We start from the raw sequence: 136808 nt of genomic DNA, 5'->3' as shown, positions 1-136808 counted from the left end.
GTTAGATTAAGCAAAGTGAGAAGAGGGGACCACTTCAAAGGAGAGCCAGCGTCATCTCACCCAGAGTAGGAAGGCAACAGATGCATCTAGAGAAGATAGTGTATTGTTCTATCAAAGGACATTCTGATAAGGCAGGATGAGAACATGTATGATTTAACAGCCCAAGGAAGGTGGGTGATGTGGCTCACACCCATAGTCCCAGAACGTGAGAGGCTGAGGCAGAAGGATTGCAGCATGGTTGAGACCAGCCAGGGCTACAGTGGGAGAGACTGTCTCAAAAATCAAAAACAACAACAAAAAGCAAAAGCAACTCAAAACAAAAATCAATCAAGAGATTTCAACATGGTGGGCATGGTGGAACACACCTTTAGTTCCGGCGCTTGGGAGGCAGAGGCAGGTGTATGTCTGTGGGAACAAGGCCAGCCCTGTCTATATAATGGACTCCAGCCAGGGCTGCATCAAAAAGAAAAAGAAACCCAAACAAGTTCCTTTCAGGCTGGAGCTGAACAGCCTCAGTTTCTGAGCAAGGATTGGTCTGTATCTCTGACTTTCCGGTCTCAGGACACCACTCTGTTGATAACCTGTTCTGCAATGTGGGTGGGATTCTCTCTGAAGACAGAGAAGGTGGGAGAAGAGTCACAGTTCTCACTGGGGCATTGAGGATTTGCTTTATGAGCTCTGCAGGAGGACACATGACGGTGGTATGTGTGCATGCATGTACATGTGTATTTACCCTTGCATGTGTATGCATGTGTACTTGTGTGCACATAGTATACCCACGTGTAAGTGCATGTGTTTGCATTCATGGGCATATATGTGTGTGTGCAAGTGCATTTATACATGCATTTGTATCTGTGTACATACATATGCACATGTGTTCATATGTACATGTGTGCTTTTGTGCATTTTTGTGCATGTGTGTGCCAGTGGCGTTTCCAGATCTCTTGCTCTCCAAATCTTTTCTGGAGCTGAACACAGCTTCCTGCTGATCCGAATCTCTCCTAAGACTATCTCTTTGAGCTCAGTAAGCCTGGGTTTGAAAAATACCCCAACTTTACATTTACGCCAGACTGGATGGTGGAGGAGACGCAGACCAGTTTCAACAAACCTCTTGCCTTGCAGGCAACAGCTAATGGCAAAAATGACTATTCAGTAAAGCCTGGGTGTGCCAGCTTTTTCATTTTTTCCTTAGTGAATTAATTCAGGAGTGATGATTACATATCTTGGCGAATGGGAGAAATGAAAAAAACATTTAAGTAAGGAAGCAGGGAAAGGTGTCCTGGAGAGGTAGGAGGAGAGGCCGGTGGTGTTTGGGGAAACCCTTGAGTGCAGTCACGGACAGGGAGGCTTGGGAGCCTGGCTAGTTCTGCAACAGCGCATGTGCAGACCCTGGGTTCCACAGTAAGCAACACTGCAGCAAGGAAATAGGGCAGCAAACCAGGGGGATGAGAAGGTGGGGAGGCACCCAGGAGGATGTGTAAGAAGTGCACAGAAAGGAAATAATTAATTTAAATGAAATTTTGATTTCTTTTTTTGTTAGACAAGACTGGGTTTTAACTGTGTCTTTAAATGTGTACAGATGTCTGTCATGTGACAGACAGCAAATGATACTCAATTCTTGTTCTGAGTATCAAGATGTCTCAAAATGCCCATGACTTAAAGCTCCCACCTCTCTCCTTCTCCCCTCCTTTCCCTCTCTGTCTCTTACTGTTGTTTTGAGGCAGGCTATTACTATGCACTTCAGGCTAATCTGGGCACAGGAACCTAGACAACACTCCCCTTCTTGCCTCTGAGATACAGGGATTACAGGCTTGTGCTACACACTCAGCCTGGAAATTCTGTTTCTGAAAAAAATATTTCCAGTAGTCAAACCGTAGAAATGACCTAAACATCCTTTTAATGCATGGTTCCATTTTTAGGACGTATTCACAACAGGCGAATCCACAAGGCAGATAGCAGGTTAGAATGGCTGCTGGGGATGACAGCAGGGATGAGGTTGGGGAGATGGGGCTTTCCCTTTGGGGTGAGGAGCTGAAGCAAGACAGTGCTGCTGGGATAGTGATATATAAGTGCTAAAAGCCACTGAACTGCAACTTTAGGGTGAATTTTGTGTGTAATTGTGTATTCGCAAATAAAAACGCATTTCTAGGGCTGCAATGAGCGTACTCATTTTGTTGTTATTTATTTTACCTTCCTGGAAATACTGTTATAATCACACGATCAACTCAAAATCCTCTCACTTCCATGCCCTAGCTACTCCATGCCTAGCTCCAAAAAGCCAGGGATATTAACTTGTTTCCATGCATAGTCACAAGAGTCACAGATTTTTATGTACACAGGCAAATGAATGCATAGATGCATTCTGCTCCCCTTTGAAGTGAGTAGTGACTTTCGCCTGGTTCTGTACTTTGCCGATCTCCTTACAGGACGTACATTCACATCCTACATAACCATGCCAGCCAGCAATGGACCTCACAGACAACAGTGGCCTCAAAACATTTTTTTTTGATTTTTTTTTAAATTTATTTATTTATTAAAGATTTCTGTCTCTTCCCCGCCACCGCCTCCCATTTCCCTCCCCCTCCCCCAATTAAGTCTCCCCCCAGCCCGAAAAGCAATCAGGGTTCCCTGTCCTGTGGGAAGTCCAAGGAACCCCCACCTCCATCCAGGTCTAGTAAGTTGAGCATCCCACCTGCCTAGGCTCCCACAAAGCCAGTGCGTGCAGTAGGATCAAAAACCCACTGCGATTGTTCTTGAGTTCTCAGTAGTCCTCATTGTCCGCTATGTTCAGAGAGTCCGGTTTTATCCCAGGCTTTTCCAGACCCAGGCCAGCTGGCCTTGGTGAGTTCCCAATAGAACATCCCCATTGTCTCAGTGTGTGGGTGCACCCCTCGCGGTCCTGAGTTCCATGCCTGAGACTGAGAAGCTTCTGTAAAGCAAAGGACACTGTCACTAAGACACAAAGGCAACCCACCAACTGGGAGAAGATCTTCACCAACCCCGCAACTGACAAAGGTCTGATCTCCAAAATATATAAAGAACTCAAGAAACTAGACCGTAAAAGGCTAATCAACCCAATTATAAAATGGGGCATTGAGCTGAACAGAGAATTCTCAACAGAAGAACTTCAAATGGCCAAAAGACACTTAAGGTCATGCTCAACTTCCTTAGCGATCAGGGAAATGCAAATCAAGACAACTTTAAGATACCATCTTACACCTGTCAGAATGGCTAAAATAAAAAATACCAATGATAGCCTTTGTTGGAGAGGTTGTGGAGAAAGGGGTACACTCATCCATTGCTGGTGGGAATGCAAACTTGTGCAACCACTTTGGAAGGCAGTATGGCGGTTTCTCAGGAAATTCGGGATCAACTTACCCTTGGACCCAGCAATACCACTCTTGGGAATATACCCAAGAGAGGCCTTATCATACAACAAAAGTATATGCTCTACAATGTTCATAGCAGCATTGTTTGTGATAGCCAGAACCTGGAAACAACCTAGATGCCCTTCAATGGAAGAATGGATGAAGAAAGTATGGAATATATACATATTAGAGTACTACTCAGCCTCAAAACATTTTATCATTGGAAAAGGCACGCCTCCAGGACCTACTTCCTACACACACACACACACACACACACACACCAGCAAAGACTCACAACTGCCAGGTCAGTACCTGACACCAAGCGTTGCCTGGAACAAACAGTAAATTCTTTCACAGCCTTGGGTCTTTCCAGATTAAGGGGCTGGTTTTTCCCAGGGACTGGAGCGAGATCTGGGAACTTCACTGATACAGGAACTGGTTGCTAAGGTGCTCTGCTCATTTCTTTGGACCTCACACATGAAGATCCCCATGTATACGTAAAATTAGTAAATTGGGTGTAGTTTTATTATGCATTAATCCCTAGGTCTACCTAAATGTGCTTTTTATTTATTTTTTTTTTCATTTTTAAACTTTTAATTGAATTTCATTAATGATACAGAAAAGCACACACTGTAATGAAACATTGGATACATAAAGATATCGAATGAATGAGTCACAACTACCCAGGATGTCATCATGTGTTTTTTCACAGTGAATATTGTCACCACCATCAAATGATATCTCTGCTAGTAATGGCTGAGCTAACAGCAAAACTTGCTATTTTTGTTTCTTTATTTTTGCCGGTTCTGAAACCCTATTTAATGGCCACATATAAATAGGTATCTTCCAAGCTTGGTATCTTCCACTCAACACTTTTTTTTAATTAATTAATTTATTTATTTATTAAGGATTTCTGCCTCCTCCCCTCAACCGCCTCCCATTTCCCTCCCCCTCCCCCGATCAAGTCACCCTCCCTCATCTGCTCGAAGAGCAATCAGGGTTCCCTGACCTGTGGGAAGCCCAAGGACCGCCCACCTCTATCCAGGTCTCCAAAGGTGAGCATCCAAACTGCCTAGGCTCCCCCAAAGCACGTGCAGTAGGATCAAAAACCCACTGCGATTGTTCCTGAGTTCTCAGTATTCCTCATTGTCCACTATGTTCAGCTAGTCCAGATTTATCCCATGCTTTTTCAGACCCAGGCCAGCTGGCCTTGGTGAGTTCCCGATAGAACATCCCCATTGTCTCAGTGTGTGGGTGCACCCATCGCGGTCCTGAGGTCCTTGCTCGTGCTCCGTCTCCTTCTGCTCCTGATTTGGACCTTGAGATTTCTGTCCCGTGCTCCTCTGTCTCCTTTCATCACCTGATGAAGGTTAATATTCATGAGGATGACTATGTGTTTGTCTTTGGGTTCACCTTCTTACTTAGCTTCTCTAGGAACATGCATTATAAACTCATTGTCCTTTATTTATGGCTAGAAACCAAATATGAGTGAGTACATCCCATGTTCCTCTTTTTGGGTCTGGCTTACCTCACTCAGGATAGTGTTTTCTAGTAAATGTGCTTTTAAGGGGGACAGAAGGGAACTTTCCTTCTTTTCAAAATAGAAGCAGCCCGTGAGCTATGATCCAAGGCAGCCTGCCTTGGTCTGGGGCCTCCGCTGTGGATAAACCGTCTCAGGATTATGACTATCGGACCACAGGGATCAGAAGCCAGAAGCCAGGCAGCCACTTAGCAAAACTGGCAGTGTCAAAACCGATGTTTTATAATAGAACACAAAAACATGGGCTGGAAATGTAGCTCAGTTGTTAAGTGTTCACCCGGGAAATACGAAGCCCCAGCTTCAGCACCTCAGAAAGGGAGAAGCGGGGGTACACACCTGTGATCCCAGCACTTGGGAGGTAAAGACGGAGGATTAGAAACTCAAGGACATCCCCGGCTGTATAAAAGAGAGGTTGAAGCCACCCCGGGCTGCATGAGTTTTGTAATCCCAGCACTTGGGAGGTAGAGACAGAGGATTAGAAACTCAAGGACATCCTCGGCTGTATAAAAGGGAGTTTGAGGCCAGCCTGTGCTACCCCAGTCCAAAGGACAGGGTGAGAAAGTCAGTGTGTTGTGACCGAGAGAAATGTCCTCTGCCTTTCAGACAGCATCGGGCAGGGACTTGGTAGGGTACCTGCCTAGCATGTGTGAGGCCCTGGGTTCCATCCCAGTATAGGAAAATTAATATGTACATACATGTAGGAACTCAAGCAGGGGCCTGGAATCATTCAAAAACAGATGCAGCCTGTGTCTGTCAGTGAATGGTTGGGTAAACCCCATGTGCTGTACGTATACAAGGCTAAAACATCGTTCAGGCTCAAGGGCTGAGCTAGGGAGAGGGCAGAATGGAGAGCTATTCCTATTCCTCAATGTTTCAGTTTCATCAGACGAGAGATAGTTAAATGAATGGATGCCGCCCAACTATGTACTTAAAAGAGGTTAAAATGGCCTGTTTTCTGCTGTCTTTGTTTTGTTTTTTTAAGATAGGGTTTCTCTGTGGTTTTGGAGCCTGTCCTGGAACTAGCTCTTGTAGACCCGGCTGGTCTTGAACTCACAGAGATCCACCTGCCTCTGCCTCCCGAGTGCTAGGATTAAAGGCGTGCGCCACCACTGCCCTGCTGCTGTCTTTTATTTTACACACGAAACATCATTTTAGATTTGTTCATTTTGTTTTATGTATATAAGCATTTTGCCTGCCTATATGTCTGAGCGCCATGTGCATGGTGCCTGGTGCCTAGGGAGGTCAAGAGGGGCTTGGGTTCCCTGGAAGTGGAGTTGCATGTGGATGCTGGGAATTGAACCTGGGTCTTCTGCAAGAGCAATAAGTGCTCTTAACCTCTGAGCCATCCCTCTGGGCCCTTTAACACACACACACACACACACACACACACACACACACACACACACACACACAGGAAGGAAATTCAGACACATGGAGGCCTGTGGGGACATCTTGCGAGGTGAAATGCCAGCCACAAAGGACCAACGCTGGATGATTGCAACTGTTCTTGAGAGACTCAGAGAGCCCCAGAGGCTGGGGGAGAGATCAGTTTTCCGTGCTGTCAAGTTGGCTCAGTGGGTGAAGGTGCTGGATTGTTGCTCAGTGAGGGAAGATGGACAGTCTGAGTTCAGTCCCAATCCTCAAACCCTAAATAAGGCAGGAAGAGAGAACAGACTCCATGAAGTTTTCCACTGACTTCTACATGCATGCTGTGACACACACACACATACACTAATAATAATAAATAAAATGTTAAGAAAACATATCACGGGCTGGAGAGATGGCTCAGAGGTTAAGAGCATTGCCTGCTCTTCCAAAGGTCCTGAGTTCAATTCCCAGCAACCACATGGTGGCTCACAGCCATCTATAATGGGGTCTGGTGCTCTCTTCTGGCCTGCAGGCATACACACAGACAGAATATTGTATACATAATAAATAAATAATTAAAAAAAGATCTCTTTCATTTATTAAAAAAAAGAAAACATATCACAGTCTCTTAAAAATAGTTTTTGTTTTTCAAGATGAAAAAGTTCTGTGGATAGAAGAGAGGGCAGCTATACCTAATGCTTTTGAACTACACATAAAAATGATTGAAATGGTAAAATTTATATATGTAACACAATAAAGAACTTGTTGCTGGACATGGTCACACATACAGAAGGTTGAGGCAGGAGAATAGAGATTTTAGAGGTCAGCCAGGGTTGCATGACAAGACCTTGCAGGAAAAAAAAAGGAAAGAAAAAAGAAAAAGAAAAAGACTAATAAGAAATAAAAAATAAAGAAAAACTACAAACTCAGAAAAGGGAGAATACTCCCCCCACCTCCTTCCATGTATCTTGCAGGGAAAACAGCGGGCAGATGATAAGAGAACAGATCAACAATTTGTTCACAGGGAAGTTTTATTGTCCATTTCCCACGGAATGCGGGGAGAGACCTTTGTCCTCCACGCAGACCCATGCACTCTGGAAGAGAGAGGAAGAGCAATGGCTTATCGTCCTCTGGAATGCAGGCAAATGGCTCTGGATTCACCAGCCACGGAGGAGGAAGTGAGCACAGCGCAGTCTTTACAGCACGTCCATGTCTGTCTCTTCGAAAGGCCCAGAGGCGGTAGAGCAAGCACTGAGAGCTGCAGGGAGGCTGCTTTCCTAGAAGTTTGCAGAAAGAAAAAAAATTAATATATGACTTAACTAAAACAATTGGAAAAGTGGATAAATGATATAAATCAGTAATTTGGTAATCAATGGGCATATGGCAATACACAGATTATTAGAAATGAGTTAATATATATGTAGAAAGAGCTATCCAGTAATAAACCTGAGCCATTGATGAAACAATTTGTAAGTAATATTAAGCCTCAGAGTGGTTATTTGGGAATGCTGGCCAGGAGAGAAACTTTCAGTTACATGACAATAGTGTATATGATAACAATAAGCCTCTTCTATGTCCCAACAGCTCTACTCCTAGGTTTAAAAAAAATCTTTGGGAGCCTGTTGTGATGGCGCACACCTTAATCCCAGCACTCAGGAGGCAGAGGCAGGTGGATCTCTGAGTTTGAGGCCAGCCTGATCTACAGAGTGAGATCTAGGATCACCAGGGTTACACAGGGAAACCCTGTCTCAAAAAACAACAACAACAAAAAACAAAGCAACAACAACAACAACAAATCTTCAGGAGTTGTAAATATACACACCCTAAACCCACTGACAACTGTGTTTGTGGAGACATCATTTCTGACAGTGAGCAATTTTAACTTTATTATTTTTAAAGGCCTTTTTTATTATTTATTTATGTGTATATATGTGTTTGTGTGAGTACAAGAGCCAGTATAGGCGAGAAAAATAATTGAATTCCCTGGAACTGGAGTTACAGATGGTTGTGAGCTGACATGTAGGTGCTGGGAATCAAACTCACTTGGGTTCTCAGCAAGAGTAACCAGTGCTGTTAACTGTTGAGCCATCTCTCCAGCCTCAATTTAAAATTTAAAATACCTGTGTACAGGACCACGGGGAAGTAAATAAATTATTTTTGTTCATACAATGGGATAAATGAGAAATGAGGAAAGCATCCCCCCCCCCTCACACACACATGCAATATTAAGTTACAAAAATCAAGTTTACAAGTGACTTCATACTCAATGCTGTTCGTATAAAGACATGCGAAACAGCATGCAGCTCTATAGTCACATCACACATGGACATATGAATGGAGGGGAAGTAGTAAGCCCCAGACAGGAAGTAGCTCTGGAGAGAGGAAGAGGAAAAAGAAAGGAGGAGGGTGGGTTACAAAGCACAACAACCATGCCAGCAACCGTGTGGCCACTATTCCGGTTTTAGACACTGCGGGAATTTGCACTGAGAATGGAATCTTCACAGTAGAAGCCAAGGTCCAGAGTTACCCTTTGCTCACCTTCAGCCAGCCTCTCCCTATCTCTGCTTGTCCCAAGCATCCGCAACAGGGCGGATGCACTGACAGAGCTGTCTCCCGTATCTCACCGCACAGACGCAGAGGCCGGTGTTGGGGAGCAGGAGGACACAGCAGTTACAAGCTATACTCGTCCGGGAGAGTGCAAAATTAGTATTTGGCCAGAAGAAGACACACAGAACTCTGTGTGATCTTCTCTCTCTCTCTCTCTCTCTCTCTCTCTCTCTCTCTCTCTCTCTCTCTCTCTCTCTCTCTCTCTCTCTCTCACGCACATACACACATGAACACACACACACAAAATCTTGCTTAAAACTCAATGTAGTCAGGGTGGTCTTGAACTCATGATCCTCCTGCCTCAGCCTTCCAAGTGCTAGGATTTCAGCAATGCACCACAGCGCTCAGCCGTGGAAAATTCTGCAGCATGGGAAAGGCTCAGAAGAATGCCCCTTCTAGTATTCAAAAATTGTGCCCCAAGAGTTACCTGCTCTTAGTGTCCAGGGTGATAGACTGGGAGATTTTAATGAGATGTCCTAGATGACCTAAGAGTCCAGAGGAAAGCCCCAGGGCCAGTTATCAGTGCTCCATGACAATCACAGGGCACAGGATTAACCCAGTGGAGTTGAAAGGTCATGCCAGACATTGGTAATAGAATGTTGCAAAATTTCACTTAGGTGCCTGGAATAAATACTTCAAACACTTTGGATAACTAAGAAAAAGAAAAGGGTGTTCTTGTTGGGTTTTTTTTTTAACCTGAAAATGACCTCATTAATTTTCACTCTTTTTTTAGTCTTTGCAAAGAATGTTGCTTAGCAAACAACTGTCCCCATACTACCCTGTAAAGGGACACATCTATTAACTGTGTTCGGTACAATCAGAGGTAACACTGGCTCCCTTGGCTTGCATAGACTTTAAAACAACCACGACTTTCTTACCTCCCTGTAGTACTGTGATGTCCTAGCATCAGCCTGGTTTGCAGATCAGAAGCGAAAGAGCCAGAATTGTTCTTCTGTCTTTTCTCATTTATTGAAAACACGAAGTGGATCCTGGAAAACAGCAGGAAGACTAGCAGTGAAAAGGTTAAGTAAATAACATTGGAACTGATGTTGAAGCTCAGCAGTAGAGCAGGTGCATAGCATGAACAAGGTCCTCAGTTGTATGCTATTGTCAAGTTCACACACACACACACACACACACACAGAGAGAGAGAGAGAGAGAGAGAGAGAGAGAGAGAGAGTCCTAGTCCTGAATCTAGTCCTCAGTTCTCACTGGAGCATCTGTTCTTATGACATGCAGCATGACCGTGACCCCGTCATATTTCAGTTTCCTCAGACTGGAAACTGCCCATGTCACTTCCAGAGAGTGCACGAGGCTTGTACCAAGGGCGTGATTGTAAAGGGCTCTGGGGCCCTCAGATGGAAGAATCAGTCCGGGTTCGTGTGTCATTACAGCCATGCCATGAAGGCCAGGTGGCCTCTTGTTTTGCAGATTCCTTACACTTTGGGCATAATGTGGTCAATTTTTTTTAACCTAGTTCCTGGCTTCTGGGGAAGAGAGGAGAGGATGGTTCAGGGACAGGGTTAAGCAGATGAAGCAAACCTGAGACCTGGTGACTCAGAGGAAGAGTCATGGGGGCTGGCAGATCCTTACTTCCCAGGGCCTGTCTGCCCACGCATGACTGAAGAGAGCCTGAGCTTCTCACACTGTTGCTGTGATGTGAGGGGGTGTGTGTGTCCACGTTCCCCAGCCTTCCTGTGGGAAGAGCAACTACTGAATGACGTCATTAGTAGCTGGGACATGTGACAACACATAGCAACACATAGCAACGGAGGCAAGCGCATGGCTGACTCTCAAAGTGATTTCTAGACACAGCATAGAATAAACATCTGGGAGGGACTCTTGCAGACTCCCCCAGAGGTTGTATGTGGTGACTCCAGAGTGCAGCAGGTCACAGTGCACCTAGCGTACAGATGTGCAAAACACATAAGCCAGAGCTCATAAGTGGAGAGAGAGAGACAGACAGACAGACAGACAGAGAAAGAGATTCTTAAGACACCTTTGGCTGAGGTGCCCAATATATTATTGTTATCAGTAGGCAGCCAGCCTACTGTGTAAGAGCACAGCATGCTGTCTTTATCCTATGTAACTGTAATTTAATAGCCATGGCCAGTAGTGTTTGTCTTAATATCACATATTCTCTTTCATATGCTGAATCTAAATTTAAGTACATGTACAATAACGAAGTAGAAGTAAACCATATGGGGAGAGGAAGTTGTCTAAGGTGGAGGGGGTTGGGGGCAATGTGGTTAGAAAGACAAAAATATTAAGTGTTTTCCATGTGGGGATTTAAATTTAAGTGTTTGTATACACATGGAAACAGAAGGTGGACCATTTAGAAGGAGGAAGGGAATCAGAGAGACAGGAAGGCAGGCATGGGATATTGGGGTAAATCTGATACAATTTAACAGTGTCATAATGGAACCTATTACTTTGTATGCCAACAAATTAGGGGCTGGATGGCTCAGTTGGTAAAGTGCTTGCTGCACAAGGTTGGCCTGAGTTCAGGTCTCCAGCACCACATAAGAGCCGGGCATGATGGTACACGCCTCTAACCTCAGTGCTGGATGTGTGTGTGTGTGTGTCATGCACAGACAGGTAATTCTGGGACTTCTGGTCAACCTGTCTAGCTGAACCGAGAGCTTCAGTTTCAGTGAGAGACCCTATCTCAGAAGCTAACCAGGGAGGAAGATACATCCACCTCTGGCCTACACGCAGGGACACATGTAGCTGTATACACACATACATAGACATCCTCTACACACGTGCACACACATGTATACACAAAGACACCCAGGACTTTTCCACTACTAGCTTATGTCCTCAAGGTTCACTTGTTTCTAAACTCGAGTCCGAATTTTCTAACTATGTAAGGTTAAGTCGCTCTATATCTCATTGTGTTTATGCACCACGTCTCATTTGTATGTTCATCTTTCAGTGGATAATTGGCAGTTTTCACAGTTGGCCACTATGATTGGATGTTACCAAGGAGACAGGAATGAAGCTACTGTCAAGTTTTTGCTTTCAGCGTTTAAGGTTTAGCCAGATGAGAGGAGATGTGGTTAGAGAGTTAAGGACCAGAGATTCTGTGCTGGGATGGAGCTCAGTGACACCATAGTGTGGTCTTCTATAGTGTGTGTGAGTACTAGGTTCAAGCCCGGGTACCAAATAAAGAAAAGAAAGAGAGGGTTGGACCAGTGATTCTGACTAGCAGAGGCCTCTGGACTGTTGATCACGTTCTTAGTGGTTCCTCTTCTTAATCCTGAACTCCGAGCACATCCCCAAGTGGAAGCCAGAGTGTTATCACTATTATTTACCATCTCCTGAAACTTAGATATGAAGAGATGCCTGACGTTGGACATCTCACATCTTTTGAAATTCCCATTTTAAAAAGGCAGAATAAAGCTAGGTTAAAACCCAAAGCATGCAGCATGGTAAGGAATGCTGCATCTTAAAAACCCCTACTTGTTTTTGATGTATGCCATGCAGTGAAAAACCAGTCACGTGGCCTTTTCCCTGTGTAATTCATGTCCCCAAGAATCAAAGGGCTCATTTCAGTCTGTTTGCTGCAGCTACAACAGAATGCTGCACACTGGGCAGGGTACAAACACTCCAAGTTTTAGAGGACTAGAAGACTAGGAAGTTCAAGATCAGAGCCTTCTTAGATTGGCATCAGGTATTGAGAGCCGAAAGAAGAGAGATGTGAGTTTGAGTCAAGTCCTTCGTGTTTGAAACAAAGGCAGGAACACATCCAAGGGACAAAGCTCTTGTCCTGATCACCCCTTCAGGGTCTCACCTCCCATCATCACAGCAATTAAGTTTTGGTTTGGTTTCTTAAGACAGAGTTTCTCTGTGTAACCCTGGCCATCCTGGAACCTGCTTTGTAGCCCAGACTGACCTCGAACTCAGATAGATTTGCCTGCCTCTGAGTGCTGGAATTAAAGGTGTGAGCCACCCTGCCTGGTAGCAATTGTTTGAGTTTTGCAGGGTACATAACAGAGTCAAACAGAAGTGAAGGCAGGTACCGGGAAGATGGTTCAATGGTTACACTGCTCCCTGGGCAAGCATGGAGCTTTGAATTCAGAGCTGCAGAACCACACAGACTTGGATGTGGTAGTGTGTGTGTCCTTACCTCAGAGCTCCGGAAGACAGGCCTTGTTTCAAAAAAGGTAGGAAGGAAGAATAGACAACCAAGGTTGTTCCCTGAACTTTGTAGGTGTGCCAAGCATGTGGCTGCACACACACACACACACACACACACACACACTGAAGGCAAATAGATTCTATGTGTCAGGGACGGAAAAAACAGTTTAAGATGTGGTTGAAACACCAAGAGTAATGGGGCTATTGGAACAAATTTATTCAATATAAAACTGTCCATGCCTTATCCCAGATGCATGTGGATTAAGAATACAAAACAAAACATAACTCCTTGCAGGACGGAGTGTGTTGTCGTGAGGCAGAGGACATGCTTTACCTGTTCAAAACCCTGGGCTTCATACTGAGCACCAAAAGAGCAACCGAACACGATGGGAAACTGCTTTTGATTTATTTTCTGTGTAGTTTTGAGGTGTCGGGAGTACTGAATTATACATTAAGACTAAAGGAAACAGGCCACAGAAGTTTGCAGCAATTACCTTTGAGGGAAGGATTAGGGATTTTCTTCTTTGTAACCATTCTTATTTGTTTATTTATTTTTAAAGATTACTTTGTTTTTAATTACGTAAATACCTGGGGGGTACGTACACTTGAATGCAAGGTGGCCAAGGTGGCCAGAGGAGCACGTCAGGCCCTGGAGCTCTAGTTGTCAGATGTGGATGCTGGGAACCGAATTCAGATTTAGATTCTTAGCAACAGCGATGCACAATCTTAGCCACTGAGCCACCTCTCCAGCCCCGTTTCTTTATTGTATTTTACTTTATTTAAATATATTGAAAATATAAAAAAAGAACAGGGAGATGGTGTTTTCTTCATTTCTCCTCTTTTCCTCCAAAAAAGGTAGGTGGAAGAACACTGGTGAGAAACACATAAGATTAATGAATATTGAGCTGTAATCTTTTAATTGTGGTGTCTTTGTTGATATAAAGAATGTGGTTTAATGCATCTGCTAAGGGCGCTGGCATGTTCTAAAATAAAGCATTGCTATTAAACAAAAAGAGAGATTTCAAAGTTTAATTTATTTGGCAGGAGGACAGCTTCCCCATCTTTCTCTGTCTCTCTGTCTCCGTCTCTCTCTCTCTCTCTCTCTCTCTCTCTCTCTCTCTCTCTCTCTCTCTCTCTCACACACACACACACACACACACACACACACACACACGCGCGCGCACACACACCACACACCACACATAGAGTCTTGCTATATAGCCCTAGCTAGACTGGTACTTAATGTGTAGTCCAGCAGCCCTCAAACTCATGGCAATCCCCCTGCCTCAGCGTCTCAAGTGCTGGGATTATAGGTCTACCTTACCTGATAATCATTAAATTTAATGCTCTAAGTGTTTGTAAGAGGATGACTTGAAATACACACTTGGCTGTCTATCCCTGTTTTAGAATATAGCTTCCTTTCATTGTTCTCCTGGGAAGGATTTACTTTTCTTTGCAGTTAATCCCTAAAGAGAACCAGGAATGCGAGAACTGGTGCAGGCAGCCCCCTGATTTAGCCACTAGCAGAGAAGAAATGCCTGCTGCTCTCCACACCTATTCCTGAACTACAAGAAAGAAAGCCATCCCGGCAGCTGGAAGCCGCCCAGAACACAGGCACAGACCTTACTTCTCCGGCTGTGCCCATTCCCTGAGGTATACCAGCATTCTGAAAGATTCATTGCAGCTGGCAGCCCGGGAGGCGTCCTGTTCAGGCAGGCTCGGTGATGTCGAGGCTGCTGGGACAGACAAGGACTTAGGCACTAGGTGTGTGGATACTACACCACACTGCTGAGCTAGGATTTTAGACCTGCTCTCAACCCTCAGTCACAGAGACCAGGTGGTGAAAAGCTCTGGGAAGGGCTCGTTTTCCTTGTCACGTCTTCACGCCCAAAGAAACAAATGGCTGATTATAGCTACATGTGGGTTCAGGGGTGTGGCGCTCAAATTCTCTAGATTCCACTGTATAAAACAAAATCTGAATCCAGAACCCACCTAGAGAAGGGCATGGTAGTTCAATGCCTGCAATCTCAGCACGTCAGAGGCTGGAGCAGGAGGATTGCCCTGGATTTGAAGATAGCCAGAGCAATGCTGACATCCTATCTCAAAAAAATAAAAACTAAAATAAAAAAAGGAAACAAATGAAAAAACCATCCAGACTCAGAACCCATCTGGGGTTGCTCCGTCCCTCTAGGGTCAGCTTCATGCGCCGACCTCCTCCACTGAGGGTGTTTATCCTGGTGAGGGCATAGGATCTCTTCTGAGGAACGCAGAGCCTGATAAACCTGGTAACAGAGAAAATTTCTGGCTGAGGTGTCCAAAACAGCAGACAAGTCTATGCAAGGGGTTTGGCCCAAATTTAGCCTCAGGGTGTCTAAGCAAAGAGATATTTGGTAAGGATTTCTCGGGAGAACGTCAGCTATCTTTGCTGGTCATACAGGCAAAGCTTTGCTGGCTCTAGCCCACTCTTCTATGTGACTGTGCCCGTGGCAACACAAGATTATCTGGATCACGGCAGCTTTATAGTAAGCTTTAAGATCAGTCAATAGAGCCAACTTCATCCTTTTTCAAAATTGTTTGGCTCGCCTTTGGTACGTCCCCCCCCCCCCCCCCCCCCCGGCCCCATAACTTTGAGAGTCAGCTTAACAAATTGCATGTTTTAAAAAGTCTCTTAAGATTTCTGAAGGCTGAGGAGATGGCTCAGTGGGCAAGAATGCTTGCTCTGCACGCGTAAGGAGTTGTGCTCACATATGTAGCTCACATGTAAAAAGCTGGGCATTGCTTTGCATGCCTGTAACTCTAGTGCTGGGGGACAGACAAGCAGATCCTCGGAGCTTCTTGGATGCATCAGTGAACTTCCAGGTTAGTGGGAAACCCTGTCTCAAGTTAAAAAGGTGAAAAAAGGTGGAAAGCAATAGAGGAAGGCACCTAATATCCTACTCTGGCCTCTGTACATGGGCACATGAGCCTGCACGCTCTTGTGCATGTAACACACACACACACACACACACACACACACACACACACACACCAGACAGAAGGCTTCTGGGTGAAATGATGGACTGGTTAGTCACCTGGGAAGAGGCAACCTCAACTGAGAAAAATGTTTTATTTAGGTTGGCCGGTAGGCAAGCAGGGAGGGGGCATTTTCTTGATTAATGATGGATGTAGGAGGGGCTAGCTCACTGTGGGCTGTACCAGCCCTGGAGAGGTGACCCTGGACTCTATAAAAAAAAAAGCAAGTTGGGTAAGCCATGGGGAGTTACCCAGCAAACAGCTGTGTTGGCTAGTTTTGTGCCAACTTGACATATGCTACTGTCATCGGAGAGGAGGGAAACCTCAATTAAGAGAAGGCCGTCACAAGATCAAGCTGTAGGCAAGCCTGTAGGGAATTTTCTTAAATGATTGATGGGGGAGGGCCCAGCCCATTGTGGGTGATGCCATGCCTGGACTGGTAGCTCTGGGTTCTCTAAGAAGACAGGTCAAGCAAGCCATGGGGAGCAAGCCAGTAAGCAGCACCCCTCCAGGACTTTTGCATCAGCTCCTGCCCATGGGTCTCTGTTTGAGTGCCTGTCCTGACTTCCTTTGACAATGAGCAGTGACACGGAAGTGTAAGCAGAATAAACCCTTCTCTCCCCAAGTTGCTTTGATCATGAACTACAGAACACTGGGGCTGCTGGTGAAGCCAGGGCTCCCATCCCCCACTCCTCGGCACCCCCCCCCCCTGCACCAAGCTAAGCTGAGAGAGCACCAAAGAGGGAAACTAGAATTAGGCTGTGCCACCCATCAGAGGTGTGCCAGAAACTCACTTCCAGCATAACAGAGAATCCAAAAGTGTGGTTGATAGGTAGGTGTGGTGGTTTGCATGGTGTCCCTCTAGGCTCGTGGATTTGAACACTCGGTCCCCAGGAGGTGCTGCTATCCACGGAAGTTTTGAAACCTTTAAAAGGTACAGGCTTGCTGGAGGAAGCTTGTCATGGGCAAACTTTGAGGGTTTATAGCCTCTCTCCACTTCTTACTATTTCTCTGTTTCCTGTGTGTGGATAAAATGTAACCAGCCAGTGATCAGCTCCCTCACCAAAAAAAAAAAAAAAAAAAAAAAAAAAAAAAAAAAAAAAAAAAAGCCCTTCTCTTCTCAAGTTGCTTTTGTTCATGGTATTTTATCATAGCAACCAAAAGTAATTAATAGATTATGTTCACAGAAAGCAATGGAAGCAATGGAAAAGGTAAACTCCTGGATAAATCCCATCTTAACACAACAAAAACTCAGCTGAATGAAAGAAGAAAGTCACAGGCACTAGAAGGAAATCTTAAATTTTTTTGAAGATTTATATGTGTGTGTGTGTGTGCGCGCGCGCTGCGCGCGCACATGTGCGTGCGTGTGTGTTATTTTTATTGTTTAAACATTTGTTTATGCATATGGGTGCTTTGTATGCGTGTGCAGCTGTACACCAGAAAAGGACATAGCAACAGTTGTGAGCATCATGTTGAGTGCTGAGAATTGAGCTCAGGACCTCTGGAAGAACAACTAGTGCTTTAACCACTGAGTCGTCTTTCCAGCCCCAAGATTTATTTTATTTTTAGGTGTGTATAAGTATATGTGAGTGTGTGTGTGTATAAGGGTGTACACATGTGTGCAGGTGCTTTTGGAGGCCAGAAGAGGGCGCATCAGATCCCTTGAAACTAGAGTTATGGGTGGTTATAAGCTGCCTGACATGGGTGCTGGGCTCTGTAAGAGCAGCAATCATTCTTAACCTTGGAGCCGTGTGTCCAGTCCCCAGGGAACAGTTTTTGTTTTTATATCACCATAATGCAAGAGCCTTCCTTCTTTCCTCACTGGTTGAGAGATCAGGAGTACAGCAATGTATATTTCAGCTAGCTCCTATCTCCCCATCTGTCTGCTTGGGTTTGTAGTCTCTCAACTAATAGTTTCTCAAGTCCCTCTACTCCATCTCCACTCACTCAGTCCCTCTACTCCATCTCCACTCACTCACATCCCTCTACTCCATCCTCACTCAGTCCCTCTACTCCATCCTCACTCACTCAGTCCCTCTACTCCATCCTCACTCACTCAGTCCCTCTACTCCATCCTCACTCACTCAGTCCCTCTACTCTATCCTCACTCACTCAGTCCCTCTACTCCATCCTCACTCACTCAGTCCCTCTACTCCATCCTCACTCACTCAGTCCCTCTACTCCATCCTCACTCAGTCCCTCTACTCCATCCTCACTCACTCAGTCCCTCTACTCCATCTCCACTCACTCAGTCCCTCTACTCCATCCTCACTCACTCAGTCCCTCTACTCCATCCTCACTCACTCAGTCCCTCTACTCCATCCTCACTCACTCAGTCCCTCTACTCCATCCTCACTCACTTACTCCGCCATGCTTCTGACTTTGTCCCCATACCTCTTCAGTCTGGAACTGGAACCCTGAAGACCCACGATAGAACCTTGGTGTCACTCATTACCCATCAGGGGACACCACCATGGTATTCGCTGGTAATTGCCACATGCTAAATCCCTATTCAATTTTAATAAATGGGTCATTTCTGAGAACTGGGAGGGTGTGGTGTCGAGGGTGACTTTTTTCATGCTAGTGGCTTTCTGGTGGAACTTTAAGACTCTTGGTTCTGTGGTTTCTGAGATTGTTCACTTTCCCTTCACTAGATTTACAATCCAATAATGCAGCGTAGGGTGCATATTTCAGGGTGAAGAGGAACTAACTGTGCAATGGCTCCCACTGTCTCTTGCAGATGAGGGTAAAATGCGGAAGTCCTATGATACACGTACTTCAGGTCCTACGCTCCTGGTCTCGGGTCTCACTGATTCCCCTCTCCTCCCACAGTACTATTGACCTAGAAGTGGTCATCCCAAGCTCCCCAAACAACCAAATCTCTTCCTGGAGCTTAAGCACATTCCTGGAGTGTTTGCCTTGACTTTTGTAACCAATCGCCACTCACACTTTACTGTCAGAATGAGAATCACTGATGCCTCCCTGAAGAAAGTTCTGTTCAGTCCGCTGTGTTCACCCAGGACTGTTCCTTCCTCCTGAAGAACCTCCCTACCCCACCCATCTCCCACCCCAACTCTCTTTCATCTGTTCTATTATCAGTCTGTCTGTACCCCTTGCTTATCAATGCTTTCCCTTGCCAGCCTGTGATTGCCAGAGGCTGACACTGGAAAGTCTTCTCTTTATCTATGGAATAGTGTTTAATTTAATTTGCTGCATGTGTAACTGTGAGTGCGCAGGTGCTGAGACTTGCATGTGGAAGCCAGAAGTCAGTTTTCCAGGATCTCCTTCCACCCTGGTGAGGCAGGGTTCTTTTGCTCTGTGAGCTTCTGGGGAATCCTGAGATTTTTCTCTCTCCTGTCTCTACCTTCCATCTCATGGTAGGAGTTTTTTTTTTTTTTTTAAACAAATTAAAGTTACAAAACAAAACAAAAATCTTTCTGCATGCAACCTGAGTTGAACCCAGGTTGTCAGGCTTGCAAATGCCTTTACATGCCAAACTTCCTCCCTGCGCGTGTACCTGAGGTTTTTGAGACAGGCTCTTTCACTGCACCTAGAGCTCGCCATTTTGGTAGGTCCAGCTGACCAGCAAGTCCCCAGGATCTGCCCGCTTCACCTGTGTTACAAGCATGTGCTTTGACACGCCTGTCTTTTATGTGGCGGAGGGGATCCTAACTCAGGTTCGTGTTGTGCAAGCACCTTCCCCACTGAACACCTCCCCAGCCCTCTCTCTATTGTTTTCTTTTGCACAATCATCCTTTGTGCCTGCTGGTAATAATGAACATTATTTTTTTTTGAAATTTTACATAAGAAGGAAAAAAATTAACGAGGGGAATTTCTGAGCCGAGCTTGTTTTATGCCAACAGGCTAGCAATCTATTTGTAGGGATTGTCCTCATCTTAGTAATTGGTTAGGCTGAAAATTACACTCCCAGAAAAATGGGACACTCCCATTTTGGGGAGACACTCCCAGAAAAGCTAGTAAATTTTCTCAAAGTCTTTGTTTATCTATATGATGGCATGGTGCCACAAAATAAATAATTATACATGTGAAATCTATAATTTGCTATGTAATTAAAGAAGGGATGCTAATTGAATCCACTTCCCCTCAGGCACTGTGTCCTAGCGATGAGCGTTTGGGACCAGCTGTGTGGGGTAGCTGCAGAACACACCCGAGAACAAAGGAAGCAAAAGAGAACAGCAGGAAACGATGGCACTGCCGTGTCCAGTCTACCCAAAGCTGCTCCGCAGAAGCGCCATTTAAAGGTCCTCTCTTAACTTCTGGGCAAAGGAAGCGTTAGTCACACCACGCCCTTTTATTTTTGCTTTTAGAGAAGCTTGTTTCATTTTAGGAGGTTTAAATATTTGAGGACATACACGACCAGTTGGCAGGTACCTGACTCATCAGTTTAATAGTGGATATCAGTGGAAGTCCTTCCCTGATCCAGGGGAAGGTCTGGAAGCATCCGAGCAAAGCTGCGGAGATGCTTAAAGGGAGTAGAAGTTTAAGAAACTCGTGCTTTCTAAAACTCGAACACCCCTACCACTGCCTCTACCTCCCAAGCGCTAGGATTGCAGGCGTGCACCACCATGCCCTGCTTGCCGATTCTACAAACTTCATTATGGATCCTCTTGTTGAGCAATGACAGTTCTTTACATATCCTGGATATCAGACCTTCATCAGATGTGTGGTCTGCAATCATCCTCCCATTGTATAGATTCCCTTTTCGCTTTCTTGGTCCTTCAATGTCCATAAGTTTTCAGTTCTGAGGTACATTTTGTTTTTGCCTTAGATGCTCATATGTTGGTGTCCTGTCTAAGACTCCCCTGCCACATCCATGGTCATGGCTGCCTCTTGTGTTTTCTTCTGGGCTTTACTGTTTTAATGCTTTTATTTAGGTCACTGATTTATCAGAGTTAAGTTTTGCATGTGGTGAAAGATTTTCTTTTTTTCTCACTGCACTGATGTTTCTTTGAGGATCTTTGCAATCCCAAACCAATCTAAGAGGTTTTTATGCTTTTAAAGAACAAAGAAATACCAAATGACCACAGCTTCTGCCTTCTTCCCTAGGGATTGCCACTTTTACCATTAGGTGTGGGAAGACACCGCCACCTGCAGCTCCTGCCCATGGAATTCCTTTTGGAAGCTTAAGACACTTTTGTGCATGGAGCTAAAGCTTTCTTGAGCTATGTTAGGAGAGCAAGGAGTGAACAGGTGAGATTGAGATTTGAGGCTCATTTCTTCCTTTAAATTATTTTGCGTGTGTGTGCTTCCGTGCGCACGCATGTCTCTCTCTCCCTCCCTGTCTCTGTCTCTGTCTCTGTCTCTGTCTCTCTCTCTCTCTCTCTCTGTGAAATTTATGGGGGAGTTTGGATGGTAGATATCTGTACCAGAGGGGTGCTGTATCACTGAACATAATGGTGCTTTTCCTGGTGGTTCAGACGTAGTGGGAAGGTCCAGGGGTTGTGGGAAGGCGCTGCCATGTGAGAACAGAAGCAACAAGGGGCGCATGGAGAAGCCATGTGTAATCGAGGTAGGTGACAAGAGAAGACATTCTAGTGGCTCAAAGGGTGTGATAAAGAGAGCTGGGAGCAGTGGTTGCACACGTCTTTCATCCCAGCTCTCAGGAGGTAGAGGTAGGAGGATTTCTGTGAGTCTGAGGCCAGCCTGGTCTACAAAGTGAGTTCCTGGAGAGCCAGGACTGTTACACAGAGAAACATGTCTTGAAAAACAAACAAAACAGTGCTCGCTTCGGCAGCACATATACTAAAATTGGAACGATACAGAGAAGATTAGCATGGCCCCTGCGCAAGGATGACACGCAAATTCGTGAAGCGTTCCATATATGTAAAAAAAAAAGAAAAAAAAAACAAAACAAAACATAAGGGGGGTGGGGTGGGAAATGACTTCAAAATTCAAGACTTGGTGGAGTGAGTGGGATGCCTCTGTGAACTTTCTAAAATCTCAGTCTCAGTGCTGTATGAGAAAAGAGGCCCCAACTGCAAGCCAGGGTGGAGCCGGGATGGAGAGCCATGAATCAAAAGGAGTTGTCTGAATAGTTGGTGCTGCAGGATTTATAGGCTCATCTCATACTGCTCTGTTAGCCACAGCCTTTCTAGTTTCCTGAGGACCCATTGTTCCCGAGGGGAAGGTGGAATGTGGCCACACGTCAGCAGGTGCAGGAACTGGGAACGAGCAAGTGTCAGGCACACCCGAGTCTCCAGCTTTTGTTCTGGAGCCGCCACCCTAGCCAAGGCCCTAGTCACTCGCACTGGCTTGATTGAAATAGCCTCTTGTCTGACCTCCCTGCCCTCGGGCTTACCTCTGCCCTAAACCACAGGGCAATCCACGGCATCCTAAAGCACCCTCAACCACGTCAACACCATGCGTCCCTTACTCAAGAGTGCTGTCCAGCGTGGACCCAGGACTTCTCTCTCTAGGGCAATCTCAAGGGTTTCCACGGTTCTCCCCAGCTCTTCCCAGGGCTGGGGCTTGAACCCGGGGCCTTGTGTTCAAGTTTCTCAGGAAAAGGCTCTGTCTGCCATCGAGCTTGTCTCCAGCCCTGAGTGTGCCCATTCTCAGCATTGCACAACCTCCCCCACTGCACTCTCAAACAAAGCAATTCCATTTGTTTTGTTCATTCACCTTTTCCTGACCATCTAATGTTTCTTGGACATTAGACCCTATTATTAGGCTGAATGGTTTCCCACCCCCAAATTTCTGTTTGAGACCTAACTCCAATACTTCAGAATGTAACTGGGTTTGGTATAGGGTCTTTGTAGAGATAATTAATCTAAAATAGGTTGTCTTCATGGACCCTTTCTGATATGACTGACCTTTATAAAAAGAATTATGTTGCAGGCACACACAGAGGGTGACCCCAAAGACATTTATCTTTGAGACAAGATGAGAGGCCTCAGGAGAAATCTACTCTTCTAGGACCCAGGACTAAGAGACGCTGAGCCTCTGTGGTTCAAATCCCCAGTGCAGTACTCTGTTGTGGTAACTCGAGAAGGTTAACACAAGTCCTTTGCTGAACCTACATTATAGGGGCATTTATAAAAATAAGATATAGTTTGCAATGGAACTTCTAATTTTAACTTTTGTTTTTATTTTTGGTTCTGATGAATAGACTCCGTGCCTCACACATGCTGGGTACACTCACTCTGCTGTTGAGCCATGCCCCCAGCCTCAACAACTGAAGTTTCAAATTCAGCAATATTCATACACATCATCTTTCGTGTTGGGCTGTATGCTATCTACTCACTTCCTTTTAACATACAGAATGTTTCATAATCTTCTTCCATCTATTTTTCAGTGCATAATGTGTGTTTGGTGTGTGTGTGTGTGTGTGGTGTGGGAGTTCCTTCTGTCTGTGTGTTGCTTTTCTTGGTTAATAAATAAAGAAACTGCCTTGGCCTGTTTACAGGGCAGAACTTAGGTATGGGGAGAAGATGGAAATTATACAATCCATGACCTTCTGTATCTGTCTCCATCCCCAACAACCCATATCTGTCTGTTTGGAAATCACACCTGTCTTCAGCCTACAGAATGGAAAAAGATTTTCACCAACCCCACATCAGAAAGAGGGCTGATCTCCAAAATATACAAAGAACTCAAGAAATTGGTCATCAAAAGAACAAATAATCCAATTAAAAAATAGGGTACAGTCCTAAGCAGAGAACTCTCAACAGAGGAATCTAAAATGGCTAAAAGACACTTAAGGAAATGTTCAACATCCTTAGCCATCAGAGAAATGCAAATCAGAACAACTCTGAGATTCTACCAGTAAGAATGGCCAAGATCAAAAAATGCTGATGACAACTTATGCTGGAGAGGTTTTTGGGGGTAAAGGAAACACTCCTGCATTGCTGGTGGGAGTGCAAATTGATATAGCCCATTTGGATATCAGTATGGTGATTTCTCAGAAAATTAGAAAACAACCTATCTCAAGACCCAGCAATACCATTTTTGGGTATGTACCCAATGTATGCTAAATCATACCACAAGGACATGTGCTCAACTATGTTCATAGCAGCCTTGTTTGTCATAGACAGAACCTGAAAACAACCTAAATACCCCTTGATTGAATGGATTAGGAAAATGTGGTACATTTACACAATGGAGTACTAAACAGCAGAAAAAAAAATAATGACATTTTGAAATTTGTGGGCAAATGGATGGATCTAGAAAACATCATACTGAGTGAGGTAACCCAGACCCAGAAAGACAATTATCACATGCACTCACTCACAAGTGGTTTTCAGACATAAAGCAAAGAAAACCAGCCTACAATTCACAATCCCAGAGAACCTAGACAACAATGAGGACCCTAAGAGAGACATGCATGGATCTAATCTACATGGGAAATAGAAAAGAAAAGATCTCCTGAGTAAATTGGGAGTATGTGGACCACGGGAGAGGGTTGAATGGGAGAGGAGAGGAAGGAAGGGAGCAGAGAAAAATGTAGAGCTCAACAAAATCAATAAAAAATAAATAAAAAAAAGAAATCACGCCTGTCTTAAAAGCACACATCCAATTGAATCCATCTCCTGCACAGGTTGCTGTAAGAGCTTTCTGTTTGTTATACTTGCATTCAAATCTCAACATCTCACCAAAGCCTCGAGGCTCCAATGCTGACCTAGGCCTGGTAGCTTCCATTACTTCCTTCAGTCACTGTAGTCTTGCTATTCTATCCTTTTCTCTGCTTTTAGTTTGTTTTTTGAGACACGGTCTCATGTAGCCCAGGCTAGCCTCATACTTGCTATGTAACAGAGGTGACTTTGAACTTCTGATCCTCCAGTCACTGCCCCTTTAATGCTGGTATTATAGGCATATGCTACTATGCCCACTCTTAGGTGGTTCTGGAGATCGAGACTGAGGACCCATGTACACAAGGCAAACATTCTACCAACTGAGCTTTATCCCAGCTCCTCTTCTCTGTTAATAGCCAATAACATGGGCCAGAGGAAACAATCAGGTGGAACCTTTAGAAAGCCCTGTAAAGCCAGCCTTCCATAGCCAAGGGCTGTATGTCTGTGGGCTCTGTCCAAGGAATCTACCAACAAGAGAGCAACGAAGTTTTAATTGGGCCGATAACTAACGTGTGCTTATTTTTTTTGTCAGTCTTACTGGAACAAAAATGTATAGCCAGGGTTTGCATAGCATTTATGTTATGTTAGGTATTGTAAGTAACAGAAGGCTGAAGATGGCTTAAGCCCAGAAGTTTGAGTTCAAACTAATGAAATTTATTTATTTATTTATTTATTTCTCTCTCTCCTTCCTTCCTTCCTTTCTTCCTCTCTCCCTCACTTCCTTCCTTCTTCTTCCCCTCCCACCCACCCTCCCTCCCTTCCTTTTTTTCTTTCCTTTCCTTTCCTTTCCTTTCCTTTCCTTTCCTTTCCTTTCCTTTCCTTTCCTTTCCTTTCCTTTCCTTTCCTTTTCTTTTCTTTCCTTTAAGAAGTACCAACGGGGATATGTGTAGGTTCTGTGCAAACACTACACCTTTTACATAAGGGCCTGGAGTATGTTTGGATTTGGCTATCAGAGGCAGGGGGAGGAGAGTGGGCCCACATCCTGGAGCCCAGAAGACTGTGAGTCTCAAATGTCAGAGATTGGACTACCTGCTGGACTTAGGTTTGGCTTACGTGTGATTGCTTGTGTGTTCTGGTTCTTCTTGCAGTAAGAAAGCATTGAGCTTGTTTCTACTTCACAGGAGCCCACAGTTAGTTAAGAGACTTCGGTATTTTAAGGAGATGTTGAGCTTTTAAGTCATCAGCATTTTTAAAAGGAGTGGCACTTTTAAAGTTGTATTGTACTTTATCATACGATAAGAACATAAGATCACGGGGACCAATGAGAAAGGAAAGGGGATGGCTTCACATGACATGCTCGTGTATTAAACTGACAAGGAACGGACTTGTGATGGCTGTTCTTGGCACGCCTGGGAAGAGGGAACCGCAGCTGAGGAATTGCCTCCATCAGATTGGCTTATGAGCGTGCCTGTGGGGACATTTTCTTGGTTGCTAGTTGATGGAGAATGATCTATCCCACCCTGGGCAGTGCCACTCTGGGCAGGTGGTCCAGGGTTGTATAAGGAAGCAGCTGAAGAGAAGCAGGAAGCAAGCCAGGAGGCATTGACCTCTGGGGTTTCTGTTTTAAGCTCCTGCCCCCGGCTTCCCTTGATGATGGACTGAAGATGAAATAAGCCCATCCTCCCTAAGTTGCTGCTGGCCAAGGTTTTATCACAGCGACAAAAATCAAAGTAGGACAAAAGCACTGGACGTTTTTTCTGTGACAAAGTAGCTAGCAGGGAGGGGACAACTAGGAAGCCAAGCAATGAATAAGCAGATAGGTTTCACTATATTTTTGTTTCTGTCTCTCTGTGTCACACACACACACACACGCACGCACGAGTACACATTCAGGCACACAGATTAAAAATTTATAAACAATAGAATTCCAGATCTGAAACTTTCTGAGTGGTGATGTGATACCATAAACAGAAAATTCCACACCCGGCCTCATGTGATGATTGTATTTACAAGGAAGATGTATTCAATTACCGTCAGGCTATGCAGACAAGGTGTACATAGACTAGGAATTAATTTAATGTTGCGCTTTGGGATCTACCTCCAAGATTCCTTATGATACATGTTCTGACACCCCAAAATCTGAAAGAAATCCAAAATCAGAACCACTTGTCTTTCCTGGCAGCAGGGATAAGGATTACTCAGCCTGTACACAATGCCGAGAGTGTTGTGGGTTTTAGCTTCCAAGCACTTTTCAGAAGTGAGGTAGCCATGGATCCAAAACAGTTTCAAAGCTTCCTGAGGCACATGGACGGAGAGCTGTGTGCAGACATGAAGAGGAGGATGTTAGCCCATGGGTGAAGTCCTGTCCCTGGTCCTTGGGTGAGGGTGACCTGAAAGACAGCCAGGCAAAGGAGGGTGAATAAAAGGGGTAGAGAGGAGAGAGACCCCCACAGGCATATCTGAGAGCACATGAACGCCATGCGAGGGGACGAAAGGGACCTAGAACAATTTTCAAATTTCTGACATGATCATCTAAAAGACGGTGACATCCCTGAGGTGGAAAAAGGGGGAAGCGACAGAAGAAGGGACGGTGCCGCTGTGATACAGGCAGACGGGGATGAATATCAAGGCAGAGACGTGGGGCACCTGGTTAAGAGCATCAGAAAGGCTCCTAGGGAACCTGGAACTTCAGTGGGCTTTGAATGAGGGTGAACCAGCTCTCGTCCAGCAAAGCTACAGCAGAGAAGACCTGAGGAGAATAGATGGCAGTGTTGTCAAACTTCCAGCACTATAGCAAATGCCTCAGAGACGCAACTTATAAAAAGAGAAGGTTTATCGTGGCTCACTGTTTTGGAGATTTTAGTCTTTGACAAAATCACTTAAGCCTCCATCTGATGAGGCAGCGTGTCACGGCAGGAATTTGTGGTAGAGCAAAACTCCCTTCCACCATGGGTCAGGGAACCAGAAAGAGGAAGAAGAAGGGTCTGGGGGTTCCCACAGTCTACTTCAAAGACACAAAGACATGCCTTCAATAAGGTCCTCCCCGTGGGTGTCATTCTTTCTTTTTAAAGCTGGCAACTGGACCCTTAACACATGGGCCTATGAGGAACATTCTAGATAAAGCTACAGTAGGAAACTTGCAGTTGTGAGCAGGGAACAGCAGCAGGAGTTTCAGTTAGGACGCCCCTCCTGTGGACTTGAATGGCAAGAAGAACCCACTGTTTCAGGCATGGGGAAAGACCTGGTGGGGTTTGCTAGTGGAAATCCACCAGGGTTGACCTTGTTAGAATAGACAGCGGGAAGACAGTTAGAAGACAGTGGGAAGAACTAGTAGAGTTTTGCATTAACAGTGGGACGAAGTAATGGAACCTTGGATAGGGACCCAAGGGTTGGAGAGAAGAGGGTGATGTGAAGAGACCAGGAGCTGTGCCCTAAATGTGAGGATACAGGGTGGGGAGCTAGGCCCAAGACCACCGAGAAAGATTTGAACTTGGGGTCAAACCAATGAATTCAATTTGGAGAAGATGGCTTGAGATGACGATCTTGTGTCTAGACCATAAGAATAGCCCAGAAGGATGAGACTTTGGTAAAAGCCAAGATTAGAGTTGGGGTCACACCCTGCAAGGTTGCAGTTGAAATCATGGCAGTGAACAGGAGGGGCTGGGGCCGAGGAAAGAGACAGAAAGGGAAGGCAACAGAAGACGTTGCCTTGTGAAACAACTTGGTCATGGATGAGAGGAATGAGGCCCTTCAGGTGAGAGAGGCTGTGGGAAGAAATGAGGCCATGGGGAACTGCACAAGTCAGCAGGAGGGATTTTAGAGGAGATGGAAAGAGCTAGAAATCACACCAGACAACGACCATTTAGCAGGTTGCTATTTCTTTAGTATTTTGGCCAAAGGGTAGATATCAACTTTTGCCTTTTTCTCTACCTCCTCACATGTAATTTACGTGTGTTTTTTAAAAAGAGGACTTTTCTAATAGGGATGCTTTGTGACCTAAGATGGTACCATGGCTCTATTTAGGGCGCTTTGATTTTATGATGATGTAAAAGGTGTGTTCAGTGGAAACCAGACTTGGTATTCTGGGTATGAATCTTCTTGTGACAATGGCCTTGTGCACTTATCTTTGGCTGCAGGGACCATAGCTCCCTCTGAATGTGACTCTACATAGTGTGCTGCCTGCTGAGCCTAGATCCGGGGTAAGACGGGTGCAGTAAGTGTGCTTTTGCTCTAATGATAATTTTAACTCTCCATATTATGATGCCATAATTTGAATAGGCATTTGAATCCACGGAGACCAATGACAACCAGACTATAATAGACACGAGATACATGGCATACAGTTAACGCCAGTGCAGCCAGGATTCTCTGAGTGGCTGGTAAATTTCACTCCAGTTCCCTTTACCCTGGTCTCTCTGGGTCCTCATCTGTGCTCTCCTCCTTCAGAGTTTTAACAATTTTGACCTGGCTTTTCGGTCATGACTGGGTCTTGCCTGGCTTTTCTTTTTCTTTGATTAGTGTGCCTGCTTATTCCGATCAGGGCTATCAGGGATCATGCTACTCCTCGATTCAGACCAAGAGCGCAAGGGCAGATAAAGGAGATACCGTGGGAACGGGGGACGTGGCTCAGTGGTGGAGCACTGTGATATGCAGGGCAAGGTCACAGAGCACGAGGCGAGGCTTCTGGGAGATGAGAGGAAGTGTTCTGTCTCCCAGTCACACATGGCACAGTGTGATGAGGAGATCTAGACCAAAGTGTGGTCCCTGGCAAAGAGGAAAGGGCGCTGCTGGCCTTTGACATATTTTCCTCATTGTCCTCAGGCAGGTCTGGCCAGAGTAGCTGCAAGGGTCACAGAGGAGTGGAACAAATGGAGTCCCAGCCTCCTCCCTGAAGGTGTCTGACATTCCCTTTCCTCTTTCCCCCTGAATGAAGGCTGGCTGCTCCTAGTGCCTGCTCTGACCTCAGGTCCAGGTGACGAGAGCATATAGAGGCAGAGGCCTTGATGTCCCCTTCCCCCCTCAGGTTTGCTCTCCCCTGTGAGATGGAGAAGGCTTCTCTGCCATTCTGAGAGTCCTGTCGTGTGGTCCATTTAGGATGAGTCCTCTGGTCAGGGTGTCCACTCCCTGCATGCCTCCTTTCCTCGCTGGCTCTTTGCCTTATAACTGTCCATGTTTTCTCTTCCCTTTTCCTCTAATCAAAGTTCCAAATCAGGGCTGGAGAGATGGCTCAGAGGTTAAGGGCACTTGCTACTCTTCCAGAGAAACAACAGCACCCTTGTTCAGTGGGCTCACAGCTGCTTGTAACTCCACCTCCGGTGAATCTGACGCTCTCTTCTGGCCTTTGCAGGCACCCACACACACATAGCAACCAACCACCCACACACATGTAGCACACACACACACGCACATGTTCAACCTTACACATATAGAATAGTGTGTATTGTTGTTTCTACCCAGTGCTGTCCAGACAAAGCCCATTTATTAAAATTTCAGAAAACGGGGAATGCTGCCGGACATAGTGTTGATCATGTGAAATCTCAGACACTGGCACACACCAGCAGGGTTTGTTTCTCCCTCTTCTGCTAGACTGATGGCTACAAAGAGAGCAGGTTCTGGTAACTTATCTTTCATAATGGCTTTCCACTCTGTGTTCTTCCTTCAAGCCGTTGGCTCCGTTCTATCAGACATACACTATTTCCTTGAGAGCAGCCAAATCTATTGGCAATGATGTTGCAAATACCCACTTGTGTCCAAGTAAGCATTGCTCAACGTTCAACCTAAACCATTGTAAGCCTGTCAATGGGCAGCCTCCCTCCCCCGGAAGGCTCCTGCGTAACGATTTGTCTCTTACACCATCTGGATGCGACATCAGCCTCCTGATTCTATTTTTTATTTATTTAATTTTTTGTTGTACGTATTCGCTCACGATGGATGTGTGGTGTGGTATAGATGTGAACCATGGCACGCAGGTGGAGGCCAGAATACTGCTTCGTGGCGTCCTTTGTTTTCTACTTTTATGTGGGTGCTGAGGACTGAATCCAGGCTGCAGCAAGCACTTTTACCCATCCAGGCAGCTCACTGGCCCTCATGGATTTTTTTTTAACATAATGTTGGTGACCAGGCTACACTTTAGGTATCCACTCTCCCTGACATCAGAGGCACAAAATTTGGATTCTAAATTCTGTTGCTAATGAATACTATGATCCTAGATAAAAAACGTTTGCCTTGCTGAGTGGTGGTGGCACATACCTGGAATTTCAGCACTCGGGAGGCATTGGCAGGTGGATCTTTGTGAGTCTGAGGCCAGCCTGGTCTACAAAGCAAGTTCCAGGAAAGCCAGGGCTATTACACAGAGAAACACTGTCTCAAAAAAAAAAAAAAACCAAAAAACTGAAAGAAAGAAAAATTTGTCTTCATGAGCCCCAATATTGTAGGAGAAGGCTGCTTGTTTGTTCCAGTCACCTAGAACCAAAATAATCACACAGAAACTATATTAATTTAAACACTGCTTGGCCCATTAGCTCTAGCTTCTTATTGGCTAACTCTTACATTAATTTAACCCATTTCTATCAATTTGTATATTGGCACGAGGCAGTGGCTTACTGGCAAAGATTTGACATGTCTGACTCTGGCGGCTCCATGGCTTCTCTCTGACTCCGCCTTTTTCCGCCCAGCATTCTGTTTAGTTCCCCCCCCCCCCGCCTACCTCAGTTCTGCCCTATCAACAGGCCAAGGCAGTTTCTTTATTCATTAATGGCAATCACAGCACACAGAGGCGACTCCCACAACACAATATCTTATCTATGAATGAAGGGAAAGAGGAGTTTGCACATCAACAATGAGCTGATAAACTGTAGCCATCAGTCTAGCAGAAGAGGGAGATACAAGCCCTGCTGGTGTTTGCCAGTGTCTGTGATTTCACATGTTCAACTTCAGCACCATGTCCGGCAGCATTCCCCACTTCCTGAAATTTTAATAAATGGGCTTTGTCTGGGCAGCACAGGATAGAAACATCAATACGTATTATTCTAGGGCTGAAAATGTTATTATTAGCTTGAGACAGAGTCTCATGTAGCCCAGGCTGGCCTCGAACTCAGGATAGCCAAGGATAATCTTCTGCCTCCATCTCCTGGATATTGGGATTACACCCCCCTACTTGATTTTGACAGTACTGGGGAGTGAACCAGGGCTTTCTTCTGCTAGGCAAGCACTCTACCAGCTACCTCCCCAGACTTAATCCTGAAATTCTGCGATGTTGAGATCTTAAATCCCGTTCAACCCTAAAAGACTGAAATCCTATGATTCTGATGCTGGGTCAGTATACACAGCACTCGGGGCATCAGCATCCTGATTCCCCCGACTGTGGTCCAGATTGCAGTGACCTCCCATCTTGTGAATGACACTGGTCTGATGGTCTGAACAGACACCGACTTTGAGTTGGGACATCCAGCCTCGCGCTGCTCCGGAGTGAGAGCCACTCAGCCTTCCCTGTGGGTCAGACGGGGCATGAGTCATCCTGTGTCATCTCAGCCACTGCTTCCCAGGGTGCTGGGAAGCAAGGAGGCCAGAGAGCATGAAACAGACAGAGGGAAAACAAGGAGGAGGAGAAAGGGCCCCTCCTCGGGCAGGGCCTCCCAGGCGAGAGTGAGTCACCACTCGCTCACTGCCTGCCTGCCACACCTCTGAACGTCAGGTGGAGAATTTGCCGAGACCAAGCGCCCTTGATCAAGTCAAAACAAGTTTCCTAAAGACTGGGCCCATTAAGATTAATGGACTCAAAATAGGCCAGTCTTTTCTGGAATGTGCTTTCTTTCTGTTCTACCTGTAGCAAGAGCTGGAAGTCCAGAAGGGAGCCGGGCAACAGGCGTATTTTGCTTGTATCTGGGAGGCTGGGGAATGGCAGAGAAAAGGGATGAATTCGCACAGTGTTAAAGAGTTGAGAATGGTGAGGAATGTTCTGGGCACGGTTCCTCACAACCTAACTTTACTGCAATCAAGAGATGCCCATCGGGAGTGCATGTGTGCACAGCACCGCTGCTGAATTACGGGAAGGTCTAGTGAGGCTTTCTATGCGAATTTGAAATCCCAAGGGATGTCACGCTGTGTATATTTTTCTGTAATTTGCAAAACTACACACATAACAATGACCAAAATCCTTGAAGACAAACAGCCTTAGGTTTTTCAATAAATAAGGTTTCATAATCAATAAGACTTTGGCCAAGTAATGTGACCATGTGAGTCTGTTTTGTCCTATCAGAGAGAGTGATGGCAAGCAGTCCCAAAGGCTGGCCTAAGGTTTGAGCGATATAGTATGGGTAAAACTGTTGCTATGCTTTGTCATACAGCAAGGGCTCAATAGGTGTTAGCTATTGCTATTATTGAAACATGCCGTTATTGGACTTATACAGATGAAGGTCCGTAGAAGCTTCCATGAACAGTCTTGTCTAACTTGTCTTTTTGACTTGGTTCAGAAGGGGAATAAAGAAATATTTTTTACCATTCATATTCACATCCAGAAACGTATGTATCATTAAGGCTGTATACAAATATGTGCTGGAAAGACAAACTAAGATCTCTAGTTAGCATTTTTAAATTTATTTCCCCCCCTACTGAGAACAGAACTCAAGGTCTTGCATGTGATAGGACAGTACTCTGACTACTGAACTACACCCCCAGCTCCGGCCAGCGTTCTTAACTTGTCTTTTCTGCTAATAGTGCAGAGTCTCTCTTTGCCTCTAGGCTGGTGGCATTTAGAAGTGGTTTAGGTTTATCAGCACCATCAGATTACAGCTTGGTTTTCTCTGAGGAACTATGAGATTGGTGCTGAAGAGTGTGGTCCACATGAGCTTTAGGGAAAAAGCCCACAGGCACCAAGCCAAGGCTGTTACGGGCAGTGGTGGTAGCAGGGCGGCTCTCTACCCCCCACTCGGAATCCTTATCTACACACGGGTCGCCTCAGGTTCCCTCTGTGCCAAGTTGCCAACACACAGCACTTTTGGGAGATTCGTGGGCAAGTTCATCCTCTCCCAGGGATGCCCAAAAGGCAAGGACAGCGACGGAGTGCTAGACTTTGTACAAGATCCCAGTAAGTAGGGATGAGATCTGTAAGAAGAGAAAATGTTCTGCTAAAGAAGATTTGCAGGACAGGGCTTCTCAGATGGGGATGGCCTGTCCCCACTGCTGCCTGGGGTCGCATGCAGAGCATTCTTGAATGTCACAGGCTTGCGTCCAGTGGTTGGAGGCCACGGATCCTGCAGAGATTCTATAATCCCCAGGATGTGTCATTCACAATGACAATTGTCCAGCCTGCAGGGCCAGCCACTCTGAGGCTAAGAGGGCTAATCCCAGAACAACCAGGAAGAATGGAAACCAATCATTTTCTCCCTGAACAGAGAGAGGGTGAGAGGAGAGATCTGTTAAAAGGGGATGATTAGAGGAGGCCCAAAGGAAAAAGTCAGCTCTTGGGAGCTATTTGAGACTAATAATAATAATAAAAAAATCTGTCTTTATATTCACGAATGTGTGTGTACTCACATGCACACACATGCCCAAACCTTCATCAACTGATCATTATTGTTAATGTTTGTTTGTTTATTTGTTTTGAGGTTGGGCTTGGCTCAGTAGCCTGAGCTAAAGCCTCCTGTCTTAACTTCCTGAGTACTGAGACTGCAGGCATGGTCCACACACCTAGTATCGTTTATGTGTTTTATTATTTGTTTGGTAGCGTCTTTCTTTTGGAAACATTTAACACTAGGTTTGGTAAAGCCAGGGAGCTTACACTGGGCTCATGCTCCAATCCTAGCACCTGGGAAGCTGATTGCCATGACCGACCGGGCTACATACGCCTGGCCAGCTTGGAACAGTGCCTAAAACAAACAAAACCTTTATTTTTTTTTCTAAGAGGATTTCCTCTATAGAGTATCTAGTCTAGGCTGCTTTAGCGAGGCCTCCACCAGCACCAGTCTGAACTTGTTTACTATCTTGTTCCACTTTCAGGAGGAATTTGTCCAAACATGAAATCCTTTTAGGCTTCACAGTGGGTTACCCCTGGGAAACCGCTTTATGAGGCACAGATTAAAGTGGGAAAAGGGTCTGGGAAAGCTGTACCGAATGGTCTGTGGAGAACTCTGAGAACGCAAGAGCCTCCCTGTGGCCTGGGACCCTAACCTCAGCTGAAGACGGGGCAGGATAGCCACAAACCTCTTCCAAATGCTCAGGGTTGTGTCCTGTGATCACAAGATAACCTATGTGGCCTCTGGCAAGTCACCAGACTTCTTGGTGATTTTGTCTTCTCATCCAAGAAATATGCATACCAAGAGAATGCACTTTACCTGGTTGTTGGGTAGATTAATGAGAGAGCAAGTCCTGGGAATGTGTTAGCCACTCCAACTGGGATGTAAAAGTCAAAACCAGGCTTCTATTCACTGTTGACTTAGATGGGAGCTCCCATAGGCACATTTTTCACACCGGGCTTCTCCCTTAAGCTCTGCATGTGAGAATTTCTCCAACTGTGCACCCATTTGCCATTTGCACCTGACTTTCGGAGCAGATAAGCTTGCAGACACAGGTGTCAAGTGAAAGCACCCCAGGGGTGTATCAGGAATCTTTCAGAATATTTTCTCTCCACACCTTTTCTGTGGACCTCGGATTATCAGGCGACAGTGGCAATCCAATACAAAGAATATTCTCCAATACAAAGAATATTCGAATTCAGTTCTACTCTTGTTAGGGTCGGCCCCAGGTGGGCAGACAGGGATCGCCGGAACCTCGTCTTTGTCAGTCACCTATCTGATACCAAGTTTGCTGAGCCTGGCAAGCTCAACCAGGCTTGCGACACCTCTCCCTGCTTGTGAAAGCACAGATAGGCCATGGAGCTTCCAGCCTGCAGGACAAACCTGCTCTCCTGCCCTGCAAACCAGTCGGTGTAGAAATACCTTTGACAGCCAACCCTACAGTCGGGTGCAAGGGCCTCTTTTAAGAGGGTAGTGTGAGGAACAGGTTCCCGAGAAACAATCAAAGCACCAGAGACAGCTCTGTTCCCATTACCAGGAATCCCACAAATAGACCAAGCTGCACAGCTGTCTCATATATGCAGAGAACCTAGGCCAGTCCAAAGCAGGTTCCCTGGTTGTTGGTTCTGACTGCGTGAGTTCCCATGAGCCAGGGTAGGCGAGGGTTTCCCTGCGGTGTCCCTGGCCACTCCTCCGGCTCCAACAATCCCTCCTCTCCTCAGCAGGTCTTCTGGAGGTTGGTCTAATGCTTGGCCACGGGTCTCTGAATTTGCCACCCTCAGTCATGGGATAAAGGCTCTCCTCTGACAACCTGGGTAGTCACCAATCTGATCACAGGGGATGACCAGTTCAGCCTACGTATCCCCTGCTGCCAAGAATTAGCTGGGGTCATTTTTGTAGACTTGTGGGAGTTTCCCTTGCATCAGGCTTCTACTCAACCCCATAAAGCCCCCCTCACCTTTTCAGTCATCTCTTTTAGTATTCTCCCCCTCTGCCCACTCCCCAACCTGATCATTCAAGTTTCCATCCCCAGCCACCAAGGATATCTCTATTTCCCCTTCCCAAGAAGATGCCCCCTTGCCCTTGGTCCCTCCTTGTTACCTAGCCTCTCTGTGACTGTGGATTGTAGCCTGGTTATCTTTAATATCCACTTATGAGTGAGTACAACCATGTTTGTCTTTCTGGGTTACCTCACTCAAGATGACTTTTTTCTAGTTATCCATTTACCTTCAAATTGATGTCACTGTTTGTTTTTGACAGCTGAGTAATACTCCACTGTGTAAACGTACAACATTTTCTTTATCCACTCTTCATTTGAGGGGCATCTAGGCTGTTTCCAGGTTCTGACTATTACAAACAAGACTGCTGTGAACATAGCTGAACAAATGTCCTTGTGGTATTGAGCATCCTTTCTTTGGTATACGCCCTTGCCCAGACTGAATACAGGGGGGAGAACTTGGTCTTATGGCATCTTGTTAGACCACGCTTTGCTGATGCACAGGAGAGAAACCTACCGTTTTCTGAGTGAATAAGGAGGAGGTGTGGATGGTGGTGGGGAGGGCAGAGAGGAGGGAAGGGAGTGAGAGGAGAAGTTGAGGTTGGGATGTAAAATAAACCAATCAAACAAACAAATAAAAATGTAAAGGGCAGTGTGGATTTTTTCTTATTAAAAGCGATCGTTGCTGAGTGTGGTGGCCCATTCCTGGTGTCCCAGTTACTGGGAGGCTGAGGTGGAAGGACCACAAGTTTAAAACTAGCCTGGGCAGCTTAGCTGGACCCTGTCTCAGAATAAAATGAAATGAAGTAATAAATACAAGTGGCAGGAGGCTATCTCCTTGGTAGGATTCTTAGCTCACATGGGAGAAGCCCTGTGTTCAATCAAATTAGCCTGATAAAATGAAAATTTCTTTCTTTCTTTTTTTTTTTTTGGTTTTTCGAGACAGGGTTTCTCTGTGGTTTTGGAGCCTGTCCTGGAACTAGCTCTTGTAGACCAGGCTGGTCTTGAACTCAGAGATCTGCCTGCCTCTGCCTCCCAAGTGCTAGGATTAAAGGCGTGCGCCACCACCGCCCAGCAAATATTTATTTATTTATTTATTTATTTATTTATTTATTTATTTATTATGTATACAATATTCTGTCTGTATGCCTGAAGGCCAGAAGAGGGCGCCAGACCTCTTTATAGATGGTTATGAGCCACCATGTGGTTGCTGGGAATTGAACTCAGGACCTTTGGAAGAGTAGGCAATGCTCTTAACCACTGAGCCATCTCTCAATTTCTGCTGGTCACGTGGGTCTAATTGTTCCCTGTAACTACACAGTAAGGGGTGGGGATGCCCAGAGAGGCCCCCGTCCCCTCCTGTTTTTGTTTGTTTGTTTGTTTACAATTTGTGGGATGAGCCAGCCGGTGGTGGCGCACGCCTTTAATCCCAGCACTCGGGAGGCAGAGGCAGGTGGATCTCTGTGAGTTCGAGGCCAGCCTGGTCTACAAGAACTAGTTCCGGGACAGGCACCAAAGCTACAGAGAAACCCTGTCTCGAAAAACCAAAAAAAAAAAAAAAAACCAAAAAAAAAAACAAAACAAAAAACCAAAACCAAAAACAAACAAACAAACAAACAAAACCAAACAGTTTGTGGGATGTTGTAATACACACAACTTATTTCTAAGGGAGGACGGGTTTACTTAGTCTCACGTTTTGAGGGTTACCATCTTCATGGCCAACAGGCATGGTGACTCTGTGACAGTTGGTGGCTGGGGCTGTAGAGCTTTCAGCAGTTGGTTATGTCCATCTGTAGTCAAGAAGATAACGCTCTTGTTAAATGACATTAAATGGAAATCCTCTTTCTTTCTGATCTGCTTGTACTCACTAGGGAAAACAGATGCATCTGTGTGGTCACATCCTCCATTAGAAGCTGCCCACAGCTTTTGGTAAGAGATTTTCCTGTGCTCCGGAGGTCTCCTGCTGAGTTTATTGGCCTTTTGAAAATACAGTTCTGGGGGCTGGAGAGATGACTCATCAGTTGAGAGCACTGGCTGCTCTTCCAGAGGATCTGGGTTCAGTTCCTGGTACCCACATGGCAGCTCACAGCTGTCTGTAACTCCAAAATCTGACTCTCTGACACAAACTTACATACAGTGAAAATGCACATAAAATAAAAATAAATTAAAAATGGAAAAAATACAGTTCTGTTATAGAAATTGGTTTAGGTAGGCAGAGTTCCTTCTAATGGAGTTATCAGTTCTCTCTTTCCGATAGGGTCTCGCTAGTCTAGGCTGGCCTTGAACTTGCGATCCTTCTGTCTCAGTCTGCAGCATGCTGAGATTACTCCAGAGTATGAGTCAGCTCACCATTACTATCTTATGCCCTGAGGATGGGGCATCCTGGGGTTAGGATGGCAGCTGAACAGCTCTAGAAAACCACCCGTACTCCTATAAGCTAATCTGCTTTGCTGACTATTGAATCCTTCCTTGGGACAGTTTAATATCAAATGCTCATTTTTTTCTGAAGCTTGCCCTTCCCTTTCCACCCATCTAACAGAGTAATCATCACCAGGCAGTTCTTCCTACAAGCGCTTACTGAATACTGAAAGCCTTGGGAATTTAAGAATGGCGGTGAGGGCCAGTAAGATAGCTCAGCCTGTAAAGGGACTTGCCAGCAAGCTTGACGACCTGAGTTCAATCCCTGGGGTTCACATGGTAGAAGGAGAGATGCAATGACACAAGCTGGCCTCTGACCTCCACATGTATGATATGGAGGTGCATGCTCCTTCCATCATCAGCCTTTGACTTCCCGTAGATGATTCCAGGCTCTGACTTTGTGGTATAGGAAGCCCATGAGTAATGGTTCTTATGCATGAGCATTGCCTCAGGAGATCTGATAAGGTCCAGTGTCCAGGCTGCACTCTGGACCAGGTGATTCAGCATCTCTGGAGAGATGACTCAGCTATGTCCTTTTTAAAGCTACCTGAGCAATTCTGGCGTAAAGCTGGGGTCAAGAATTAGGCCTTGAGTCAATGACTGTCATCAAAGAGGCTGCATGGTAGAACCTTCTGGGGAGATTTTGTAAAAATGAATCACACTGCCTAAGCCTCATCCCAGAGCAGATGAGTGAGAATCTTTGGGACAGGAGTCTGGGTCACTGGAGTCTTCCAAAACTCCTCCAGGTGATCTGAAAAACACCAAGTGTTGGAAATCACGACTATATGCAGTCTTAGATTGAAGCCATGCCCATCACTTTGACCCTGATTCACACATGGCTGTGGAGGATGGGTTACTCCCGCCAGGACACATGGAGAAATGGAGGCAGTATAGCTGAGAAGCTGGAGACACTGAAGGTATGGGCCCCACTGTGGCTTTGTCACAGTTGTTTTGTGTAATGTCAGACAAGGCACATCCGTCTTGGGGTAAGAATCCTGCTCACCAAACCACAATCCTGTCCTCTTTCCACCGTACAGGGTTCCTTAGCATTTTCCTTTAATTGATATTTTACTGGCTTTTGTTTGCTAATCAAAAGTCAACCTAATGACTTAAGTGTCTATGTTGATACACATGTGTGTAGTTTCATACAAGTCCTAAAAATGTAAAAAGCTAAGCAACTGCAACTTTTTGTTTAATCATTGTCCGATTAGCCTTTCAGCTCACAAGTTGAGAACAGTGCCTTCTTTAAAAGAGGCTTTTTGAGCTAGGGAGAAGACTCCGTTGGTAAAGCACTTACATTGCAAACAGCAAGTTTGATCTCTAAAACTTGTCAAAATGTTCTGCAAGGCAGCCCATTTTTGTAACCCCATTACTGAGGAGATAGAGACAGGCACATTTCTGGACTTGTTGGCCAGCCTTGCCTACTTGGCAAGTTCTAGGCTAGTGAGAGACCCTGTCAGAAACAGAAAAACCAAAACTGAAAAAGGTGGATGCCACGGGAGGAATGGCAGCTGAGGCCCTCTGGTCTCCACAGGCATGTGAGTGCACATGACTGCATGAAGGCACACATAAAGAAACTTTCAAATGCCGTTATCTTAAAATAATGATAATGTTTTAAGCTTCATTTTTTCCCCAAGAGTTGGTGAGATGACTCACAGAGTAAGAGTGCTAGTTTTGTGAGTATGAGGACCTGAGTTCAAACCTGTAGCACCCACATAAAAAGCTGGGCGTGGCTATGTGTGGCTGTAACCCCAGGATTGGGGTGCAGAAAAAGGAGAATCCCAACAGCTTGCTGGTTAGTTAGCATAGCTAAAATGGCGTGCTTCTGTTGACAGAGGTTTCTGTCCTGCCCAGTCCTGCAGCCGTTCAGTCCCAAAGAAACACACAGAGGTCTGCATTAATTATAAGCTGGTTGGTCTGTTAGCTCAGGCTTTCTTATTAACTAAATCTTACATCTCGATCCATAATTCTTGTCTGTGTTAGCCACGTGGCTTGGTACCTTTTATCAGTGAGGCATTCTCATCTTGCTTCCTCTGTGTCTTGGTGACACTGCAGACTGAGCCTTTTCTCTTCCCAGAATTCTCCTATTCTGGTCTCCCCACCTATACTACCTGCCTGGCTCCTGGCCAATTAGTGTTTTATTAAATCAATACAAGTGACAAGTCTTTAGGGGGTACAAGACCATTGTCCCATAGCATGGTTCAGCTTCAGTGGGACTATTCAAAGGCAACAATGGCTCATAGACACTCATGCAGGAAGGCATACTGTCCTTCTCTAACTGTCATATGAGAATACATGGGCACACATGTCCACACACTCATTCATGTGCATGTGCTCCCCCCTTAGAAGTCATGATTTCGTATCATATGCATCCACTGCTCAGGGTGTCCAGTCTTTCACAGCATATCACCGAAGGCATGAGGAAAGCCAGACCACCACAGACAATGATGCTACTGGGGACACTCCATGGAGCTCAGATCAGGAAGCAGTTTTAGAAACTGTCCTCAACCCGAAGAGAGCAAAACAAAACTAAGCGCGTGCAATGTTTCCAGCAAGACAGATACAGGACTGTGTCTTCAAACGGACACTTGATGGTGTTTCTCGTTACAGAGTAGTCTTTTGAAGGTGTCTACCTGTGTCAAATGCACGTGCATCTACTCAAGAAAGGCCCTGTGTGACTGAGTGCTTTGTCCTCACGACACCCTGGTTCCATCCTCGGCACCAAACCCACCCTCTGCATAGATGAAATAGTTGACAAACGATTCATCTGGCTCCATGAGAAGGTGATACTGAGATTAACTCTGAGACTCGGTCCTGGCTGCTAATCAGATTTGGCTTCTTGTTCTTCTACCCTATCATCCATCACTTGGCCTCTACTTGTCTGAGCAGCTCGCTTTTCCATGGGAGAATCTTTAATTTCTGGGTCAGGCAGGTGGACTCTTTTCCTCCTTTTACAACTTCCTGGCTTTGTTTTTTTTTTTTGTTTGTTTGTTTTTTTGCTTGCTTGCTGGCTGATTGGCTGACTTCTAAATGAGTTCTGCTATTTCAGGAACAGTTGGTCTGGTGACAGATCACCAGACTCCTTTTGGGCTCTCCCTTGAGACAGAGGAGATGCCCCCGTATTTTGTCAAGATGTGGAGAACAAAAGCGTTTGTGGGGCTGGTTCAGTGAACGTCTAGGCCCACTGATGATGCTGCACTTACCATGGCTAAGCTGATGATGCAAACTCTGTTTTCAAACTTAAGTGTACCAGATTGTGTGTGTGTATGTGCAGGCCAGAGATCAGCCTTGGGTGTTATTCCTAGGGAGCCATCTACCTTGTGTATTAAAACAGGGTCTCTAATTAGTCTGGATCTTGCTGAGTAGGCTAGCCTGTTCCAGAGATTTGCCTATCCCTGTCTCCTTAGCACTGGGATTACATAGTGGATTCTGCCACTATGCCCACCTATTCATTCAATCATTCATTTATTTTTTTATTTAAAATCCTGGGTTCTGAGAATGGAACACAGGTCCTCACCCTTGTTCAACAGGCACTTTGCTGACTGAGCCAGCTCCCTAGCTGCAGAAATCCTGTCATATATGACATCTTGCAGAAAGCCTGCTGTTTCCAGGGCTGCAAGTGGCCGTGACTGTCACAGCAGAGAGCGCTTTGCGGAAATGCTGGTAAACATGCCTAAACTCCTTGCTGGGCTGTCACAGAACACTGACATATTATGAGCATTGGCTATGAAAGATGATAAAAACAAACCTTTTGAGGATTCTCTTTTCATAAGTAGAATCACTGATCCTGTTTCTCACTTCTGAAGGAAAGCTGGATGGTAGATACTGACGGCACATTCCCGGGAACCGGCAGCTCCTATAGTCCCGTGTCTGTCGGTGGAGGAGTGGAATCCCTGGGTGAAATGGGAAAGAAGCCAAACCCAAAGCCTGACCAGAGAGAACGTGGCACCCCTCAGGTGCCTCCATCCACCACAGATGGGCAGAAGGGTCATTTCCTCCTAGGTGAGGATACGGCTGTGACACAGTTATAGGGGATGCCATCGCTCCCAAGGACTAATAGAGTACCGTCAGTCAGCATTCCGCCACAGTGACAGAATACCCAGGCTCACTGGCTGACACGGAGGAAAAGCTGAATTCAAGAGTTTCGCTCATGGTCTCTAGTCTTGTTTGGGACACGTGGCAGTGTCATGGTGGTGGGAGAGAGCTGATCATCTTAGGGCAGCCAGGAAGCAAAGAGAAGGATGAAGGGATGGAGGCTGCCTTCAAGGACACACCCCAGGGACCTAACTTCCTTCCACCAGGCCGCATCTACTAAATGTTCCACCAGCTTCCCAAGACTGTTGCAGGTGGGAGACCAAGCCGTTAACACAGTGGCATTTGCAAGATACTCCCACGCCAAACAGTAGCAAGTTCTTCCTGAATCCATCAGCGACTGCTTACCCAACAGTCCCTACCAGGTGACCCGTGACCTTGGTTAATGACCCCTAATCTGGATTCATTGTTTACCAGCAGTTTAATAAGGCCTTTAATGACCTCGGTGAAGAAAACAATTCAGAAAGTACAGCCTAGGTGACCCCGTGACCTGCAGAGAGTCTGGACTTTTATCTGACCGATCAGTTTGGGGTCTGAAGTAAGTGTCGTCAATATTTTTTTAATTATATTTTATTTATATTTTAATTATATCCGACTAGTGTCTCATCCCCAGGGGAAATTCCAAATGCTTGACTCAGTAGCCTACCCATCAGCTACACTTCTTAAAGAGCATATGCATATGATTTGAAATTGTGCTAATGTGGAGATTTCTGTATAGGCACTTCAAGTAAACTCTCATTGAAGTTTACCATACATTGATTAAATAGGGCCATGTCCCTAGATGAAGCAATAAAATTACCATCATTCCAGAAACCCCTCTTTGTCCCTCTCTGTCACCGTCTACTCAAAGTACCCCAGCCCTAATTCTAACTCTGGGTGCTAATACTCTCTGGCTTTGTGGGTTTCTATTGTAACAGCCAGCCACTTTAAATTCATTGCCATAGACAGAGAATATGCTTGCTCATATTTCACCTCAGCGACTACAACAAGGGACTCTTTCTTCACCTTCTTCTCTAATGGCCCAATGTGAATTAGACAAGTTGGATAGAGCATTAGAGAGTTCAAAGACTACAGATGGTGGTTCGTTTGTTAGCTTTCAATTACTCTAACGAGTACCTGGGTGCTCAGCTTATAAAGAAAAGAGGCTCGTTTAAGGTGAAAATTTTGCAAGTGTCAGTCCCTGGTCAGGTGGTCTTCTTGTTTTGAGGCCCGTGTTAGGCATCACGCCAAAGTGGGCAATGAATGGTAGATTCAAGCCACCCACCTCATAGCTGGGGGTAGGGGTGGGGTGGGATGAAGTGCGGATGAAATCTTCTTCAAGGGCACACCTCCAATGATCCCAAGACCTCTCGCTAGGCCCCACCCCTTAAAGCATTTACCACTTCCCAACAGCACAAAGCTGAGGCTCTGGGACTGTGATCCAGACCCAAACTACAGCGGATGGAGCCAGCCTTGTTATTTAACCATTTGGCCAAGAGTCTGAACAGCTCTTTGATGGCTGATACATTTCTTTTTTTAAAATTGGTTTTATTGAACTTTATATTTTTCTCCACTCCCCTCCCTTCTACCCTTTCCCATGATTCCCATGCTCCCAATTTAGTCAGGAGATCCTGTCTTTTTCTGCTTCCTGTGTAGATTAGATCCATGCATGTCTCTCTTTGTTGTCTAGATTCTCTGGGATTGTGATTTGTAGGCTGGTTTTTCTTTGCATTCTGTCTAAAAGCCACTTATGAGTGAATACATATTATATCTGTCTTTCTGGGTCTGTGTTACCTCATTCAATATGATGTTTTCTAGATCCATCCATTTGCCCTCAAATTTCAAGATGTCATTATTTTTTCCACTGTGTGAGTACTCAATTGTGTAAATGTACCATATTTTCCTTATTCATTCTTCGATTGAAGGGCATTTAGGTTGTTTCCAGGTTCTGTCTATGACAAACAATGCTGCTATGAACATAGTTGAGCACATGTCCTTGTGGCACAATTGAGCATCCTTTGGGTGTACAACCAAAAGTGGTATTACTGAGTCTTGAGGCAGATTGTTTCCTAATTTTCTGAGAAGTCGCCATACTGAAATCCAAAGCGGTTGTACCAGCTTGCACCAGCAATGCAGAAGTGTTCCCTTTATCCCATATCCTCTCCAGCATAAGTTGTCCCGAAGCTTGATGGACTGAATCTATATTTTAGAACATCTTCAACCGGTGATCCTTGGAAAAAAAAAACCACAAGAGAAAAGGTCACCCACAAAATGAATGCTATTAGAATAAAATTGGGGTCACCTGAAGATGAATACCGTCTGTATGTAGTACCTGAGAAGGTCTCATGGCACCTTTCTGGTAAAACAAGGATAGCCCAACTGCTTCTTCAAAGACTTTAACCACAAACAGGCACTCTGACCATCAGGACATACAGCGGACAGACACAGCTTCAGTTTCCTCAGCTCTCCAGGACCTGATTGCCTCCCCATTCTCAATACTAACACGTAATTATTCTTTCCTTCGTTGGCTGCTGTCAGAAATATAATTTTGCTTAGGAGCAAGATACACGATTTTTAATAATAAAATGGCCCGTATAACTTAAAAAAGTTCAGGGGGTTATTGAGAGTGTTAGCGATCTGTTAAGTCATGTTTGAGTTCCTCTTACCTTTGTAAAGATGAGGTGTCGACTTTACAGGGCTCTTAGAGTGCCTAGAACCAATCTGTGATTCCCACTCTGAACATGATATGATAGTCTGGATTTTCTCACGGTGTTTACAAATCTGCTTGCCGAAACAGGAAATGACAAGCTAAGAAAACACAAGAAGACAACACCCTGTAAAGGTCTATCAAAGGCTGTGTGCCTAGAAGAAAGGGGAAGGGACAAAAAGCATAAGGGAGGGAGAAAGAGAACCTGGAAATGCCGGCCTCACTAATTAGTGCTGAGTGACCATGGAGCGATAACCTGGTCCATGAACTTATTTTATCTCAATAAAATCAAGGTTACATAATGCCACTCAAGGTGTTATTCTTAAGATAATGGCAAAACATTTTACGTGGCTTGTGTTGCCTCTAGGATGTAGTACACTGTGTTAGTTTCTTTCCTGTGACTGAGACAATACCGGAGAAAACAAAGAAGATAGTTTTTTGTTTTGATTTGTCCTGATTTAAGAGGTTTCACTCTGTGGTGCTGTCTCTGCTACTCTCAGGATGAAGGAAATCGAAACACCACAGTGAAGGGAGTGTGTGCTGAAGGTTGCTCTCGCCACCCAGGAAGAGAGAGAACAGCCAGAGAGAAAGACCAACATGCTGCAGGATACCTTTCTAAGGCACGAACCCACCTTCACCATGCCTCAAATGGGGACGCTCGTTCCACCACCTCTCCATAGTCCATTTAATTAATTATGAAATCATCAATGGATTGATCTATTGAGTAGGTCTAAGCGCTCATGATCCAGACAACTCAACGATTGGATCTGTTAGCTAGAGACCAAACCTTCAGACGTGAACCCTTGGGAGTGGAGTGGAGGGGAACACAGCTTATCTAGGCTGTAACATATACACAAACAAAATGATAATAGCTTCCTGTTTTCTTAGGCCATGGACCTTCCAGGATGGTAAGTATAACTTGCTTAATTTTGCTTTCCAGGAATCTAGCACAATGTCTGGTTCATAGTAGGGACCCCAAAAACCTTGTTGAGTGAAGAGACGGAAGGGATGGGTGTGGAGTGTTTTGTTTTGAATGAATTATGAAGAACATGGGAGAGTCTTGGGATGTAAAGATTCAAAGTCTTGTGTGGAACAAGTTGGAGGCATTGCAACAGGAGAGAAGCAAAGACCAAAGAAAAGATTAGGAGATGACCACAAACTGCATGCTCTTTCACCAAAACAATCCAGCAATTCGGTTCCAAGCACAACAGCACTTTTGAACTGAGAGAACTGCATTTGAATGTCAGCCTTGGTCCTATCCTGTTGGCAAGTCAATCACGTCCATACCTCAGCTACACCTCATAATAACTGGGCTGGTTTCAAGGATTAATCCAGACAAAAGGTGGAACAATTAGCAATGATGTCTGGAGCCATTCAGAGTTTGCTTTTCTATTGCTGTCAGATAAAGCATTCTGATCCAAAGCAGCTTAGGGAAGCGTTTCTTTGGTTTGCACTTCCACGTCACGATCACTGAGGGAAACCAGGGCAGAAATTGAGGCCGGTACTGAAGCAGAGGCTAGAGGTGAACACTGCTACTGGCTTGCTCTCTGAGGTTTGCTCAGTTTGCTCTCTTATACAGCCCAGCACCATCTGCCCAGGAGTAGCACAGCCCACAATGAGCAGGGCCTTCCCACATCAATCATGAATCAAGAAAATGCCCCTCAGACTTGCCTACAGGCTTTTCTCAATGGAAGGTCCTACTTCTCCTGTGTCAATCTGACAAAAAATTAAGCAGGGCAAAGACTAGCCATCTTTGTGGTTGTGACCTATTCCTAAAAGGTGGTGTGTGATCTGGGATAGAAAAGTGCACTTAGCTGATAGACCGGGAAGCTGCAAGGACACCCAAAGAAGAGCAGTGGGGACCTAAAGGGTATGAACACGGCCGAAAGCTCTGTGGAGATCTTTGATGACCACCTGAAGGGTGGCTTCCAGTGTGTGGGAATGGAAGCCTCAAGGACTTGAGGGTCCAGGGAAGTACAAGTCTGCGTTGCAGCATAGGAAAAGATCGATTCTTCTCTAGCAAGAAAAACAAATGCCTCTGAGATGAGACAAGGGTAGAGGAGTTGCAGTGATGGGGGCGGAGGAGGCATCACGATCTTTTGAGGCTTTGTCTTGCCCAGTGACTCTCTGAGAACAGTAACAATATCTCTCTCGCACTGGGTATCCAGCTAGAAGAGCTTGTAGTTTAAGATCTAAAAATGATGGGGTCTGGGAGTGTGTCACATCGTGAGTTTCTGGGTCCCATCCCCAGGACCACAAGGAAACCAAGCCAAAACAGGGACGTTCTGGTGTCTGAAAGTTTTATAAAATGCACAGAGAAACAGGGTACGTCTGTGCCTCTCAACAGCACTCTGCAAGCAGTGAAGATAAGAGTAATTCTCTCGATAATATGAGGGTCAATTGTTCCCAAGCTGGAATTCCATAACTCGCCAAATGATCAAGTAAAGTGAACGCTAGGATAGGGACACTTTCAGACAAATAAGTCCTAGGAAAAAAAATGGACCTTGCATGCACTCACAGTCAGGCAAGTTTCTGGGAGATGTGTGTCTCCAAAGTGAGGGAGTAAGTGAAGAAAAGGAAAACCACTGGCCCCTGAAGAGAGAGGTTACAGCTCACGCATGGCAGAGGTTAGACAAAGTGGGGAATCACAGAAGCTAAGGGGCTCACTTGAAAACAAGCCTAGTGATTCCAGCTGATTCCTTTAGGCAATGAAATGGATAGAATACCTGATACGAGCGATGTATTGAGGAGATACCCAACAAGAGCGGAGTTTGGGGATGAATCGGTGATAACAACAGCAACCAAGCACAGGTGAAAAGTTAAAGCTCTGAGGGATGGGGAAGTTGTAATAGGAAAGGATTGTGATAAATGTATTGCATAAAATAATCTACCAGCATTGTTTACAATAGCCAATAGGTGGAAGCAATCCAGATGTCCGTCAACAGATGAGTGGCCAGACAAAACGTGGTGTGTCCATACCATGGAATATTACTTAACCTTAAGAAGGAAGGAAATTCTGACACTCGCTGCAGCATGGGTAATCCTTGAAGGATTATGATCGGTGAAATAGGCCAGAAATGAACAAGGACTGTGTAATTCTACTTAAATCCATTCTCTAGGGCCATCAGATTCATAGGGTCTTCTAGAATGGTGGTGTCAGGGGTGATGAGGAGGGAGGGGTGAGGAGTTGGCATTTGGTGGAGTTTCAGTTTGAAATGGTGTCCGAGTTCAGGAGGTGGGTGATGGTCATGGTTGTATTTAATGTCACCAAGAACACTTGTAGGGCAACTGTGAGGACCTAAGTGGGAATCCCCAGACCCGAGCATAACACCAGAAGCTCTGGCAACTCTCAGGCCAGCTTCTGTGAAAGAGAGACTCTGCCTCAAACAAGCTGGGAAGGGAGGTCTTAGCCTATGACCTCGGCATGTGCATCAGGTGTATGAGCATCTGCATTTACACACATGAACATGCACACACAACCAAATGCACACATGAACACACATCATACATGCACATCCACATTGATTAAAAGACTTCTCATTTTGTTTTCTCTCAAGTCTGTATTCACACAATGAAAGAAATAAAAAACAGGTCAGATTCTTTTCCGCCTGAATCACGCTGTTTAGGCTAGGCTAAAATACTTCATACGTGACAAGGGCCAGGAGCTGATCACAACTGGGAAAGTATTGCTTCAAGGATAGCCAAGAACTGGCCAATTAAAAATATATCCGTAGTATGCTTCATCTACAGATAGGAACGGGCCAACTGAGAACATACTTACATCCATACTTCATTTACATAATGATATCATGCTTTTTGAATTTTCTGTCCTCCATTAGGTCCAGGTATGAAAATTAGGTAAAAACTGGTGCTCCTGCAAGATTGTCTATAAAAAGTCCTGTAATCTCTAGAAGGCAGCTCTTCTCGCCCTCATTGCGTTGAGTGTGCTGGACGAGTTCCCTGCCTAGGCTCATACTGCGCTTTGGAATAAAGTTTGCTTTTGCATCCAAGTCCCGGTTCCCTGGTGGTCTGGGCATAGCAATAAATATACTCATTTTCTTAATATGTATTTGTAACAATAACTGGAAAATGTTTCATATCAAGGTAAGTACCTCTTTAGAGCCAAATTCCTCATAATTAAAAAGGAAACTCTCAAACACCTCCTTTTGTATATCATATTCTCCAGGGAAGCAAACAGGAGCCTTGGCTTTTTGTTGTTGTTGTTGTTGTTGAGAAGACAGGAGTCCCTTTTTAAAGCCATGCAATTCTTTTTTTTTTCCCTATCTAGTAAAGCACAGTCGAAGGTTTGGGGGCGATGACAAAAGATATTTCTTCTGGGTGCCATAGTCGAAAGGACGCTTTGTTCCAGTCCACTTGAAGGCAAACTGCTAAGTAGTTAAAACTCAGGAGCGGTCAGGCTGGTTTAGCGAGAATGACGTGTCCCTCTCGACACCCACCTTTGTAAGACAAAACTGATTCACCGGGTGGCGGAGCCTGCGCGGAACATGCTTAGGCTTCGCTAGAGTTGAAGTGTGTCTCCTGACAGCCTGGCTTAGCTGTTTCAGAGTGAAATCCCACAAGCATGTAGACAATGCACCAAGTGACTGCAGCTGGATGTTGTGCACAGAAACCGTCCTTTTGGCTCCCCAGGTGATGGGCACAACTTTCTCCTGTTGGACTTTCGCTTAAGTTGTGAGGCAGCAGTTCAAGAAACCGGAAGTAGCTCAGTTGTCTATGTGAGTAGGGATAGTTCAGGCAGTGAAGGTAATTCCATCTCTGGCATCTGCAGCCCTAAGCTGAGAGCTCAAGACTGTTGGGAACACTACAAGGAAATGCCTGCATTCCTCAGAGTTTTCTTAACCACCATTTGATGATGGCTGTAACCACTTTACACAAAGTCATTGCTCACTGCCTTCCCTCTCCGTGGTTTCCATCAAGAGTGAATCCTACTTACCGTGAATATGAAACATTCTAGAAGAAAGGTAAACTATCGCTTCTATGGGAGGCGCTGAGATGTGTGGCCATTTTCAAAGAGCCTTCAACAACAACAAAACGAGGCAAAAAACCAACAACCACTAAAACACACACGCACCCTTTAAAAGCGATACTAACAATGTGTTTTAAATGAGGTGAGAAGTTGCTTATGATAGACAAGGTTCAAATAAGAAGCTAAACTCAAAACTGTGCATATAATAGGACATCAGTTAGGAAAAATGTCTATTGTCAGGGTGGAAACCTGGGCAAAAGCCAAAGACATTTAGCACGATTGCTTTGGCTGGTTGGCACAGATACAGTTTCTTAGCCTTCTCTCCACTTCCACTGCCTTTGTGAGTGTTTTACAGCCAATGTACACTTGTATGTTCAGGAGGAAAACAGTCTCCAAGTTCAGGTTCATCTGTCTGAGATAACTTATTTGATTTGCTAATTAGCCTCTTGTCTCTAACATGAGCTTTACTGCAGGCTCACAGGTTGGGCAGTGATTTTTTTATGATGTTTTTTTTTTTTCCTGGGGGAAGTTCTCAGGTTAGGGTCCAGGTTGGGGGACTCAGTTAAAATGCTCCCCCGACCCCAGTTGGTGCTTTATCTAGATGCTCACTTATTGTGTTTTATTGGTTGTTTTCCTAGTTATTTAGTCTCCTGGATGCCAATATTCCTCTTTGCAGTAGGGGTGGGGGCAGGGCAGGGGGACAGAGTATCACTGTGTATGCTTTAGGTAACCGTGTGGGGTGCTGGGAACTTGTCTGTTGGGGGCTTGTGAATGTCACCTCAGAAACTAGATTATGCCTTCAAATATGAATCTATGTTGTTTAGTATATAAACCTCTAATTTCACTTTTTCTGTATAATAAAAACTGTGTTCAAAACCAAACCAAGGGCCAAGGGGCCGAGGAAGATGGCTCAGTTAGAAAAAGTGCTTGTCAAACCCTTGAAACCCATGCAAAAGCTGGACACAGTGAGGTGTGTCTGTAATCCCAGCATTTCTACAGTGAGATGGGAGGCAGAGACAGGAGGATGCCCCTGGAAGTTCACTGGCCAGCTACCTGGAGTACACAGGATAGTGGCAAATGGTGAAAAAGATCTTTTATAGACAATGTAGACGGTAAGGACTCACCCCTGAGGTTTTCTTCTTCTTCTTTTTTTGTTTGTTGTTTTTTTGAAACAGGGTTTCTCTGTGTAACAACATGTGATGATCTTCTGTTATTCACAAACGTGACATCCATACACACACACACACACCTACACACATACACACAGAAAGACACACAAATATAGTCTCTGTAATAGTCAGAAATTGATGCTAGGGTTCTCCTCAGATAGCAAAATGCATGTATGTTCAAGTCCCTTGCATCTTTTAAATAATCTCTAGCTATGTATAATACTCAATATAATGAAATTGTAATTGCTATACTGTATAAAGAAATAATGACAGAATTCTGTATATGTTCAGTGTAGGAGCTTTTTTTCAGTCTGATTACTGACAGTGGGAGGAGAAGGGGTTTTGTAGAACTCTGGCTGTTCATGCTTTGTGACTTGAGATCACCAAGAGAAACAGGAAGAAGATCAAATATAATAATACCTGTGCTTTGTGTGACCTCGGGCAGCAGGCCCATCTTTTCATTATTATCGAGATCCGGACACTCTGTTCATTTAGATTAGAAAAATACCAGACACTCTGTTCACTTGGTTTAGGAAAATAACAATTAATAGAACACTTCCTTGGTTTCAGGTGGGCTATCAAATCTTGTTCAGAAATGTGTTCTTTCATGACTGACTGGACAGGAATTTTGAAGAGCTTAGAAAATTACTTAGCGAGAATATTAAAAAGGAAACAGGGTGGTGGGGGTAGGGGGAGTGTGATGAGCCCGTGTAGTTGGTCCCTGCCCAGAGAGGAGATCAGAGATACCTGTTGCCTTCTCAGCAGGCAAGACAGAGGGCAGGGCATTAAAGCTGAGGCCCTCCCTTACCATCCTAGCTCAAGATCGCTAGGCTTTCCTGCTCTACTCTCCAAAAGCCCAAGGGGTAGGGTGTGGCTGGGGAGATGCTCAGTGGTTAAGAGCGCTGGCTGCTCTTCCAGAGGATCTGGGTCCTATTCCCAGCACCCACATGACAGTTCACAACTACCTGTAACTCCAGAATCAGGGGATCTGATGCCTTCTTTTGGTTTCCATGGGCACCAAGCATTGTGGGATAATGTTTTTATACATTGTGAAAATGTGTCTCTACCAAGACACCTTCTGATTGGTTTAATAAAGAGATGAATGGCCAATAGCTAGACAGGAGAGGATAGGTGGGACTTCTGGATAGAAACAGGAACTCAGAGGAAGAATCAGAGAGGCAGAGATTTGCCAGCAAGATACAGAGGAAGCCAGTCATACAGTATGGAGGAGAGGTAATGAGGAGCCATGTGGCAGAACATCGATTAATATTAATTAATGGGTTAATTTAAGTTGGAAAGAAGCCTAAGCTAAGGCTAAGCTTTCATACTTAATAAAATCTCCTCATATCATTATTTAAGAGCTGGTGGTCCAAAGAAAGTCTGACTACAGCCAAGCATGCATGCGACAGATATACATGCAGGCAAAACATCTATACACATAAAACAAACAAAAAAATTACAGACTATGCTGAAGAAAATAAAATCAAAAATAGACAAACAGACACAAGTCACTGCAGACAGAAAAATTCTCCTGTTAATCAGGAAACTTAAACCAAGAAAAAAAAACAGTTTTGGCCTAAAAACAATATTTGAACATTTTCCTTTTTCTGGAGTAGATTTTATTTGCTTTATCACAAAAGGTCATATATATTTTACACACACACACACACACACACACACACACACACACACACACGTTTGCAGCTCTGTGGATCAAGCACTGGCTCAAATGTGTCAGACAAGCGCTTTCCCTCAGAATCATGACTTCTAACCACTACATATTAGTCACTAAAAAATGATCTGCCATTTTAATAGATCTTTTACTTTACCGCACATACTTTTGTCCAAGCTTCTGTGTGATCTGGTTTATAAAAATACTCTTCTTCTCCCAGGAGGACTGGCTGTTTTGAACTCAGGGGGCTGTTAATGGTTTTTGAACAAAGATGTGTCACTTCCTACAAAGAGCTAATGAGGGGGATCCTGCGGGGTTCTGAGCCAGCAAATGGTATCTCTTAATCTCATTGAAATCCAGGTGGTCTGTTTAGTGTTTTAAATCTGCTCAGGGGACAGTTTAGGGCTCCTTCCCAGCTGCAAGGTCATTTCTAACGTTAACCAGAGACAAGGTTGCCTGTCAGGGAACTGTCTCTATCAGTACAAGGGAAGCTATCTACAAGTGGCAGGGAAAAAATAGCTGACCTCAGTCAGCCTGGCTAGTGACGACTTCCAGGCTTCCAGTCCTGTACTTTGAAAAGCCATTTGTAAGAAACAGGGCTTACAGCCCTGTACTGTGTCCCCACAGTTCCAGGAATATAATAGCATATGCGATGCTCTGTTGTGGTCGCTTTCCTAATGCGGCTTTCGATGTTCTACAGGACAAGGGCTGCATCTTCTCTACCTTTGCGTGTCTAGCATTGAGCCTGTGGGCTGGTCCATGCTATATATTCAATATGGCTCATTATAGGAATGTATGTTAACAAGAAGATTTCTGGTGTAGATATCAAGATGGAAACACTAAAGCTTTACACCTAGCCAAGAGTTTTTGGTTCAGTGGGTGGTACCTTAAGCTTTATTTTTTCTTTTTATTATCTATTTATTATTATTGTTGTTATTATTATTATTAGTTTTTCGAGACAGGGTTTCTCTGTATCTCTGGAGTCTGTCCTGGAACTCGCTCTGTAGACCAGGCTGGCCTCAAACTTACAAAGATGCTCTTGCCTCTGCCTCTCGAGTGCTGGGATTAAAGGTATGCGCCACTACTGCATGGCTCATCTATTTAGTTTACATCCTGGCCGCAGCCTACAGCTTCCATTTTTAAGAACGATTCTATGTGGTACTTCATCTCTGGTCCTTACCTATCTGGCAAGGCAGATATTGCAATTTCCATTTTCTGAGCTGCATCCTTGGCTGAGTAAATTATAATAGCACAAAGGTCAGAACGATGGCCTTCTGATGTTCAGCGTTTATCATGGCATGAGCCAGCCTAAACAACTGATGTTGTGTGTATGTCTGGAGTCCATCTTCCTAGCAGGTCAACCTACTTATTTCATCCTGTTATCTACCTGACTCGCCTCCAGAAAAAGATAAACGAAATCACCGTCTTCACAGGCAGGCATGTTTGGTCAGTTTTACAGCCACAATATTCTTGGGAGGACTAGAAGAGGAGCAAGATGCAGTGAGGTAGGTCAGGAAGCAAGGATGGTCACAAATCTACATCAGGTGGGCTGCGGTTTTCAATTCTTTCCCCCTTTGCAAACAGATTGACCAATTGTGGTGTGGGCAGCCTGGCTCCTGATGAGCCAATGTGAGCGCTCAGACCTTTGGCTGAGAAGGGTTTTTCTTGCTGTGAGGTGTTTTTGCAGATAAATGGCTTGTATTTAAGGTGAATTCCCAGGTCAGTTGTATATCCTTTTGAGTACTGGAGAAAGGGGCTGTTTGTGGGGAGGCTGACTTCAGATACTGATTCTGTTCCCGAGAGAGCAGCTTTGGCTACACTTTTTGGCCAGGTGAATTCTTTATTAGAAATGACAAGAAACTGAGCTGGCAGTGGAAATTAGTAGGAGTGTTAACAGGGGTAAACTGTTACCTCACGGTGTGTTTATCTCCTTGGATTTAAGTTGGTCTGCTCTGGCCAGTCATGAAACAAAAGCACAAGCATGATCTGTTGTCAAAACTCATGTCCAAATGGTTGACGTGTCAATGGAGAAGTAGCTATGACACACATTTAGAGATTTAGAAACTCCTCTTTTTTCCTTCCTGCCTGTCAGTGTAGTATTGTTATTAATATTTTGGTTTTGTGAGACGGGGTTTCTGTGTATAATAACTCTGATTGTTCTGGAGCCCACTTTGTAGAGTAGGCTGGCCTTGAACTCACAGAGATTCACCTTCTTCTGCTTCCCAAGTGCTGGGATTAAAGCCACCACCTCCCGGCTGATATTTACTTTTTGGGTTGCTTTAACCAACTTATAAACATTTGAAAATACAGTGAACAACCAGGAAAACTTACTGGCATTATTTTGGAAGGTGAGAAATATTACAAAGTTCTTTAAGTGTTGTTATCCAAGCTGTCCCAAGTTATCCAAACAGCTTTTACTGTCCAGTGTACTGAGTCTGTATCTAAAGCCACTTCGTGGAGACTAAGGTGTAGTTAACAATGTCTACACACTGGGAGTGGCCATGGAACAAATCGGTGGAATGTCCTGACTGGGCGTTACTCATCCGCGAAGCTATCTGTCCTGGGTTCTCGGGCACGGAAAGGGACCCAGGTTGGGGCTCAGGAGCCAATTGCAAGCACACTCATGACTCTTTTAGCAAAATGGAAGGCCGTGTCTGGTTTCTGTGTGAGGCAAAGTCCTTGTCTGTAGCCCTAGCCTTGAACTCAGTCCCGCTTCGGGAGTGCCAGGATTATAAACAACACCAGGTTGAAAACGTAGGTCCTGTGTTTTAAATCTTCACAGCTTCTTGTTAAAAACGAGAGTCAAAAGGGAAAATAAGAAACTAACTTTTACTGTTCTGTAATTCAATGGAAAACAGTGGAAGAAATGTCTTTATCCTCACCACAAGTTTTTCGGGATTCTCTGTAAAAATCGAACTCCTGGGGCAATTTAAATAGAAGCTGGCGAGGCTTCCTTGGGATAAGCAAAAAGTTAATGTTTCGCTAGAGTCGTCCTATCGAGTGTCCCTTCCAGTCCACTTTATTTCCGTCCCTGGCATGTAGGGGGGGGTCCCCAAAAGGTGGGCCACCGTGGCCGAGCTGGACACCTAGTGCTGGAGCAAGTCTCCTGCAGTCCAGGCGACCAGAGGAGGTCGGGTCGCCAGGCCCCCGCCTCTCTAGGCTGCTCAGGCTTAGGTGGCGCAGGGCGGAGCCGCAGGTTGGGGAGGGCGGCCCCAGGCGTCGGTGACACGCGGGGGGCGGGGGAGGCGAGGCGGCCGCACCCGGCCCTGGGAAGAAACCGGCCAGGTGTGGCCTGGGCGTCTGGTGCCAGCGGGGAGGAGACTCGCGCCGCCTCGACCAACACCAACACCCAACCACGACCCAGCTCCTCTGAGCCCTCGCCGCCCTCCGAGCCACAGCTTCGGTCCGGCTCCCGAGTCCAGCCAGTCGCCGTCCCCGTCTCCGCCCTGCTGGAGCGCTGAGCGCCCTCGCCAGCCTCCCGCGCCCCGCGCTCCTCTCTGGGAGCCCCTCGTGTGGTCCGAGGCAGCGCCTCGCGTATGCCGCGGTGCTGAGCTGCTCTCCTAGTGACCGGCGACATGAGCTGCAACGGCGGCTCCCACCCGCGGATCAACACGCTGGGCCGCATGACCCGCGCGGAGTCCGGCCCTGACCTGCGCTATGAGATGACTTGCGGCGGCGTTGGCGGCGGTGGCGGTGGCGGGGGCGGTGGCACCAGCAGGATGTACTACTCCCGGCGCTGCACCGTCAACGACCAGAACTCCGACGGCTACTGGTGGGTACCCGCCTGCCGCCGCCTAACTCAGTCCTGGATCTTGGGCCAGGGAGGGGCCCCGCCTTCGGGGCCGACCAGGAAACCCAGGTCTAGGCTAGGAAAGTGCTCTGCCCCAGGTCACGGAAGCGCAGGACCGGGTGTCCAGACGCCCAGCGCTCTCCACTGAGACCAGGGAGCGTGGGTGTGCCCGGGGACCCGGGCAACAGCCTCACGGTGAGACTGGGCCGGGTCCCACGGACCTCACCTGGCTTCTGTCCTAGAGCGTGGCCCTAGGGGCGCCCCCTTTCCGTCTCCGCTGTGAAGGGGAGCTGTAGAAGGCAGGGACACAGGTTCTTCCGTTGTGTCACCCTCACCCCACCCCGGCTGTCCCCTGCTCGGTGGGCCAGGCTGCGATCGCCTTTGTTCCAGCCGATAGGTGGGAGGTGAGGCAATGCTGGGCAGAGGCCACAAAACGCAGCTTACAAAGTAAAGTACAACTGTCGAGGGGCGGGGTCCCCTTTGCCGTCCGGGGGGCCTCGGAGGGACTCGGGGCTCACAACTTATGGTCGCTCCAGGGCTATGGCAGCGGTGGTGCTTAGGTTACTTGGCTACCCGAGGGCATTTACATGGAAGTTGCGTCCTTCGCCAGGCCTGAGACTCCCCTGTCACGCAAACGGGGCTCCTCCGCAGGCTTGGCCTCTGGGCGCGGGGTGCCTCTTCCCCACTCCGGCCACTCGGCAACCCCGATCGCACGCGAGGCTCCGCTCCCTCTTTAAAAAGACAAACAAACAAAAAAACCTAGCGGAGAAGTCTCCTGAGCCACTTTGTAAGAAGTATTAGTCATCTCTTTGATCTGTGTAGAGTGGGCTCAAGTTCTGGATGAGAGGGTGACCCTGGAGAAAGCACTGTGGCGCCCAGGCCAAGGAACCGCAGAGGAACCCACGGCACAAAGGGCTGGGTCCTCCTCACGGGCCCGTCGGGGAAATTCAGCCAGGGAGTCACGGGTGGGTGGGAGAAGGTAATGAGCATCCTTTCACACAGTCCCCAGAGCAGATCTCTGCGAGCCCACGTGAGCCGTGGGACTTTTGCGACCCGCCCCTTCCCAGCCCTACCCTGCTCGCGCCTCTGGGAAAGAGGCGGCTCTCCCACCGCGTTGAGACTTCCGCAGCGCTCTGGCCGCAGGCGGAGGAGGAGAAACCTGACGGCTCCGCTGGAGTTTTGTTTTGCAAGCAGTTTTAGAGACCGGACAGTCCTCCCAGTAGCAACCTGTTTTCTCCTTAACGTTATTTATTTATTTCTCGAGCGTCAGGGTACCTTTCCTCATTTTTAGAGATCTTTGCTTTCTGAACAAAATGTGCCCGGGGATTTCCACGAACGATTGTGTCCGGTAACACCAGGTTTTAAAACTTGGTTTTTAAAAGTTTATTTTAAAATTTGGCCGGCCATCTAAATATCAAATTTACTTTCTGTTTTAGCCTTCCTGGAATTACGGAGCCCCCGTGTCCTCCTTTTTTTTTTTTTTAAATAATGTGTGGGTTACACAATTCTAGTCTGGGTCATAATACGTAGGAATTTTTTAGTAGTTCTCAGCACTTTATGATCCAAGTTTTTATTATTATTAATCCTACTATTTAGTCTGCTTCTACTAGCCTAGCTTTCTTATCTTTTGTTATTTTTGCTGTCTTGGCCTTGCACACAGTAGGCTAGTGTCCTCCTGATCTACACCCTATCCCTCTTAAACTGACAACCATCAGTGCCTAGCAATTGGATATTTTACTTCCTTGGCTTCTTAAAGTTTTATAGAGAAGTAATATTTTTAATTTATCCATTGATATGTGAGCTGTGTAAAGATACATGTTTCATTAGGATTCTTCCTTAAAACATTTAATTTGGTGGAGGAACGATGTTTTTCGTTGTACGGTATTTCTGCGTTCTTGCCCCCCACAAAGAAAAGCCTGTTTATAAGCCTGTCGAACGTTATAGCTTCTGGAAGGGAAAACAGACCGAAGTGGAAAATGACCTCACTTTGAGAAAGGAGTTTATCCCCCTAAGGATTGCTATTGGTCCTGCTGTGTCGGGGTGGACCTTGAATCAGAGACTGCCATTCTTCCCTCGAGACCCAGGTGATAGCGCCCCCTCCCCCAAGCCTGTTGGACCTGTCCTCGGGCTGCTGGACAGAAAATGGCTCATAAGTGCTGACTTCTACATTTTCAATTAATGGAGGCTGAGTGGTGCGTCCGACCGTGCATCCGGACCTGTTTTTCTGGTCGCGGTTTAGTTTTGCGTGGAGGGAGCTCATCGTTCATTGCCTAGACTTTGCAGAAGTAAGGAGGCCCTGTCTGCCTGAGAGAGTAGGAGACCTAAGTGAACAATGAAGAATTTAATAAGTATTTGTTTCTTCCTCTCTGTACAGAACTCCATTTAGAAGCTGCTAGTTGAGTTTAAACTTACTTGTGTCGACGGGTTGAATTCAATCAGTGACTTTTGAAGTTGTGTGTGGCTCTTCCCTATGTAAACCAGTCACTGTAGAGAACTCGGATCTTCTTTTTGCCACTGAAGTCGCCTCAGAGTGTCTCTGTCTCGGTTTCATTATTAACTCTTGCTCATTTTCACAACAGGGTTAGATCACATTTACGTCGCAACACCCTCTCCTTTCCCCAGCATCCGTCTGTCCCAGGTTTACTTTAGGTTAGATGGGACCTATATCTACTTCATCTTCTCCTTGTGTTCCTCTTAGTAGGGTTTATACACTTGGTAATATAAAAGGTCTGAATTTTGAAAATAAATTTTGGATTTCTTTCTGTAAGACATCATATTAGTGCTCCTTTGAATGAAAGCAAAATTTCTGGGATCTTATTCTTGTAGCTAAAATGAAATATTGATCACTAAAATGTATTTGTCACCAAAGTAACCAGATCTCACCTTCAGCTCTTCCACCAATCCAAGTGTAGATTTTTGTGGATGGATTAAAGGCAGTAGGCATTCAGCTTCAGAAATATGTGGTTGTAATATCAAGGCTTATTGTTGTCCAGATCTGTTGTTACTAGTTAATATATGTAAAGTTCCAGTCTTTCATTGACTTAGGAAGTATTTTCTGAGCATTTCATGCATGTGTGAAGTTTATGGAGTTAAGGTGAGCAAACATGAGAGGGGGGTGTGCTCGAGCCCATACAACTACAAAGATACGAAAGGGTGGACTTGAGGGTATAGCCTGGTGCTGTAGTGTTTGCCCAGCAATCTCAAGGACTTGGCTTGCATCTTTTGCAACACATACACACGCATGCACGCACAAACACATGGACATACACACACACATGTGCGTTTGCACGCATGCACATACACACGCATGCACGCACAAACACATACGCATGCACGCACAAACACATGGACATGATCTCTGTGAGTTCGAGACCAGCCTGGTCTACAGAGCTAGTTCCAGGACAGGCTCCAAAGCCACAGAGAAACCCTGTCTCGAAAAATCAAAAAAACAAAACAAAAAAAAAAACAAACACATGGACATACACACACACACACATGTGCGTTCGCACGCATGCACATACACACGCATGCACACACAAACATATGCACGCACAAACATACACACACATGCACACACAAACACATACACACACGCATGCACGCACACATGCGCACACGAGAGCACACACAAGCTGGTAGTATGAAAATAGCTTCAAAGCTTTCACAGGTAGAAATAACATCTGTCATGGGGGCCTGGGTGAGACTTTATAAAAAAGCAGTGTTTACTTAGTGTAGTAGTAATTCAGCAGGTACAGACGGGTGTAGAGAGCTAGGGCAAAGTTCAAGAGGTGTGTGGAGTGGGCTCCTTGTTGAACATTCACTGAAAAGTGGAAAGGAGAAAGGAGGAAGGATTTTGGGAAAGCCTGGTGGAGGAATTTGGCTAGAGATGGAATCCATGCCAGGTTTTCATTGCCGCCAGACCCTCCCCCATTCTTTAGCAACGGGAGGTGTGGTGGTCCGTGTGCCTCTGGAGGGCACTTTCTGTGTCTGCTCTGAGGAGGGTAGTGCTCTGTGTGAACCTGTCAGAAGTCTGGGTGAGAGGGCCATTGCCCCACTGCAGGAGGACGAAAGGGAAGTCTGGGTGTGGGCAGTGCAGCGGAGCCATATGAGAAAGTAGACACTGCCCAGGTGGGGTCATGCTTCACCTGGTGTGAGATGTTAGGAGAGCCTGAGGACAGAGCTCAGAACCTAGGTAACTCAGAGGATGCATATTCTAATTTTTTTTTTTTTACATGATGGCAAAATAAGTTTCAGGTAAATTCAATATATGGCAGATAACATTGGCATTGTTATTAAGCCTGGGTAAATTGTATATTTTATCAAACATTAGATCCATGGTTAATAATAGCTCCCGTCACCTGCTAGACACCCGCGATAAGCCAGATAGTATGCACACCTCATGTAATCACAAACCTCACCACCAACATCCCAGTTTGCAGATGGGGAACTGAGGCTGAAGCGGGAAAACCCTTTGCCCAAGGTCTCGCAGCTCACGAGTGGATTAATTTATTATCCAGATCATCAGGCCAGCTGAGCAAAGATCAGACCTCTGTCGTTAAATTCATCTTTTCTACCTGCATCCTTTTTCTAGCCAGTACAGCTTTTGACTCCATTTTAATTCTGTTGCATCCTCACTCTGCATTTGGTGAGATACTTATTTTCTAATGCGTTGTTTGTTAATGCCCTTATGAGGAGCTTCATGTGTTTAGGAAAACCCCACCCAACATGATTCTGTATTACACAGACTAGTTGTTGATTCTGTATTGTGATGCTGTCTGATTGTTATTTAATGGGACAAAACAGCTTTCAACAGTAGTTTATTTTTTTTTCCCTCTAAACATGGGCATGATGTGATATTGTAATATCTTGGGAAGAGAAGATCTGCTGATGTTCTGATGTCTCAGCGCTGACTTCTTAAGGTGGAGCAAAGAGAAGCTGGGTGTGACTCTGAGAATCCACCTTAGCTCGGGTAACCAGTCTTTCCAGACGAGGAACTTCTAGAAGATTTTAGAAGTGTTCTGTCTGGATGAGTGACTGGGAGCCCTGATCCCTGCTCAACTCTTCTCCTCCTCCTCCATCTTCCTGGGTCCCAGTGACCCTGACTCTTAGAAACTGAAAATGATCAGAGGTGGTGCTGGGTGTGAAGCCACAGCCCCAGAGATCCCAAGACCAAGACACCAAGACAATGAGCCATCACCGGAAACAGCATCCTTGGACCTGCTAGTTCAGACCCTCAGTTTACACCTCACCACAGGGTGGAGGGGCTCATTTACTTTGCCACCATGGACAAAAGAAGGCTACATTTCATCAAAATAGGACCCTTTAGTGAGAAGTAACAGCAAACAGTTGAAGGTTGTGCATGGAAATAAGATTTTTGAAACATAAACATCTCACCTCCGGTTTTATCTGCCTTCTGGGGAAGAAGGAGCTGACATCTTCAGGGATGACAGGACAATATATAGATAATTTTTTTGAGGTTCAATAAAACAAATGTTTTCACATAGGAAAATATTTCAAACCAGAAATCTCTATTTTGACATTGAATTTGTAAGAACCAAATATTTTGGTGTCGTTTCCATTGAATAATAAAAACAAACTAAGGAAGACCTCTTTCTCTGAATTTTCTTACTCCTTCAAGAATCTTTTTGCACTGCTAAAACACACCACTCTCATTTCATCGCCTGAAAGTTGTTTTTGAGTCTTACAGGACTCCTGGATGCTGCATGCTTAATACCCAATCTGTTCCCTCTTTAAATAGACTATTTTAATGACTCTACTGCAGCATAAAGTTGTATGTCTTCACAAAGGATGCTGCAAAAGTTCAATGTATGAATCCACCATCCTTTCCTTGTTTTCCTGTTGTTCCTTGTCTACTTTTTTCTGCACATCGTCCTTAAAATAATAGCTTGGGGCAAAGACAGTAGCACAAAAAGGAAATTTCAGAACCACATCTTAAAAGCAGGAGCAGCCACCACAGGCAGAGCCCCTGGAGTCCACTTCTACAGCCCTCTGTAGACCTAACTACACACCTAAGCCTCACTCACTGCGGAGGTGGGGGTTCCCACCTGCTGGAGATACAGACAGTCAGGCAAACAGCTGGAGTAGCATGTCGGTTTTGTTATAAAGTCATAGACTATACAGCTGGGAGTGGTGGAACTGGGAATGAGCTCCCCTGGTCCCAACTCTCGGGTCTCTGAGAAGGTTGTGGCAGGTATGACCAGTTTGTCCCTGACACATAGTAAATGGTGGAGAACCACCCTAAAAGAAGATGGGCATTTTATTGAACTACTGCCCCCACAGGTTTGTTTGTTTGCTTTTGAGACAGGGTTTCTTCATGTAACTGTTGCTGTCCTGGAATTGGCTTTGTAGACCAGGACTGTATCTGCTTCCCGAAGGATGGGATTAAATGTGTGAGCCACTCCGCTACCACCACTCAGCCACCGTTCTTATACTGGGACAAAATTTAAAGTCAGAGGAGACTTGTTCATCTAAACCTTTACCCCTCATTTGTTGCATGGAACAGCGACTGGGAACGCTCCCCGGCTGAGCTTTTCAGTCAGGGCCACCAGTTTAATGTCATCAGATAGTCACTTATTCGCCTTTGTTTTTCTTCCGCTCTACTGAGCCCAACAAGCAGGCATTAAGAGCCCGCAGTGTGCAAAGCCTTGTGTTGTTAGGTGCTTGTAGGAGGGGAAGATGATGAAAGTGTGGGGTAGCCACACCTGTGTGTGCAGAAATGTAGGTAGGGGAGTGTGGGTAAGCCCCAGGGAAGAGGTGTCATTGGGCCTGTCACTCCTGAGGAATGGCCATCCAACAATCCAGCTGATGGCGAGGGTGTTAAGTGAGTTAAGCGTTAATAGGCTAAAATTACACTTTTTGCTTTGCTTTACTTAAGATTCTTGGAAAGAAGCTAGCAATGTTGGATACATGAAAGACTACTTTGAAAATTATAAAGAGAAATGATTAGGCCTGAAAGTAAAGTTGCAATTTCCCACAGACATTTACTGAGGTTTTTTTTGGGGGGAGGGGAGGGGAGAATGGCATTATTCAATGAATCTGAATACAGAGAGATATACAACTTCATTTCTGGCATACCTAAAAGACCCTAAATGGCACAAAGGAGAAAGGGAGGGAGAGAGGAAGGAAAGCTGTAACATTTGGAAGAGGTTGTGTACACACAGAAGAAATCTAGTAAGGTGGACTGGACGGCCAGTGAGCAATAAAGATTATTACGAAGTTATTTTGTAAAGCAACATAACTTTGCCTTGAAATGTTTTGTGTCTGTCACCAATTTCTTCCCTATTATATTCTAGGAGCAGATGTTCAACAAATGCTTTAAGATAGCTAATTTTGGAGTCTTTTTTCCTTTTTTTAAAAAAGTGAATGTTATTTGAACATGCTGAGATAAAACATAGCTGGATGCTGTTCACATACACAATTGTGTAGTCTGTTTTTGGACTGAACTCCAGAGCGCATTTTCCTTTTAACCACTGATGAAGGGATCCTTTTACAAAAGCTTAGTGCCATTCTTGTTTAAACAAGTTTTAGAATGAATTTTTAAAAATGTTTGCACAGGCAGGTTCTGTGCGGGCTGAGTCATCTGTCTTTCTGAGTTTGAAGATAAAACAATGTCGGAAGAGTTCATCCTCTAAGGAGGACTCTTTCACTACCCGAGAATATCTATCAATTTTAGCCTGCACGTCAATAGTCTTATCATTTAATCCACTTGAGCTCTCCCCCGCCCATATCTTTTACCTTCTGTGTCTATAAAACAAAACACATTTTCAAAGTGGAACGTAGTTCAATTCTGAATGTGGTGTATAAGCTCGTCACTTTGGGCTGGGAATGAAGCTTGGTTGGCAGAGGGCTTCCCCTAGAATGCACAGAGCGCTGGGTACACCCCTGGCCTCCACATAAGCTGGGTGTGGCTGTGTAGCCTTTTGAGCCTAGCACTCAGAGATGGAGAGAGAGGGCTGCCAAGGTACACTGGATAAGAGTAAGCTCAAGCAACTGGTGGTATAAGCTAGCAGTTGAACATTTGCCTTGCTTCAAGACAAGGGTTCGAGTCCTAATACCAAAAAAAAAAAGTAAAGAAAAAAATCAAAACTAGTGTGTTTCCTGAAGCTGCTTCCAACACTGGTTAAGGAGGCTTCCTTTAAGGATGAGATAATGGAGTCCTCTCTGCTACCCATGGCTTCGTTTTCTGTCCTTTCCGTTGCCTATTGGTCAACCACTGTCCAAAACCACCAAATGGACATTAGGCAGGAGTGGTAGCTCATGCTTGGAATCCCAGCACTGGGGAGATAGAAACAGGGTCAGAAATTCAAGTTGACCCTTAGCCACAGAGCTAGTTTGAGGTCAACGTGGGAACATGAGATCTTGTCTCAAAAAATAAATGAGTGGGGTGAGGGAAGCGGCTCACTCCTGTACTCTCAACACTCAAAAGACCGAAGGAGGAGGAGTGCCGTGACAGTAGGAGGCCAGCCTTGGTTACACATGAAGGTCCTGTCTCAAAACCAACATACAAAAAGTAAAACAAGCAAAACACTGGATGACTCTAGAAATAAGCATTCTAAAGTTTGAAATGCCCGTTACTACGATGCGCTGTTATATTTAGGTATGACAGCTCTGTTTTGTTATCACTATTCTCTTATTGCACCTTGTTTATAGATTAGGCATCACCTAATTCATATACATGTATGAACAGGAGAAACGACAGCTTTCGGTACTGTGAAAATAGATTTTTAAGGCGACAGTGAAACAGGCTTCACACCTGGCTCCGTGGCTGTAACTGCGGCACTCAGGAGGCCAAGGTAGGAGTACCATGAGTTTGAAGTCAGCCTGATTATATCGTGGCTTCTGGGCTAGCCTGTGCTATAGAGTGAGAAGCCACTTCAACAACACATGGATTTTAGTGCTCGCCAAGGTTTTGGACTCTTGCTGAGAGTCTTGGTGCTCGGTACTTGGATATAGTAAATTAGGCAAAAAAAAAAAAACCAAACAAGGCAAGAGTTCTTACTTTGACTATTCAAACAATTTAGTCTTTCCCTTTTTTGTTTTGTTTCAGTTTTAAAGAAACCTGATTTCTGTGTATCCCTCTTCATTTACTAAGATGCAAGGCAAAACACAGGTTAGTGTAGCCAGGACATTTGGTGAACACATGCAAGTCCTTTAGGAAAAGGTTTAGAGCTGTTTAGAATTATTAACAGCACACGGAAATCCCCCTTTGTAAGGACTGTTCACATACGTGTGGGCAGGGTGAGAGGGTCAGACGTTTTGTCTTAGGTAGGATCCAACAGGTCTCCAGTCATAGAACTGTCTTCCACACTACGAGGGCATAACCAAGCTGAGCAACCTGGCTGCTCTCACCCGGTGTGACTGCCCCAACTCCCTGGTGGCAACTCACCTGTGAGTGTCGTGTCCTGCCTAATAGTGGGGTTTCAGAAGCTCCAGAATTTATGTTTTCTTATCCAAAGAATTTCACCTTGTAAACTGACATAAAATGTGTATGGCACTTTGGATATGTTTATTGTTTATTCATAATTAAGTTTGAACTTCCTGAGTCTGTATATATTTGGAGTGTGTGTGTGTGTGTGTGTGTGTGCGCGCACGCATGCATGCACACACGGTGCTGGGGATTGAACCCATGGCCTTGCTCGTGTTATGCACATCCTCTACCAGCCAAAACCCCTATTTAATACATTTTTATTCCGAAGTAGATTTTGATTTACAGGAAAGTTGCCAAGCTGGTACAAAGTTCTAATGCATGCCATACCCAGGTGTCCTTAATTATCTGTCTTATGGCTCAGGTTATTGCCATTTTTACTGTGGCATGCCTTGTTAAGTCGGTTAAGAAAGTCTGACTTTTATTGTGTGGAGAGACAACTCTTTCATTCATGTGCCTAGAACTGGCATTCTCTGTGGACATCGCCGCCTGAGCCACCTTGTTGAACAGAACTTTCCCAAATGTTCCAGAAGGAAGGCACTCACCTTTTAGTGGAGAAAACAAGTTGGCTGTGAATCCCAGTCCTCAGTAAGCTGAGGCAGGAGGATTGCTATGAGAATGAGGCCAGCCTGGGCTACATAGTGAGTTTAGGCCATGGGGTGAGACCCTGTCTCAAATAACCAAAAGAGTAAAAGGAAGGAGAAAAAAGGAAGAAAAATAAAGAAAACAATTGTAGTTATACAGGACTTAATCTAATCCTTTCCTCCCTCCATTTTTTATTTTATGTGAAATCTCACTGTTGCCCAGCTTGGTTTTGAACTCCTGAACCCAAGCCATCCTCTTACCCCAGCCTCCCAAATGTCCTCTGTGATTTCTTCTTTGTCCTAGAATCCTTAATGAAGTCCCTGTGTGTCTCTCTTTTTCCCTTTGTTCCTTACATTTCCTCCTGCTTTCTGGCAGGTACATTGGGAAAGTGTTCTAAGGCAGCTGGAATTCTGTACAAGTCAGGACAACAGATGTAATCGTGTCTCCGACCCAGCGGTGTGGGAATCGTGTCAGATTTCCTCTGTAATGCTGAGCGGAAGCGAGACTGGTTGTACTCACGGCGCGGGAGTGGAGGAGGCTGCCCAGGTTTTGACAGGTGGACGCACAGGCCGTGCGCTGCCTGGGCCTGCCTCAAGGAGCCAGTGTCGTCATTTGGGAGTGGTTCCCAGGGAAAGCTGGGATCCTCACCCACATCCAGCTAGTGCTGGCTTGTTGGGGAGCCTTGCTTGCAGGGAGGAACCCCAAATAGGTGGCAGAAAAAAAGAGAAAGAAAATGCTTTCCTGTGGTGTGGTAATGTGTAGTCAGGCACTGAGGGAGAGGTTCCCACATTCATGTGGGCCTCCCCATCTGGGTATGTGATAGCTATTGTTTTCTTAAGTTTTTTTTTTTCCAGTGCTAAGCTTGTAACCCAGGGCACATGCCAGGCAAGGGCTGTGCCATTCAACTGAACCCCTAGTTCAACGCCCCGTTTCTTTTAACAGTGGCATTCTTTCTTTAAAGTCTACAGGGTGGGCTGGAGAGATGAATCAGCTGTTGAGAGCATCAACCGGTCTTGAAGAAAACCTAAGTTCGGTTCCTAGTACCGATGTTGGGTAGCTCACAACCGCCTGTAACACCAGTCTCAGGGAATCAAATGTCCTCCTGCATTCAAGTGCACAGATGCACACACAGCTCTGCACATGCTAAGGCACATAATTAAAAACTAGATAAACCTTATAAAAGAAGACACAGAGGGACACACACAGAGATCGCAGTTTGGTAGAGAGTTACTGAACAGGTAGAAACTGGTACAAATCGGAGGTAGCTGAAGGACCAGGTGCCTCCGAAGCCCGATAAGCAATTGAAATTTGTTTAAAGTATGTGTATGAGTATATGCATGGATATTCAGGTGTTCCTGGGGGCCAGAAGAGGGTGTCTGAGCACAGGAGTTGGAGTTACAGAACTTCCCGTATGAGCTGCCCAGTGTGGGCACTGGGAACTGAATCCAGGTCCTCTGCAAGAGGGGTGAATGCCTTTGGCCACTAGCTCTCTACCCCCGGAGTTCAGCATCTTGCAGCATCTTCATCCATCCTTTCACACACACTACATACAGTTTGATGTGCTTTAAATCTCTCTTAAGCCAAGCTGCAGTAGGCAGGCCTGCAGCTGGACTCATGTCATCGAATTGACGTAGAATGAGCCTCATTGTGGGAAGAAACTTCTACTCATGGGCTATCTTGAAAGTGACAAAATATGCTTAAATCTGCCATCTTTCCCCCCATACCACGATCCCTTCGTTCTTCCTGCCTCTTGGTGCGAATGTGGAAAATACTTTTGTAGAGTTAACTTTGCTCCTGTCTCCTGCTTTCCTGTGACTGGATTTGCTAGTGACATCTCTGTTCTCTGTGCTTGACCTGCGGACTTCTTGCCATAGAAGGACATGTGCCGGGGACTCGGGGTAGGAGTGACAGACTGATGAGGTCACTGGCTGCAATTGCTGCTCATGTGTTTTTGTACGTCAGAAAGTTGTTCTGGATTAGATCTTTGACCTGAGGAGAAATCGTTACGAAGGACATTTTTGAGTTAATTTATGAAATTTTGTTGGCTCACAGCTCTAGTCCCAGCTCCTGGGAGGCAAAGACACAGAGCTCTATGAGTTCAAGGCCAGCCTGAGCTACGTAGTGAGTTTCACACCAGCCAGGATACACAGCGAGACCTTGTCTCAAAAACAAACAAAACGAAACAAAACCAACGAAACAAAACACAAAGTTCTATAGGTTAAAAAATAGTATAGTATCCATTTTAATTTCCCTGACTTGGACAATTGTGCCGTGGTTGTATAGTTAATTGTCTTCATTATTAGGAAATATATATTGGAATTTGGTGTTAGAGGGCACTGTCATTGTCAAATGGGTCAGGAAAGGGTGATGTAACCACACACACACACACACATACACATACACGTATTCATGGGGGAAAACCCATGCGTGAGCAATTGTGGAGTCAGGATCACAGGACCGCATCTGGGCCAGTTTGTGCAACTTTTATGAAAGTTTGATATGTTTTTAAATTGATTAAAATCATCTCCTGTCTGTTTTCTTTATCTCCACAGTCAAACTGGCACCATGTCCCGGCACCAGAACCAGAACACTATCCAGGAGCTGCTGCAGAACTGCGCGGACTGTCTGATGCGGGCGGAGCTGATTGCCCAGCCGGTAACTCTCTCTTCTCACTCCTCAGAGTCCGGTGGACCCACACTGGTTTCTGAGGAGCTCACGCCCTTGCCACAGCCTGCACATCCCTGTTGCTGGGTCTCTCACATTATTAGTGTCCTGCGATGGTCCTTTCAGACCAGACGTGACAGGGATATTATCTTAATCTCTTTTCTGTTGCTAGCAACGACGCCACAGACTGGGCAAACTATAAAAGAAAAGAGGTTTGGTTTGGCTCCTGGTTCTGGCCCAAGCTCAGGGCAGCATCTGGCGATGACCTCCTTCCTGGCAGAGTCCCCAGGTGGCAGAAGGCATCACATGGCAACAGACAAAGAGCACACACCACTTCTAGCCAACTTAGCTTTTGTAACAGATCCACCCCGAAGATAACCTATTCATCCACTAATCACATGTAATGATTAGTCACCCCTTGAAGTTCTCACTTCTTAAAAGATTTATTTCGACTTTTATCTTCTGTGTCTGGGTGTTTTGTCTGCATGTATGTCTGTGCTCCACAGGCCTGGAGCCTGCCGGGGCCAGAAGGATACTCAGGCCCTCTGGAACCGGAGTTATTAGTGGTTGGGAGCAGCCCTGTGGGTGCTGAGAATCGAACCTGGATCCTCTGGAAGAGGCGTCTGTTCTCTTAACCACCGAGCCATCTGTCCGGCCCTAAGTCTTTTTAAAACACTGCAGCACTCACAGCTGTTCTGGACTTTCTATAAACTAGCTCGAGAATGATGGCTGGTAATCACCTTTTCTGTCTTCCTCATGAGTGATACGTGTTTTCAGCACAGGACTTGAGATTTAGTCTCGCCCGGGTTGACATTAACACTTGGATTACATCCAGAACCTGTCACACTGCAAGCATTTTAATCCAGAAAATTTATGTTTTTTCCCTTTTGAAGATTATCTTAATGTCCTAATTTTTTAATTTAGATACTGTGTAGATTCTCATAGCGCCCGACTCAAAGACTATGTCCATTCGTGTGTGCTGCCTCATGCTGGTGATCACAGCCAGCACATAGGAAGCAGAGGCAGGGGGATTCTAAGTTTGAGGCCGGCCTGAGCTGCACAGTGAAACTCTCCCAATGAACCAGAGGGATTGACGGTATAGCGAAGGAGAGCGGGAGGGAAAGAGAGGAGAAAAATACAAGTTATCAGTTCATGGTAAACGGATTTGGGGGTCAGCGCAGTCACTTACCTACTGACTGACTGGCACCTTCATCCAAAGCAGATAGGGGTATCAGTACTCAATTTAGAGCATACATGAAGCCCTATGTGTTAGTTTGTGGTGACCGTGGGTACGTTTACCCACAGTGTAATGCCGTAGGGTTCCCAGTTTATCTCTTTTCTTTTTCTTTCTTTCTTTCTTTCTTTTTTTTTTTGTTTTTCTTTTTTGGTTTTTCTAGACAGGGTTTCTCTGTAGCTTTGGAGCCTGTCCTGGAACTAGCTCTTGTAGACCAGGCTGGCCTCGAACTCAGGCCTGCCTCTGCCTCCCGAGTGCTGGGATTAAAGGCATGCGCCACCACCACCCGGCCTCCCAGTTTACTTCTATTAACATGCATTCTAATACTACAAACGAGTGCTTGGGAAGTAGTACCACATTGGCTAACATTTCGTGTATAGAAGTAAGATTTGTTTGGCTGCTGCTGGAGGAGAGCAGCAAGAAGAAGATGGAGAACAAACTGCTGAAAGGCACCGAGCCGCGGGGGAGGCTTTCTGCTTAACAGTTTGGTGTGATGCTCACACACCTGTCACCCAGCCCCCTCCACTGGTGACATCTGACACAGCTGTAGTTTGTCATTTTTTTTTTTCTTAAAGAGCTGAAAAGCTTTGTTCCTCTGTCATACAGGGAAGGCTCCGCGGTGTTCAGAAGGCCTACCTAGTAAATGGTCCAGCCATTTTAGTTCAGTCAAAGCACAGTAGACAGGGCCTGGTGTAAGACGGAAGATGGAAATTCAGCACCTTGAAGAAGTGGGAAGATGAACAGTCTGCTGATTTACCTTTAGACCCTCCTGAAGGGCTGGCAAGTTGGCTCAGTGGGTAAAGGCCCTTTCCGTGCAGGCCTGGCAGCTGTAGCTTGATTCCTGGAGCCTGTATAAGTCTGGAAGAAAAGAACTGACCCCACATATAAACACACACACACACATACATACAAATATTATATACATACATATATATGTATACAATATTTTGAACCATTTTTTAATACATTTGTGTGTGTCTGTGTGCACACACATGCTTGTGTATGTGCGTGAGTGAGTGTCAGGGCATGAGTGTGGAGGTCAAAGGACAATTTCAGGGAGTTGGCTCTCTCCTTCCGCCATGAGGGTGCCTGGCATCAAACTCAGATTGCCAGGCTTGGTGGCAGGCACCTTTACCCACTGAGCCATTTCATTGGCCCTGTTTGTTTTTAAGACAGACTCTCTCTCTATAGTACAGGCCAGCCTCAAACTCCTGATCCTCTTGCCTCAGTTTCCAAAGGTGTGGGATTAGGAGCGTGCTCCACCATGCTCAGCTCAGTTAGAAATAAGCAGTTTATACCGGGTTTATACCGTCTGTTCCGTTATAGTAGAAGGATTACTCTCGTTGACTCACGCAAAACTTTCCCTTACAAGCTTACACATTTTCATGCGAATCCCTTCTGCTAGGAACTGAAGTACGGAGACGGAATACAGCTGGCCCGGAGTCGGGAGCTGGACGAGTGCTTCGCACAGGCCAACGATCAGATGGAAATCACAGATAACTTGATCCGGGAGATGCGGCAGATGGGCCAGCCCTGTGACGCTTATCAGAAAAGGTGTGGTCTGCAGAGCATGGTTGGGGGGGGACCTCCAGCAGGTGACCTCAGGCTTTTCCCAGAGGAAGCCCTCACACACATACCCCAAGAACATCTCCCTGGCTTGGAGCTTTGCAGTGTTATCCCTTTCGAATATAAAACTGCAATCTTCATCTTTTTTGGACCCAAGAGATGCTACGAGAATTAAATAGACCCGCAAGAAATTAACCATTCAAAAACTCTAGCTCCTCCTGGAATGGTAGCAGAGCCCTGAGATCCTGGGTACTCAGGAGGCCAAGGCAGAGAGGATCAAAAGTTCAAGGCTCGCCTGGACAATTTAGTGAGACCTTAGCTCAAAATTAATTAATTAATTAAATGGGTTTGCTTTTTAAAGAAGGACAAAGGATGTGGTAGAATGCTTGCCTTGGGCTCAGTCCCCAGTGCTGTAAAGATTCTATGACGGTCTGTGAGGCCGAATGGGTCATGAGCCTTCCCTCCATTTAGATGGCAGCAGAGGCCTCCGGTGCAGCAGCTGACCTCTCCAGAGGCTACTACCAAGCTTTGTTTAGTCAGCTGAGACTCTTGGAGTTGGAAGAGACCACTCCACAGCAGAGATGTGTAGTACGAATTTGCTCCCATGCTGTCGAGGCCCAGGATACTAGAAAGATGAATTCCTGGATGGAGCTCAAGAAATCAAAGCTAGGCACAGACAGTGACCCTTCTCATGACGTTTTGGGTTGCGAGTGGTTTTCTAGCATTGATACTTCCATCAAGTGATCAAGTTGGGAGTCATGGGGTAAAGAAAAAAAATCCTCCAATTCACCCCGGTTGGCTGTAGATTGACCCAAAGGAAACACAGAAAAGGGATTTCGTAGGCTGTTTTCTTGTGACGACATTGTTGTTTGCCTTCCCTTTCAGGCTGCTTCAGCTTCAGGAGCAAATGCGAGCCCTTTACAAGGCCATCAGCGTCCCTCGTGTCCGAAGGGCCAGCTCCAAGGGAGGCGGAGGCTACACCTGCCAGAGTGGCTCTGGGTGGGATGAGTTCACCAAGCGCCTCACGGGCGAGTGTCTGGGCTGGATGAGGCAGCAGAGGGTAAGTGGCGGCCAGGCAAACCCATGTGTGCTGGTTCTCAGACCCCTGAACCCAGGTAGTTCAACCGCAGGCAGACCTCCAGTGGCAGCAACCTGCCAAGTCACAGGGTCGTTCTGTCTGACTTACAACTGGCCTCATCTGTATCACGCATAGACTGGAAAGAAAGAAAGAAAGAAAGAAAGAAAGGAAGGAAGGAAGGAAGGAAGGAAGGAAGGAAGGAAGGAAGGAAGAAGGGAGGGAGGGAGGGAGGGAAGAAAGGAAAGAAAGAAGGAAGGAAGAAAAGAAGGAAAAAAGAATTCTTTGATGACTAATTTGAAATAGTAACACAAGAGTGAGAAACGTTAAAATTAAAAAATAAGTTATAAAATATTATCATGTAGGAAGAGCTGGACACCGTGACACTGGGTGTTCTGGTGTGGGCTCCTTCATGGTCCCCTCCCCCACACCTTTGGTGATTTTTTTGAAGTTCAGCTGTCCGGCTGTGCAAGGCTCACGTCACTCGTGTGGGTGTGAAGTCAAGTCATGGCACCAGAAGGATGTGCTGATCCTTTCCCTGCAACTGGAATTTCTACAAAGTATTTTTCAATGCTAATTACTGTTTTGTTGTTTTATGTAGTAATTAAGCCCGATAATGAACAGGTGGCCAGGGAAACATGCCATAATCATGTAGATGGGAATTTTATAATGAAAACCTTCTACGGAGCCATCCTTCTTTGAGACATGGATGTGTTAGAATGATACACTGTGGGGGAGATTGTTATGCTATGCTGTAAGAACTTGATTAATTGTTGGACCAATTTCTAAGTGGTTCTAAAATTTCTTAGCTATTTAAACATCCCCCCTACCCTTTCTTTGAGTCTTTGTTGAATCATGTTGCCCAGGCTAGTCTTGAATACGCAGACTCAAGCCATTCTCCCAGGTCAACCTTTAGAATATCTAGGGCCACAGGCAAGTGCCACTGACACGGACCCAGCCTTTAAAAGGTTTTCGGTGTATTCTTGTGTGGCGATTTCTTTTGCCACTAATCATTCATTCAGTCACTCATTCAGTTATTTTTTTTTATTTTTTTCTGTTTGCTTTTTTGTTGTTGTTGTTTGTTTGTTTTGGTTTTTCAAGACAGGGTTTCTTCATGTAGCTTTTGGAGCCTGTCCTGGAACTTGCTAACTCACTCTGTAGACCAGGTTGGCTTCAAACTCAGAGATCTGCCTGCCTCTGCCTCCCGAGTGCTGGGATTAGAGGCATGCACCACCACTGCCCGACTTCTTTTCATTTTTTTTTTTTTATGTGTACGGTGTTTTGTCTGCATATATCTCTGTGTACCACGTGCATGCAGTGCCCACGGAGGCCAGAAGAGGGCACTGAATCCTCTAGAACTGGGCTTACAGAGGGTTGTGGGCCACCATGTGGGGGCTGGGAATCAAACCCAGGTCCTCTAAAAGAACAGTCAGGGCTCTTAACCCATGAGGCATCTCTCCAGGCCTTATTTGTTTTTGTTTTTGAGACAGGGTCTTGCTTTGTAGCTTAGGTGAGCCTTGAACTTGTGACCCTCCTGTCTCATCTTCCAAGATACTGGGATTCTAGTGTGTTCTACCACGCCTATCCCCAAACCTGTGTTTATTATGAAGACCATAAACTCTTCTGGAAGGTGGAGTAGACAGTGGAGAAGCAGCGATTATGTCAGAAACGTAACTATAAACTTGTTTGCATGTCTTCAGATTCCCTGCAAGTCTTTGAAACCCTCTTTATTTATTTATTTTTTTGAGACAGGGTCTCATAGAGCCCAGAGTGCCTTGAACTAGCTACGGAACTCAGCATGGCTCTGAGCTGCCCAGGCCCTGACCTCCATCTCTGAACACACATTTCTTGAGGGTTTATCTATATTGGCACCATGGTAGAAACTGAGGGCTCAAAAATTATGGTCCATAGTTATGAAGATGAACATTATCGACGGCAACAAGATACACGTCAAATGCCAAATAATTGCCTTGCGAGAGCTATAATAAAATCTTGCTCAGGAGTCGGGGGAGAGTGGCACTCTGTCCTGAGGAAGACTTGAATTCACGGGGCTTGGCCTGTACCCTCGAGGATCCTTGATGAGTGGCAGGACAAACTTTGAACCAAAGTAATTATGAGACGTCATACTCCTGATGTCTTCTGAGACAGCGTGACAGTTATATTAAGTGACAGCTCAGAGTTAGTCATTTTCGGTATACCTGTGGGCGTAGTACTGTAAGAATTCTTTCCAGACCTGGGTGTGCCTATAATCTCGGCCTGGGCTACGCAGGGAAACTCTGTTTTCAACACCAACAAATGGGCAAACAAGAGCCACACACACACATAGACACACAGACACACAGACACACAGACACACAAATTAAAACAAAATATTTGGTAGAAAAATCTCTACCTCTTTAAACTTCAGGAAGTGACGTTTGCACACAAACATATTGTTCCATCAGTGTCTAACACCCCTCCGTGAACCATGTTTTTAATATTGTCAGGTAGCTCAGGGTTCTGGGGAACTAAGAGCTGTTTGATTCCTGCTGTAGACTTGCTGGGATTCTGTGTGGCCTTTCCCTTCCCAGCCCACCTCCCCCCACACATAGTCTGCATTCTTTATGGCTCCCCAGAGACCCAGCTGCCCGGCCTCAGCTGATAAGAGGAGCCCTTTCCCTAGCCATGTGTTCAGGAGGCAGACACATCTCCCTGCCGGGTTTCTGCTTTGTTTCCCTGATCTGGGCTTCTGCCGATGGGCGGGCCAGATACTATGCACCTGGCAGGTAATGAGCTGTGTGAGCTGGCCCCGGGTCATCTCTACCTTCCCAGGGGAACACCTGCCTTTTCTGCTTTGAGGCACGGGCAGTTGCAGTTGCAGGAGACCAGGGCAAAGTTCTTGCTCAGCTTCAGTTCTCGGACTCTGGAAGGGCTTCTCTCTGAAGCCTTGCCAAGGGCACTAAGAACACGGGTGTGGCTTAGGACAATTGCATTCTGTTCTTGCTGCCTTCCCAGCTTGGGATGTTTGCCCTTGGCATGCCCGAGAGATGACACAGGTGATTTAGACATTTACATGTGCTCATGCAAAAGGAGGAAGAGACGCTGGACTGGACCCAAATGAAACTTGCCAGATATTTGATTCTTACCGTGAAACATTCTTAAATTTCAGACTTAAATGATGAATCTTGTTGGGTTTCACATTTAAAAAGCAAATGTAAACCCATAATCCTCGTATTGTTAATCAGAAAAAGGAGTCTTGAGTTTGCGTAGGAACTTCCCTTTGAAGTGGACCATAGAGTTTTTACAGTTTGAAAGGGGTTTTTAAAGTGCTGTATTTCTGAGCCAGCAGTTAACTATATAACATTCATCAGCTTTACTTAGGGCTGGATGTGTAGCCTCATGGCCACTTAAAAGAAAAAAGAAAAAAAACAATGAAAACTTCTTTAGGTTAGTGATTTAGTTTGAGAGGCAGTGCCTGACTGTGTCATTAATGATTTCTGACACGCTTTTAAAATGATTGAATAAAGAAATGTCTTTTCGTGCTTACAAAGTATCATATTCATACCAGTATCTAGTCATACAAATTTACATCCTCCTTTTTATCTTTTTTCTTCTTTTTTTACAATGTCATCATTGCCATTGTTTGTGAGGGCAGGACATGGATATAGGGGTCAGAGGAAAATTTTCGGACATCAGTTTTCTCTTTCTGCTGCGGGTTCTGAGAATCAGAATCCAGTAGCAATTCCTTTTAGCTGCTGAGCCTTTTTGCCAGCTCCACCCCACCCCTGCATTCTCATGTGTAGATTCTTCCTTCGGAAGAATGATCTAGGTCACAAGGAACCCGTTATTGAATTTCTTCCTCAGTTCATCTTGGCCTGGAGCCAAATTAACTGAGCATGTATTTGGTGATTCTCATTGGCTATTTGACAATCTTGAAACATCAACAAATGTTTTGGCTTCAGACATACTTCATATAGTTTTTCCTTCCTTCTTTCCCTCCCTCCCTCCCTCCCTCCCTCCCTCCCTCCCTCCCTCCCTCCCTTCCTTCCTTTTTGAGAGAGGGCCTTGCTGTTTACTTAGGCCAGTTTTGAACACCTATGCTTGAGCAATCCTCCTACCTTAGCTTCCCGGGTGGTTGTATGTTTTGAGTTTTATCTGAATGAAGCAGAGCTGTGTATGCTATCTTGATCCCCGACTCTATAGAGAAATGAGTCTTTGGCAGAGGCGGGACAATAAAGGGTGTGCCCTGCCCCTCTCTCTGCAGGCAGAGATGGACCTGATGGCCTGGGGTGTGGACTTGGGCGCAGTAGAAGAGCACATCAACAGCCACAGGAGCATCCACAACGCCATCGGAGACTACCGCTGGCAGCTGGACAAAATCAAAGCCGACCTGGTACTTCTCGCGTTCATCCTGGACTCTCTAGCAGGGTGTATCACTTAGGCAAATCTGTCTAAAACACACGGCTATTGTTTTCTGTCCAAGAGACTAGAAATTAAAACAAAAAACACTCCATTGTGTAAAAGACAAGTGGAAATAGATTTATGGGACCCAGAGAAGGAGTTGAACCAAATGCTGAGTTCGTACAGGATATCACAAGTTTACGGCTTATGAATAAGCCTCTGGGGAGGTGGTAGGTAGGCATCACCTATCAGAAGAAAATGAAATTAGCATGTAGCTTATATTGCTGGTAACTCCGCGAGTTCCCTTCTGGGTGAGACTAAAGTCACATTTGTCCGAAGGAAGCTGTGTCTCATACCTCTCCTGTGCTGGATAAAAATCAGACTTGGGGTGAGTGGAGGGTGACAGCAGTAGACAGTAGTCGGATCTCGGCGCTCAGTTGTGTCCCCGCGTCCTGCCCCCACCACCCCTTCCCTGAAATCCCTAGCAGTGAAACTTAAACCAGAGTTTTCATTTTCACTTTGCCCTGCCTCTGTTACAATTTACACCTTACTCCTGCCCACTTGAGTATCTGCCCAGCTTTCTCCTTCAAGTCTCTAAGGACCGGAGGATCCAAAAGTCTATTTTCCTCAGCAAGTCTTTAATTGATGAAGTATCTGCTTTGTGGAGAAGGCATGAATGTCTGGAAAAGGGGCCCTCAAACCATCCAGGGAAAGGTCACTGTGGGCAAAAGACTTCATAGAGCAATTGCATCTTTTCGCTGAGGGAGCCGAGGCCAGCATCTTACAAAGAGGCATAGAGGAGCTCTACTTTCTATAGAACTCCATGAGGGGGACGAAATAATTACCCCCATTTTCTTTTTTCCCAGCGCGAGAAGTCTGCAATCTACCAGTTGGAGGAGGAATATGAAAACCTGTTGGTAAGCCCATCCAGCCTTTATTGTCAACTCAGTTCAGTCCCTCGAGTGGCAAGCATTCCTGATGGACCACACACGTGGCTTAGTGGTCACTGAAGAGCCTGGACACACACTGGCTCTGGTGTTCACAGATGATCATTTTGTTGTTGCTGATTTTCTTTTAGAAGTGACGTTTCAAAGGCTTTGTTCTGGTTGTTTCTGAGGGCAGTGCCTAGCACTGTTCTGTTTTCTGGTTAAATTTCACACAAATGACTCTTGCTAGATGGTGTGAGGTGATAAAGAATTGCAGCCGTTTTGAGCAAATATAAACAGAGACACAATAGGTTTTCCTCACAGATTTTACCAGCCTGTCATCATTCCTAAGCAGCGGTTTCCACTTTCTAATTGTGTCATGTTATTTTCACCCTTTCCATATTTCCTTGCTGGTTACAATGCTTTTAAAATAGCATGGCTACTGGGAGCACACGACTTTTTCCGTCGGAATGGGCATAAAACCGATGGCACCTTAAATTTGTGTGGTCAAAGCGACATACCTAAGAGAAAACACTCGATTTATCTAAGAGTCTAGTTTCCCTTAATTATATAAAATTATTAAACCCAAACATCACTATCTTTTAATTTTTTTGTTTACTAGAATTGGGGTGTGCATACATGTGCGTGTGTGAGTGCATGTGTCTATGTATATGTATATTCCTATGCTATAATGTACATGGGGTCACAGGATAACTTTGTCGACAGTACTTTGCGTGGGACCTGGGGATTGAACTCAGGTCACCAGGTTCGTCCAGAAAATGCTTTATCCGCTGAGCCATCTGGCTGGCCGCAGTTATCATTGTCTGAATCAAGACTCTTCAGAGGCTGGAGATGTAGTTCAAAAGTAGAGCATGAGGGAGACCGGGAGTCTCTCCAGCACCAGGGGAGAAAAGGATGAGAGGAATTAGGATAGCTGAGTCTGAGATTGCCATAAGCTCACAAGCATCACAAATTTGGACAGGGCCTCTCTCTTATCCCAGCGGAATGCAGCAGGTTAAGAGGTTTTACCTGGCCGCAGATGGTCTGGGTAAGGAACGACACAGGTCTGTCTGCACAGTCCGTGAGAACGCTGTTATCCTAACGCTGCTCCCCGCTTGTCTGCAGAAAGCATCCTTCGAGAGGATGGACCACCTGCGCCAGCTGCAGAACATCATCCAGGCCACCTCTCGCGAGATCATGTGGATCAATGACTGCGAGGAGGAGGAGCTGCTGTATGACTGGAGCGACAAGAACACAAACATCGCTCAGAAGCAGGAGGCTTTCTCTGTAAGAGCCCTGCCTTGCCTTTAGCCTGTTGCTGGCGGGGGGTGGTGGGGGTGGGGGAGGATGAGAGATCTTTTAAATAAATTGATCAGCCACTTGTAATTTAACCTTGGGAACATTGTTCAGTGATGGAAGACTTATTTAGTTTTATGTGTTTGCCTGTACATGTATCTGTGTGTCATGTGCATGCAGTGCCCACAAGTGCCAGAAGAGGGCATCATATTCCCAGGAACTGGAGTTACAGGCTCTTGTAAACTGCTATGTGGGTACTGGGACTTGAACCCAGGTCCTCTGGAAGAGTAATCAGTGCTCTTAACTACTGAGCATCCCTCCAGCCTTTCTCCCTTATTTGTAAAGGTAGGGGTTCCCTCTGGTAGTCAGTAAGGCCACTGCATTTTGGAACTCAGATAATCATCTCGCCTTATCCTATCAAATAGGACTATGGGGACATGCCATTGCTGGCTAAGCAACCCTACCCACAAGTTCATTGTTTAGTATCCCTGAAGATCGTGATTCATAGGTAGCGTGGAAGTTAGTCCATCCGGAAACCCTAGAGTGGGGGGTACTGTAGAACAGTGGATCAAAACCCAGAGTTAGGAATCAAAATCTGTTGTGCACCTGTAATTTGAAAATCTGAAATCCAGAAGATTCTCTACAAAAGCTTTTGAGTGCCACCATGATACCATAAGTAAAATATTCCATGCCTGACTTCAGGTGAGAGGTGGCAATCAAAATCTAGGGGCCCCCCAAATATTGTATAAAATTATCTTCAGGCTATGTGGGTAGGAAACATGAATGAATTTTGTCTTTAGACGTGGGTCCTATCTCCAGTGTATATGTAAATATTCCACAATAGCAAATCCCAGATCTGAAACACCGTGGTCCCAAGCGCCTGGAGTTAGGGTTGCTCAATGTGTATTAGTGGCCATGTTGTTAATTCCCTGAGTGGTCTTAGTCAGACCATGTCAGACTTCTCGCCTCAGCCCCTTTCTAACCTAAATGCTGTCATTCTTGAGGACAAGGTAATGTGAGTCCTTAGCATCACTCATTCCCAAAATACACTTCGGCATGTACCGCCGCCTCTACATAGTGCAGGGTAACAGAAGCCTAACTGTGACTCAATGTAAAGAGTTTGGTCTTTCCGTTCACAGATCCGCATGAGCCAACTGGAAGTCAAGGAAAAGGAACTAAATAAACTTAAACAAGAAAGTGACCAGCTTGTCCTCAATCAGCATCCAGCTTCAGACAAAATTGAGGTAGGCTTCATGAGATTTACATTTCCACTAGGGAAAAACCTTTTCATAAAATACATCTTTGTGGGTGAATGATGCTTCTCCATTATGAAGCTGTGCCCACTTTATCTTATATTTTGGGATCAGCACCCTAGGCTAGGTTTTTTTTTTTTTCCTGGAAAATCTTGAAGTAGTTTATACTTTATCAGATGATCTCTGTCACAATTATTTAACTCTGTTCTTATATCACAAAAGCAGCTATGGGCAGTGTATAAATGAATAACTGTGGCCATGTTCCAATAAAGCTTTATTTATACCTAACAGCAGTGGGCCAGATGTAGCCCTTGGGCAGTATTTGCTGGCTTTTGCTGGAGACTGCTGTCTGCGAACTTGACTCAAGGCTGATGTAGGTGGTAGTGCTGCTATGGCCATATTAGTTGTTAAACTGAAATGCCCATGTGAGCTGGTAAAAGTTACTACCTTAAGTCTCTAAAGCCTTCTACCCGAATACATCCCACCTCCCCATGATTGAGTGCCCATCTAAGAACAGGCTTGGCGTGCCAGCGGGAATCCCACTCCAGCGCTGTCCCCAGTGTCTGTTCTGATTGGTCAGTAGCTGCTCGATTTGGGCAAGACCTATTTTGGCTGTTAGCCCTTCGATCATAGCTGTTTGTAAGAACGGATTGCACCAAGAGCTCTCTAGAGGGATAGTCTGTCTCCAGCCATTGGTGAAAGTTTGCTTGACTTGGGGTGGCCTAAGGAGGTATCTGTTGCATCTGGCTCACGGGTCTGTGCAGGAGGCAGCCCTCTGTGCCTCTGAGTAGGCCTGTGGGATGGCTGATGCCTTGGCGCTCTCTTGTTTCAGGCGTACATGGACACGCTTCAGACGCAATGGAGCTGGATTCTGCAGATTACCAAGTGCATCGATGTTCACCTCAAAGAAAATGCTGCCTACTTTCAGGTTGTTAGGCATAACTTTAAAAAAAATCTACATTCATTTGTGTGTGTCTCTGTGTGCGTGTGTCTGTGTGCGTGTGCGTGTGCATGTGTGTGTGTGTGTGTGTGTGCGTGTGTGTGCGTGTGTGGTGGTTGCATGCCACAATGGGCACCTGCTTGAGTTGGCCCTCTTCTTCCACTGTGTGGGTCCTTGAGATAGGGCTCAGCTCCTGAGACCTGGTGGCAGGCATCTTTACCCCCTGGGCCACCTTGCTGGCCCTGGCTTGATATTGTAGAGTGGCCATGGGACTCTGAGACAAAGTGTTGATGACAATGATGGAGTCTGGTTCCAGCCCTTCTACCGTGTATTTGTGTAATCTTTGAACACATCACACATAGCTCCAGGCTTCTGTTTCTCATGCATGAATTGGGGAGATCAGACCCACGATCTCCAGGGAACTTTCCCTAGTCTAAGATAATATGGCACAAGCATGCATTGTATGGATGAGGGTATTAATAAGCACATATGCTACACAGATATGTGTAGGAATAATGGGGTCATATGCAGTGCAATGCCATCACTACCTTATCTTCTGAGTATGTTTTTGAAGCAAGAGAGCACTCTTGAAGGTCTTGCGTAAATCCTACGTACTGTCCTTGGCCTAGAGGAACACAGATCTGTAACACTGTCCCTCAGCCCTGCTACCAAGCCTGTGAAGGCTTTTGCTCTGATCTTTTTCTTCAACCACTTTAGCAGAGGCTTGGGGTGGGGATTGTGGTTCTTGAAACAGAACTAAGTGATTGTGTTGGTTAACTTTCCCCTAGTGTTAGCAAAATGCCCAGGATAATTAGACAGAGAAAACGTGTATTTGGCAACAGTTTTAGAAGGTCCAGTCTGTGGCCCATGATCCACTATTCAGTGAAGAGCTTAGGCATCACAGTGGGGAGTGCAGGATAGAATAAAACAGCCAGAGTAGGCGGAGGAAGAAAAGGAGGTTGGGGGGTCCCATGTTTCTCTCTGAGGGACCCCAATGATCCCAAGATTTCACCCCATGAAGTGCCACTCTGGGAACCGTGCCTTTAACCCAAACACCTTTGGGTGACATTCAAGATCTGAACCCTGCCATTGAGTGCCTTTTCATTGACTGAGGTTGTTGCCATCCCTAACAGTTTTTTGAAGAGGCTCAGTCAACCGAAGCCTACCTGAAGGGCCTGCAGGACTCCATCAGGAAGAAGTACCCCTGCGATAAGAACATGCCCCTGCAGCACCTGCTGGAGCAGATCAAAGAGTTGGAGGTACCGTGACACACCCAGACCCTCAGCAGCCGCCCCCAGGGGAGTTGATGCACCCCAGACCCAGGGCAGGCTGGGATGGAGTACAGCACACACCCAGAGCCTATACCCTGATTTCTGCATCTTTCAGTGGCTTCGCTGTGTGCCCAGCTTTGGTAGGGATGGGCCTTTGCTTCAGTAGCTCAGTAATGGGCTGAAAACCAGAGTGGCAAGAATGTCTTGACTTTGCTTGTCAAGTTCCTTGGGAAAACATGCTTCTCCTCTTATCTACATTGGCCCTTTCACAGAGGTGGTCTCTCCTTCCCAGCTAATTCAGCAGGCTTCCTATAGGCTCTCTTCCCTTGTGATGAATTTGTGGCTCATTACCATGAGTGGAACTATAACCGTATTTAACTTTGCTGTCATGGCAGCTTCTCCAAGAGGTCTCTAAACCTCACAGAGCACCTGTGTTTAAGGCAGATTGTCATTGCAATTGCAGAAAGAACGGGAGAAGATTCTGGAATACAAGCGTCAGGTGCAGAACTTGGTAAACAAGTCTAAGAAGATTGTGCAGCTGAAACCTCGGAACCCAGACTACAGAAGCAACAAGCCCATTATTCTCAGGGCTCTCTGTGACTACAAACAAGACCAGGTGTGTACTTTTTGTTCAGAAGCATAGCAAAGCCTTCCCTTTCTTTACCTGAGCTTTCGTCAGTCAAGAGAGCAAAACTAATCTTGGTTTCAATAGGCATCATGGTCATGTCTTTTCTAAATAAAGCAATCTCGTGTTGAACAAATGCAGCAGCTTAGCTGAATCTCTGGGGACTGTCAGGACTCAGGACAGTAGCTGCTTTCTTTGGGTGCTGGGGGAGGAAGGCAAAGCTTCATGCTATGTGGAGCGTGTATCACCCCTCACCTGCACAACGGTTATCCCGAAGGTTTAGAATCTTTCTAAGGTTGACCACTTCCTTCTGGAGATACCTAGAACTTACTTATTTGTGATCGCCCCCATCTTTAAGTTTCAGACAAGATAAATGGAAGTGGGAAGTGACGCCATCATTGCTCCTGCAAGGTCTTGACAGTTCTGGATCACGCCAGTCCTGTAGGCTCCCTGAGAAGCACAGGCTTACAGAGAAAGGGGCTAGTCTCTGTTCTTGTCTGTGTGACTCCCACATTCTGCTTTCTTACAATAAGAATAGGAGGGATCTAAGAAGCAAGATGTGATTACCTGGTTAGGTGAGCTTTATTAAACAGGAGTCTAGTCTTCCCTGTGGAATGTTCAAGAACTTGTGTAGTGAGAAAGAAGTAAGTTGGGCTGGTCATGGTGGCATACACCTGTGACCCCAGCATTTGGGAAGCTGGAACAGAATTCCCTCAGATTGGAAGCCAGACCAGGGTACAGAGAGAGACCTTGTTTCAAGCAAATACCCCACCTCCACACACACACACACACACACACACACACACACACACACACACACACACAAAAAAAAAATGAAAGAAAAGGAAAGGAGAAAAAAAAAGATCAGATCGAAATATGAGGTGAAAAAAAGTATAGTTTCTTATGTTTTACCAGTTTATATAGTTGCCTTAATATGCAGGTTGGTTTTTTTGTTTTTGTTTTTCTCTTCTGTGGTGCTTGGAGTCACAGTTACACAAACATCTTGTCACCCTCTGAGCTGTACCTCTAGCCCCTATTTTAAGAAGTCATATAGGGCCGGGTGTGGGGCTGCAAGCCTTTAATCCCGGCATTCTGGAGGCAGAAACAGGAGGCTCTCTGTATTCAGGGTCATCCTGGTCTGCATAATGAGTTTCAGGCCAGTCCAGGCCACACGGTGAGATCCTGCCTCAAAAAAAGGGGGGGAGGCTGGAATTAGTTAATTGAATTTATTTATTTATTTTATTGTATTGGCCGTTAAACCTAGGGCCCCACACATGGAGGCAGTCACATATGTCCAGGTCTTTTTGTACCTACTATTTTGAGACATGATCTTGCTAAAAGGACCAGGCTATCTTTAATTTTGCTCATATCTCAGGCAGTCTTTGAATTTGTACCCCTCCTGCCCTGCCTCATGAGTAGATGGAATTACAGGCCTGAGCCACCAGGCCTGGCAGACGTTCATTTAGAAGGTTGATTCTTTAACAGACTAATGCGAGGGTGTTTTTATTTTTAGAACTTAAGAGCAAGTGAGTGAGATGAGTGGCCCCCCGCCCCATATTAAAGTCTAACATAAAAAGCATGACCTCAAAACAGGAAGAAGATATGATGAGGGTTTGCCTTGTGGAAGAGGTTCTCTCACATTCCTGGGCGATCTTTGAAGAGTTTCCTTCTCTAACTCACTTAGGATGTAGCTAACTTTTTAGAGGCCCCCTTGGCTCACGTGTATTATTTACACAGATTCTGCTAGGGAGGGTCACGATGGCGGAAAGCAAGCGTGAGAGTGTCCGCGGTATCCGTGGCTTCCTTTTCATCCCTGTTTCTTTGCCTGGCAGAAAATCGTTCACAAAGGGGACGAATGTATCCTGAAGGACAACAATGAGCGCAGCAAGTGGTATGTGACGGGGCCCGGAGGCGTCGACATGCTCGTTCCTTCCGTGGGCCTGATCATCCCTCCTCCAAACCCACTGGCTGTGGACCTTTCTTGCAAGTAAGTTCTGAAGTCCCTAGCAGCTGTGGCACTGAACGGTGGGGGTGGGGGAGATGCTTAAAGCCCTGCCTGCTTACTGCCATCGTCCCCCAGAAAGGGAACTTAACGGAGTCACCTTTACTGTGTCTTGTAAGTTATGTTGAAGCTTTTATTACGGATCTAAGAGAATGTCTGACCATTTAGAATAGCTGGAGCAGGCATGAGTGATGCTTGCCACACCCTTTGAAGCTGCTGTTTTCAAGTTCCTCCCTTTTCTAGCAAATCAGCTGTTTCGTGTATAGTTACGCCCCTCAGGTCAGGATTTGTTCACCAGCAGGTGGAACATTGCATTTTACAGACTGTCTGCAGCAGATTTGTTCAAATGTTTTAGTTGGGAAATCTTGAGCCTTACACAGAGTGGGGAGTGTTGGGTAACGCATCCTTCCCTCTCCTGTCAAGTTCAGGGGTGGTCAGCATTTGAGCCACTTACCAATCAAAACACTGCTCGCAGTCAATACAACCAAAAAATGAGATAGCCTGTCTCAACCAGAATGATTTAAATGATCCATATAGTCATATACAGACTATAGATACAGACTGTAGATAAAGTTGGGAATTTACTTCTGGGCAGTAGATTAGTCTGTATCTATTGATGTGTTGACAGTTTAAAAATTACACGATTGCTTCCTAAGGTTTGGTTTAGATTTCTGGGCAGTTTGGGCTGGAGTGTTGTCCTTTTCTGCCTTCCAGGATCGAGCAATACTATGAAGCCATCCTGGCTCTGTGGAACCAGCTCTACATCAACATGAAGAGCCTGGTGTCTTGGCACTACTGCATGATTGACATCGAGAAGATCAGGGCTATGACTATTGCCAAGGTATGTCCCCGGGGCTGCCTAGAGGGTCCCTCGCTGCTTGGCGATTCATTGGACAAAAGAGGATTTTGTGTCTCACCACAGGAGGCCTCTTGGTCTTCCACAGGACTGGTCTGTTCAGTGCCATACAGAATGGAGTGGGGCTCAGGGGTAGAAAGCTTGCTTAGCATGCGTGAAGCCTTGGGTGCTTCCGCTAGTGCCCCAAAATAGGAAGGAATTGGCACATGACTGGTTATGAGATGAACAGAAACACTCACTGTAGTGACCCGAAAAGCCACAAATACCTATGGAAAAAGACAGTGTGGGTCCCTAGCTCCCTAAAGACGATGGGTATGAGGTCCATTAGGACCCAGCAATAATACCTATCCACGGAAACATTGCAGAGGGGGAGGTCAGGATGAGTCTTGGAAGATCTCCAAAAGCATTTCCCTAGGTCAGAGGTCCTTAAAGTATGGTTGGCAGAGCACTGGGTCGAGGACTCCCTTAGTGAAATGAGAAGTGAGAAGGGAACAGGCTAGGAAGCTTTAGGGCCCCGGAGCCCCCTTCTCTTCATGGATTGGCGGAGCTTCATTGAGCTTTATTTGCATTTGAGCTTCTGCACAATATTTTGTTTGAAGAAAAATATCCTGCGAAGGAAAAGCCACTGGCAAACTACTGCTGTGCCCCTTAGCCACAGGGATGAAGCCCCAAACCCTTTTTCATCCTAGTTGGCCTGTGATGAGTGCTGCCTTGCCCTCTTCTTGCATGGGGATATGAGAACATTCATACCTTCTCAACTCACCGTGCCTTATTCACCTCCAGCTGAAAACCATGAGACAGGAGGATTACATGAAGACCATCGAAGACCTCGAGCTCCATTACCAAGATTTCATCAAAAACAGCCAGGGCTCGGAGATGTTTGGGGACGATGACAAGCGGAGGATGCAGTCTCAGTTCACTGATGCTCAGAAGCATTATCAGACCCTGGTCATTCAGCTTCCTGGCCACCCCCAGCACCAGACAGGTCAGCCTGGACTGCCTTTTCTCAGTCACTTACATAGTGTTGTGTCAAGCTGTTCCTCTGAAAGATGCTTAGCATGCCCTGTGTTGATAGAACAAAACACCTGAAGTTGGATGGTTTGTAAAGAAAAGAAGTTTGTTAGTTCGTTACTTTGAAGGCTGGGGGACAGTATAGAGCCTGGGGCTCTGTCATAATTCAAACAGAGAAGTAGAAGGAGAACAGTAACATGAAGAAAAGACTGAAAGCCTGGAGTGCTTTTAGAATTATTGATTCTGTTGAGGACCAGTCAGTGCCGTAACTTAACCAACACCCAGAAGATAGGCATTCATCCTTGCTGAGTGTGGTACCCTCATAATCTAATCGTCTTCTGCTAGGTCCACCTCTCAAAGGCTCCCCTTCATTAGGGCCCAGTCCTCTAGCACATCAATACCTGGGGGACAATAAGCCTTATCTTTTAAATGGCAGATATAGAAAATACTTTGTACGCCAGAGTTCTAGAATTAAGTCACGGGGAGTAGGCATATTTTTCTACAGCTGAGGTGCCTAGCACCTTGCCAGCTGGGCAGTCTGTTGTATTTATGGTCCTAATCTGTTTTTACAGTCACCAAGACAGAAATCACCCATGTGGGCTCCTGCCAAGATGTCAACCACAATAAAGTAATTGAAACCAACAGAGAGAACGACAAGCAGGAGACATGGCTGCTGATGGAGCTGCAGAAGATCCGCAGGCAGATGGAGCATTGCGAGGGCAGGATGACACTTAAAAATCTCCTGCTCACAGACCAAGGCTCCACACATCACATCACAGTGAAAATCAACGAGCTCAAGGTAGGATCTGTTTGTGTTAATCTCCTGAGTCAACGGGGCCTTGTGGCTTATATGTTTACAGGCAAGTGTATTTGCTTTCCATTGCTACACTAGAGAAGTTTTTAAGATTAAAACCTAATCTTAAGAATCACTGCTGGGTGGTGGTGGTGCATGCCTTTAATCCCAGCACTTGGGAGGCAGAGGCAGGCAGATCTCTGTGAGTTTGAGGCCAGCCTGGTCTACAGGGTGAGTTCCAAGACAGCCAGGACTACACAGAGAAACCCAGTCCCCAACCCTCCCAAAAAAATCACAGTTACAGTGCAGTGTGTGTGTGTGTGTGTGTGTGTGTATGCAGGTTGCTAAACTTGTGGTATTGCTTACATTATGGAATATGTATTTATTCTAAATTGTGGCAAGGTCAGAGAGGCATGGGCACATGAGTATGGGTACCCACGGAAAAGGGTGTCAGATCCTCTAGAGCTGAAGTTGTAGACACTTAACTCAGGTCTTCTGCAAGAGCCGTGCAGGCTCCTAACCCCTGAGTCATTTCTCCAGCCCAACATGGAATATTAGTTTTAAAATCTCAGTTTTAAAGAAGAAAGAAAAACTGAGAATTGTGTGGCCCTGAGGGATGCTATGCTGAGTGTTATGGATCAAGTGCAGAAAGACAAACAGTTTGTGATCTCACGTACATGTGCAGTTTAAAAAGGAGTCAAACATAGAGAAACAGATGGATAGCGATGACCAGGGTTGGGGCCATGGAGGGAGTGAGGAGATGTAGGTCTGAGGCTACACACTTGCAGTAAGGTAAGTCCGAGATCTGGCATGCAGCTGGGGACTGTGGGTGATAACATACTCATTGAATGTTGCTGAGGGATTAGACTTTGGGTGCTCATACCTGTCAGGCACCTGACATGTTACTTGCATATATGCTTATTATTATATATATATATGGTATACATATACATACATATGCATATTCATATGCAGAGCAGAACAGCATGCTGCAGACTTTAAAGGCGTGTGACAAAAATGAGTTAAAAACAATCGCACAGCTAGTGAGATGCGCTTCCCTTCTTTTCCGACAGAGCATACAGAATGACTCACAAGCCATCGCCGAGGTTCTCAATCAGCTGAAAGACATGCTCGCCAACTTCCGAGGGTCTGAAAAATACTGCTATTTGCAGAATGAGATATTCGGACTGTTCCAGAAGCTGGAAAATATCAACGGTGTCACAGATGGCTACTTAAACAGGTGAGGACGGCTAATATCCCTCAAGAATAGTTTGTGTTTTCAAGCTTTCTTCTGCCTTCCCTGGTGTGGGTGGGAGTGGGATAGGATCCGGTGTGACTACTCTCTCACTGAGCCACATCCCCAACCCAGCCCTGTTAGGCTTCATTCGTGCCGGACTTCATCTGTTGTATGTGCTTGGCTTTTTGGAGCTTGTGCCTTATAGACTCCCTGATGCGTTAGCATCGTCCTGTCTCCTGAACTGTGATGAGAGCCGAGAGTCACCCCGCCCCCCCATGATGTCACTGGGAACTTTATTCGCCTCTCTTGCTCTTTCCAGCCTGTGCTCTGTGAGAGCTCTTCTCCAGGCTGTCCTGCAAACAGAAGACATGCTGAAGGTCTATGAAGCGAGGCTGACGGAGGAGGAAACTGTCTGTCTGGACCTGGATAAAGTGGAGGCTTACCGCTGTGGACTGAAGGTGACGCAAGGGGTCGCAGCTGTGACCTGGCCTCCAGGAAGTGACAGGGACTTGGCCCTCGGCAGCAAAACCTCACTCCATTTTCATGAGTGTTTTATTTTAGTTCACTCTTTGAAAATATACTTTTTTGGAATAATTATAGGTTTATAGGAAAACGAACAGGATAGAGCCCATATACCCTGGGTCTGGTTCCTTCTAGGGTCAGCATCATGTATTTGTGTGGCCTGTTTGATAGAATTGGTGAGTTGGTGATGACATATTACTACAGGCTGAAATCCACACCTTTTGTTTCTTTGCAAAGAAATCACCCCATGGATGTTACACTGGTCTCAAAAGCACCAGTGTGCGTAGCTGAGGCTGGCCTAGAACTCCTGATCCTCTTGCCTCTTCCTCCCAGCACTGGGATTACAGGTGTACCACACCTGACGCACCCACAGCCCATGTTTTATCCATAGGTGCACCTAGGACTATGGGGTTCGAAACTTTCTTGCTTTCGTTGGCCACATGTGACTGATGTCGGTCGCTGACAGGGAGCTCTGTTGTCAGTGGACGGGTATAGAAGTGGTTTGTGGCGGGAATTGGTGAGAGAGTGCAGAGTTAGAATGACTTCTTCCCTTTGGGACCTCTCAGTCAAATGTGGTTGTTCATGCCTGTAATCCCAGTACTTGAGAGGCAGAGGCAGAGGGACTACTGTCTTTGAGATATTGAGGATCAAGCCCAGAGCCTTGTGGCTGTGAAGTTCCTGCTCCAAGGCCGGGCTGTACCCCTAGGCCTTCCTCTTTCACAGTTAGTGATATGAGCCAGTATGCAGCTCTGTGGTGAGTGTTAGGATGCTATTTGCTTCAGCACCAGAAATAGGTAGACAAGTAAACAAAATAAACAGTGGCTTGGAGGTGGCACGCAGTGGAGAAAGAGATTCACTTGTATGAACCCCCCCCCTTTAATTTGCAGAAAATAAAAAATGACTTGAACTTGAAGAAGTCGCTGCTGGCCACCATGAAGTCAGAGCTGCAGAAGGCCCAGCAGATCCATGCTCAGTCCTCGCAGCAGTATCCACTCTACGACCTGGACCTGGGCAAATTCAGCGAGAAAGTGATGCAGCTGACGGACCGCTGGCAGAAGATAGACAAACAGATAGACTTCAGGTGTGTCAGCATCCTTGCCCGTGGCCTTCCCATTCGCTGGTTTAAATGCCACTAGAAACCACCGTTGTCCAAAAGCAGAGCCTTTGCTTGGCCAGCCTGCTCTCTGTCCCTGGTTTTGTACAGTGTCCTCATTCAGCGTGTAGACTTTTGTGAGTCGCTTCCACGCTTCATGTCTACTGTGGCATGTTCTGTGCACCTAGTTCATTTCCTCTTATCTGTTTATGTCTTTGGTAGTAGGGATTGAACCCATGGCCTTGCCCCTTCTAGACAAGTGCACTACCTCTGACCTACTCCCCGAGCTTTAGGGGTTTTGAAATAGGGCTATGCTATGTAGCTTAGGCTGGTTTAGAACTTGCGATCCTCCTGCCTTAGCCTCCTAAGTACTCGGATTCACTTGAGTCCTTTCTTCTCATCTGTCTTTAAAAAATGGTATTAACTTTCCACAAGTTGAACTTGGTCTTTCTTTTTAGTTTTTTATAGGGGAGGTGGTAAGACAGACCTTGTATAACACTTGCTGACTTCCCATGCCCTATGCAGCCAAGATTGGCCTTGTACTCTTGATCTTCCTGCCTCTACCCAAGTGCTCCCACACCCAGTTCTTCATCTCTTTTTATGGCTCGGAACTATTCCTTTTATTCGGAATGGTACCGCAGTTGATGGACATTTGCGGTTTTAGATTAGGGATAGGATGAAACATGCGATGATGAATATTCCCATTGAAGTTGTTGTGTTTGCATGTTTTCAGTTTCTTAAGAAGAATTTTAGAAGCTAATAAGAGAGTCTCAATCGTTTTGTCCATTTTCCCCAGACTGTGGGACCTGGAGAAGCAGATCAAACAACTGAGGAATTACCGCGATAACTACCAGAGCTTCTGCAAGTGGCTGTACGATGCCAAGCGCCGCCAGGACTCTTTAGAGTCCATGAAGTTTGGAGATTCCAACACAGTCATGCGGTTTTTGAATGAGCAGAAGGTATAAACACACGCGTCATTCCCAAGCACTCTGTGGAGACTAGTTGGTTTTAAACTGTCTTTGTGCCTGGTTTGAAATGATGAATATTTCATATTATGAATCTACCTTGTAAATGTTTAAAGTGTGCACAGCGGAGAAGCCACTGGGATGTTTAGGAAGAAATACAACTGGAAAATAGTAACAACGGAGGTTGTTTTCATGTCACGGTGAATAACCATTAGAGTTTGAGCTGATGTCACGAATGCCTGTAGTCCCAGGGCTTGGGAATTGAGATAGGAGGTCCCTGAGTTCAAGGCCAACCTTGATCTATCTCAAAAAAGAAAAGAAAAAGTAAAAAAGACGTGATAGGCGTGTGAAGTTGTGCTGGTTGAAAGTATCCCCTTGTAAGTAATAGATCGCAGGCCTTTTTCTCCTTTCTGAATGGAGAAAAGTTCTTCTCTCAAGCCAGTACTAAATGTGAGTCTCCAGAGCAGTAAACGGAAAGAAAAAATAACCACTGTAAAAGTGAAATAACGCTTGCATTTGTCTGCTTTAACATCTGCACGTGTCTCATTCTCTGTATAGAACCTGCATGGTGAGATATCCGGCAAACGAGATAAGTCAGAAGAAGTCAGTAAAATTGCTGAACTTTGCGCAAACTCAATTAAGGTATATTGGTTTCATTAAGAATGCTGGTACAGTGGGGGAGGGTATAGAATTGAAATCCACTGTATTCATGTATAAAACTACCAAAGAATCGAAGAAAGAGTGGTTGGTGCTGGCTGGCGGGATGGCTCATTTAGAGGAAGGTGCTTGCCACCAAGTCTGCAACCTGAGTTTGATCCCCAGAATTCACGTGTTGGGAGAAAAACTGACTTTTTACAAGTTGTCCTCTGACCTCCACATGCATAACCTCAGAGTAAATCTTTCAAAAATTGAAAGGTTGTTGTTATTCATCAAGAATATTATAAATTGCGTTATTTGTTTTTTGCTTTAAAGATTATAAACTTCTTAAAGGTGGTAATCGTATATATTCTGGCCTGAAGAACCTGTGAAAGTTTGTTATTCATTTACTTGAATTCAGGCTGGAGAGATAGCTCAACCATTCAAGGCCCACACTTCTGAATGGCAGAGTTGGGTCCTGTTTACTTGAATCACTGCACTTTTGGAAATACCCCTGTGCAAAGGGCAAGTCTTTATTCGTTAGGCGGGCGCTCTATGCAAAAATGAACATTTCATTTAATAACAATATTAACTGATTGTTGCCAATGGCCTTTGTAGGTAATTTTAAGAAATAATTTGTGCTATAAATCTGTGGAATTATAAACTGTTAGTGACCCTTTTTAGGTCTCTTAAGACTTTTTTGAGCTAGATGTGATGGATTACATATGCAACCCCAGCACTCAGGAGGCTGGGGCAGGAGTATTGCTGTGAATTCAAGTCAGCCTGAATAAGACAATGAGTTCCAGGCCATTTCGGAACAGAGTGAGACTTGGTCTCAAGAGCAAAAACAAAGACAAAGGGCCTGGGTAGAGCTCAGTGGTAGTATTTGCCTGGCACACAAGACCCTGGGTTTGAATACCCACCAAAACAAAGATGCCCTTCTTAAACTTTGTTATTCTGCAGGATTATGAACTCCAGCTGGCATCATACACCTCTGGCCTGGAAACTCTACTGAACATACCTATCAAGAGGACCATGGTTCAGTCCCCATCTGGGGTGATTCTTCAAGAGGTATATAAGTCATTACATATCTCTTAATGTCTGCCATCAAATTCGTTGCTTATCTCTTCGTGTCTGTTGTCCTGAGAGCCATCTACACATGACACAGTTTAGGAAATGATCCTGATGTCCACGTGTGTCGTGTATATATTGGACTTGACTTGCTGTATTTGGGATAAGGTAGACTCCTAAGAAGTGGAAGCTATGTAGTATATTTCTAAATGACAGCTTTCCCCAGAGATGTCAGAGAATGTCTGCTGTGGGCTGGGGGGGAAAGCCTGGAACCGTGAGGATGAAACACAGAGCGCTCTGGTCCTTTGTGTGGCTATAGTTCTAGATCCTGGATCCAGCACAACTGACCGAAGGGAATTCACTCTTCATATTATAATGCCACACTCTTCATATTATAATGCCACTGTTTTATTATTTTAAGAAAACAACCGTTAATCACCTTGCACAGAACTTTTTAAAACTTCAGTATAAGGAGATATCTACATTTTTTTTTTTATCTTTTCCCCAAGGCTGCAGATATTCATGCACGGTACATAGAACTGCTGACAAGGTCTGGAGACTACTATAGGTTCTTAAGCGAGATGCTGAAGAGTTTGGAGGATCTGAAGGTAACTCATTTTCTTGGATTTTTGTTGTTTTTAAAGAAGGAAACAGCATAGGACCTTATTATTTCTGCTTCATTATAACATGGTTTGGTCAAGATGCATTTCCTCCAAACATTGGTATGACACAGCTTGAGTCTGGGCTCAGTGCTGTGCTCTTGTGTGGCTGCTCCAAGTTAACGTAGGTAGTTTTTGCCAAATTGTGATTACATAACTTTGCCCAAACCTGTGCTTTCATTCAGTGCTTAGCTGAGGAATTTGCTTTATTTACGAAAAATTTTAGAGAAGCTCACTATGGACTAGGTGTCTTTTAATCTTTAATATCAAGTAATTACTCAATTTATTCTCCCTTTTTGAGAGAGGAATTGAGTCCACATGGATATTTGCTCTGTATCTTTTGAATAAAAGGTACACGATGTATCAAGTCATAAGCTTTTGGATTTTGTTTCTGAGACCAAAAGCAAAAGTAGGCTGGCCTCAGAGTCACAATCCTCCTGCCTGAGCCCTCAGAAGTGCAGGGTTATAGGATGTGCCACCATGCACAGTTAATCATAAGCTTTTGATCGTGGGGGAAACTACTTCATTTAAAAAACGGAGGAGAATGGAGTTCAAAGTTGGTATGTCATTCCCTAAGATCAGATGAGTAGCTGATGAAAGATTACGATAGGCATGGAGGGTCTTTGAATTTTTTCTGGTGACTTTCGTTTTATATCATTTGTGTGTGTGTGTGTGTGTGTGTGTGTGTGTGTGTGTGTGTGTGTGTGTAAATAAAACACACACCGGTCTGAAGAGGAAAAGTGCTGTTTCTTCCTTGTGGTACAAAGTGCTTTCTTTTCAATATGATTTCTAATTTCATATCCACAGCTGAAAAACACCAAGATTGAAGTTTTGGAAGAGGAGCTAAGACTGGCCCGAGATGCCAACTCTGAAAACTGCAATAAGAATAAGTTCCTGGATCAGAACCTGCAGAAATACCAGGCAGAGTGTTCCCAGTTCAAAGCAAAGCTTGTGAGCCTGGAGGAGCTGAAGAGACAAGCTGAGCTGGATGGGAAATCAGCCAAGCAAAACCTAGACAAGTGCTACGGCCAAATCAAAGAGCTCAATGAGAAGATCACCCGGCTGACGTACGAGATCGAAGATGAGAAGCGCAGGAGAAAGACCGTGGAAGACAGATTTGACCAACAGAAGAATGACTATGACCAGTTGCAGAAGGCAAGGCAAAGTGAGAAGGAGAACCTTGGCTGGCAGAAGCTGGAGTCTGAGAAAGCCATCAAGGAGAAGGAGTACGAGATAGAGAGGTTGAGGGTTCTGCTGCAGGAGGAGGGCGCCCGGAAGAGAGAATACGAAAATGAGCTGGCAAAGGTAAGAAACCACTATAATGAGGAGATGAGTAATTTGAGGAACAAGTATGAAACAGAGATTAACATTACGAAGACCACCATCAAGGAGATCTCGATGCAGAAGGAAGACGATTCCAAGAATCTCAGAAACCAGCTTGACAGAGTCACCCGGGAGAACCGAGATCTCAAGGATGAGATTGTCAGGCTCAACGACAGCATCTTGCAGGCCACGGAGCAGCGGAGGCGGGCTGAGGAAAACGCCCTTCAGCAGAAAGCCTGTGGCTCCGAAATCATGCAAAAGAAACAACACCTGGAGATCGAACTGAAGCAGGTCATCCAGCAGCGCTCGGAGGACAATGCCAGGCACAAGCAGTCCCTGGAGGAGGCTGCTAAGACGATTCAGGACAAAAACAAAGAGATCGAAAGGCTCAAAGCCGAGTTTCAGGATGAGGCCAAGCGCCGCTGGGAATACGAAAATGAACTGAGTAAGGTAAGAAACAGTTACGATGAGGAGATCATTAGCTTAAAAAACCAGTTTGAGACGGAGATCAACATCACCAAGACCACCATCCACCAGCTGACCATGCAAAAGGAAGAGGACACCAGTGGCTACCGAGCTCAGATAGACAATCTCACCAGAGAAAACAGGAGCTTGTCTGAGGAGGTCAAGAGGCTGAAGAACACACTAGCCCAGACCACCGAGAATCTCAGGAGGGTTGAAGAAAATGTCCAGCAGCAAAAGGCCACTGGCTCAGAGATGTCTCAGAGGAAACAGCAGCTGGAGATGGAGCTACGACAGGTCACACAGATGCGAACTGAAGAGAGCATGAGATACAAGCAGTCCCTAGATGATGCTGCCAAGACCATCCAGGATAAAAACAAGGAGATCGAAAGGCTCAAACAACTGGTAGAGAAAGAGACCAATGAGAGGAAATGTCTGGAGGATGAAAATTCCAAGTTACAGAGAGTGCAGTATGATCTGCAGAAAGCCAACAGCAACGCAACCGAGACCATAAGCAAACTGAAGGTGACGGAGCAGGAACTGACGCGCCTGAGAATTGACTATGAAAGGGTTTCCCAGGAGAGGACCGTGAAGGATCAGGACATCACGAGGTTCCAGAGCTCCCTGAAGGATCTGCAGTTGCAGAAGCAGAAAGTGGAAGAGGAGCTGAACAGGCTGAAAAGAACAGCCTCCGATGATTCCTCTAAGAGGAAGATGCTGGAGGAGGAGCTGGAAGGCATGAGGAGGTCGTTGAAAGAGCAAGCCATTAAAATCACCAGCCTGACCCAGCAACTGGAGCAGGCGTCCATCATCAAGAAAAGGAGTGAGGACGATCTCAGACAGCAGAGGGATGTGCTGGATGGCCACCTCAGGGAGAAGCAGAGAACCCAGGAGGAGCTGAGGAGGCTCTCCTTGGATGTGGAGGCCCTCAGGCGGCAGTTGGTGCAGGAACAGGAGAATGTCAAGCAGGCTCACTTGAGGAACGAGCATTTCCAGAAGGCCATAGAAGACAAAAGCAGAAGCCTCAATGAGAGTAAAATAGAGATCGAGAGGTTACAGTCTCTCACCGAGAACCTGACCAAGGAGCACTTGATGCTGGAGGAGGAGCTGCGCAACTTGAGGCTGGAGTACGACGACCTGCGGAGAGGCCGCAGCGAAGCAGACAGCGATAAAAACGCAACCATCTCGGAGCTAAGGAGCCAGCTGCAGATCAGCAACAACCGAACCCTGGAACTGCAGGGGCTCATTAATGATTTACAGAGAGAGAGGGAAAATTTGAGACAGGAAATTGAGAAATTCCAAAAGCAGGCTTTAGAGGTATTCACAAATATTTGATCAAAGCTTCACTGCTTCTTAAATACTGACGCCAGCTCTAATCTGACCTATTCTCTTGCTGCTATTTTCTTCAGAATATCTAATTTTTTCCTTTTTCCTGTTCACGCAGTTACTACTTGTTAGATCTATATTATGGCTTTAAAATAATTCTAATGCCATGTGCCCTTCTGGTCTGTCGCTGTGTTCAGTGCCAGTCCATTGGAAGCCTGTGCTTGGTCCTGCTCCAAAAGCTTTAGCATGAGAAAAACATCTAAGATATTCCCATGAATGTTCCACTCTCCTTCTAGAAGGTAGCTCTTGGCCGGGGCTCTCACTGAGTGGTAGATCATGCACTTGGCATGCACAAGGTCCTGGGTTCAATTCCCAACATCAAAATTTTAACATACTAAAATAGGAGGTGGTTCTTATTTCATGGTCTGTATGTACATCTTTAATTCAATTTTTTCTCAGTGAAATTTATTAATTCTTACACAATTTTCCACCTTGCTTAGATGACTTTTTCTGCATGCAATATCCTGTTGTCTTTTGATGAGGAGCCTAACATTTCTTTCTTTTTGATTTTTCTTCCTATAACAGGTTCTAATTTTAAAATAACCTCTAATATATTTGACCTCTATGGACAATATTTGTGTGGGGTGGCGTGTTGTATGTGTATTTGTAAATTTGTATTGCTTTATTAAATGTGTCAGTATAATATACCAGCTGAGATGTAGGTACAGCAGGGATGCTAACTTGGAAGAAAATTATTGCCCCCCCCCTTTTCAAACTATAATTACTGTTAGAAGTAAGGCAGGCCTACAACTTCTAGTTCTGTCTATGGAAAAGGAACACAAAACAGTAAGTATGAAGCCATTTACCAAAGTGGCAATCTAATTTTCATATTTTTTCCAGAACTGTGTAAGGTAACAAATTAACAGTATATGCAGGGAAAATACAGACAGGAAAAATGAGACTATGTTTTATATATATATATGAAGAGAGGTTAAATTACAATGATCAGATGTTAGCGTCTAAACAATATTTTTTTCCATTTCTTTCTTTTTAAATTCTAGGCATCTAATAGGATTCAGGAGTCAAAGAGTCAGTGCACTCAAGTGGTTCAGGAGAGAGAGAGCCTGCTGGTGAAAATTAAGGTCCTGGAGCAAGACAAGGCAAGGCTGCAGAGGCTGGAGGACGAGCTGAACCGTGCCAAAGCAACGCTGGAGGCAGAAAGCAGGGTGAAGCAACGCTTGGAGAGTGAGAAGCAGCAGATCCAGAACGACCTGAACCAGTGGAAAACACAGTATTCCCGCAAGGAGGAGGCCATTAGGAAGATAGAGTCAGAAAGAGAGAAGAGCGAGAGAGAGAAGAACAGCCTCAGAAGTGAGATCGAGAGGCTCCAAGCGGAGATCAAGAGGATTGAAGAGAGGTGCAGGCGGAAGCTGGAGGATTCTACTAGGGAGACTCAGTCCCAGCTGGAAACTGAGCGCTGCCGTCTCCAGAGGGAGATTGACAAACTCAGGCAGCGCCCTTATGGGTCCCATAGGGAGACCCAGACAGAATATGAGTGGACTGTGGACTCATCTAAGTTGGTGTTTGATGGGCTGAGGAAGAAGGTGACGGCCATGCAGCTCTATGAGTGCCAGCTGATCGACAAGGCCACGCTGGACAAGCTATTGAAGGGGAAGAAGTCAGTGGAGGAGGTGGCTTCCGAGATCCAACCTTTCCTCCGGGGCGCAGGGGCCATCGCTGGTGCTTCTGCTTCTCCCAAGGAAAAATACTCTTTGGTGGAGGCCAAGAGAAAGAAATTCATCACCCCAGAATCCACAGTCATGCTTCTGGAGGCCCAGGCAGCCACGGGTGGTATCATCGATCCCCATCGGAATGAGAAGCTCACCGTAGACAACGCCATAGCTCGCGATCTCATTGACTTTGATGACCGCCAGCAGATCTACACAGCCGAGAAAGCCATCACTGGCTTTGATGACCCGTTTTCAGGCAAGACAGTCTCTGTTTCAGAAGCCATCAAGAAGAATTTGATTGACAGAGAAACCGGAATGCGCCTGCTGGAAGCCCAGCTTGCTTCAGGGGGTGTAGTAGACCCCGTCAACAGTGTCTTTTTGCCAAAAGATGTCGCCTTGGCCCGTGGGCTGATTGACAGAGATTTGTATCGCTCCCTGAATGATCCCCGAGATAGTCAGAAAAACTTTGTGGATCCAGTCACCAAGAAGAAGGTCAGCTACATGCAGCTGAGGGAACGGTGCAGAATTGAACCCCACACGGGTCTGCTGCTGCTGTCAGTACAGAAGAGAAGCATGTCCTTCCAGGGAATCAGACAACCTGTGACCGTCACTGAGCTGGTTAATTCTGGCATATTGAGACCATCCACTGTAAATGAACTGGAATCGGGTCAGATTTCTTACGACGAGGTTGGTGAGAGAATTAAGGACTTCCTCCAGGGTTCAAGCTGCATAGCGGGCATATATAATGAGACCACTAAGCAGAAGCTTGGCATTTATGAGGCTATGAAGATTGGCTTAGTTCGACCCGGTACCGCTCTGGAGTTGCTCGAAGCCCAGGCAGCTACTGGTTTTATAGTGGATCCCGTCAGCAATTTGCGGTTACCCGTGGAGGAAGCCTACAAAAGAGGTCTGGTGGGCATTGAGTTCAAAGAGAAGCTGCTGTCTGCAGAGCGAGCTGTCACTGGGTACAATGATCCTGAAACCGGAAACATCATCTCTTTGTTCCAAGCGATGAACAAAGAACTCATCGAGAAGGGACATGGCATCCGCCTACTGGAAGCACAGATCGCAACTGGCGGTATCATCGATCCCAAGGAGAGCCACCGTTTACCGGTCGACATGGCGTATAAGAGGGGATATTTTAATGAGGAGCTTAGTGAGATCCTCTCAGACCCGAGTGATGATACCAAAGGCTTTTTTGATCCAAACACTGAAGAAAACCTGACCTATCTGCAGCTGAAGGAAAGATGCATCAAAGATGAGGAGACAGGGCTCTGTCTTCTGCCTCTGAGAGAAAAGAAGAAGCAGGTGCAGACGTCACAAAAGAACACCCTCCGGAAGCGGCGAGTGGTCATCGTTGACCCAGAAACTGACAAGGAGATGTCTGTTCAGGAGGCCTACAAGAAAGGCCTTATCGATTATGAAACCTTCAAAGAGCTCTGTGAGCAGGAGTGTGAATGGGAAGAAATAACCATCACAGGATCAGATGGCTCCACCAGGGTGGTCCTGGTTGACAGGAAGACAGGCAGCCAGTATGACATTCAAGATGCTATTGACAAAGGCCTCGTTGACAGGAAGTTCTTCGATCAGTACCGATCCGGCAGCCTTAGCCTCACGCAGTTTGCTGATATGATCTCCTTGAAAAATGGCATTGGCAATAGCGGTGGCTTGAGCAGCGGCGGTGTCAACGATGATGTTTTTAGCAGCTCCCGCCATGAGTCAGTAAGTAAGATCTCCACCGTGTCCAGCGTTAGAAATTTAACCATCAGAAGTAGCTCTCTGTCTGACCCCCTGGAGGAGTCAAGCCCCATTGCAGCCATCTTTGACACAGAAAACCTGGAGAAAATCTCTATTACAGAGGGTATTGAGAGGGGCATTGTGGATAGCATCACTGGTCAGAGGCTTCTGGAGGCTCAGGCCTGCACTGGCGGCATCATCCACCCGACCACAGGTCAGAAGCTGTCTCTTCAAGATGCGGTCTCCCAGGGTCTCATCGACCAAGATATGGCCACCAGGCTGAAGCCTGCCCAGAAAGCCTTCATTGGCTTTGAAGGTGTGAAGGGAAAGAAGAAGATGTCTGCAGCCGAGGCAGTGAAAGAAAAATGGCTCCCCTATGAGGCAGGCCAGCGCTTCCTGGAGTTTCAGTTCCTCACTGGAGGCCTTGTCGACCCGGAAGTGCATGGGAGGATCAGCACCGAAGAAGCCATTCGGAAAGGTTTCATCGATGGCCGTGCAGCTCAGAGGTTGCAGGACATCAGCAGCTATGCCAAAATCCTCACCTGCCCCAAAACCAAGTTAAAAATCTCCTACAAGGATGCCATGAATCGCTCCATGGTGGAAGATATCACTGGGTTGCGCCTTCTGGAAGCTGCCTCCGTGTCCTCCAAGGGCTTGCCCAGCCCTTATAACATGTCTGCCCCAGGTTCCCGCTCTGGTTCGCGGTCCGGATCTCGCTCAGGCTCCCGCTCTGGTTCCCGCAGCGGGTCTCGGAGAGGAAGCTTCGACGCTACCGGGAATTCCTCCTACTCCTACTCCTATTCATTTAGCAGTAGCTCCATTGGGCACTAGTGGTCAGAAATGGTGGCCATACTTTAGAATCATTTGTACGAATTTATCTTAAATGGCAAAGAAAACCCGGTGCTTGCAGTATAGCGGTAGAAAGTTCTAGGCTTCAAAGGTAGCTGCAATAAAATTCCCGTAGCAAAGGCTCGTTGGGCTCTGCAGCTTTTGGCTCAGCTAGTGTAGTGTCCTTCCCTGTAGCGAATGTGCAGTGGCAATCACTTGTAAGGATAGCACAAATTGAATTTAGAATTTATTACTTCTCTTCTGTGTTTTGATCAATTTTCTGTAACTTTTCTTGGCCTATAAGGTCCAGTTTCTACAATTGGAGATAGAAGTGAAGCTGACTGCTGGTGCCTTTTTGGTGCTTCCCACCTAAATAGTCATCTTTCTGTACGAGGAGAAGACTGCTCGCTCCCCACTCCAAGTATGTAGGCCCAAGTTTCCTTTAGTTTGAGAGCATAGATTGTATTACCTGAATCCTCTTACATGCACTTGTTCGGTTTGGTATTACTTTGACTATGCCCACAGCAGCAGCAAACTTTGCTTTTATGTTAGTCAAGGTTTTCTGTTTGTTTGGCTTGTCATTTTCTATGTGCTTTAAAAAGGTGTCTTTATGAAGTTTGCTGTTCTGGCAATAAACTTTCAGACTTGGAAAAATCTTTGTGTATTGACTTAATTAGGCCTTCTACATACAAGGACATTTAGTGACTGATTTTAATGTGCCATGAAATAGGTTTCAATGATTATTTACTAACTAACGTCGCAAGAAAACCCCTGAAAATACTAGTTTGGAATTTATTGTTTTAAAGAAGAGATGGCCTTCTGAATCTAGTTCTTTCAATTTAGCTCCTTGCAAAGAAACTTATGGAAGTAATCTTTCTAGGGACCAAGAAAAATAAATCATAATACTGGGGAAAAAAATAAAATGGCTGAGATTTCTTTCTAGAGAGCCTCAAAATAAATAATGTTGTATTTTATCCTTCAAAAGGAAAAATGTGTTCTTGAATCTATGAGGATGGTCCCTGAAGAGTTCTTGACTCTAAACTGAAAAATGAAATATGAGCGTATGAACAAGGACTGATTTATTCTGCCTCATGGTTTCAGTCCATAATCCTTGGCTCCATTGCCTCTGGGTGCATAGGGAAGCAGAACTTCATGGCATGGAGGATACATGATAGGATACTTCAGGGTGTGCAGGAAAGGGCCGGGAGATGGAAGGGAGGGGCATGCGGCCAGTAACCCACTTCCTCTATCTAGGCTCTGCCCCCTAAAATTTCCAACATCTCTAAGTATGTTCCATCTCTACCATTTGGGGACCAACCGTTCCACGACAAGCCTATGGAAGACATTTCAAACACATACTGTGCCTGGTATTGGTCAAAATTCTGCAAGAATTCAATAGAATTGGGGCTGGAGAGATGGCTCAGTGGTTAAGAGCACTGACTGCTCTTCCAGAGGTCCTGAGTTCAATTTCTAGCAACCACATGGTGGCTCACAGCCATCTATGAGACCTGGTGCCCCCTTCTGGCTTGCGGGCACACATGGAAGGAATGCTGTACACATAATAAATAAATAAATAATAATAAAAAGAATTCAATAGAATTTACTAACTGCAAGACTTTTGCAGTTTGGATGGGGACAAGAGACACCTAAAACAATCAGTGGGATAACTTCCGTTCACCAACAGGATATGCACAATCAAACACATTTCATAGAGATAAAATATAGAACCGCAAATAAAATGCTAAACATGCAGAAGAAGAAAATCAATAAGATCAGATAAGCTATTGGGGTGGAGACAGGGTTAGGAAGGAGAGCTTAAAGTGGACGGTTAGAAAGTCAGGCAGTAGTGCCACACGCCTTTAATCTCAGCACTTAGGAGGCAGAGGCAGGAAGATCTCAGTGAGTTCGAGGCCAAGCTGGTCTACAAAGCAAGTTCCAGGACAGCCAGGACTGTCACACAGAGGAAGCCTGTCTTGAAAAACCTAAAAAACAAACAAACAAAAAACTCCCTTGTGGACAGCATGGACAGGGAGAACTGGGGAGAAACCGGAGGGGGGAGACGGAGAGAGAGAGAACAAACCTTCAGAGAAATCTCCCTCAAACAAAGGAGACTCTGACTTTTAGTTTAGGATTGCTGGCGTGAAGTTCCACCCCACATACATGCCAAGGAGCCTCTACTGGGTAGAACCGAAAGTTTACCATGCAGCTGTGGGGGTGGGAGAGGGCTGGGTTGGTTTGCTGCCTACCCACCTCATCTGTGTGTTCTAACCTCCACAACAGGGATTAGTCAGCTGCAGCCTGCATTCTGGAAGAGAAGGTGAGGGCAGAGCCGGGGAAAGGAAGGGCACAGCTACTGGGTCTGTGATCAACATCTACCACTTGGCTATGAAAATAAAACAAAAAGCAACGACTTTGGGTGGATAAAGACTCTAGAGCTCAACCCTAACTCCACATCTGCTTGAAGCTGCTGACCCCCTTCCGTTTCTACTGGTGCCATGTTTTCCTCACAACACTCTTTTCTTATTGTTTACTGAATGACCGTACTCTTTTTTTTTTTAAATTAAAAGGTGGGCGCTATACTATTTGCCTTTGGAAATGACTGGCAACCAAAATTTCCCTCATAGTTCTTCCCCTGGGGGTAAAGGAAACGGGAAGGGGAGCATGGATCTGATAAGGAGAGATATTTGGTTCTGGGGATCAAAATAAGACAGGGAGATGAAAGGCCGAGTCGTACAAAAGCAGAGATTAGCCTGGTTTGTTAAAGCGAAGCATGGAACACTAACAGAGCTGTGTCACAGACATGGAGGAGGGAGGGATGATTTCCACTGGTCAGATCTACGGCAACTTGGCTATTAACAGAATTATAATGAGAGTGAAATAATAATACTACATTTTAAAACCCAAATTTAAAACGGCCCCCCCATATCTATGGTGAAATAAATAATAAAATGGAGACTGGACAGAACGCTAGGGTGGTTGGTGTCACCTGTCAAGCTGACAAAATCTGGAGGGAATCTAAGCACGAATCCCTCTGTGAGGGATAATAGTTTTTCATGTCTTTTATTATGAAGGTATAGCATGTATCTTTTTTAACAATGACCTTTCCTTAGATAAACACGCCCAGCCATCCGTAAGGTCGCACCGGCTGACACAATCACATGGTGAGCTCCAGGATGGCTAATAAACTTGCTTCTGACAATTTAATTTTAAACAAAAATGTTTACATTTTGCTCTAGTGAATCAAGCTTGCCTATATCAAACTCCATTTTAGAAAATGATCACATAATTGCTACTCTAGTCTTAACCTGCACAGCATAAGTAGACTTTGAAGTCAAAGTGCTGAAACGGAAAGAAAGACATACCAGGTCAGACAGAACCACACCCACCCGTACAGGAAATTAAAAAAGTTAAAAGCTTAAACGAAAAACCAAACACAAATATGTCCTGAGACCAACCACACAGCGACGTCATATTGTAGGTGATGGAAAGTCATATTTTCTTTTAAATCTCGAAGACTAATACTTAATAAAACCATTGATTTTATCCCTAAAGAGCTCCAGCTGGATAAGCATGTTCAGGTTACATTATATGGATGACAAAAGAAGCAAGAGGGAGGGGCCCACCTCCACACAATGATTACTGTGTCACTATGAAAATATATAAATCCCGTTAAATAAAATTTCTTGCGATGTTACTAGGGAATGGATTTGCAAAACAGGGGCTGGAGAGAAGACTCAGAGATTAAGAGTATTGCTGCCCTTCCAGAGAACCAAGTTTCATTTCTCAGTACCTACATGGTAGGTCAGAACCATCTGTAACTCCTAACTCCAGCAGATTTCACACCCTCTTCTGACCTCAAAGGCTCTAGGCATACATGTGGTACAGAGATATATATACAGGCAAAACACCTATACACATAAAAATACACTTCTTAAAATTAAAAAAATATTCAAAGCAGTATCTATGAATACCATCTGAATACTACAGTACTAAAGTAACTTTGTTTGTTTGTTTGTTTTTTAAGATTCTTGCTTTCTCTGTCCTATCCATGCTCAGAAATGATTGGGTGTGAGAAATATTTATCTGTCATCTGACATTCCATCATTCTGTTTTCCTAGCTACTACTTGTAACCGCCCACCAAAGGCCCCAAAGAAAATTTTCAGTCCTCTTTCTCTTTTCTTCTCTATTACTACCCCAGACTGGTTGATGCAAGTCTATAACCTCGGCACTCGGAAGGCAGAAGCAGGCAGATCTAGGTCTGGTATCCAAACTGAGTTTCAGGCCAGACAGTGACACTACATAGTGACACTCTTGTCTCAGAAATGGGAAGGGTGAACTGTAGAGAGAGGAGAGGAGGCTGTCTTAAATTAAGAGATTATACTAATTAAAGTCAATTGGTTGAAACATAATACAATTGCTGGAAGAAGAATTCGGCAGATAACAAACTATACGTTACATGATTTTACGAATTTTGTGTTTGGTCATGCATTGCAATTACGTAGGAAAATGTTCTGAGGACGTGCATACTAACATCAGGGATGAAGAGTCAAGAAGATATGAAGACATTTAGAGTAATTAAGAGTGGCAAAATGCTAATGAGCTGGAGGAAGGCTCTACCGATACTTTTTTTTTTTGTTTTTCTTTAAGCATTTCTGTCGATATAAATAATTTTTCCTAAAAACGCTGAAGAGGCGTGGAGAATGATGCTCTGGTAAGCCAGGACGCAAGTGCAAACCTGCTATTAGCAAACGAAATCTGGCCCCGAAGAACCCGGAAGACACCTTTCAAAACTACGGCTCCCGCGGCTCTTTCCTATAAGCTGGCGTCATCCCTAGACCCCGCCTACAGCTCCCAGAAGCCCGCGCGCTCGGCCAGCAGTTCGACAACTTCCTGCGGCCGGCGAGCGGCGAGTATGGAGCTTGAGCCTCCACCTTTGGAGGAGCGGCGGCGGCTGCAAGAGGAGTTGAGCGAGTTCGTAGAGAGCTGCTGCCGGACTCTGGAGGAGGTGACGGCGTCCCTGGGATGGAGCCTGGACCAGCTGGACCCTGGGGACGAGGCGGCGGCCGAGGTGAGGGAGGCGGTGGCCTGGCCTTTTCGGGGCTGTGGGCTTCTCGCCGAGGGGAAGACGCGCCTCCATCTCGATGCGGTGCGGTGCGGAGGCGGACAGGGCTCGTGGGGTGCACGTTCCGGGGGTGCTGCTTGTGGGCTTGGCGATTTGCTCTGTCATCTGTCATAAGGATTCCGCATTGCGTTAAGAGTCAGTGTCAGGAAAGCCGGGGGGCGGGAGGTGGGTGTCGAGTTCTCTTTTCTCTGCCTTAAATCCGGACGCCTTCCACTCGGATAGTACCGGTTCTGGAAAGGACGCCACTAAGGAATGGTAGTTAGCAGCTGACACTTAAGTGTATTTGAGTGAATTATCCTGACTTACTTTGATCGGCCCAGGATGAAGGGGAATTTGCATTGCGCGGAGTTTTTTTATACTCCCATGCGTTTACTATGCTGAAATAATAAGGTGTAAGTCGTACGCCAATGGAAATATTTAAGATATGTTAGATGCACATATAAGCTACTTGCTATTAAAATTGAAGTGACAATTAGAAGGAAAATACCCTCTATTGTTCATTTATGAGTATATTTGAAGTTATGAATTAACCAGTTATAGCTCCTGGATTTAAGACTTAGTGACGGTGCTGTAAAGTGGGTATGGGGGAGAACTGAACATTGTTTTTTAAATGAGCCATTCCTTTTTTTTAATTATTATTATTTATTTATTTTCGAGACAGGGTTTCTCCGTAGCTTTTTGGTTCCTGTCCTGGAACTAGCTCTTGTAGACCAGGCTGGCCTCGAACTCACAGAGATCCACCTGCCTCTGCCTCCCGAGTGCTGGGATTAAAGGCGTGCGCCACCACCGCCCGGCTGAACATTTTTGAGTTATGTATTAGATGATTTATGAAATTTCCAGGCCTTTGAGCAGGATCCACCTCCCCCTTCTAGGTCACCGTTTGCTTGGCATCAGGATATTAACCCTCACCTAATGCCTTGTATACGGCACCTACATTACTTCCTTTAACATTCTCCATGACCCTCTGAGGCGAGAATTATTGCCAGCGTTCTGCAGATGAGGAAGCAAAACCATCAGAGTGGATACACTGATGATAACTGGCCGCTGGGGTTTGAATGCAGGCCTTGTGGTTTCTAAGAGTGCGTGTACTTAACTGATACCACGTGTACTTAATTGATACGTAAAATTCCTTAGTACATACCATGTGCTAGGCCCTTACTCAAATGTGTTCTGTGTATAAACCCATATATTTATGTTTATTTAATCTCCATGATATCTTTCTGAGATATGAGGGTCTGTTGCTCCCCTTTTATAGATGAAGAAACCGAGTCAAGGAAAGGTTGATTATGTTGCCCAGTATCTTATAGTCAGTAAATGGCAGAGCTAGGGTTTCAAAAATAGCTGCATGGTGGAGACTGGGGTAGAGAGCAGCCATCCCAGAAAGCAGAGATGGAAAGCAATTAGATAGCAGTTGTTATCCAGAGAGGTGGTTGGAGCATCTAGAATTGGAGAAGTGGCACTGGGGATAGAGAGAATGAAGAGGATTTCAAAGACATTTAAGAGTAAAAACGTCAGGACTAGGCAATTCTTGGATGTGGTGACAAGGGAAGAGGCAGTTTCTGGGCAGGTGGCTCCTTTCACAGAAATGGGAAGAACGCAGCTTTGGGTGCTAGGGGGCGTAGTTACCTCTGTGTTGCTGTGATAAAATACCCAACATTAGCAAGGTTAAGAGAAGGTGTGGGGCTGGAGAGATGGCTCAGTGCTTGAACATTGGCGCTCTTCTAGAGGACCTGGGTTCAGTTCCGAGCACCTACATGGCAGCTCACAACTGCCTGTAACTCGAGTTCCAGATCATCTGACACTCTCACACATATGCATGCAGGTGAAACACCCATGTGCATTAAAAAAAAAAATAAATTGTTTTTTAAAAAGAAAGGATGGTGTCATGATCCTTTCACACAGTGCAGAATCACCTGGGACAGACTCTCAATAAGGAATGATCTAAATTAGGTTGGCCTCTGGGCATCACAGGGAGGGATTTATTAATTGGATTAATCAAGGTGGGGAAATTCACCCCGAAGAGGGGAGTACCATTTTATGGGCCGGGCCCTGTACTAATTCAAGGGAAAAATAACCCAAACACTAGCGTTTCATACATTCTTGTCTCATCCGTAACTGTGGGTGCATTTGCGCAGCTTTGGCTTCTCTGCAGGGTGGACAGTGTGACCTGGAACTGTGAACCAAATGAGCTCTTCTTTAAGTTGCTTCTGCGGGTGTTTTATCACAGCAACAGATGCAAAACCAAGGAGGCTTTCAGTTTAAGGTAAAGTCTGTGCTAATAGGGAAGCCAAAGCTACAGGAGCTTGAAGCAGTTGGTCATTGCTTCTGCAACCAAGCATATAGCTTAGAAACCTGGCCCAGGAGTAGTTCCACTCACAGTCTTCAACCCCAGTTAACCTAAACAAGATGCTTCTACATGGATATGGGCCCAAAGGCCCTAGGTGAGTCTAGATTGTATCAATTTGACAATTAAGACCAAACATCACACAAACCATGAATATATTGAATTTATTTTTGTTCATGTTGGGCTTTTAGTACAACATACTTAATAATTATTAAAACGATTAAAGAAAATTATTGTGTGTATATGATGGTGGGGTGGGTCAGGGCAGTTTTGTGGAATCAGTTTCTCTCTTCCTAACTTTGTATGGGTTTCGGGGATTGTGCTCAGATCATCAGACTTGCTTGGTGAGTACTGCACCCTTTGAGCCACCTTGATCTTAGTACAAGGTGCCTAAGAGAGAAACATGATCTCATGACATAGATTTGGGAACTAAACTACAGTGAGACTTGAAGGCAGAATATTGGCTAGGAAGCATGTTATTGAATGACAAGAGGTTAATGATTAGCATTACATGAAATACCAACATTTAAAAGGAGTAACTTCAAGAACCAGAGGGGCAGAAATATCAGAAGCTAGATGTGGTGATGAGTGCCTGTAATCCCCAGCACTCTGGAGACTAAGGCAGGAAGAGTGCCTTAAGTTCAAAGCCAGCTTGGGCTACATAGCAAGATCCTGCCTCACAAATAAAACAAAGGCTGGGGAGATGGCTCAGTTGATAATGTGCTTGCTTCAGAAACGTGAGAATTCGTAGAACCAGTAACCTCAGTACTGGGGCTTGCTGTTTAGCCAGTCTTGCCAAATAGGTGAGCTTCAGATTTAGTAAGAGACCTTGTCTCAAAAAATAAGGTAGAGAGTGGTTGAGAAAAAGGTTGATCTCCAGCCTCCACATGCACATTTACACATGTGCTCCTATATCCATGTGTATACATAAACAACAAGAGAGCAAAGTGGACCAGGAGCTCAAATACAACAGCCATGAAATGTTCTTCGGGTTCAGTAGCAGGAAGAGTGCTAATGGCTGATGTCAGTCAGGTAGTGAGGACAGAGGTGTAGAGATAAACATTTACCAATGGCTGTGAGTCTGGGGAGAGTGAATTGATCATTAAGAAAGTTAAGCTCAGGTGGGTAATAGTGGCAGATGTCTTTAAGCACTTGAGAGGCAGAAGCAAGCGGATCTCTGAGTTTGAGGCCCGCCTGGTTTACAGAGAGAGAGTTACAGGACAGCCAAGGCTACACAGAGAAACCCTGTCTTGAAAACAAACAAACAACAACAACAACAAAAATAAGAAAGTTAAGCTCTGAAGGACTGGAAAGAGGACTGAGGCTTTAGAATTTTGAAACAGTTTTGTTTTTTTTTAAATAAGGGAGATCTGCAGAAAAGAAAGTACTGATTGTTGTTTAAATACTATTTTCCTCCTTCTGTTTGATTTTTGCAGGATGAAATCACGATATGCCCTTATGATTCCAATCATCATATGCCTAAGTCATCATTAGCAAAGCACATGGAATCTTGCAGATTGAGGAAGCTGGGCTATGCCAAAGAGGAAGAGGTAACATTTGTTTATTGCATCATATCGTGTAATTCATTCTTCAGTAAGTCCAGGAGGGTGTATTATGATCCCTTTAGAACACAGTACTTTGACTGACTTCACAAATTCTTAGAAACTTCAGTAGTGGTATTATTTCTATCAAATCTTAAAGCAGACAACTGTGCAGTCTTCAAGAATACTAGCTAAAGTTTCTCTTCTTGTTTTCTCATTGTTAGGATGAAATGTATAATCCTGCTTTTTTCTATGAGAATTTGAAGATTCCTTCAGTTACTTTGAGTAAGTATATTAGATTATAATTGAAAAAATAGTCTAGTTTTTATATTTTTCTTTAGCAAAAGAATGGATATTATAGACATGCTTGTGATCAGTGATAATAGGAGTAATTAGTACACAATGAAGATAATTCATGTAATGTAAAAATGGGATTGGGCATATGTTAACAGAGGTGAAAATCCTGCAAAATTTTGTGTAGTAGACCAGGCATGGTGGCACACACCTCTAATTTCAGCACTTGGGAGGCAGAGGCAGGCAGATCTCTGTGAGTTTGAGGCCAACCTAGTCTGGCAGGGTGAGTTCCAGGACAGCCAGGACTGTTACACAGAGAAACCCTGTCTCAAAACAACAAAGAGAAACAATTATATAGTAGGGCACACGCCTCCCTTCTTGGTTGTAACAAAAATATGACTATACAGCAATGACTGAAGGTACAAGGGAGGGTGGGATCCTGACCCATCCAATGGGAACTGAAGATAAGGAAAGATGAAAATGGGAAATGTGTTCCAGTTATTTGCAGTATATGGACAAAGTCTTGATTGATCTCTAGAAACGGACGTCCTGATTCAACGCAGGTATGTAGGTGACTTTTGGTGCACTGTTGCCCTGTTGATTGCCTAAGTTTCATTATTTCTTGTGGTACTGGAGACTGAACCTAGAGTGTTATTTTCCAGGGAAGCACACTCTTCCACACCTTAAAGATTATGATAAATCTAATACACTTCAAATGTTGTCTGTACTGTCAGAGATACTAGTTATTAGTTGCGTAAATTTGTACCTGCTAATCCTGAATGCCTGATTATGTTTTCTGAACTAATTGGAAACTGATCACCTAGTGGACTGGGAAAAAAAAATTCTTCCTGAGATTATAGACCTTGATTTGGATTTTTCTTTTTCAGATAAGGATTCACAGTTCCAGATAATTAAGCAAGCTAGAACTGCAGCTGGGAACGATGGCGATAGTTACAGTCAAAGTAAGTGTTGTAGTCCGGCTAATTTGTGAATCAAGGTATTTTTCCTTATATAAGCGTGATATTACTTCTCAAGAAAACCCTTGTGGAATGGTTACACTGAAAAAGGATCAGGTTTATATTTAACAGTGGAATAGCTTACATTGTTTCAACTCGATTATTAGCTATTTCCTATTCAGATACACTGGAGGATCCCTCAGACACCATCTCAGCCAGGGGTGCTGTTTTGGCATTATCTGATAGGTGTGGTTGCCTTGTGGGTAAGTTGTTAAAAGAGAGATTATTTATTGAGTAGGTATGCTGGATAAGGGTGTCTTCTTGCTTTGTTCTATTGGGGTGCCAGTCCCTGTCCCTGAGAGCTTGAAAATGTTGAAATACACATACTGCGAAACGTGTAGTCTCCATTGCCGCTCTCGGAACATTACCTCCTGAGTCTGTACCAGGAAGGCACAAGCACAGTGGTTGATCTGCTCTGGTCTTACACGGTTTGTGGGGTCTCGTACTCAGCTTTGGAGCTGTTTTCAAAGGGTTCTGCCTTAGAATTCGACAGAAACTAAAATAAAAAAAGTTAACTATAAGCTAAAAGAACAGCTTCACTCAAACAGAAGGAATGAAGATCCTAAAGGGTTTAGACTTTGAGTCTGGGTGTGACATTTAGTCAGAGCACAACTGGCACCTCTTGCCAAGGTTGTCTTTCTGTGGGAGGTGGACTGCTCCTTCCTGTCCCCTGTCCCCCATTGTCTTGTCCCCCCCTGCCCCCACCCCCAAGTCGTTATGCAGGTTTTCTCCCTTGTTGAAATTCAGCCTTTCCCCAAAACTGTTCTAAGAAGCCATGTGTCACTATCTGAGTTGCCCTGTGGCTTTAGAAGGAAGATTTTTTGTCCTTGGCCTGTGTATCTTGTGTTAGTTACTCAGTAGCTAGAAACACACTTTTGATTTGTGTATTTGTGGGAGGAAGTGGGGGTGAGGGTGGCACATGTGCCATAATAAAGTATAGAGGTCCAAGGACAACTTTAGAAGTGAATTCTCTCCTTCCACAATGTGGCTTCTGAAGGTTGAACTCACATGGTCAGGCTTGGTGGCAGGCATCTTTACCCACTGAGCCATCTTGGCAGCCTAAACACATTTCTTGTATTTCCTTTCAAAGCTCCCACATTGGTGCCTGTTGGCCTTCAGCTCAGCTTTCCAGTTTACAGATTACTGATCTGTGATCACTGAAGTCTTTCATGATCTGTTGTTTCTGTTTTTTGGCTCTGTTAATTAATAGACTAGTAGAATTAATTTTTTTTAAAAATGAAGGGTTTTTTTTGAGAGTCTTGGCTTTTAAGATATTGATTCTTAACTGTAGACAGAAGTTTCTGCCCTGCCCAGTCCCACAGCTGTTCTTACATTGATTATAAATTGTTTAGTCAATTAGCTCTGGCTTACTATTAGCTAGCTCTTATAGCTTAAATTAACCCATAATTCTTATCTATGTTTAGCCACATGACTTGGTTTCTTTTCTCAGTAAGACATTCTCCTCTTGCTTCCTCTGCTTCTGGATGACAGCTGACTCTCTTTCCAGAATTCTCTTATTCTGGTCACCCAGCTTATACTTCCTGCTACTGTCCAGTCATCGTTTTATTAAACTAATACAAGTGACAAATCATTATAGCATGCAAGAGCCTTATTCCACAGCACTTAGCTGGTGTAGATAGATTAATAAATATGTTTTGGAGTTGAAAGAGTATTTGGATCTTGGACTCCAGGGTCTATATTTTACAGATAGTAAACTAACTGGCTGATAGGCCAGTTTGATAACATCCTTTTGTGTTTGTTCTAAAAGCCTGGTGTTTTTGTTCTTTAGTAAGGTTCTCCCCCTCTGCACCCCTCCACTTGTTTCTTTGAGACAGGGTCTCTAGCTGAGGCTCCCTCAGTCAGACAGTAACCCTATCTCAGCCTCCCTTGTGAATGCTGGAGATCTGGTGTGTGCCACACATCCAGCTGATCCTTTTTTTTTTTTTTAAGTTCTTTATCCCTGAGCTCTTTTGCGTGTTCCATTTCTTTTTCTCAGCAAGCTGTGCTGTGTTGGAGAAGTGTTTTTCCTTCTCTAGGTGAAGAAACACAGAGGGAAGAAACTCATCTTTGCTGGGTAGCAGCAAGGCTGCATCCAGAATGAATTTTTTTCTGTGTCACAGGCTCTCAACTGAGTTCTTTTATTTTGGGTTAGAAATGATCTTCATGTAGTAAAAGTCATGGACTGGAGTTCTTTGCGATGTTCATATGTGTTACATCGCTGTGAGAACATCGGACTGCACACACATGCTCTTGTCAGTGCTGCTCACCCTTTGTCAGTCTGAAGGAGAAAGTCTGCCACCTACCTTGCATAAGTAGCTTGTGAGATTTGTTCTGTGCAGTAGAACAGTTGTCTTTTGAGAATAGGCCTGGCAAGTGCTAAAGTAACTGATAGACATTCTGTATGAGAAAAAGCTAATGTGCAGAAAGTATTAGTATGGCATGGATGAGTTTTATATAAGTAAATAATTTAGAAAATGTCACCGTATGAATTTATAAACTAGACAGTAAAATTTAGACGTTGAGCTCACTTCATTACAGAAAGTTTTTTTTTTGTTTGTTTGTTTTTTTAGTTTTTCTTTCCTTTTTTTCTTTTGTGGTCCTGAGGATTAAATTTAGGACATTGGGAATTGCTTTGCACTTTGTAGAGAAACTTATTTGACTTTGAATTCTATCTTAAAATTGGATCGTGGCAGTGTGGTGGTGGCATACGACTTTAATCCCAGCACTGAGGAGGCAGAGGCAGATGGATCTCTGTGAGTTCGAGACCAGCCTGGTCTACAAGAGCTAGTTCCAGGACAGTCACCAAAGCTACACAGAGAAACCCTGTATCAAAAAAACAAAAACCAAACAAACAAAAACCAAAAAAACAAAACCAACCAACCGAACAAAAATACTGAATTGCTTTGAGTAACTATTTTAATGTGATCTGTAACCCTCCTTTAAAAATATGTTTAAATCCCATGTAGGGGTCTGCATTTTTTCTTTTTTTAGCAGAATTATCTTTGTGGTCCACTTATGTCCTAGATATCTTCACATCTTTGACCCGAGGACAGGAATCTCTTTCACTGCCTCCTTACTGATTTATTTATGTGAATGTGAAGCAGTATGCGTTTCCTCGTCTTACCCCTAGTTTAGGGTACACGAGAGCAGAAGTTTGTTGGCAGTGAATGTGTGTTTTCATTGTGCCTGTTGTGCGGGTCAGGCCTCAGCTCTGCTGACCTCCCATGAATGGGAACAGCCTAGGCCTACGTGTTTGTTTGCTGTCTTGTGTAGCTCTTTTGACTGGTTTTATAACAAAGATATTAACTTTGATCATAAATTTTTCTGCAGTATTAAGTGTTTGTGTTGCTGTAGGTTTCCTCATACATATTTGAGATATGGCCATGACTTGCTATCAGTGTTCTATAGAAGAACCTTGGAGGCCATTTGAGCAAGTTCGTTTTCTTCCATGAGCTTTATTTATTTTTTAATTTAATGTTAGGGCTTGTCCCTGTGTGGGTGTTCTGTACATTCATGAATGCCACACAGAGACAGTTCCTTTTACTAAAATATGTGTGCTGCAGGTAAGTCTTCCTGTGATGGCAAGTGATAACAAGGAAAAATGTGCATTAGAGTAAATGGCTGTCTGGTTTTGGATGGATGAGGGTTCTGGAGATGGGAAGGGGTGATAAATATATATAGTGAAGTCTTGTCCAGTGCTCTGAACTGTGTAAGAAAACTGCTAAGAAGGATGAATTGTGTTTCATTTGTATTTTACCATAACTTAAAAAATGTGAAGAGGACACAGACTTACAGCAATTACAGCACATAAACCATATGGAAACTTATCGTTTGAAAATTTACACTGCCTAGAAATGAAGTTTGCTAAATAAACTGTCATGAGAGGTTTGAAATGTAGTTTGTTGCTTAACCTTTTTTGTGCTTTTTCTTTTTCAGTAATTGGGGTGAGTATAAAGAGGAATTAGGAACCTGAATGTACTCCTTATTTAAAGATATGCAGTATCCTTTTTGCAAATGATATCCTTTTAAAAGTATCACTGAAACTTCTGACTTTATCTCAATAGTTGTCACTCTTAGAAGTCTTGGTTTGGAATTCTGGTTGAATTTTAATAAGTTTAAGTATTAGTTTCTGTAATAAAGAAATTTAAGATTAATAAAAGAACTTTGAGCTTGATTATTTTGCTGTTTTCTACATTTTGTATTTTTCCTCTCAGATTTTTAAAGCTGATATTCAAAGGAATTAGGCTCACAAAAGCCTGTTTTATATAGTATATTTTGTTAACACCGGCTCCGTAAAGTCTTCTGATAGTGCCTCAGCATCAGAGTGACGGGCTGATTAAGAGGGAGTCCTCCCTCCCCACTCATTTCCAGCCCCTTGTAACAGTGTCCAGGTATCATTATCTCAGCTGTTAACCACAGCCTCGGTGCCACTGAGCTCTCCTGAGCTTGTGGAGAAGTGTGACGGCATTTCTTCTTACGGCATTTCTTCTTCTATTTCTTTCTTTCTCAGTCTTTTGTATGCTTAGTTCATAGTATGCTCTTATTTGAATTCTTTAGCCTCTTACCTAAGAAGTTAATGAGGGTGACCTAGCAAACATTAGCATTCCTTTAGTAGTGATGTTCTGTTTGCAGTGGGAAGATTTGTTTTCAGCTGCTTTGTTTACAGTTACAATCATTTTATTTCTTTGAGAATGTTTGAATCTCAAAACAAAATTTTTCTTCGATGTTTTAATACATCATACCAAGGTATTGTATATATTTATTGTTCGTTCATGAGCAGATTTTAGAATGATCATAACCATTGGGTGCACTGCTATTACCTTTTCTATTTGGTTTACTTAAGCCAGCATACTTCCTGTTTCAGAAATTAAAGCTAGTTTAAATAGTCTCCTGGTCTTAGGAAGTTTAGGATTTCTACTTAAAAAAAAAAAATAGTCTCACTGTGTTGCCCACCCAGGTTGAACTCTTGTTGTGTAGGCCTGGCTGTGATCGTCCCAATCCTGAGAGCTAAGATTACCAGTGTGTGCCACCACTCTTGACTTAATTTACATTTTTTGATTCCCTATTCTAGTCATTGCACAGATGTAATGAACTTGAGTATTGAACTATCTAATGCTTCATTTGAGTTATTTTTACATATTCATGGCCCCTTGGTTTGTTTTCAGAAGGAAAAATGTGCATTGCCTACTAAAAATATTTTCAGCTTTTATGAGGGAAAAAAGGCAAATACACGGAAATAATTCCTACTTTGTATAGAGGTTGTACTTAATAAATTATACAAAAGCTTTCTTAGCCTTTTCCTATGGGTTGTGCCGATAGCCTGAGCTACTTGGGAAGCTGAGATAGGAGAAGCCTTCAAGAATGCCTTGTAGTTGAGAGTCTGTTTCAGCCTGGCAAGCATGGCGGGAACACAGGCTTTCTAATGAGCGAGTTGGTTCCTGTGTTATTACTGCCTGGTTCCATAGACCTGGCTTAACCTTGTTTGGAGAGAATAGCAGACATCATGAACATTAGCATCTACCACATCCTTTTTATGTAAAAAAAGTAGCTGTGTTAGTATTGCATTGTTATAGCATGTATTTAAAGAGAGTGTTAAGTCCACATGCTTCATTTGCTCTTGTCTTATTATACCTTAGGAATGTATTCTTCGGTGCCTGTTGAAGTTCCTCTGAATCACAAACGATCTGTGTGTGACCTCACCCAAGCAGATCGCCTTGCCCTTTATGATTTTGTCATTGAGGAGACAAAGAAAAAGCGCTCTGGTTCTCAAGTCATTGAAAACGACAGCGATCTGTTTGTAGACTTGGCTGCTAAAGTCAATCAAGGTTAAAGATGAACAGCATTCTTTACATTTCTTGTCATTCTGTCTCATGAGTGTTAGTAAAGTGATTTCATTTTTGTGCCACGAGGTGGGGTATGGTGGTTTTGTATCATCTCTTATTGACATTATTGATTAATGGTATTGCTTATGAATGGAGTTTTACTTTGACTTGTACTTTAAATAGCTCCACCTATAAAAATGCTATTTGTCTGTAATCTGTGGAGTTGAACAATTCTATGTTTACCTAGTGGGTTTAAAAAAAAAAGGGGAGTCAGGTGGTGGTGGTGCACGCCTTTAATCCCAGCACTCGGGAGGCAGAGGCAGGAGGATCTTTGTGAGTTCGAGGCCAGCCTGGTCTACAAGAGCTAGTTCCAGGACAGGCACCAAAAACTACAGAGAAACCCTGTCTCGAAAATCCAAAAAAAAAAGGGGGGGGGGAGCTGAGCTGTGGTGGTGAAGCATGCCTTTAATTCCAGCACTTGGGAGCCAGAGGTAGGCGGATCTCTGAGTTTGAGGCCAGCCTGGTCTACAGAGTGAGTTCCAGGACAGGCAAGATGGTTACACAGAAAAACCTTGTTGTGGGGGGAGGGAGGGATTAAAAAATAGTTGGTGTACATAATGTATATTTTTCTGAAACTTTTTATGTGTTACCTTGAAACATACTGAACAGGATTATTCCTAACAATAGGTTCTTAATTTAAAAGTGAGGCTAGAGAGAGAACAGTGGTTAAGAGCTTGTAAGGCTCTTTTAGAGGACTCAAGTTTGGTTCTCAGTACCCACATTGGGTGCCCACAGTTGCCTGTAACTCCAGCTCCAAGTGATCAGATGTCCTCAGGACTCTCCAGACACCCTCACTCACGTGGACAAACCCACAAACATACACATACTATAATATATATATTACATATTATGAATTGAAAAGCTTCTAAGGATGTAATAAGTTTATTCTTTCATTAGATAATAGCCGAAAAAGTCCAAAATCTTACCTGGAAATCCTGGCAGAAGTGAGAGATTATAAAAGAAGACGGCAGTCCTATAGAGCCAAGAATGTTCACATAACCAAGAAGTCATACACTGAGGTGAGTGTCACATCATTCTGTGGTGTTTGTGTGGAGAATAAAAATTCCCCATTGTTTTCTGGTCTGGTTTATGCCCTTGGAGTTTTTTTCTAAAGTGACCTGAGAGTGCCACATAGGTCTGTACTTTCCCAGTGTTTGCAGGCAGAGGCTTTCCTGGTAACAACATCATCTCTGGAGGTTGTGTGTAGCCTTCTAAAGACATTTCTTTTGGAGAAAGTGGCAGTGTTGTCATGAGAGTATAAATTTGGGCTCTCACCTGCCCTTGGCTTGAGAGGGTGGGGAGTATGTTGAGATTGGCTCTCTATGTAGTCCTCTCTGTCCTGGAACTTGCCAGGTTGGTCTTGGACTCACAGATCCTCTTGCCTCTACTTCCTGAATGCTGGAGTTAAAGGCATGCACAACCATGTTCCTTGGCTGAGTTTTGACTCTGCTGTTTGTCATTGACTTGCATGAGTTATTTGAGCTTTTTTTATTTTAAAATTTTATATATGCATATGCTTAGTATATATGTGTGCATTATGTATGTTTAGGTGCCCATATCATCCAGAAGAGGGTGTTGGATCTGGAACTGGATTATAGATGCTTGTGAGCCACCATATGGGTGCTGAGAATTGAACCTGGGTCTTTTTGAAGAGCAGCCAATGCTCTTAGCATCCTTTCCAGCCCCCACTGAGCTTTCTTAGATTCTGGGAGAGACCCTTCCTCCTTTTTATAATAGTACAGCCGTAGCAGGGTTATCATGAGGATTAATAAAGATAATACAAATTCCTCAGCCAGGCAGTGGTGGCACTTATCTTTAATCTCAGCACTAGCAAGGCAGAAACAGGTGGATCTCTGAGTTCGAGGCCAACCTGGTCCACAGAGTGAGTTCCAAGATACAGAGAAACCCTATCTTAAAAAAACAAAACAAAACTGAAAAAAAAAGAAAGAAAAAGAAATTCCTTAGTAAATAACTGTTACTTTTTGCATAAATATTTTTCAAGATTTATTCTTATTTCATGTATGCTTTGCTTGCATCTGTGTCAGTGTATCACATGTGTGCAGAGGCCGGAAGTGTTAGATCGCTGAGAGTGGAGTTAGGAGTGTCTGTGAGCTGCCGTGTGGGTACTGGGAACTGAGTGCAGGTCCTCTGCAAGACAAACCCGTGCTCTCAGCTGCTGACTTGTTTCCCCAGCCTCTTTTGCAGATATTTTAACATGCTTTTACAGTATCTTACCGAATATTTAGCCTGAATTTTTTTTAATATTTATTTATTTATTATGTATACAATATTCTGTGTGCATGTCTGCAGGCCAGAAGAGGGCACCAGACCTCTTTACAGATGGTTGTGAACCACCATGTGGGTGCTGGGAATTGAACTCAGGACCTTTGGAAGAGCAGGCAGTGCTCTTAACCACTGAGCCATCTCTCCAGCCCTTAGCCTGAATTTTTAAAAATTTTTTATTAATTCAGTCATTGGCTCATTCATTCACTGAGACAGGTTCCCTCACTGTCTGTAACCCAGAGCTCAGGCTGTCCTGGAACTCACAGAGTAGCTCAGGGTGAACTTATTCTTAGCAGTCTTTCTTTCTGTACTCGTGAGTGCTGGGCTTACTTTCATTAGCAGCCGTGCCTGGTGAGAAATGTTGTGCTTTTTATTGTAAATCAGTCTCTTTATGATAAAATATCTAGACTTATTTTTAGGTATCGTTTAAGTTGGAAAAATTGATGAATTTTTGGTACATAAATTACCTAGACCCAGTCCCAGTTCCCATATTAAACTCTAATTGTTCTATATGATTTCGTCCCTGATGTCAAAGGTTTGGCAATCTAGCCTCATTTTGTCTGTATTTTTGCTTTCGTCCAACGTGCCTTTGAAGCTGTGTGGAGACACCTATTCTTCCCTCCGTGCTCTGACACATTGTGCTGTGTGGAGACACCTATTCTTCCCTCCGTGCTCTGACACCTGGTGCTGCCTTATATGCAGTGCTCTTCTTTTCTGTACTCTGAGTCTCCGTGGGCGTAAGGGCCACTCATCCACGTCCACAGTGGACAGCTGCTTCTGAGCTGTCGCTGGTTTGTTAAAATAACACTTTGCCACACACCCAACCTTGCTTTTCTTACAGTGATTTTCATAATTAGAATATATTTTAGACTTGCCTATTTCAGGAGAAGTCTGGAGCTGTATGGTGCTATAGGCTCTCAAATATTTGATTCTTTACTAGGTCCCCTCTGGTCTCATCTCCTTGGAATCATGTTACTATTGGTATTCTTTATCATTTTATGATTGACCTTTTCTTATGGAAATATTTAAGCATACTCAAGGGAACAGCACAGTGTAGGGAGTTTATGTTCTCATAATTGTCTCCCTCCTGCCTGTACACTCGACAGTTTACCCTTCTTCTGGCTTTGTTTGCATTTTACCCTTTCCTAGCTCCCATTTCATGCCTTATATAGTTTAGTTTGCTCTGGACTAGAACCTGAATTTTGACAAGTTTCAGCAAACATATTATATATAACATATTATAGTTACCATGCACAGCACAGTGCTGTAAGGTTTGCAAAGTGATGGTAACAAGATGTCATCTGAGCTTTTAGTGCTGTGAGTGAAACATGTCACAGACTCTGAGTGCTAAAGTCTGAGGGAGCAGTGCTTCTTTTTAAAGGTTAGACTGGTGTGAGGTCATAGAGGCCATAGCTCTGAGGGAAAAGGGAAGCAAGGAAACTTTAGGAAACTCCTGGCCTTTTCCTGTGTGGTAGGCCTGTGCTAGGTGGGTTCTAGGTAGGTATCTAAGTTAGGGTTTCTGTAGCTGTGTAGAGGCACCATGACCACAGCAAGTCTTATAAAGGAAAACATTTAATTGGGGGTGTTATTGTTCAGAGGTTTAGTCCATTATCATCATGGCAGGAAGCATGGCAGCCTGCAGGTAGCCATAGTGCTGGAGAAATAGCTGAGTTCTACATCTGGATCAGCAGGCAGCAGGAAGAGAGAGAGACACTGAGCCTGTCTTGAGCTTCTGAGACCTCAAAGCCCACCCCCAGTGACATAATTCCTCCAACAAGGCCATACATCCAATAATTCTGTGGGAGCCATTTTCATTCAGACCACCACAGTAGGCTTTCATGAGCTCACGCAGAGCTATCAAAAAGTAGTCTAAGCAGGGCAGTGGTGGTGCACACCTTTAATCCCAGCACTTGGGAGGCAGAGGCAGGTGGAGTTCAAGGCCACCCTGGTCTATTAGAGCTAGTTCCAGGACAGCTAGGGCTGTTACACAGAGAAACCCCATCTCCGGTTAAAAAAATAGTCTAAGGGGGTTGCTCTAGAGATAGGTACTAGAGCTGGACTGTGACTGCGGGTGTGTGTGGCTCATGCACTTCTCCTGGCTCAGACTGGGCTGCCTTGGAGTTTCTGTGGGAGAATATATAGTGGGTAAGAAGTAGGGGTAAGGATTTTCCAGATGGAAAGCAGTGGGCATTGTTAAGTACAGATTGAAAACGTTAGGGTCCTGTGGAAACTGCCTAGTGTTCTCACTTAGGCATCTACTGTGGTGTCCTGAAGTCATGGAGGACTCAAGCCCTGTTGAGTATTGGTATTGTTCTGCGTTTAGCTTTTGGAGCTATTGAAAGTTTCTCTGAGAGAGGGGAAAACTGCAGTCAAGTCTGAACTATAGTGGCTTTTTGTTTGTTTGTTTGTTTTTGAGACAGGGTTTCTCTGTGTAATCCTGGCTGTCCTAGAACTCACTATATAGACCAGGCTATCCTTGAACTCCCAGAGATCTGCCTGCTTCTGTCTCCTGAGTTCTGGGTTTAAAGACATGGTCTACTATGCCTGGCTCTATAGTGTCTTTCTTTGGTAATTGCCCCTATTTCCTATACTTTGAAACATTTTCTTGGCAGACAAGAGAGGTCTCAGCTCTGTTTTTGGTTTATCTGTCTTCCCTGGGACAAGTCCTGTGCTTGATAGTGTGGGTTAGATAGAAAAGAAGCTTTGAAGTGGTTCTCAAAACTTAGGGACTTGACTCTTTTCGAGAACATCTGTGAAGTAACTGTGATATTTCACACTCTGTCTTTCATCTTGGTTTAATTGTAAGGTTTTAAAGTCATGTGCAGATAGATATATTCATGCAGAAGTTATGAAACTAGGAACAGCAATAAGAATTCTGCACAACTTTACATTTTGGGTGTTGTGCCTTGTGTATTCACCATTTCCATCCACCCTCTTCCTTTTTGTTCCTTCATTCGTTTTTTAATATTTTAAAAATTTACTTGTAATGTGATGGGTTCGTTCTGATGTTTTAGTGTACATGTGCCGTTATTCTTTGCTCTTATCCATAAACTCTGCATTGTCTTCTGTCGTCTCTGCCCCTCCTTCTGCCTTCGTGTCACAGGCATTTTATTCTAAACCTCTTTCTATCTGTGTGTAGCCCAGGGTGTTCTAGAATTCCTTTGGTATTGGGATTACAGGCATAGCCACTCAACCATTTTCCTTTCTGTACATCCTTTACTATTTTGTATCTGTACATTTTTTCTTTGAGTTATTCAAGAGTAAATTTCACACATTATGATTCTTGGTCCCAAAATGGTATATATGTGTTTCCAGAGAATAAGGCTGTTTACTTTCATAGTCATAACATAACTCCAATTTAAAATTTAATATTGAAATAATATTGCCATCTACCATCTATTCACCAGTGTGACCAGTGCCTATTTTATAGTTTCTAAATACGTGCCTCTATAGTCCATTATATCAAAACCCTTAGTTTTTAGTGATGACAAGCAGAGATTTTTCTAAAAGATTTTATTTTTTACATATATGTGTGTGGTTATATGACCATGAGTGCAGGTGCCCAAGGAGGCCAGAGAGGACATCAGATCCCCACATTTTGAGTTATAGGTGATTGTAAGCCACACCACCTAGATGCTGGAACCAAACTTGTTCTTCTGGAAGAGCAACAGAGTCCTTTAACCTTGAACCGTCTCTCCAGCCCCATTTTTCAGGTGTTAGGATCTTAAGTATTAGAGCAACTTCCCTGTCTGACATTTGGTTTTTACTCCTTCAAGGTAATTCGGGATGTGATAAAGGTACACATGGAAGAGCTCAGCAACCACTGGCAAGAACAGGAACGAACAGAAGATGGTGCTGAAAAGTATGCCATTGTCTTTACTGATGCGGCGTTTGCTTGTTTAATTTTCTGTTTGTGTTGAACCCAGGGCCATGCACTTGCTGCATAGTAGTGTGTCACTCATGTGCTGTAATTGTGGGCATGCACACTATGTCTGGCTTAAAGTAGTATCTTTTTAACTATCACCTATATGTACTATTAAACCATAGCATTTCCAAGATTCTTGGTAATATACTATGATTCATTGGTGCTTGTTTATTGCCAGTGCTCAGAATTACTGTTCTTAGAGTTGTGATATTGTCAGGTATAGGGATAAGCAATCATATTAGGGAAATAAGTAAGTAATATTATAGTGGTTGTTTCTTTGACTGCTACCTTTGTGGAGTATAAGATTAAGCTTGTTTTTTTACACTCTCTCTGCCATTGGTATGATACAGAATATTATACATTAGGTTGGTGGTCTGTGTGTGCAATGAGACCACTGGTGGAAGGAACTGATGGGTATTCCTTTCTGTGCTGTAGGAATGAAGAAAGGCGATCAGCTTCAGTAGACTCACGACAGTCTGGTGGAAGCTATTTGGATGCGGAAAATTCACGACATAGAAGGGCTCGGAGTAGGAGCCCACACAAACGAAAAAGAAATAAGGATAAAAATTCCGAGTCAAGAAGAAGAAAAGAGAGGTGAGTCTGTTTACCCCTGAGTTATCCAGCATTGTTGACTTTGTTGTAGAATGCAGGAAAATACATTGTAGGAATAAGCTAAGGTGGGGGAGGAATCAGTGGAATTCTTCAGATTCACTGTAGCTAACTTCATAGACTACGTCTGTAGTGTTGTATTCCTAGTTCTGTGTGTGTGGTAAAACATTGCCCTAGAGGCTCATGCATAGTAGACCAAGTGCTCTACTCCTGAGCTGTAACTTCAGTTCTTTTCTATATATTTAATTTTGAGACAGAAACTAACTCTGTTACCCAGTCTGGCCTTGAACTCACTATAGAACCCAGGCTGACCTTGAACCTTTGATCCTCTTGCCTCTGCTTGCCAAGTAGCCTGGATTATAGATTTGTACCACCAGGTGACTTGCTTGGTGCCCCCACTTCTTTTTTTAAAAAATAACTTCTTAACCTGATGTGAAAATAATGTCTAGATAAGGCAGTGTTATGATATTGCTTAGACCTTTCTTCTGTTCATATTGTCCTCTCCTGTTTCTCATTCTTCATGCTAATTCTCTAGTTGAAATATTAGAATCAGACACATCCTAATTTCAACCAGTAAATTTTACTCTTGATAGTATAATTTTGATAACTAGGAGATATGAATTAATGTTAAATAATATATTTAAACTATCTAATCTTGTATGGCATCCCCCTGGATGTCACATTCACCAGGGCTCTGACTAAACTGTTTCTTGTTCTGTCCTTCTTCCTCAGTATTCCTGTCCTGGTTGGAGGGACAATCCTCTCAATCTTACCTAAGACGGAAACCAGGTCCAAATTCCTGTCCATTCTGCTGTGTGCCTCCCTCCTGTTCCCGCTGCTGTCTGAACAGACTAGAGAATAATGGTCGTCTTTTGGGTTGCTGTCTGAACTTAAACTCTGTGGCTCCATTTCTACTGTGCTGCCCAAGTGAATTCTCTTAAAAATGGAGCAGCAGCAAAATCCCCACTCCTTTGAATGGCTTTCCACATTTAGGATCAGTTTCTGCTTGTTTCTTGTACCTTCCATTACCCCATGGAGTGCAGAATCTTCCCTGGGTAGCCTGACTTGAGTTCTCATTCATTGAACACATTTTGCCATTTTGCACTGTGTCTTTTTTTTTTTCTTTTTAAAGGCTTGCTTGGTAAAGTCTTATCTTTTCCTGAGTCCTCTTGCTCAAGCAAAAAGGACAATCTTACCTAGCACACTATTGTTTGTTGAACTTAGTAGTTCCTTCCCCAGGAGAAGGGTAGCTTCTGGAAGGCAGGGTCTGTGTCCTACTTAGTTTTGTTATATCTGTTTGTTTTTTGTTTTTCTGAGACAGAGTCTCACTGGGTTGCTCTGGTTGTCGTTGTAGACAAGCTGGTTTTAAATTCACAGAGATTATACCTACCTCTGCCTCCCAAGTTCTGGGATTAAAGGTGTGCACCATCATGCCTGGCTCTTTGGTTTGATGTGCACAGTGCTGTCAAACACTAGGTTTTCACAGGATGTGTCTCTGCAGGGCCAATGGTAAAGAAGAATTAGTGAATCTTTTTTTAAAAAGTTATTGGCCAGGCTGTGTTGGCACATGCCTTTAATCCCAGCATTCAGGAGGCAGAGGCAGGTGATTTTGAGGCCAGCCTGTTCTACAAAGTGAGTTCCAGAGCAGTCAGGATTGTTAAACAGAGAAACTGTGTTTAGAAAAAAAAATAATAATACAAGTTACTTATGTTTATGTGTGTGTGTGTGTGTGTGTGTGTGTGTGTGTGTGTGTGTGTGTGTGCTTGCATGAGCTTATGTACACCCAGTGTGTGCAGGGGCCCAAGGAGGCCAGAAGAAGGCATTGAGTGCCCTGGACCTGTAGCTACGAGCATTTGTAAGCTGCCTGGGTGATGGGAACTGAACCCTGCTTCTCTGCAAGAGCAGTCAACATTCAAGCAAGCTCTCTAGCCCAAGTAAAGCTTTTTGTATTGGTCTGACAGTTTTGCTAATCTTACTGTCATTCTGTAGGTCTACAGTTAGCTGTGATGCAGTTCTCTTACAATGATGAAACGCTTGCTTAGTTACCCCTCTGACTCCCACAGATGAACTCTTGTCCATCTAGTAGACACTGTACTTTGGCTCTTTACAGAGTTGACATCTCTAATCAATCCCTATAAACTTACATTGCAAGTCTGCAATGTGAATATGAAGTAGTCTTGTTAGAGAGGATAACCAGTGTACGCGCAGGAAATACTCCTCCTAGTGATTTCTACATTCATTCCTAAGATGGAATGAGTTAGAGAAGGTTGAGACAGCAGCCAGAATAAAGAAATCAGATAATTTAAATTTTTTCTGTACCTTGAGTATTCTAAATTGAAATGGATTCTCTGGTCATCTGACATTAACATATATTCAGAATTATTTTAAAGCAAATCTCCAAAGTATAATCCTATTTTGCTTACCTTTTTCCCCCTTTCTTTTACTTTTGAGATATCATATCCTCCTCCTTGTCATTCCTCCCTCCAAACTTCTATATACCCCTCCTTGCTCTTTCAAATTCATGACCTTTTTTCATTAATTGTCCTTATATGCATATATGTATATGCAGATGAATTCCTAAATATAGCCTGCTCAGTCTGTATGTTACTTGTATATGTGTCTTCAGAGCTGACCATTTGGTATTGATTGGATAACCAAATGGTTGCTCTTTCAGAATACTATTTCTCCTGCTCTGAGAATTCCTTGGTTGCCTGAAGTTCTTTGTGTAGGCTAGAGGCTTCGTGGGCTTTCCCCAGTTCTCTTTGGCATGTCTGCTGTTGTCTTTGCTCTGGTCCTGTAGGTAGTTATGTTAGTGAGACTTTATGAGTGTAATTTCTGAAATTCCTAGGAGACACAGTCATTCCCTGATCCTCCCTGCCCTGTCTTCTGCAGTATCCCCTGAGCCTTAGGTGTGGGGGTGTTTTGTAGATGTATCTGTCCATTGGTACTAGGCTCCACAACTCCACATTTTGGTTAGTTGTGATTTTCTGTAATGGTCTTGTGTCTGTTGTAAAGAGAAATTTTTTTCATGAGGGGTGATGATTACATTTAACTGTGGGTATAAGGACAAATATTATAAGTAAAGTTAGGGGTTATGCTGGTTTAATAAAGTGGTAGTTGAAGGCTCTCTTCCAAGATCCATGACTTCACTAGCCCTGGGTAGTTAGCTAGGTTTCCTGTACCAGGCATGACTCCCCTCTTGTTGAGTAGGCCTTAAGTCCTATTAGAGAACTTTTGGTTACCAACAAGGTATTTGTGGCACTGTAGCACCCATAGGGCTGTTGTGCCATGCTTGTTGCTGTGGTTCATAAGTATCATAGCTGGGTGGGACTGTTGGTTGCTTCCCTCCTTTGGAAGTTTGCATGGTGATTTCTGGTACCCTGAAAGCTAGTCCTCAAGGAGTAGGAATTTATTCATGTCAGTTCCAGCTCAGGGATCTCTGGGCTCTGTGTCTGAAGTGCGTGGTGTCTTCAGCAATAGGGACTTACCTTCCGCCTCTGAGGGACAGCCAAGAACAGCAGCAATAACCTTTACTTCTTTGGGAGTTTCTTGAACAGTTCCCACCAGCAACTCAAAAGAAGGCTTGTAATACTAGGTTTGGGGTTTTGTTAGGGGTCTTTGGTTCTTGGAGGGAGCATTGTCAGCCCAGGTGAGAAAATTTCATATAAATCGTTTATTTGTAAACAGACTTAGGTTTTGTTTTTGTTAGTTAGTTAGCAGTATGATTTCTTATTCAGTTGTAAATGCATGTCTTAGCTTATCATAGTTTATGTCTGGTAAAAATAACTTTGCTGAATTACTGTAAAGCTCTAATATAAATAATATGTCTCATAATTTTATGCCTATTTATTTCAGGGATGGAGAAAGACATCATAGTCATAAAAGAAGAAAGTAAAAAATATAAACAGAATGTGACTGCTTTTGGAATACATATGCTGGTGTTTTAATTATAATCTTTGCATAGAAGAAAATGGCTGTTATGATCATATACTCAGTATTTTAATAAATGTTCAAACCGTGAATCAAATTGTACTGTACATGTTTGCATTTTTCTTAGTATTTTAATAGATTCTTATTATTTGTTTCATTGTTTTTGTAATATAGTTAACAGTTTTCTTTTTTTTAACTACTCAGTACTTCAAATAGGCAAATTATTCATGAGAACATTGTCCTTGTAGGAAGTTAAACTGAGGCTAGAGTGACCCAGCAGTGACTCCCGTTTGTCCTACACTGGAGAGTTGTAATCTGTGAGAGCAATCTGATTATCTTTCTGAATGGGGATGGCCTGGCTGAGTAAACCATGGTGTAGTCAGTCATAGGTTAAAGTATTGTATTAGCAGTAAAAGGAATAACCTGGATCTGTGTTCACATGGATAGATAGGTCTTTAAAATGTAATGCTAAGGGGGAATTTTAAGTAGTAGGTATATTTAAGTCAGCATTAGACCCATGTGCAAATAATACTATGTGTTTCTTACGGATGTATATGTATATGATTGTATTTTAAAGGTTTATTTGAAGCCATTCCAAATTCCTAATTATATGTGGGGAAGGATGTAGGAGAAATTGAGGTAGATAACAAGATTGGGAGGTTAGTCTAAGGAAACTTGAGCTTGTCGATAATATATATTCATATTTTGTTTGATAATTAAAAGCTGCTATCATTTTGTGTCTTGTTTGATGTATGGTGTGCATTCACTAAAGTGCTTGTTGTAGCTGCATTTCATCCTGTGTGACTGGATGTCTGCACCACCAGGTGTAGAATGGTCCGCTGCCTCCAGAAGTTTTCTACCTGCCCGTAGTTCCTCTACCCCTAACATAGTGCAGCCAGAGCTCCGCTTTTTGTTACCATCGATTGGATTTCTCTTGACTACAGCTCTTGGCAGTTGAATGTCTCAGTGTGAGCTTTGCCTTTGACACAAGGGTATTTTGTGTTTATTTTTGTCTTTGAGCCCAGGTTGGCTCTGAATTTGAATTTCTGTGTCAGTCTTCCAAATGCTGGGATTATAGGCATGTGTCACCATGCTTGGTAACTTCACATTTTTGGTATTGCTCCTGTTGTGTATGTTGGTAGCACATTCCTTTTTGTTGAATACTATGTTCTGTTTAGTCTAGAACAATCAGTTGAGTCCAGTGCATGAAGTGTTAAGTATCTCACTTAAATTAGCTGTAGTCTGCACTTTTGAAACCCAGCTAAAGATTTCATTTCCAAACAAATTATTACTTGAATAGTAATTGACAATGATTGATTGATTGATTGAATTTTGACCAGATTGACTTTAGGTTTCAAACATGACAGATGGGCTCAGTTCTGCTTTTTGTTTTTCTAATCCATGCTTTTGATGTGTATCCCAAGCTGGCCTTAAACTGAAGAAGAGCAGTCCTTCCACCTCAGCTGGGCACACTGTTCTTTATAAGTTAGAGATACCTGGTCACTTTCTAATGTGTAGTTTTGTTGGACTAAATTAATGGAATTCGGGTTTCACAGCACCCTTTCCTTCAAGGCACTGACTTTGAACTTAGAGCCCTGTATGTGCTAAGTGTGTCCTATGACTGAGGTATACAGCACTCTTCCCTGAAACTCAACCTCAAAACCTAAGGCTGGGGGCTAGTTTAGTCAAGTCCTTGCCATGTTGAGTTCATCCCCAGAACCCATGGTTTGTAATCCCAGCTCCAAGAAGGTAGAGATAGGTATAGGTGGATCCCTGGGGTTGCTGACCTGCCAGCCTAGCTTACATTGGTGAGTTCCATTCACTGAGAGACTGAACAGAAAACAAGGTGGATGCTATTTGGAGGTTGGCCTCTGGCCTCTACATGCCTGCTCATAGATGTGAAGGAACACATTCAGGTGCGTGCGCGTGCGCGCGCGCGCGCACACACACACACACACACACACCATACAAACCAAGAACCTAGGAGTTCCAGTAATACTGAATCATACAGAATCACTGCTTTTGTAAATCAAAACCGTACAGATTACTAGCAGTTTAATATTGTATGCTCAATTTACAATTTTGTTTTAAATTATTTCTATTTCTACCAACTAGGAGAAACTGAAGAGTAAGACTGGATGGCGTATTTAGATATTTTATAGAACAAATCAATGGAAAGGAATGGTGTGGAAGAATTGGGGACAAGTAGGGCAGGATGGAAAAAGGAAAGAGCTAAGAGGTAGGCCAAGTTCCTTACAGATTTTTAAGTGTATAATGAGCTGATGAAGATGTGGAGTTAGCGGTAACGAGAACAGAAGGTGCTTGGGGCAGTTTTCATACTGTTGGTGCTTCTGACCACCCACGATGAGTACCTCAAGAGCAAGGCTAGGACAGCTGTTGCTCCTGTACTGTAGATGTATTATTTTAAATCTGACAGAAGCAGCTTCAGACCCAGCATCTTGCACTTAATATTGTTAATTAATATTAAAATTCATAATCAATTTATGAATTGCTGCTGTTAGTCGTTCTTATAGCTGTCCCTCCCCCTTTGTTACGTGCTGTGATCAAACCCAAGCTCTTATTCACACATACAATAGGCAAGCGCTTTACCACCCATGAATCCCGTCATTTTTGTTGTTTTAAAGACAGTCTCTCTATGTAGCCCAGGCTAACATCAGATTCATTGTCCTGCCTCTACCTCCAGCTTACGTGTTTGTTCAAGCCTGCCTTTCCCACCAACATTTCCCATCTCTCACAATACTTTTTATTCGCTAAATAAACTAAGAATAGTTAATGCTTACTATGTACCTAGTGGCCAATTTCTGAGACTTAAAACACCAATTTGATGGCACATGCTTTTAGTCCCAGCACACAAGATGCTGAGGCAGGCGGATTGCTTGAACACAGAGAACCTGATTCCATAGGCATGGGTGCATTCTTTTTAGATAAGAAAAATGAGGCACGGTATGACTTCCAGTTACAGTAAGAATTCCTCTCAAAGAATGATAAAAGCTGCTAAGAATTGGTTTTATAGCCAGAAGGTGGCAGGTGGATCAAGTACCAAATACCCAGAGGCTGAGGCAAAAGGATTGCTTAAGATACTGTCTTTATTAAACTGAAATTTAAAAATATTCGATGTATAAGTTTAAAACGCCCAGGGTATAGCAAGAATTTAAACTATGTTGTGTAGCAAGAATTGGGAGAGGAAAACTATTGCTTTCATTTGTCTAATGTTTAAAGGTTTGTAAACAGCTTGTACTGACATTCCATGATTTGCTTGCATACCTGCAGAAGGAGGTAGGGAAGTCAGCTTATTCCCACATCCCTGCACTTCCTTCTCCCACCCTGGGCGTTCACTTTGCTGATTCCTGTGTGCATCATGCCCTTGTGTATGTCCCCAATAGACACTGCTCTTGCTTTCCAACTGTTCCAGACAGTTTCCTCTGCAGCCAGCTCTCTTATGCTGCCACGCTGTGGGGCATCCGTGCGTACTTCTTTCCTGTGCCCACTGTGTGCATAGCTCCAGCTTGCTCCCTTCTTCTGCTTAGGAACATCTGCCTGTCCCGTGGGACTCCTGCTGCACACATTTGAGCTGTGAGTGTTTTCCCACTTGTCCTAGATGATGTGCCAATGATTCTTGAGCACGTAGACCTCTGGAACTTCTGCATCTATGAGAGTTTCCAAAAGTGTTTGCCAACAATGTCAGATGCATACCTTCCCCTTTGCCTAACATCCTCAGGGAGCCTGAGTCCTGTCCTGCTTGGACTGTGGCCTAGACGGATGCTGTCTGTGAATGGAGAGAGGAGGATGCAGGAGTGTTTTCCAGATAGTCTTGGGGATCCCCAGAGAGTTGTGCTGGGGGGTGTGATGGACACCTGGGGTCTCTGGCTGCAGCACGGTGGCTTAATCCTTTGCGGTCACCTACAGGTGGGTTTCCTGTAGGGAGTCGGAGATGTCTCCTATTGCCTCTCTCAGATATTAGCACTGTAGGGGTCTGTATACCCCTGGCCATCTGCTCTCTCCAGTAGGCCTTCATCTTCCTCTGCCCCTATACCATCTTCTCTTAGCCCATCCCAAGGCCACCAACCACCTGCCTCAGGAGGGCTTGGCAGTTTTTGAAAGAGCTGGCTGCAGGTGTCTGCTCCCAGTAGGGCCCCACCTGCTCTATGACTTCTAGAGGCTTCTTCAGCTTTGTGCCATGACCCTTACCTCCACAACCCCGCATCCCAGGACTGGTTTTGGATGCTGCTTATCATCTCGGGAGCAGGAAGAGATCTATGACTGAGGAGCATCAGGAAAGAGGTTTAGTGTGACCTATGCCCAATCTGGGAGCCCTTCCTTCCCCTGGGTCAGTCCTGGTCCAGGCCTCCACCTGCCTTGTTCCAGTCCCCAGCCTTCACAGTTGGAGACTCAGGTTCTTGGCCAGCTAAGTCCCGCCAAACTGTGGGATACCTTTGTAGATGAGTGGGTTTCCCAACTACACCTGACTTTGGGGGGTCTGCAGGGCAGTTCTGGTTTCTGGTCTGGATGTGTTTGTAACCTTTACCTTCTTGACACCAACAGTGCTCAGAGCCACCTGCTTGTCACTGCGCTTGAGTGTTCTGTGGCCCCTTTGGCAGGTCCTTCAGAGTTGATGGTTGCAGAAGTCCTGGGGTGGATCTACTGAGCAGTGCCTTCCGCCCTCCCCCAACCCCCAGTCCTTTTCCCCAACAAAGACAGAAGAGGGTGGCCCAGTCACATCAGGGGGTCAGAAGGTGAACTTTACTCTCCTGTTTGGTGTGCTTGTGTGTCCCAAGGGGAGCAGGAAGAATGGGGGTTGGAAGACAAAGTGAAGGTAGAAGCATCAAGTTCGTTGTCTTAATGGATGCAGTGACCCCTGGCAACACCTGTCTGACAGCCTTTGGTGCTAGAGGAGCAGCCAGCACAGAACTAATTCCCCGACAAAAGGCCTGGGCACCTGTTTTGTATCTTGTACTCCTAGGACTGTTGGGAAGGGCTGCGTCCATGTTGCCTGCCTCACCCCCCACCCCCAACTCCCTTCTCAAACTCTCTCCTCCCTAACTATACACTGTATTGATTTATACAGAGTTTGTGCATGGCAATTGTAATGGCCAGTCTGGTTGTCAGCTTGACACACCTGGGCAGCGGGACTCTCATGTGAGGGGCTGCCTTCCTCAGAGTGTCCTGTTGGCATGTCTGTGGAGCGTTTCCTTGATTGCTAATGGATGCATGTGGGCCCAGTCCTTTGTGGGCGGGATCATTCCCAGGCAGGTGGGCCTTGGCTGTGTAACTGAGCAAGTCAGAGGACAACAAGCCCGTAACTAGAATTCCCGTGTGGTCGTGCTTCAGTTCTTGCCTTGAGTTCCTGTCCTGGCTTCCCTTGATGAACTGTAACCTGTAAGCTGAAGGAAAGTTTGCTCCAGACATTGCTTCTCAGTCAGAGCTTATGATAGCAACAGAGAAGCCAGCTAGGGTAACTGGGTGGGCAGATTAAGGCTCCCACCAAAGGAGACACTTTCCAGTAGTTAGAACTGTCCTGCAGCGACGCTGCCAGGGTCGAGGCGGTGAATGTTCAAGAAGCCCATGGGGGCCACCTTGGTGTTGCAGAGGGGATTTCAAGACGCAAAGTGGGAGTCCAGCTGCGATATTGGCCCCCTGGTCTGTGCTGGAGAAGCACTCAGGTGGGCTTAGAAGTGGCAACGCCTCCATCAGTGACTCTCGCCCTTGAGCAATTTTTAATGTAGTATGTTTTCCTGCCACGACTGGGAAAGCCCAACAACTTGGCAGAACCAGCTCTTTGGCTATCTTCTCAGTCGCCCTGACGCCATCATCCTGGGCACACAGAGACAGACCTGGGCTCTCCTTTCTTCTGTCTCAGCACAGGCATTCCAGGAGGTAAGTGACCTGCTTCTTACAGTTGTGGATGGGGATTTTGAGAAACCTCGAGGGAAGGAAGGTCATGGTGAGGCTCTCTTCCCAGAAGCCTAGACCCAGTGAGTATGTGCTCGCAAGCAGTGGCTGGTCAGCCTGCCAGTGCTTCGTGTGGGTGGAGAAGTGAAGACCACGCTCTTTAGTCACAGCACAACAGCAGTTGGCCCCCTGGAAGCTTCACCTCAGCCCTTTAGACTGCTCCCTCCCGTAGGCCCAGTTCTACCTTCGTAGCACGTATTAAAAAATTTAAATTCTGCACGTGAAAAGAAAACATTTATCTTTCTGATTCTTGCTTATTTCATTTACCACAACAATCTCCAGTGCCAACTGTTTTTCTGCAAAAGGCATAACTTCATTATCTTTTACAGCTGGATAAAACACCACTGTGTGTGTGCGACATTTCTTTGTCTATGCTGGCTGCCTGTCTTGGCGATGGTGAATAATTCAGCGAGAGTAGGTGTGCAAATATCTCTGTGGCGTGGTGACTTCGATTCTGCCAGGTGTGCAGGGAGCAGCATAGCTGGGTCGTGTCGTAGCTCTCATTTTCCATTTCCGAGGATCCTCCATACTGACTTCCACAGTAGCTACACTGGCTCACATTCCCGCCAGCAGCGCGTAAGCACCTCGCCTGCATTTGATGTCGTGATAGCTATTCTGATTGGGGTGAGACAGACGTTAACATATTTAATTTTTATTTCCCCAGCGCTAAGGGTGTTAAACATTTTTATCTATATTTGCTGCAATTTTTTCTTTGGAGAATGAGAACTGTTAGTCTTTATTAATGTTCAGTTAGTGCCCATTTGTTGGCTGGCTCTGTGTGTGTGTGTGTTGAAAGGATAAATAAAAAGGAAGGCAAAGTGGGTACCTTTCAACAGGCCCTGCCAAGGTAGCTACTAAGCAAACGTGCCATGTGCAACAGAGTTAGTGCAAGAGGTTATGGGGGGGAGAGCAAAAGGGTGAAAGACGTGTTGGAGAGGGGACAAGAAGAGGCCAAGAGAGGAGTAAGAGGCCAAGAGAGGAGTAAGAGGCAAGAGAGACAAGAAACAAGAGAGTGAGCTGTGCTCCGGTGGGCATGTTTAAAGGGTGCCCATGTCGCTTAGCTGACCGTGGGAAGGCACCTGGCAACAGGTGATGCCATTACTGCTTTGGCGGCAGAGGCAGGCAGCTGTGGTGGCAGAAACTGACTCGTGTTCAAGTTTCTTATTTATAGATTCTTGATATTAGTCTCTGTAGTGATAAGAGCGGCGAGGCTGTGTTCACAGCACCCCGGCCGCCTGCTAGCTTATGCCCCGAAATAATTACACGGACACTGTATTCTTTTAAACACTGCTTGGCCCATTTCTATCTAGCCTCTTCTCGGCTAACTCTCGCACCTGAACTAGCCCATTTCTAATCATCTATGTAGCACCGGTCTTACCGGGAAGATTCTAGCCTACGTCCATCCTGGGTCGGAGCTTCATTGCGTGCATCTTCCGGGGAGCGGGGAGCATGGCGTCTCTCTGAGGCGTCTGCCCCCGAGAGGAGAGCT

General features: G+C 44.8%; 2 protein-coding genes and 1 non-coding gene across 4 annotated transcripts; all 3 read left to right on the top strand.

Annotated features, from left to right (window-relative positions):
- The first annotated feature begins 21777 nt into the window (after positions 1–21777).
- Positions 21778–21884, top strand: LOC142849146 (U6 spliceosomal RNA). The gene has a single exon (XR_012910542.1). It is a non-coding gene; the product is annotated as a U6 spliceosomal RNA (small nuclear RNA).
- A 34629-nt stretch (positions 21885–56513) lies between these two features.
- On the top strand, positions 56514–103056 carry Dsp (desmoplakin). 2 transcript variants are annotated; one of them, XM_075969860.1, is made up of 24 exons: positions 56514–56873; positions 69474–69576; positions 72225–72373; positions 73271–73445; positions 77704–77832; positions 78707–78757; positions 79892–80053; positions 81202–81306; positions 82148–82243; positions 83389–83514; positions 83990–84142; positions 85984–86138; positions 86868–86994; positions 87793–87994; positions 88593–88819; positions 89887–90053; positions 90370–90508; positions 91460–91653; positions 92462–92624; positions 93189–93272; positions 94230–94337; positions 94847–94945; positions 95804–98098; positions 99169–103056. In XM_075969860.1, the coding sequence occupies exons 1-24, from the start codon at positions 56677–56679 to the stop codon at positions 102403–102405; spliced, it is 8643 nt and encodes a 2880-aa protein (XP_075825975.1). In that variant the 5' UTR covers positions 56514–56676; the 3' UTR covers positions 102406–103056. The 2 variants fall into 2 exon arrangements, with proteins under 2 accessions (XP_075825975.1, XP_075825976.1); XM_075969861.1 differs by having other exon boundaries at positions 56515–56873; positions 95804–96301.
- Positions 103057–107262: 4206 nt separating this feature from the next.
- On the top strand, positions 107263–129621 carry Snrnp48 (small nuclear ribonucleoprotein U11/U12 subunit 48). The gene is made up of 9 exons (XM_075969859.1): positions 107263–107471; positions 111306–111419; positions 111635–111695; positions 112592–112666; positions 118357–118545; positions 119500–119621; positions 124662–124747; positions 125246–125404; positions 129275–129621. Exons 1-9 carry the CDS (start codon positions 107316–107318, stop codon positions 129312–129314), a joined length of 1002 nt encoding a protein of 333 aa, XP_075825974.1. The 5' UTR covers positions 107263–107315; the 3' UTR covers positions 129315–129621.
- Positions 129622–136808: the final 7187 nt, after the last annotated feature.

The sequence above is a fragment of the Microtus pennsylvanicus genome, chromosome 4 (genome assembly GCF_037038515.1).
Source record: "Microtus pennsylvanicus isolate mMicPen1 chromosome 4, mMicPen1.hap1, whole genome shotgun sequence".
NCBI lineage: Eukaryota > Metazoa > Chordata > Mammalia > Rodentia > Cricetidae > Microtus > Microtus pennsylvanicus.
This window is presented reverse-complemented; position numbering and strand designations above follow the sequence as displayed.

Excerpts from the sequence above, each read along its gene's own strand:
- Snrnp48 (XM_075969859.1), top strand. The coding sequence starts at position 107,316 with ATGGAGCTTGAGCCTCCACCTTTGGAGGAGCGGCGGCGGCTGCAAGAG. Across the intron at positions 107,472-111,305 it reads GGGACGAGGCGGCGGCCGAG|GATGAAATCACGATATGCCC; the intron begins GTGAGGGAGGCG and ends TGATTTTTGCAG. Across the intron at positions 111,696-112,591 it reads GATTCCTTCAGTTACTTTGA|ATAAGGATTCACAGTTCCAG; the intron begins GTAAGTATATTA and ends TTTCTTTTTCAG.
- Dsp (XM_075969860.1), top strand. The coding sequence starts at position 56,677 with ATGAGCTGCAACGGCGGCTCCCACCCGCGGATCAACACGCTGGGCCGC. Across the intron at positions 72,374-73,270 it reads TGTGACGCTTATCAGAAAAG|GCTGCTTCAGCTTCAGGAGC; the intron begins GTGTGGTCTGCA and ends CTTCCCTTTCAG. Across the intron at positions 91,654-92,461 it reads GACAAACAGATAGACTTCAG|ACTGTGGGACCTGGAGAAGC; the intron begins GTGTGTCAGCAT and ends CATTTTCCCCAG.